Raw genomic sequence first — 144179 nt, forward strand, 5'->3', positions numbered from 1 at the left:
ATGGTTGTTCTACTCTGATTTCTTCAAATGCTCATTGGAATGCTTGATTCCTGTGCGGAGGCTTCCTCATTGCAATGCTGCTTACTACACCGACAGCAGTGTTTGCATGTCTGTATGCTTCTACTCCATATTTATGTAAAGGGGATATCACTTTTCTCACTAAGTACTGGGAAGCAAATTCACACACAACAGTGAGGTGCTCACATACCACAAGGGTACAAGCACTTGACTCCCTGTTATTATTAATGTGCCAAATGAGCAGTTTATCAGAGATGATCCTGTACAGGCAAAAGAATGGAAATTACCTACTGCCTGTGGCTCTGAACTGAAACACATACAGGATGCACAGGAATGCATCATTCTTAAAGTGCCTCTCTATGGCTATGACAGACAACAGGAAAGAGGATGTAAATAGGTTTAAATGACTGTATCTAAAGCTGCTGTTGCTTTGATCTGGTTGAAACAACCCAGTCTTTTAAAGCTCATTCCCATATTGAGTGGCAGGTGTGTGTTCCTGCTTCTTAGTAGAAAAACCCCCAGCTGCTTTCTGTGAATTCAGCTTTGGGAGCCCGTGTGTTCCAGTTTCAATCTGCATTCTGGGACAGGTAGCAGAGACCAATTAATCATGAAAGCTGCCTCATATGGTCTCACCTTCTTTTGTCTTTGAACAGCACGATACAAGATAAAAATGGGTCATCAATGCATTAGAAAAAGGCTCTGATATCCCATCCTTGAAGAGAAGTTATACTTGCAACACAGGCATGAGAGAGAGAGAAAAGCAATCAGTCAGTGCAAAAGCATCATCACTGGGTGGGTATGGTATGGTTTGTTTTTACAGGCAGCACTAAAATGCCTTTTTATAGCAAGGATATCAATAGCTTTCAACTCTGTAAATCCTGGGTGAAATAAAGGAGCTGGAACACATCACACTGAGGAATGGATTGACTCACCGCTCACCAGAGATGCTCACTCTCAGCAGCGGCCATGAGAAATGAGGGCATTTGGACAGTAAAGGTGGGGGGCAAATGTGTGTGGTGTGCATACAGGCAAGGAGCAACAGGCAGAGAAGAGAAGCCTGTTTATGGAGCAAAAAAACAGCTTGCAAAATGGGTAATAAAAGTGGTAGAAATGGAAGAAAGTTGTGATAAGAGACATAAAGCCTCATTACCCTGCACTTGGTTTTCATGGAGAGAGTGAGGAGGGACTGTACACAACACAAAGGGGGAAGAGAGGCAAAGAAATGACAATTCAAGTCTCTGCAGAGATCAGCCAAATGTGGCTGTACAGCTTTAACAGCAGAGACAAGTTCCTTGGGATGGACAGAACAGGCAGAAGTAGCAGGATGGAGTCTGTTACCTTTATTATGGATATCAAGAAGACACAGAGCTAGAAGGCTCTACAAGCATGATTTGAATAATAGGAACAGCAGAAAGGAGTTGGCATGGAACGCTGAGCAAATGATACCTAAATTGCAGACAGTCAGCACGCCTTTACCCACAGCGAGCCTGCCTGACAGAGCTCGTGCTGCCTCACTGAAGCAGCAGCAATAACAGTAAAGATGTTAAAGGGATTGAATCCATGGGTATAATTACATGGCCTGCAGAAACACCCTGGGCAGAATAACCAGCTGGGGATTAAACATGGATAGGGGAGTGACCACAACCATCAAACCTCAGTCAATGCAGTGTTATGGTGGAAGAGAAAGAGGAAAGAATGGGAATAAGCTAGAAGGGATCTAATGGTACAGGACACCAAGGGAGTAAAGGGGTTTGAATGATAAGGTATATTCTGCACTGTTCCCTGGAAAACACTTGGGAATGTGAGTGGGCAAGAATCCCAAGAGAGGTGATGTTGAACTGGGAATAAGCCAGATTCCCCTCCCAAAACACTTAGAAGGAGAAAAATAATAGAAATTGAATTTTGAGCATACAAGGTCTTAAATTTCCAGGCTTAAAGAGACTGTGATGAATTAGTCTGACTTCCTACAGAATGCAGTGGCAAAGAATCTCACGCAGTAACTTCTGGCTGGACAACCACGTATCTAGGAAAAATCCTCAGTCTCAATTGAAATACTTCAACCAATTCACTCTGTCCACAGGGTAATTGTTCTGATGGTTAATTACTCTCAGTGAATCTTCAATGTACCTTGAATTTGTCTGTCTCCAGTTTTCCAACTGTTTTCTGTTGCACCTTCGTTTAATTTCAGCGCTCCCTGCAATCCTCTCCCTGGAGGTTCTACAGGTTTGCTCTAAGTTCCCTTATCTTGAAGTAGTTCTTCAATCTCTCATTATTGAGCACGATTTTAAGACTCCAGATCATTGTGGGGATCTTTTTTCCATTCTTTACAGATTTCTACTCTTTTTTCCTCGGAAGCATGTGCACACAAACTGACACAATGTACTGGGAAATGCCTCATCAGCACACAGTGACAAACCTCCTTTAAAACTAAAAATCAAAGCCATTGCAGGTAGCACTGCATCTTGCTATGGACCAGGAAGTCAGGTCTCAATTCCTGAGCACGACTCTTGAATCTGGCTTCTGGTAGAGTTAACCCTGATTCAGTTTTTCCTGATATTTTACTCTTAATCACAATAGAACGTGGGGCAACCACACAGTTCTGGTTAGACAAAGAAAAGACAAATGGACAGCAGAAGGTTCAAGAGAGGATAACAGAGCTAATAAGCCCTAAAGACCCTAAACGATAAGCAAAAGAAGGTTAAACATGCTGAGGAAAAGAGAAGACGAGCAGAAGACCTCACTGATATAATAAAAGATCTTCAGGGAATAGAAAGGATAAATTTTAGTAGACTAGCAATTTAATAGCAAGCAGGATTGATTCATTAACATCTGTATTAGTTAATGATGATGAAAAGCTCTATGTTATTGCTAAGCTGTATTAGGAGGAAAACTAAAAGCAGCAGCAGAGACACCTTTATGCTTTCTAATGCAAGTCTTCTGTGGTCTCTGGGGTGTTTTAGTGGGTCTTAGTGTAACTATCAGAAAGCTTATTGAAGCAGCAGATGTAGTTTTCAAGCAAGAGGCTAATGTATATCAAACCACTTATAATCTCCTTAAAGTCTGCTTGTTGGATTTGGAAGGGTGAAGACTGTTTGTAAATGAACCTTAGCTTAAAAGAAATAGTTGGAACTTACTTCTCTTTCTCCTTTGATTGTGAAATAAGCAACTGGAAACAAGTGGTTCCCTTTCAGTCAATGAAATTCAGCATAAGGCTTATAAAATATATTTGTGTTACATTAGCTGTCTTATCACAGTATCTACAACATCCTGCATGTATCCCCTTTTGATACAAATTCAGACTGCTACCCACTTACTTACATTTAGAATGGATTATACTACACACACACCTAACAAAAATACGGGGTCTAAATAGTCTGGTCTCTACCCATCCCTTCCTCCCCAACTAACCTGGGGCTGTTTACCCCCCTGTACCTGGTCTGAACAGATTTCGATCTAAATACAAACCTTCTGCCTCCAGGATCACCAGTGTACGCATGTTCAAGTGCCTTAAAGCTCTTGCAAAGGAAACAAAGAGAAAAGAAAAAATCATTTCTGTTACAATGCAGTTTCCAGCACTAGAAATGTCATTGTCATTGCCATTGTCAGTGCCAGCGTGGCTTGAAATGCTTCATTTAAATCCATATTGAACGCAGGTTGGTGACAGTCCTCCCCTCCCTTCCTACAGTCACACTCAGCTTCCCAAACTCGCCTAATTCCCCTCTTTGTAGATCTGTACTGCTAGACAATTCCCACCTTATTGTCAAGACAGAAAAGGCTTTTTCACCTCAGCTACCACTGTTGTAACAGCTGATAGTACAGCCTTTTCCAGCATCTTCTGACAAAGGATCATGTCAGTAGGAGACCCGATGCTCTCCTCAGGAAGCGGCACAGCTCGGCTGGCACCGCTGTACAAATTAGCATCCTTTCTCCTGCCAAACATCAGAAATCTTTGTATTACAGTGCTCCCAGTTTTGAAGCTGTATCTGCATTGCCAAAGCAGGAAGCTCTGGGAACACAATCCACACTCCCTTCCATTAAATGCTCTGCCATGGCGGTGCATGGAAAAGGTTCTTCCCTGGAGACATCATTCTGGCCAGGAAGAAATATCTAACGGTGACAGCACAGGATGCAAAGGTCTCTCCTCATGCCTAATCAGAAGGCTCCCTCCACGCTGCATCCAAGGCCACCCCTTTTCATCACAGGGTCAGTAACACTGGTATCTATAGGTGGCCAGTAAACATTACTGCTTCACGCAGTAGTAACATGAAGGACATGTGGACACATCTCATCCCTTCTGCTCTGCCATGCAAGGATCCTTGCCACAGGGAACAGCTCTACTTAAAGCAGACTGAGAGAGAGCTCACCTTGTAGGTTCTGCACAGCAAACTGAGCTGGAATCCTGCTGATTTTGTACCTGAGATCTTTCTTTTACCAATATGGCAACAATAACACAACCAGTTTTTCAGTCTAACTAAACATAGTAACTGATAGAACCACAATGCCATTATGACTGATAGATGGTCTATACTAGAGTAGACTCTCTCACAGGATGCCTCTGTAGACAAGAAAGGTTGCTGCCAAGCACTCCCTAATTTCAGCTTTAGTGGCCAAGACAAATCCAAGAGCTTTGAATATGACAATCTAATTCCAGCTTCTAAGAATTGCTTTCAAAGTGAATGTCTTGGACAGTGAAGTCAATAGAAAACATTTAGGCGCTCAGTCTAGAGAGCTTTGGGGGTTTGTTTTTCATTTAGCCCCAAGATTTCAGCAACAGAATATAAAGACAAATGCTTCTGTATTTGCAATGCCAGCCCAGGAGACCAGGATGCTGACAATGAACTCCTGCACAGCTTTTGGTAAAGCCTTGTTTCCTGCACCTCAGAGAAAGTCAATAACTCTTAGTACCCAGAACTGCCTTTAAAGGTCCTGTTGTGTACTTCCCGTTCTGAGTGGGGTACCATTTGTGCTAGTGCTCATTTTCAAATGCTTCACAACTTACAAACTCACCCGCTGTTCTTGACACTGCTTTTCTCTGGGCACAGAAGCTAACAGCAGCAATGCCTCACTGCCTGGAGCTACCTGTGCCACGATGCTTTGCCAGGATAGAATACATCGAGTCACCATGGAAGGAGTTAGAAGGAAATCCCAGGGACTGCATTGCTCTGATAATGAAATAATGAAGAAAGCGTTACTGAGGTGAGCATGTGTGTTCAGCTCTGTTTGTAACAGAATTCCCTTGCATGGATACAGGTCACTGACAAAACAGGGGAAAAAGCTTTTCTCACAAAGAAATCTGGTAATTCCTCACAGTACTATTGCGTGTATCTGTTAGGAAGGTGTCAGTCTAGTTCCATAAAAGAAAAAATAAATCCTCATTGCCTACACAGTCTACGTTGGATTTTGTTGCCTTTCCTCAGGCTACAGTCAAAGCTTGCTTTGTGGAGGCTGTAAAGTTTCAGCACAAGCACACTTTTTAATGGAAGGAGTAGGAATCTGCCTCATTGGTTATGCCAGGTTTGTGTTAAGTGTGACATCCACTGGCAGGCAGGGGAGAGGGAAACCTACCCAGCAAAGCAGCTCAATAAATTGCAGTGTCCCAGGGCTCTACATTTAGATAACTTCTTGTTCCAGCAAACTTTACCAACATTCTGCACACTGGGAGCCTCAGAGTGATATATCTGCCTAGGAAATACTTTGGAGAGAGAAAAGGATATTAACTAAAAGCAAGCAATAAAGCCGGAGGTGTTTATTACTACTTTGCCAATAATTCTCCTTTTTTAATAAACAGAACTGAAAGCAGAACTGGTTACATAAAGTTTTGCAGCAGCAGCAGTGGCTTAACAATCATCTACCAGATGCTGGCGTGGAAAAGAGAGACACAGAGAAACAGTTTCACGGTTAAAACACAGACTTTACCGCTTGTTCTGAGGTCTGCTTTCAGATTTGCCCTTTTGGGGTTTCTGGGAGCAAGTGAACACATTACCCTGCATTTGACATCATTGGGAGGTTTGCTGAGGGGTGCATTGTGGCCCATGATCCAGGTGAGGGTGCTGAGGCGCTGGCACAGGGCGCCCAGAGCAGCTGTGGCTGCCCCATCCCTGGCAGTGTTCAAGGTCAGGTTGGACAGGGCTTGCAGCAACCTGCTCTAAAGGAAGGGCTGAAGTAGGTGATCTTTAAAGGTCCCTTCCAAACCCTTCTATGATTCTATTGTCCAGGTCAATATAGAAGATGTTAAATATCAGCTGCAATGCAGACCCTTGAGAAACATCCAGTAAACAGATGCTGGTCAGACTTTGAATCATGGACCACTGCCCTTCAAACAGTTTTCCCCTCACTTTGTAGTCCACCTCTCCTTATTCTGGCTACTAAGACAATATGCAAAACTATTCCAAAAGCCTTTCTCAAGTCAAAGTGAACATTCCTTTCATTCACAAACCCTGCCCTTTCATCACCAAAGCCCATCAGGATGGTCAAGCATGGATCCATGGCAGTAGATCCATGCTGGCTGTTCCAATATTTGTTCTTAATGTCCCAGTAAAGAGTTTTCACAAGGAACTGCTCCACAATCTTTCTATGGACCAAGGTGATGCTGAGTGGCCTGTAGTTCCCTTCCTCTATGCAGACCCTGAAGATGGTATAGCATTTCCGTTTTCCTGTCATACCAGTTAATTCATAATTCGCTAGAATTAACTGTAAAAGGTTATAAATCCTCACATAAAGGATAGGATGGGAGGGTCCTGGTCCAAGACTACTGTATTTTGGAGATAGAGAACTCCTGTTTCTCAGCAAACACTTGACTTCTCTCCCCTGATGCTGTAGTTTAGTGAAACAGGAGGGCAATGCAATAATGTCCTGCCAGAGAAAAGGGCAGTAGCTCCCCCTTCATCTCCCCTTGCACTGCTCAGCTTTCTGGCATCCCTGAGGGTTGCCAGGACTATCCCAAAATCAATTCAACTCACTAACCCATCTGAAAGCTAACTAGTCAGAACAAAGCAGGAGAGGCCCGTTGCCTTTTTCAGGTTAATGAATCAGGTCAGGAAAAAACCACCACAGACTGGGCAAAAGGAAAGAGAGGATAAAGAGATAAGGGGGCAGAAAAAGACCATGCCTTTCTGATGGCAGCTTGCATGGCTGTGAAACTGCAACCTAAAATCATACACTTCTAGGATCCTAAAACAGTTCTCTAGATCAATGTTAGCCCAAGTAGCTATAGTTGTAAGCACAGAAAAATAATCATCTTTCTAATCATTTAAGAAAGGTCAGATGAGGGAAATTTAAGCCATACTTTCCTGACTACTGAAGCAGACAAATGATACATCCAAGCTTCTAAAATGAAGCACAGGGCTGGGATACAAGCTGGTTGCTCAAGCTGATGCATAGAATTCTGCCAGGAATGGCACTTAAATATTAACCAAAAGGCTGCATCAATCTTCCTACTGTGAGCATCCAGAGCAGAGACCATACTTCAGCTGACATCTATTTATCCTGCACAGAATCTGAACTATAACTTCAGCTGAATAAGATCCTGTGCAAGCTGCCATCTGTGTGTATTCCATCAGGATTATCATACTTGATTGCTTTATTTGGGGAAGTCAGACAAGGATTGTGACTTTAAGGCTGCAGCACGTACAGACTTCAGGAGGTAATGAGCTGTGTTTGAAACTCATTTCTGGGCTTTGTTTTATGGGTCTTTTCATTGCTGAGGCCACCACTGCTGTCTCACAGACTCTGCAGGCAGATCGCTCTGTTTGATGGGGTTTACATTGTAGAAAAGAACTTTAATCTTGCTGTTCAGGGTTTTTTTCCTGAATCGATCCCTACTCTTCATAAACTCCCTTTTCAGCCTTTGTACTTTCTTCCTTACAGGGTAACATTGGCTGTTGTCTAGGAAACACATCTTGTGTTCTCCCGAGCATCCCGCCACCGCTAATGAAAGAAATCCCTTTGCATCTCTGGGTCACATCATGTTAATTCAGCAACTCTGTGTGAGAGCCAAGCAACTGATTTAGTGTGCGACCTGCAATGCAAAATGCTCTTTACAAGACTACAAGAGAGAAAGAGCAGCGCGAGGAAACCTTCCTCACAAGCCTGAGCAGCAGTCATTTACACAGGGAATCACACAGAGTCAGGGAATCAAATATTCTTGTACTTACCAAGGACTAAGGAAAATACTCAGCAACTGGAATGGACGTAGGGAAAAGCCCAGAGTAGTGACAGTATCTGAAGACAAACTCCATATATAGCCACTTATTGCTATGTATAATAAGCCTATATAAGAAATCAGAAGAGGATTGATGATATTTCGTGGTACAATAAAAAGATCTTACAAAAAAAATAGCTCCAAGTCTAGACCTCAGCACTTATTTAACGCTTTTTCACCTTGCAATTAAACAAAGCTCTACCCAGTTCCTCCATCCTTCACCTTTGAGCAGAGGAGTAGGTAGATGCATCCAATAACAGAGGTAAGACAAAGCAACAGCAGGAAGTGGGCGGACAGGATTGTCATCTGGAACTTGAGGGGCACCAAATGGGCAAGTTTAAGCAGACTGGAGCCCATCTTCTCTCTTATCCAATAAGGTAAGCAAAAGGTGAACTGATGCTTCCAAGGTCAAGCTGCCATTGAAGAGGACAGTCCTTAGGGCATAAGGTCATCACCTGCTCTATGGATTGTCAAATCATGGGGACCAGTTGGTCAAGCTGATCTTTCAGCTTGGGTATTTTCTGTACCTGGTTTAATTAAGGGCTGTGAAGTCCTGTAAGGACACAATTTTCTCTGGGCCAGATGGGAAATCAGTTAAGAGACTAAACCTGCAAAGTTCACACCTGGATGATCAACAGTTCTATGGAAAACTGCTCAGGATCAGCTTCAATGAACCCATGTATGACTTCCTGGCTAAGAAAGGTTATTTGCTAACAGCCCAGATGGAACAGGACTGCTATTAAAAATCAATCAGCTGTAAGAAAAGTGGATTGATGCGCACTCAGGTGTTCCCTAAAATACAGGGGTGCAGCCACAGAAGTACCCCAGCTGTTCCTATACCTGTAAAACTGAGAATTGAGACTCTGGTGGTATAAAGACGATACAAAGACTTCAAGAACAGGTAGGACAGGAGGGTATGGAAACCTCCTGGTTGAATTCTCATTATTGCCAAAAGTATCAAAAGAACAAATTGTTTTCTTGGGTATTTTTAATTAAAACCCATATTGCTCTATCAAGACCACTCAGTTTGCTACGTAGTCTTGGTAGCAACGAGTTGAGAGTGCAAATACCTCGTGATCCTTTATTGTAGGGTGGGATATGGGATGCTGCATCAAGGTGAGGGAGGCACAGGCTGGCCATTAGAACGGATGCTGTGTGAAAGGTGAATGATACCCACATATTGTGTAAAGGGTAAAGATGGGGAGTGTTCATTCCAGCCCACTACCAAAATACAGCAGGTACCTGAATAATGTGGCAACGGAGAGCAGGAACAGATTTCAAATAACTCCCTTTTGTACAGATACATTATTTGTTGTCTGTACCTCCTGACATCTGGGTGATTTTTTAATCATACATCACGCTTTTGGTCCTTTGCTCCAGGGAAAGAAGCCTGCATTAAAATGATAATAAAAAAACCTCCATAAACCTGGTGATTTATGGTCTCAAACTGAGATGTGGAAATGATCCACTCTCCTCAGAATATTAAAGCTATTTGCCATTCAAACCCAGATCTGATTTTTGCAGGGGGCCTCTCACATTAATTGAAGGTCAGATCAATATCACTGTTTGGAGGGTGTTTGGAATACATGCCAGGACATATTTCCATATTAAAATTCAACAAATTCATTCTTGCCCAAGGTTAACCTCAAACAGGAAAGAGATATTTCAACCTGTTCGTCTCATATTAGCTTGTCATGTTGCTGAGCATGGTTTCTACCTTTGCAAATCTAATTCCTGTCAAAGCTTGCAATTTCCATTGCTTGCTGTCAGTACAGCATGATTCTTGTTGTCTTTCTCCCAGGACTACTGCTTCCTGAAATCCCCAGCTCCAGAGAGATGTGTCATCTGGGTGGCTTTCATTATTCAAGGCTTTGCAAACTGGTCCCCTTCCAGGATGGGATGAAGACTCGGCCATGCTCTCTCACTGAGGGCAGTCAATGACTCCACACCTCTCCCCTGATTTTCTAGCTGTGGATTTGCGACAGAAATCAAGATCTTCACCTAAAATTGATACAAGTAGAACAGACAATGAGTTACTGCAGTTGCTAATGGATGAACAGGGACTGAAATCTTGCCCTCACCTTGACACTGATTGCAGTCAGACACGTGTCTCTTCGCCGTCAGCATCTGGTGAGGGAACAGCTTGCCTGGGCTGGAAGACAGCCTGGATGACCTCAGTGGTCTTTTATATTTCCATTAACAAGAAAAGCGCACCGGGAATGGAATCAGAAACATGAACACCGTTCACTATAACCCTTTAAACGTGTCAAATGTGTTTTCCACTTCTCTTGTTGGCCATGAATGCATGATCAGGAGGCCCAGGTAATGAGATCTGCAGGCTTGGCTTCTTCTATAAAATGCTCCTTGGTATTTTATGTTATTAACCTTTGCAGTAAAAGTTCACCAGGTCCTTTTCCTTTTTCATTAAAAGCTTCCCACATAGAAAGAAGGGTGAGTTCATCCCAGGTGTCCCCAGCGATTTCGAGCTTGCTACAAAGGTGATTTGCTTTCAATATTAGACATTTTTCTCTCCTCCCTCCTATTGTACATACAAGAGGTAAAGCAGATGTCATTTGCTTTCTGAAACCCACCAACCCCAGTTAAAATGACCCAACAATCATTCTGATCACAGGTTAATGATTAGTTTGAGGGTTTTTCCATCTCCTTTGTATTACCTTGATATTTGGAGCTACTCAAGGGCTCATGTATTTTGTGTCTCTAAAATGCTGCTGCTTTTCAAAACAGATTTGCTTGTGTAAAAAAACCCAAATGTGCCTCTGCCTCTGAACTCTGAATGTCAGAATGTAGAGATTCTTGGAATGCCAGCAAAGCCCTAAAACCGAGTTCGCTCGTTTCCTAGTTTATAGTCCCAAGAAGGATAAAACAGCAAAACTGGAGTGAAAAGCTCCCAAAAGAAACCCTCAAAATGCTGCTTGTATTTTATGAGCAAACATCAAAGTCTGTGGCACAACTGATAACGTTTCACCCCAGATCCTGTATCATTTAATAGGGAAGCCTTGCTGACCATAACTAAGTGTCAGACTTCCATAAGAGACATTATCTCTGAACTGCTGGTGTTGCACAGTGATTTCATTTTATGTGATCTTAATGCACAGATATTTATTTAAATACCTTTTGCAATTAAGGTATTGGCTTATATTGTGGTGGACTTGGTCACGTTAGGTTAACAGCTGAGCCTAAGGGTGTTTTCCAACCTGAACTATTCTATGATTCCATGTGAAATGCAGAGCAGAAAGGCAGTGTTACAGGAACAGAAGGGTCAGAAAGTGTTTGGAGGATGGCATTCACATTTAAGAGCTAGATGGCAAATATTCAGTGGGTTTAATAAATTACATCCACAGAATCAAGTGAAACGGTAACCAAAGGGTAGTTGGGAACACCAGGAAAGTGTTTGATCTTGTCTATGGGTATTCTCTACTCTCAGTTCCAACCCCATACAGGAAAGCAGAACTCACATTGTGCCTAAGGCAATTTCCTCTCAGAGAAGCAGAGGTTTGCCAAACCACACAACCAGCTTAACAATTTTCCTTATTTTTATCTGCATTTGCTCTTAGCACATCATTAATTCTATGTTCAAAATGCATGTGGATTTGAATGAGATTCCACATGCAGATTGTTAGGGAGGTATTCAGAGCATCGCCAGGCTCTTCCACACTGAAAAAGGAGTCAGCTGCAGGATGAGGATTCATATTCTAGCCATGGAGAGCTCACATCTCAGCCCCAGCTGTGGCAGGAGCCAGAGATGCCAAGCAAGGGCTGAAGAGGATTCTGTTAGGGAGAATGAGGGAAGGGGACCTGAGGAAGGGAGAGGAGCAGAAAAGCCCAGAGGACTCCTTCAGTTATAGTCAAGTGCTGTAAACATGTACCTCCCTTGCCACTTACAAAAAGATTACATTCTTTTAAACCTTTTCCCTTTATTTTCCTCATTAATAAGCTGTAACTATATCCTGAAAGGATATATTTAAAAAAATAAACTGAAAACCTAAAGAATATCCTTAATTTTTAATACTGAAACAAGGACAAGTAGGTTATTAGCAAATGGGATAGAATTTTGCTTTAATACTACAGGGGATTGCCAATGTAATTTGGTTCCAAGGATCTGAGAACCATCACACCTACAAGAGGTCAAGATTAGAATGTAAGTGATGCTGCTCAGGCAGGTGATAAGGCCAGTTAACAGTGCTATTCCTGTACGTAAGGTGATTTATTAGCAGCTTAAGCAGCGAGCAAGCATACAGGCTGAGACCAAGATAATAAACTTGCAGTAGAATTCATTCTGAGGCTGAGAAATTTGCAGTGATTTACATTTGCTTGAGAAGCCGTGGATACCGGTGGTTTGGACTGACTGCTGTTCAACAGGGGGAATGAAGGCAAGATCCATTTCTTTTTAATTATACGGTAGTGCTGGCCACAACAGACCTTGGAAAAACCCTTCCCTTACAGGTCTTTTCTTTTACCATGAAGAAATCATTTGGATAAGGAAATGAGATCACCCTGAGCTGGAACTCGCAGTAGTAAGAAGATTCTTTAAAACATCTCCCTAGATGCATTGTCAGAAGTCCATAAACCCAACTCTTATCTTTTCCCCATCTTTGAAAGAGGATATTGTGTTTACTGGCAGCATCCTGACAGGTTTCATTTAAATCAGGAAATGCACATCAAGCCTGACATCACCTCATTGCAAAGCCAACAGCATCCAGAATCATAAGGAACACAAGTGCCTGGTATGAGAAAGAGAAAAATCTTCAGAGCTGACTCTCATTTCCATACAGAGCATTATGAAAATTTATCATCCAGGAAGATTATTTCTTATAATAGACACCGAGGAACAATTCTGTTCTCATTTTGGAATTGTTTAGCTGGAAAACTCGGAGGCAGTGAAACCTTTCCCATAATAAAATTAAAACATAACCTCCTAATTATTATTTTAATAGTTAAACTAGTCACTATGAAATTAATGTAAGCCACAGCAGCCTTCCACGGACAGCTACGCTTTTATTGATCCATTAAACCCAGGGTGTTTCAATAACACATTCCAAAGGTTATTATTTACTCTGTAATCATTAGCTTAGCTCAGCATAGCACATCTACAGCACAAGTAAATGAAACATCAGTTGACTGCTTAGGAAGAGGGATGAAGAAAGCAATAATACATCCAATAAATCACTTGTTACATGTATATTCAGAAGTACTGAAGCTTGTTGAAGCTCCTTACTGGTGGGGAGTGGTGGTCACAGGGAGACAAAAGTCTCCAGCCTAACAACTGCAGGATACCAGGGAGACATCCATACTGTCACCCATGTGCACACTGGTACCCACATAAATCCTCTGTGTCCTCAGTAAGATAAACCCCCTTAGAGGAATCCTGTGTATACAAACAGCATTAACTGCATATAAACAGCCCTCTCCAGTACCTACATCCTGCATTATGCTTGAGTTTGATGAATCACTTAAGGACATACTTCAGACTTACCACTGATAGCAGAGACTAACACACAGCAGCAGCGTGTGTCACCTCCTGGATGGCAGCGAAACAGTGGCAAATGTGGGGGAAAGGGAGGTCTATACAAATGTACAGGATAACTGCTGTTACTGATCTTGGAAAACACCCACCACGGAAGTGTTAGTCTCACTTTAGCATCAAATATCAGAAATAATTTGGTAATTCATATGACACCCATACAGTGTGGTTCTTTACCATGTGGAAGAAAGCCAACCCACCCTCAGAGGTGATGTGTAGAGAAACAGCACTACTTATCACTGACAGTACATGATGGAAGGCCTCAAAAGCACTTGCGGTGGACAATAGAGGGACCAGCTTCCTCATATTCTTCTTTGCTGATCCACATTTGCTGAAAAGTGGACAGGGATGCCAGTATTGAACCCCCAATCCACACAGAGTATTTCCGTTCGGGTGGTGCAATCATCTACAAGAGAAGTGCAATCTGTTGTAAACAGTGACAAGCAGGTAACACAGTAAACGTCTCTCTGGGTGAAATAAGTAGGTTAGAGTCTTTTCCTCAGGGAAGCACAACTCAATGGAGCACAACAGGGAAGTAAACCACCTAAGAGGCAGAAAGGCTGCCATATTTTGTCTTCCACCTCAAACTGAGAAAGCCACTATAACATTACTATGAGCAGACAAATAGAGCAGCACATGAGATCTCTGCAGATAGCCCATAAAACAGCTACCAAAACTTATAAACATATATGAAAGCTTTGAAACATTAACCTAATTTGACTGCAATTAAAGACCACTGGAACAACACAAGAGAATGGCCTGAGCATTTCTTTTGTTTTTTTTAAGGATAAAGGAACTCTTCAATGTAAAGGAAAAAAAAACCCCACAAAACACTGAGACATGGCATTGTGCATCCAGCTGAGCACTGCTTATAGAGCTAAAAGACCCCCTGCTAATCTGATTCTCCCCTGAGCCACTGAACTTCTAAACCACACTGGATGCATCCCTGCTCCTGCATCCTATTTCCATTCCTGCCACTCCCTGCCATGCTCATTCAACATGCTGGCTGCTGCCTGTTAAAAAAGGGTCTCTTTCCCTGCCCATGTCAGGGGTTATAACTGGGTGATCTTAAGGTCCTTTCTAACCCAAACCGTTCTGTGATTCTATGACTCTCTTTCACTATACAGCATCTTGAGTCCAAGCTGAGAAGGTCCTTTCAAGCAGCTAACAAAGTGCAGACTTTGCATGCTGCTTGGATTTTGGATTCATTCTTCCCCCTTTATCACTAATGACTTTCACTGATCACTAAGCCTCAAAGCTTATAATATTCCCAATATCTTCTTGCATTGCTCATGCCTCCTTTAGTGTCTACAGCTCCATCTTCTGTAGGTTCATCCCTACCTCTCTTACTGTTCTGTGGAGTCTTTCAAGTAGCCCTTTACTCCCTCATAGCTCTATTTCACTAGGAATCGCATGGGACTCTAAAGGTTGGACTTGATGATCTTAAAGGTCTTTTCCGAACTATTTGATTCTATGATTCTATGACTCTTTCTCCTCTTTAGGAAAGAACAGTTCTGTATTGTTTCACATTGTCTCAAAGTGACTGCATCAACTCCCATGGCTTTATTCCAGTACCTCTCAAATCCCTCTTTGAATTCTACTTTGGCTGATAGGAAGAAAAGAGGCATTAAGTAAGCAGGTTGCCTGAGGCTCTCTTAACATCAGGACTTGGGATGCAAGACCTGGACATTCTCTTAAGGACATTTTGATTTGTTTTTAAGACCTAACTTTTCACCAAAGGCTTGGGTTTTAAGTGCAGGTGTTCGAAATTACCTTAATCTTCATGGTGCTTGGAGCCAAAGCTGTAACCTCTTTCTGCATCCGATCACCAATCCCAGGATACATCGTGGTTCCTCCAGAGAGGACATTATTAGCATAGAGATCCTTACGGATGTCGATGTCACACTTCATAATACTGCTGTAAGTGGCTTCATGGATACCTGCAGATTCCATCCCTGAGTGGAAAGAAGTTTTAACACGTTATTTCTCTTCGTCCCCTTGCTTCTCACTGTTAAAATGAGAGGAAGGCTCCCTAGTCCAAGCTGTCTCCCTTTAGAAAGCTCCAGTTACACGATGCTTAGGAGAGGAAGGACAAAGACAAGACATCCTCCTCACCTTTGTAATCTCAGCATAGTAATTATCCAAGCAAAATACACTTGAGGGGAAGGAAGATCCTTGTTCTGATTTCATACTGGCTTTGCTACTTCCTCAAGTAAAAAAAATGATTTAACATTTAAGAAAACATTTAAAATAAGGCATTACTGCAATAGTTTGCCATTTTTATAATGATTTCTGATGCTGTTAGCTGGCAACAGAAGCCCACTTGGCGTCTCAGTGAGCTACCTTGCTTTTGACGTGTAGTTGAATTTGAATGCCAGTACAGCAAAGCTAACTTCTGGTACTACTTTCTCCTAAAGAAAGGAACAGACCAGATACAGTCCTGGGAAAACAGTTGGAAGAATCAGACCTTTTAACTAGGTTCACACACACATTTTGGCCAGATCTGTGATCCAGGAAATCCTGATTTCCATCGCTGCGTTTCTGATTGTGACCATTGTTGAAGCCTAACTCATCTCTGATACACTTCTCACAGCCAAATCCCTCCATCTGCTACAGAGAATTTCTCCTGCTGATGCTCAAATACAGAACTTGGAGCTATATTAACGCTTGAATAGTTTCCTTTCTACACACAAACGTAGCTTCACCATTCAGTGTGATGGAAATCATGCCAAACTGCCTGCAGCCATTTCGCACAGTCCTTGTGAGAGGAATTTAAGTGGGAAGTGGGAAATTTGTGAGGGCAGCATGAGTTCCTACAGAACTCCCATGAGTTCCCACGTAAGGTGTCAGTCATCCACTGGAGAGAATAGGAATTTTAACACTAAAGATAAAACTACTGGAGAATGATGTATGATCTGATTTTCTGTAATTCAATTACAGATTAATATAACACTAAATGGAAGCAGTACCTCGATTAAAACCCCCATAACGGCACTGTGCAGTTATGTACCAGCCAGTCTAGATAAAAAGCATGATCTGACAGTGCTCTAAAACATCATCTTAGAAACTCCACTGCATTTATAAGAGACTGAAACAATCCAATTCAGGTATTTCTAAGCAGCAGTGTCCATAGCTTCCAAAGAACTGATTAAGTCAACAGAAGCTGCATGTTTCTAAGGACATCTCAGAATAAACACCTCGATTCCTCCAGCTGAAGGTTGTCTGTACTTCCTAAGACATCCTTCTTTTCATTCTCTGCCAAGTCCCTAGAAAGAGCAGTCCTGTCCCACCTATGAAGGATGGCTGGAAGAGAGTTTCCGGGCACCGGAACCGTTCATTCCCAATGGTGATGACTTGTCCATCAGGAAGCTCATAGCTCTTCTCAAGAGAGGAGGAGGAAGCTGCAGTCGCCATTTCATTCTCAAAATCCAGTGCCACATAACAGAGCTTCTCCTTGACATCTCTCGCAATCTCCCGTTCCGCTGCAGACAGGCAACAAGGTTTTAATCAGCCTACAGTGTGATAGATAGGATACAGATTTACTCATGCACATTTCCCTGAGTTCATGATGGTCACACAGTTAATTGGATTCTCACCTCTCTGTTGTCTCAACAACATCACTTTCCCTTTGCACCACTCATCAGCGAAAAAAAGAGATGTATTGTGCTACAGAACGCTGTAAAGATTAATATTTACGTGTTTATGTCGCAAAACCTTGAGGTTTATCCATTACCAGCTACTCACTTTGTTCCTTTGTTTGTGGAAGAGATCTGATCAGACACAACAACCGATTATATTTGTCAGTGACACAGGATTTCCTAATGAGGTGGCATCCTCATCCTTGATGCTCAACACCCATGCTGAAAGCCAAAGTCATTTTGAAGCATCTTGCCTCGCACACGCTTCCTTCATACGAAGACAACTAATAGAACAAACATAAGCAAAGGGCATCCAAAGCATAGCTCATTACCAGTGGTGACAAAGGAGTAGCCTCTCTCAGTGAGAATCTTCATGAGATAGTCAGTGAGGTCTCTGCCTGCAAGATCGAGCCTCATGATGGCGTGAGGCAAGGCATAGCCCTCATAGATAGGCACGTTGTGTGTGACGCCATCCCCAGAATCCAGAACTATTCCTAGGAAGTGAAAGTAAAGGAGAAGCTGGTTATTTTCCACGGATACAGGGTCTCCACATAGAATCATAGAACCACGGAATGCTTTGGGTTGGAAGAGACTTTAAGCTCATCCAGTTCCAACCCCCCTGCCATGGGCAGGGACATACTCCATATTGTCAACTGAAACATGCAACGACGAAGATGCTCGCATGATGATTGTTTCTGTCATTTCTATAACTAAAGAGCTGCTTGCAAGAGACAAAGTCATTAGCACAAAGTAAGCAGCTTGGGGAAAAAAAGACATGTAACGTTCAGCAAATTGATTGTGTTGTTCCTGCTGAACAGACACCAGCAATAATGATCCTCCATGTATGCAGAGGCTTTCATTTCAGACCGCCCTCAGCGCTTTACAGACATGAAATAATGTACAAACTGTAAATAAAAACCTCTCTATAAGGCTAAAAATTGGAATCTGCCATTAAAATAAACCACCCCATTAGGGAAAATGCACCAATGGTTTATCTGTGCACAGCCCATGTTATTCTTGGCTAGGAAATGAAGTCCATGTTTTCCACTCACAATGAATAAGGCATTTCTGATCCCAAACATGCATACAAATAGTCAAATTTTATGCAGAAAGCCAGTATTTATGACACTCACAACTCCTGTCATATACAAAATCATATTGTGGCATCAGGCTACAAAGACAGATGGTAGTTTAATTGTTTTCAAAGTATATGAAGACTCAAGGGTTGCTAAGAATTTATTGTCTTAATGCTTGATCAGACTCTAAATGGCAATAAGAAAACACCTCCATGCTAATTCAAATGGTCGCTTAACAGCAGACATCATTATGTGATAGAAATTCAACATTTAAATAAAGTATTTTCATCTGGCTACTGAAGGGTTGTTTTTTCTTTCCTGTTGGGAATGCAGCTTAACAATGGAGGCAGGTCTAAAGAAAGAAGGAACCACGGGATTGGAACCATCTAGTTACGATACAGCCTCATCTCCATGCTGTGCAATTAAGGGCAGCATCAAACCAGACCATCCTTCATCTGTTCATACAGTTGAGCTGTAGCCAGTTGAGCTTTTGAAGCAGAAATCCATAAATCTATACCCTTACCTGTCACAAAGTTGAAAACAACAAAGAAGCACTTGCACAGCATGGTGGGAAGCATTCAGTCTCCACAGGGCTATCAGTGCTTCTTAAAACACAGCTGGTGCATCATAATCAACATATATCCACAAGATATACATCCACAGGAGAAGGACAGGAGGAAAATACAACTCCCAGAACGACTCACCAGTTGTTCTTCCAGATGCATACAGAGACAGCACTGCCTGAATTGCTACGTACATGGCTGGCACATTGAACGTCTCAAACATGATCTGGAAGGAAGAATATTAAAACCTTTAGGATGTGCACTTAAGAGTATCTGAAGAGACAGTAAATCTATTCTTTTTTGAATGAATACTGCCAGTTACTACTCCACAGCACACTATGTTTCCTTTAGGATTTCATTAGAAGAACTGACGATGACACTTTGGGATAACCCTGATGGCAGGACTGCAACAATGCAGCAACCTAAGGTTGATATATAATTTATACACACATATTAAGAAACACGTGGAAGACCCAGCTGAAGGAGTCATGAGGAATAATCCTTCTGTTCCCATCTCAAGGAAGAATTTGCCATTCTGACACAGCTTTGGTTCTGTCTCAGAAATTCCTCAGCTGGAGCATCCACAGATTCCTCTGGCAAACAAACCACAGAATGGTTTGGGTTAGAAAGGACCTTAAGATCATCCAGTTCCACCCCCCTGTCATGGGCAGGGACACCTTCCACTAGAGCAGCTTGCTCCAAGCCCGTGTCCAGCCTGGCCTTGAACATTGCCAGGGATGGGGCAGCCACAGCTTCTCTGGGCACCCTCTGCCAGCGCCTCAGCACCCTCACAGGGAAGAGCTTCTGCCTAAGAGCTCATCTCAGTCTCCCCTCTGGCAGGTTGAAGCCATTATCCCTTGTCCTATCACTACAATACAATCTAGCAACACACTATACTTACTACTAGCAGGATTCTCCTGGTGTAGAACCTAACTTGGCATAGTTTGAACCCATTACATCTCATTCTGCCCCCTCGGCAAACACAACAGTTTCTTTTCTCTATACGGTGTCCTTGGGCATATTCTCTTGTCTCATCCCCCACCTCCTGTACTCTAACAAGCTTCAGTTCTTTCCATCTCCTGTGTCAGATAAACTGCAATTTTATCTGAGCAGATGGAATAACATTTGTTTCCAGTTGGAATTCCACTGGGGCTTTGCTAAAGGAACCCCTTAAGGGCACACACTGAACTAACACACTCTGGACAACGCCAGGCACTGTATCCTTTCTTAAACCAATGCCACCTACCCAGGGCAGGGCTACCCCATCACTAGTGGTGCTGCTGTGAGTACAGAATCATTTAGGTTAGCAGGGACCCTTAAGGCCAAGTCCAACTATAAACCTAACACTGCCAAGTCCACCACTAATCCATACCCATAAGCACCACGTCTGCACATCTTTTAATATCTCCAGGAATGGTGACTCCACCATCACCATTGTACCTATCAGAGCCACTGACATCAGGGGGTTAAAACTCTGGATTTCATAATCTAATCCCTTTGCCAAGGAAATCTACTTTTAATGAAAAGTATGCTTTCAATTAAACAATACACAAATTACTGGTATTTCATAGCTAATGTAATTAATTTAATGCAATCAAGAATAAACAATAAGCCTTTAAACAATCTTGAAAACAGGATTTATCATCGCAGTATAATGACAGAAAAATAGTCATAGACACGGCTACTGTATGAACCACACTTTCTGCTTGCTATAAACTAGGCTTTTCTTATGGTCTATTGTTTATTATCTCCCAATTGTATTATCTCCCAGTGCTGTCAAGCTCACTACTTAACCAGTTTATTTACACTGTTGCTAAATTGATGCATAATCTTCCTAAGATATATATGCCAAAAGCTGGCACAAAGGGAAGTGCAGAGCCACATCTGATTTTCCCAGGTGATTTTATACCTATATCTGCATTTAAATCACATTTACTTCTAGTTACTCCTGAATTTATAATGTGGATATTTGGCCAGAAGGCTGCTTGAAAATACAGAAATTTCAGAGGTTGACTTCTGGTTCTGATCCAGGTTTGCTAAATGAGACTGAATATGCCACAGACAGAAATGTTTTGCAAAGCATCATTTAAGCTTGAATGCTTCAGACAACTCATTTTCCCAAGCCAGCACAAACATTCCAGGTTTTGATTGCTTTCCCCCTGAACCTGAAAGGGTGCTCCAGTGGGGAGCTTCACAAAGTCATCTGCATGATGGACTCCAAACCTCTTTATTCAAATCTTCCCCCAAAAAGCACATTTCTGATACAATAACTAGCATCCTGTGTGATGCAGAAGTGTTGATAAAGTGACAGTCTTCAGGGTAGAAAGCAGGAGCTGGGACAGAATGAGCTGAGGAGTTGAGCTACTAAAGGTTGAGCACTCCTGGTGGCCTGAGGTAGGCACATGAAAGGCGTCATTGATCCAAACCTCACAGAGAAGTGTGATTCAGCTGGTGCACAACCTGTGTTACAGCACTTGCAAACCTCACTTTTAAATACACCGATGACTCATCACTCCTTCAAAACAAATTACATGACTCCTGGGTTATCTCACACTGAAACTCGGCATCAGAAGCCACCTTTGCCTCCAGCTTCCCCACTTCCAGAACTGAACACACGCAGTCTGGTGAACAAAAAGAATTACTTCAAGTTTTAAGAGGTAAGTTGCTTATATATCACTGCCACACACAAGTACAAACCATTTTAGGGCCATCTGGAAATCTGATATTGTGTGAGCAGCAAACTCTTGTTTCTCATCATGGCTTAAGTCTGTGTTCTAACCCCCACTAACCATAAGGGATTATCTCCCATAAGAAGCTGAACACTCAGGACTATTTCTATCTTTATGTGCTGCCATGCAACAATGGTCTGTGGCACCGCATGTTGTGAATGCCCCATCCCTGGCAGTGTTTAAGAAGGCACTGGACAGGGCCTTGAGCAACCTGGTCTAGTGGAAGGTGTCCCTGCCCATGGTAGGGGGTTGGAACTGGATGATCTTAAGACCCTTTCCAACCCAAACCATTCTGGGATCCTCTGATTCAGATGATTACCTGAGTCATTTTTTCACGGTTGGCCTTTGGATTCAAAGGGGCCTCAGTCAGCAGGATGGGGTGTTCCTCTGGTGCAACCCGGAGTTCATTGTAGAAAGAATGATGCCAAATCTACAATGGAAAATCACTTTAGAAAAGTTCTGACAATCATTTCTTACATCCACAGAAACTACCCAGAAAGCTTTTCAAATAGAGGCTGAGTAATTACTGTTGTTTTTTTTTTACAGACATATTAAAATAGTTAGCATATTAAGAGTGAATCTGCCAAATGCAACTGGTTTAGAACCAAGCCCACTTGGTTTCTATAGTATGTAACAGAATATAACCTACACAATGGAGCCCTTCCAGTTAGAGTCCCTAAACAGAGCACACCTCATCCCCTCGAAGCAGGAGCAGTGGTTAGTTCCCACCCGCACTGCTCTGATACAGAAGCTGAGCTGGCCTCTGAACTGTTAGACCTGGAAAGGCTTCTCCACTTCAAGCTGCTCGGAGACTGATGCAGCTGCAAGCTGTTACCAAAATGGTCTTTAGAAATCTAATTCTTTCCAAAGCAAAAGGCCCCTTATGCCACAGATATTTCATCCAGTAAAACCTGAATCAAGCTCTCACTTACTATAGAGTAGCTGAATCTCTTAGTCACAGTCTGTAAAGTACTACAGTATGCTTTCCATTTTAGAAGGCACTACCTGTATCAAATGATGCTGGCCCTCATTGTCTGAGGACCATGGTTGTGAGGAACTGAAGGGACTTTTTTCTTGATGCCAGCTCAGAGTGTTTAGTAACAGGATGAAATATTTCTTATCTACTCATTTAATTCTTTCTTAACCCTTATTTCTTTTTTTCCCTCTTTTTAGCTCAGCTTTGCCTGACCCAATAAGCTTACTTCTGAGCAAAAACCATCACCATCCGGATAGTTTACGGATACATTTATTAGATTAATGTCCTAGAAACAAGCATTATTATGCTTCAAAATGAACTTGAGTGGAAAAAAGATCTCTAAATTTGAAGAACCTATAAAACCAACAGCTGTCCAGGGCTGGAATTACTTATTAAGAAAATCATCAGCCCTCTGCTGCAGCTGTGAGGAACAACCTGGACTCATAAAGCAGGGCCCTGCCTAAACCTCAGGCAGTTTGCAGGCTCCTCCTCAAAACCAGGCACAATTAGGCACTGTACAGCCCATTAGATTTGACCTAATAACCATCACATTAATGGATAATGATATTCCATAAGGAACAAAAACAGTTAGGTGTTGGATTTTATAACTCATGAGAATTAAATGCAAGCAGCAAGCACAACAGCAAAGAGAAATCACTGAGGAAGAATTATTCCAACATTTATATTAAACATTTACATAGTCACCAGAGCCATAAAATGCTCCATCCCAACGTTTTCCCTCCCATACGTTGTCAGCTCAGCTGCTGTGAACAAATGAACAGTGATGTACAATGCCCTGTATTATTATCCAGTGGAAAACAGAGCAGTCCCAATTTGAATATTGTGAATTGAAGCACAGAAGAATGCTTCATTTCATCGCCTGCATGGTCTCCTCCTCCATTCACACGGACGTCTGCGTGTCCCGCAGCATCCTCGCTCTGGATTTCTCTCTCTCTCACACACACACTCATCCTAATCCTTTGGTGACCCCCCTTTTTGTAACACAGGATGGTTGGCCACTGCATTATTATACTTTTGTCCCATTTTTGGCACGTTACCCAGTAATTCTCTTGTTCCTACATCATTCTGCTTTTAGTAGGGACCCGCTTTCATAAGCAGTTCCTTCATCCATTTAAGTGACAAAGAGAATTCACACTACAAAACCCCACATAGTATCTGACCACTATCTGAATTACAGCACTGCCTGAAGCCTCCACCCCATTACACCCTAAACCCAATCAACCTAGCCACGAGTCTGCACTACAGGAAAGCACATGCCACCTTTTTTACCATCTCCAATTCCTTTTCATAACTAGGTTTTAGTCTGCTCTAGCATCCAGCATTACCCAGGGACAGAACACATACACGTATGTGTTATCTACAGGGCAATTTCCAGCTACAGAGACCAGTTACTAAGGGAAGAACATACAAGAGTGACCTCCAATTTATGGTTTTAGGGTGTTTTTTTCCCGCAGGGAAATATAATTTCTTCCTAAATGCAGACAGCAGAAAAACTATCAGGAAGAACAACATAACTGGATGTATGAGGTAGACTTCAGGAACGAGCAAGGTGTTCTCTCAGCAAGCAGAGCAATAATGAAATCCAAATACTGTGCTTCCATCTAGAGGAGTACATGGGCAATTTATTTCCAAATATGAAGTGAGGAACTCCCATTGCTCCTGTATGGACTTTGGTCTGTTCATCTGGAACACTCTGCGCTTACCTGTTTGGGTTCATGGATATGACACAATAATTGACTTTATATATATGTATTATAATTGTATACACCACATCAAGTGTGAATACAGAACACCACCAGCCCATATCTTCCTTTCAGTGGCATTTTCTATAGGGAAAACATTACTGGAAGCATTTGCTTGTGGAGTTTCCTTCCTATATCATTTCACCTGGAGACAAGTGACTGAACTGCAATCCTGTCTCTAAGGAAGAGGTACAGGATTTCTACATACAGATTCAGATGCTTCCTGATGAGACCAGGATACAAGGGATACCAGGGATACTCAGCAGAGTGAGTGCCCTTCAGACCCCTGCTCTCCAGCTTCTCCCATGAGCACACCTCATTGTCTGGTCAGGGACATCCTTAAGTGAGCGTTTCACTATGAGGTCTTTGCTCTGGCTGCCAACCCGTCTTTCCCTCTTTAACTGACAGTGAGAATGTCACACACAATACAAGATGTGGGCATCACCCATCATGTTTTCATGTAGACAAGCACTGGGGAGAGAAAATCACCCCTTCACTTCCCAGGTTTTGTTCCCAGCATCAGTAATGTATCTTGAATATTTCTCTGATTCACCTCTGTTGAATCACAACCTGGTTTTGTTTTACTTTCACTACTTTCTAACGTTGTCAAATGTTCTGCCTCAGTAAGTACTTTAAGACTGCAAAGAGTATGTATAAAGCACAAAATACTTTTATAACATACTGTCAACTCTGATGAGCAATAAGCATTTACTCTAAATGAAAAGTAACCCAAGAAGTACCAAGACCTCATCAACTCCTGTACTAGCATACTGTATCCCTTTACCTATGCTGTGATGGAAAGTCTTCAAGGATTTTCCCTTTGGTTTGCAAGAAGGTTAATAGCAAATGGTTTGTCTTAGATAAGATGATGCCTCCATCATTACATTAAAAATTAACACCCACCTTTTCCATGTCATCCCAGTTAGTGATGATTCCATGCTCGATGGGATATTTCAGTGTCAGGATCCCTCTCTTACTTTGTGCTTCATCCCCTACATAGCTGTCTTTTTGACCCATTCCAACCATAACACCCTGCAAAGTATAACATCCTTTTAGTATAACATCCTATTAGTGCAGTACCTCACACACATTAGAGACAGAACATCATTTTAGATTACAACTTCATGTGAAACACTGTACCTGCTGCTGCTGTTCCAGCACGTACCCCCAAAACATGCAAGGAACTAAAATGTGAACTGATCAGTAACCACCTATTCTGTACTAACTCCCTCTATAAACCCAGCAGGAAGAGCAAGGCAGCTTCAAAACCCAAAGAAGGCACCCCACACTTGGTGCAACTAATGCCCATGCAGGTGCACGGCAGCCAGCACCACACTCATGGTTCTCCACAAGTGATGGGCTCTTTGTCATTGTGCAAAGGAATAAAGAGAAGGAATTGTAGGGGGAAAAGAGATAATCTCCCTAGATTTCCTTTATATATTAGGTTGCACTTTCTGCTTAAGGCAGTTCCATTATTTGCCTTTAAACAGTGAGATCCCCCCTTGCTGGAAGCTAAATAGCTTTCAAAAATATGTTTTGGGGAAAAAGCTTTAATTTCTATAAAAGCAAGACAGATTTTCTAAAAGAAAACTCACTAAATAATAGTTTTACAATGTTTATCATGTTTGCATTAGGAAGCCTATTGTGATTGCCCCAAATAATATAAATACATATGAGGTAATTTATTATATATCAGTTAGCAAACAAAGAATTAATTTTTACTATTTATCCATGATTACAGCTGCTGAGCAGCTTCACTGTGCACAGTTACATGCCAAAAGACAATGAACAAAGGGAGGTTAAATAATGGATGTTTTCAACAACTGATATTCAACTGCAGTGATTCATACAGGTGTTCAAAATGCACTTCAAAATGCTTAGTATTTTACACCTGTCAAACCAGGCTCTTTTAGCTCAGCAAAAGTCCACCTAGAACTTCAGGGAAGGGTTTCTGTAGCCCAGAAAATTAAAATCTGACTCAGATATGAATAAAATGAACACAAATTTGCATTTTCTATTCATAAAGGATCTATTACAAAAACAGCTAAGCAGAAAGAAGGTCAAGAAAAGCCACATTTATCCTTTCTAGTCTCGTTCGAGTTGATCAAGTGATGTGCTAGAGACCTTTTTTAGAAGTTCATTGGGCCATACTTTTACTTACTAAAGTAAGGAAAGGAACTTAACACTATTCTGCTTATCTTTTTCCTTTGTATTGATATAGCAAGTATTAATTTATCTAACAAGTTGGGCTTTTTTTCCCTATACGACACCTTCATACCATTAAGACACTTGTGTTCCTCTTTAGCCAACACCTTATGGCTGAAGAACCCCTTTTCCAAAGGATAAAGTAATTCAACCTCACAGTGATAAATATGTGCAGCTCAATCCTCCAGTTCTTAACATGCTAAACTCCTACAAGCGCCAATGGGAATAAGTCTGATGCTTTCTCACTGCCACATTTAAAGTCCCAAAAAACCCTCAAACCAACCCAAACCAACCCCCCAAACTTTCATTTTGATACTGACCTGATGTCGAGGCCTTCCAACGATGGATGGAAATACAGCTCTGGGGGCATCATCTCCTGCAAACCCAGCTTTGCAAAGCCCAGAACCATTGTCACATACAAGTGCAGTAGTTTCATCATCATCGCACATAGCGTCTCACAATTTTGGCTGCAAGACAGTGATTTGGAGGGATGGGAGGGAAGCAAACGGAAGGGAATCGGACAGAAGCAACTCTCTATAATTTAGACAGCAAACTGCTGTAAAAGGAATAGTCTGGGAAAAGAATAAGCCTAAACAGCAAAGGCTACACTAAAGCCCTAATCTTGCAAAGCATGTTATGTGTCCACACAAAGTTCAGCTTCAACAGACAAATTAATCATGACATTCAGGTTTTGTTTCCAAAAGGGAAAGCTCTCCTTTAGCCTCAAGGGGTCCTGTGATACTCTTTTAATTGGCCTCACGACCATGGGATAAGTTCAGCTAGAGGATACACATTCACCTCTATTTGGACTTAAGCATCTCTTCCAAGCCTGAATTATCCTCTGGAAATGTCATTTGTTAAAAATCAATTGATGATATGGACCTACCAGTTCTAATGTTAGCAGTTAGATGGTAAACATTTATTACTTCCGAGACCACAGTGGCATATTTCAATTTGCCTTTTTCTTTGTGGGTCATCATCAGTCTTAAGCAACCAACTAAAAATAACCCCTACTGAAAGTTTCAGGGAATCATTTGCTGTGTGTTTTTAAATGGCACCTACTCTGTGATGTGAAGTGCTCACTACAGGACCTATTCCATATTTGTAAGTGGTAAATACCTTATCAAAGTGGTTATTCTAGGAAAGAGGACAAGAGGCAGCCCAGGAACAACTCAACTTCAGCAGCTGGCCAACACATTAGACGAAGTCCCGAACTCATTGGAATTCATGGCAAAACTCCCACTGAGGGAGGGCCTGAATCTCGCCAAGACTTCTGCTTCAAATTCCTTGGTTATTTTAAGGACTGTATCATTGCCTCTTTAGGCAGTTGAGTAGAGGGAAGCTTTTTGATCTTCCTTCTCTGGTAACTTTACTTGGTAAGGAAACGTACTTCAGAAAGGAATGACAAACACTACTTGTCCAACAAAGTTCTTGTCTTTAACAATGCAAAAAAATGTATGAAGCATCATTCTTGCTGTTAATGCAAAAAGGTGTTTGTCTTCTGATGGCATTATAGTTTCACCTAAGCCCTGTGTGCACTGGCATGCCAGGAGTGGTGGCAGAGCAGCCACCAACATTACGGTCTGCCCTGCAACCAAATTAATGCTTCCTGGTGTTCAGTCCTTTCCTATATGCTTTACAAAGCAAGACTGTGACTGATCCCAACACCTACAGGTGAAACGGAAGTGTAACTTGAAAACATGACATTATTTTAAAGAAGAAAATAATTCTAATTCTTGTTGATGTGCCTGTGACTGGAAGATTTTCACATAAGGAAGCACAGCAATTTCATCACTTTAATTTGTTAACAGCTTTAATATAGGACTGTTTAACCACTAATTCTAGCAACCAGTATTTTTGAGCATTGATTCCCATTGCCATGAATTGTTATTTTGTTCTAAAACCCACAGGAAAAGGCTTTTAAAAGTGCAATAAACCAACCATTTACCAGCAGTACCCAGCATTTCAGACCTGCACGGAGGCTCTGATTCCATCAGTGTAAACCAGAAGGAAAATCAGTTCTTAACTATATCAGACATTACGTCAGATGTGATATTAGAATTTAAGAGTAGAGAATTTTAAAGCAGAGCAGGGCTACAAGGCTCTGAGAGTTTAGCGCTGCTCCTTGGTTGGATAGGAGCAAGATGTTTAATCCTCTATGGTGAGAAATAGTATTCCCAGGATAACAGCAAACACACTGAAATGTTCTTCCAGGTCTCAAAGAGACCACACTCTACCAATCCTTCCAGCTCTAAGGAATGTCTGTACGTTTCCCTACAACCATGTTGTCAAATCCAAATTACCTTACCCCAGAAGACACTTTGGAATTCCTTCAAAGCTTGAGGCAAACAGCATCCAAGTCCAGGAAGAAATGTGTACATCCTGAAAAGATCCCAGACTAAGTGAAGTAAGTATTAAAATCCTAAGCTGTAAGATGAGAAAACTCTCAGGGCAATACTTTCCCAGGAAATGGTGATGATCTGTAAAAGCTCCTCATAAATGAATGATCTCACCTTTCATCACATTTATATTAGCTTCTGGAATGGAGTTCACAGAATATCTACATGTGTCAAGCCATTTTTGGACACTTTTATCCTCAGCTTGTGCTTATCACAGTGACAGCACAAAGGCCTGGATAAATTAGGGCAGAATTTCTAACATCTCTGGATCCTTTCCCACTCCCCCTAACTTGCTCTGCCTCATGACAGAGGGTTGTTTTCTCCCCTGAAGACAAAAATCCCTCACAGTGGATGAGTAAAACAAGAAGGATCTGTAGGTCCACTGTTCTCACTGGGAAACATTCTGCTTTGATATAACACAATTAGCTAAGAATAGCTCACTATCGTTCTGTTAACACTCATCTTCAAGCTGGAAAGGGAGAAGTCTTCACATGTACAGTACTCTTATGTTTCAACCGTACCTGGTGCTTGTTTGTGCAGCACGAAGACTGAAATAGCTGACTTATCTCAGGACTTGGGTGACACTATGGCTGAAAACAGGGACTGAATCAGCAATCAGCCATTCAAAAGAGAGCAGCCATTACCACTCTACAATAAAAAGGACATCAGTTATATTGGAATAGATTGGACTTATATAGAAATTCAGAACTTTGCTAGACTAATATTAAAGAACCATCAAAAAAATAAGATTCACAGGATTTACCTGCAGTATTAACTATGCCTGGCAGTATCTCCTATGACACCTGACAAAAACAAGGATGCAGGACATTAGATAGAATATGGCAAATGTTAACTCTGCAAACATAGATCCCTCTTTCTTACCTGCCATGCGACTGCTCAGACCTCACACACAAGACTCCTTGGACCTTAAGCAGATAATTCACTTCACTAGCATTACTAATGTGCCCATTAGTAAAACTGATGGAATCCTTCCACTTCCATACTCATTAGGTTTTTCTTTTCCCACAAGGTTTTCAGGATTTTAGTCTACCAAACTGGAAACCAAACGGCTACTATTCTTTCGTGAGTCTACTCCCTTAGACTCAGGTGGTTTTGATTTTATCTCCATTTTATACAGATGAGAGCAGAAGCACCAGAAAACAATACTCCAAGGGTTAAAAAGCAACCTTCCACCTTCCAGCAGCCACAGTCTTCACAAATCAGGTATTTTTTGAATGAGATAAATAGTTGTGTGGTTTCAGGGAAAACTGTAACAAAACATGAATGTATTAATATGCAACACATAACACTATTAGCTGTCTACAGCAACTGAATGTAAATCCTGCTTCTTAGAGCCTCTTGGTTGAAAACATACCCTTTATTCATTTGTACCTTGAAGCCCAAACATGTAAAATATGTCAGGCTGAATTTCACATGTTGAGCAGCTGAGTAATTCTGCCCCAAAGACGGGCAGTAACTAAACCCACCAAGACAAGTTTGAGTGAATTTAAACAAAGAAAAAAATCACAAGAAAAAATAGGGAAATTGAACCTTTAACCAACAGCAAAGGAATATAAGAAGTTGAAGACATTTCTTCATGTCATTTCAATTCTGGATCTTTAATCATTGGCTTACTTCCTTACCACACACATATCTGCACACCTTGCCACAGCCATTACAAACTGTACAGCCACAGAACAACCTTCATCATTCTTTTATTTTCAGCCAGAAAATAAAACCCCAAACCAAACAACACCCAAACAAAAAATTTAAATCAAAAATCCAGTAGTTCTTCCTTTATTGCACTCTATAAAACTCCTTGTTATAATCAAGAAGCCAGTGAACAGTAATAGCTGAATATTCCTTTAAAATTTATAGTTTAACTCTTAAAATAAAATTTATATAGAAAAGATATCATTTACAACCCATTCAGTAGTAATCAATCATTATGTACTCACAAACAATATTAAATAACTTGTATGCAGCAGTTTCTTTATAGGGCAGAGGGAAATCTTTTCTCCTTAGCAAATATAATATTCCACTGGTAAAGAGTGATTCAAGTCAACTTTGGAGCAACTGTGATATACACACATTTCTGTTTAGAAGCTCAAGATTCATGTAGTGTAACAAGAATATATACAACTGTGTCCAGTGCATAGCTTAACAGCAGCATGTGAAAAGTCTATAATCTTGAATTGGCACGCCATTACCTACAGGGAAGTAAGTTACCCAAGAAAATGCAGTGTATTCAGAGAACACCCGTGAGGCACAGTAAAACAAGAAGATGTAGTGTAACCAGGTACGTGAGGAATAAATAGCGGGATTTTGCTCTTGAGGTCAGCAGCTTAGAACAGTAAAGACTTCGCCCTTGAAGCCATCTTCGGATGGAAAGGGCTCCTCCTTTCATCTGGTTAGGAAACGAAAAGCATCCAGTAAGTATTCATGAATACAAATGAAAGGAAGCTCCACTGCAACTTGGATTTCTGAGCCACTCTAAACCTTTTGCCTCTGGTGCAGCAATGGGCACCACAGCACAGGCTGTAAGCAGAAATGATTTAAAGGCCAAAGAAAACAGCATTAATAAAAGGGGAGAGGAACGGATAGAATGTATTTGTGTATTATGTAATTACATAAACACACTAGGGATGAAAATGCATAATTATATGCATACACATTTTATTTAATGGCCACACGTACAATATAAATATGGTTACTCATGCTTTAATTTGGACAGATGTAATATATTCTATGGCATGGATTACAGCTGCCTCTATTTGATTCACCATCCACAACTCAAACAGAAAGAAATTTAAGACATTTTTAGAGTAAGATGTAGTTTCAGTAGTAGTTTACGACTCAGAATGGGTGCCTCTATGGCCCATCCATCCCCATGATACTAACAGGATAAAAGAGCACTTCACATCTTTTCAGAGACAAGGCAGATTAGGCAAGCAGCTGCTTCATGCCTGTGTTTATGTGTAGAGGACAAGCCAAAAACAGTGACTTCCAATCACTCAGAAGGGAAATCTGCACTCCCAAGAATGAATGAGATTAGAAACAAAGGTATAGTGGAGGGAACACAATAAAAACAAAGGGGTAGCATGAGGCAGATCATAAGGTGTGCTGTCTTCAATCTAGCCTGCAAATACCAGCATACAATATGCACACCTCTGTTAAGTAGCTTATAATGCAGGGGTTTAAAAGCTTTCATTCACTTACCTTTCGCACAACAACATGTTCACTGGGATTGATGATTAAGGCTTCCCTTTCCTCCTCTGCTTCCATCTGAACGGTGTATTCACTAGGTACAGACCTGTAACTGCTCACTTCAAATCTGAAAATAAAGGGAGACAGTGGAGTACTGAATTACCTCCTCTGTTAAAGTACTGAATTCACATCAGAAACATTGTTTTGCATACATACATTAATAGGGGAAGGTCCTCACAAAAAGCAGGAAGACTTAGTTTATGTTGCCAGGTCTTTTTCAGTCTCTATTTACAATCTACTTTCAAGGTGGTTTACTTATTCAAAAGAGCCCCCATCACCACTAGCTGATTGAACGGTGATTTTCAGATGATGGCAGCAATGGACATTTTACGTAGCCAGGTGGATAATGGTACTTCAACTCTAAACTGTGGTTGTGCTAAAGCTGTTATACTTGAGGCTTTTTTTCTAACTTGGAAGAAAATAAATACCCCTGACTACTGAGTCCAACAGCAGAGGCCATAGAGTTAAACCTAGCTTTTTAACACAGTCTCCGTTGCTTCATGTAGCACGGACTCACAAACAGGCTCTATTAGTTGTCTGTTCTATTTGTTCTGTTACTTGCTCAGAAATCTAACACCTACAGGAAAACCTACCACTAATCTCACTAAAAACAAAAGGCAAAAAATCTGACCCTTCTTTTTCCAGTTCTGTAGCAGGCTTTGCATTTACTCCAGACATAGTGTAAATAAAAACCTCACCATGCATTCATCCAAGGGGAAGCAGAGGTGAAAGATGGCTTTGGCTCTCTGAACATGCAAGTTATTTCATACCCACATAAGGCTTTAATGCAGCAATCTAACTGTCACACGCTCAAAAGTGTAAGAAAAGAAGTAATTACATTTTACAGACACTCTTCTTTCGGAAGGAAAAACCCCATGTTTTATAACCAGGAGTATTTTACCTGTTACTTCGCTCCTCAGAGAGCCCAAGGGCTTCTTCTGCAGCTTCTCTCCTCCTCTTCTCTTCTGACAGTGTTTCTGTCAGCTGCGTGAGTGCCTGCTGCACTGAATCATATTGTTGCTCAGTCTCTGCAAGCCTGTGACAAAATGAAACGTGAGATCAGCATCTGATGTACTTAAAGAATTACTTTCTTGTTCTTTTTTTTATTAAGGAATGCTCTTTTTTTTGCGATAAAGACTTAATTGTCTTTAAATTAGATATTGAAATAGTCACCAATAAGTGTGTATCTTTACACCACCAAACCACAAATACCAGCAGATTGTAACAATTCACAAGGACAACTATGATTCATTTAATCCACTGTAAATCCACTTCTATCCCTTCTCCCCCAAAATGTCTTAGAGGGATAGAAAAGCATTACTTCTGCACTCACAACACAGCTGTCAGGAAAACAATATTGCTAATACATGTCTCAGTCCTGACCTTTTTCTGAGTTCATTTAGCTCCATATTGTCTACTTCAACAATAACTGCAGATCTTTCCTGTGGCGCTCCAGGGGGAACTTCTGCTCTAGTTTCATCCTAGGAAATATTAAAGGGGAAAAAAAAAAGCCAGTCACCATTTTTCTAGCTGCTAAGAATCTTTGTTTCAATTAAAGAAGCCATAAGCACCATGAAGCTGTGGAACAAACCCCTCTTTGTGCCATTTAATCTTTTCATTTCTGGAGCTGCAATCTTCCAAACCTGTTTTCTAACTGAAAGCTGATGAAGAATAATGCCTGTGTGTGCTGCAGGACTTGAAGGATACATGTATGCTGCATAACAAAGCAAGCTCTGAAGTGAAAGAAATGCATCTACGCATCCAGTTAATAATATAGCATTGACTGCAGTTTTGTAAGTAATGAAGCTATTCATTTCCAGATTTTCCTCTGATCATCTCCAGATGATCAGAGGCTCCTCTGCTCTGAAGACAGGCTGAGAGAGCTGGGCTTGTTCATCCTGGAGAAAAGGTGGCTCTGGGGAGACCCTTAGAGCAGCTTCCAGTGCCTAAAGGGGCCAACAAGAAAGGCAGAGAGGGGCTTTTTACAAGGGCATGTACTGACAGGACACAACAGAGAATGGTTTTAAGCTGAAAGAAGGTAAATCTAGATTAGACATTAGGAAGAAATTCTTCCCTGTGAGGGTGGTGAGGCAGTGGCACCGGTTTTCCCAGAGAAGCTGTGGCTGCCCCATCCCTGGCAGTGTTCAAGGCCAGGTTGGATGGGGCTTGGAGCAACCTGCTCTAGTGGAAGGTGTCCCTGCCAGTGGCAGGGGGTTGGAACTGGATGAGCTTTAAGGTCCCTTTCAACCCAAACCACTCTGTGATCTGGTTTTTTTTGACAGCTGTTCTTCAGGTTTATTTCTCTTTATGGAAGAGTAAAGGTTGTTTTATATATGTATCTATATCGTATTTTAGGGTATTATATTGATTGCTACTGAATAACCAAGGCAGTAGACCAATTAAAAAAAGATGGTACTTCCAAACAAAATGAAACAAAAGCCATGTATAAAGAGCTTCCTTAAATGAAAACTCAAATAAAACCAGCTTTACAACAATAAAGACATGTATCTCCAGCACATCATGGTCTTTACAGTCCCTTCCAACCCAAACCATTCCATGATTCTATGATTACGGACTAGCAAAAGTGCTGAATCAGTACAAGAGAAAGTATTTACTTCATTTTTTAGCATGAAAACAAGAAAAGCATAAGCATAGGAGGAAAAAGAACCAACTAAAACCACTTCCATATATTTGGTTACCTGAACAGTGCCTTGGAAAGACGTCACTTGCATTGTCTGATACTCCCTCTCCAGTCTTAAGTAACGATTTTGCAAGTCAGTGTAACGAAGCTGGTTATCTCTTAGAGTCTGTGAAAGAGTCTTCAGCTGGGCAGACAAGACAGCATTCTCTTCTGTTGACTGCACAACCTGAAAGAAATGAACATTTAAATAAATAAAATTTAGCAATGATTTCCTCCTGGAAATTACAACAGATTTGAGACCTGCTGTTGGACACAACTGTGTACTAGTTGCAAAACTGCATTGACTTCCAGTATCTGAAGGGGGCATACAAGGATGCTGGAGAGGGACTCTTCATCAGGAACTGTAGTGATAAGAGAAGTGGTAATGGGTTCAACTGAACCAGGGCAATTTCAGGCTAGATATAAGGAAAACATTCCTTACTGTGAGGGTGGTGAGGCACTGGAACAGATTGCCCAAAGAAGTGGTAAATGCTCCATCCCTGGCAGTGGTTCAAGGCCAGGCTGAACAGAGCCTTGGGTGACATGGTCTAGCGTGAGGTGTCCCTGCCCATGGCAGGGGGGTTGGAACTGGATGATCTTAAGATCCTTTCCAACCCTAACTATTCTGTCATTCTATGATTCTGTGACTTTTCAGTAAGATTTACCTCATTACTTTATGGACAGTGGAAATAATAAAACCTGAGTATTGATTTTCCCTGTCACCAATATGCCCAAAACAAGAACTCAGGATTTTAAACCCTTCCTCCATGTATTTGCTACGCTACCACCACCTGGCAAAATACAGCATATGTAGTTGCTACTTCAGGATAACACATAAAGCCAAATAAGGCTGTTCACCAGGCAGTCCAGGAATGCTCAGCAGTGAGTTTTCATCTGTTTTCAAAAACCAGACCATAATACGGGTCACATTACCCAAACACTCATCCTCCCTTGTAGGAGGCTTAGATTTCTACACCTGTTTCCAAGTTTGGTTAAAATGGTTATTAGGTTTATAAAACATTTGGGTGAAGGAGTGAAAACAATGACAGACAAAAGGTAACATAAACCTGCTTTGCTTGAAATACCAGGGAAATATCAGGCAAAGAGAGAAACATTAAGGGAACTTCCAAGAACATTTACAAACTTTTGCAAACAAAACTGAACACAAAATCATTATGTGCACACGGACACACACACACTCTGACTGTCTTAACAGCTGCAAAAGTACTCATCAAGAATTTCATAGAATCATAGAATAGTTAGGGTTGGAAAAGACCTTAAGATCATCAAGTTCCAAACCCCCTGCCATGTAATTTCTAAGGAAGCATACCTGAAGTATGGAATATTTGGTCTGAGATAGCTAAAATCTTGTTCTAGCAAACACAGACATCTGCTTCTTTCTATAATGAAAAATCCTTTACTCTGAGTCGAAGCTCATCAGCACCCTATCCACGTCTTCAGAATGCAGATTCAAATAAACCTCTCTCAGCCAAAGAACAAGTCAGGAAAACCTGACAGAAACATAATACTGACGTTTAGTTTGCAATTTCTCGTTTGAGTGAACGTTTTGGAGAATGTAAGTTTTAAAGCAAAACCACACAAGACACCACCAATTTAGCGATGTTTCTATATTGATACCAGCTAAAATTCATACGAGGTATTCAGGATGACAACTGTTGTTCTAAGTTACCTTTGAATTCATCTGCTGGAAACAAAGATCCTTCTGGTGTATCTCCTGGAGGCAGCGCTGCAGGTCATTCTGGAGCTGATTCTTTTCAGCTAAGATACGTTTGGTTTCCTCCGGCGTATCTGCACTTCCAGCAAGGGAGACAGTTTCTAAAACCTTAAAAAGCATCAGCACATTCAGGGGAAATGGTACAGGAGTTCTCTAAAGAATATAAAACTCCACCACTAAATATACAGACTACATAATAATTTCCTATTCACAAGATCATTTCCTTCTCACAAGTTAATACCACATTTGCAAGAGACTTTATACATATTAACCCCCCCCCCCATTCTACTTTATATATATTAAAAAAACCCTTAGTTTTCAACCTAAATACTTCAATTTAGAGAAGAAAAAAAATTAAATTACTTTGAAAAGGCAACCCAATTTAATTTTTAAATTTGCAAACTGTGCGAAGCACACAAAAAAGGGGGTGTGCGTAATAGCAAGAGACAGATGAATACAAAACACCTTTCAAACTAATAATATGTGGTATTCATGACTCATAGAAGAACAGCTATTTTGTAAATATGAATTTAAAGCTGAAAGTCCTTTTTGAAAAGAAAAATAACCCACCCAACTTTATCACTGATTCACAGCTTTGGACTTAATCTCTAGCAGTTCAATTTATTGATACTACTCTCCAATAATGGAGGGATGTGTGCAATCTCTAATGCTTTACAAGATCTGTTTTCCTATGCAATCATGAAACAGACTTCTATCACCTAGGATGTTCCATAACCCAACATTACCGTTCAATAGCTTTTATTAGAATCATAGAATAGTTAGGGCTAGAAAGGCCCTAAAAATAATCCAGTTCCAATCCCCCTGCCATGGGCAGGGACACCTCAACACTAAACCATGTTACTCAAGGCTCTGTCCAACCTGGCCTTGAACACCGCCAGGGATGGATCATTCACAACTTCATTATTTTAATCACAGAAAATGAACAGCATGTGAGATACAAACTCGACCAACTAAAATGTTTTTAATAAAATAAAAAGGAATATGGTTTACTTCCTTCACTTATGTGTCTCTATTTATCAGCACTCAGTCTGTTGCTGAACCGTTTTGTGGGCTTTTTCCCCAACTTCTTCCTATTATATTCTGGATTCAAGTCATCTGAGATAGTAACTTACAATGTTACTTAAGTAATCTACTACCAATTCAGCAACAAGCAAATAAAATTACCTTAAAATGTAACCACAGCAAAGTTAACTCCTTTCCGACTATGAAACCATTACTGGTTTATGACCTTCACATTTTGCTTCACAACCATCCCATTTCTTTATGAAGGTGCTTTCCATTTTTTTAATCATTAAAATACACCACATCAGTGATTTCCCTCTCTTATTTTACCAATGCATGAGAAACTCATTATTTTTCTTTGTTTAAAAGAAGCTGACCAATGTATCAGACTCCATTAAAAAGTGCTTTTAATAATTGCAACTCATTTGCTTGGAATAGTTCCAATTTACTGATTTCAGCCCAGACAACACTGACGTACATTCCATACTTCACTATCATTCTGGGAAGCAAGCTGCAAACTTAATACAATAAATTGATGGAAGTAGATTTGTGCCTCCTGCTACATTTCATTTGTTTACCTGGACTGGATAATTGCTGCCAGCAGAGACTGATTTCTTCACAATCATGTCTTGTTGGAGCTTCTGTAGTTGTGCAATCTGTTGGTCCTTCTCAGCAACTGTGATTTGACATTGATTTCGCAGAGCCTGAGACTCTGAGAGGAGAAGGTTTTTTTCCATTCTGAACATAAAATATTAGGCAAAATATTAGATGTTAAATGATGATATACATACAAAATTCAAGGAAAATGATAAAGCTGTACTTACTGTTATTTCTGAAATAAATAATGGTATTTTCAAACAGTTATATGCAAATATGGAGCAATATATGAACATTCTCAATACATACTTCAATTTAAAGAGATCTGCTGAAAAAAAAGGTCAGAAAATATAGGCTGGAAAGTGATAACATCACATTTTCTTTGTTGGCTTGGAGACAAGAGAAGTTCATAGGCTGCAATAGGCTCAAGTTCATAGGCTGTTAATGCAACATAGAGAAGTTCATAGGCTGTTAATGCAATAAATACTTGTTAGTTAAAGAATAAGGCTGTTCAACAGAGCAGCTCTAGGTCACAGTTCTGCAGGGTGCTGCTCAAAGCAGCCAGTCACCCTTATTGCAGGCACACAAGTTTGAAAAGGAATACCCCTCGACTCAGAACACTGAAACAAACAAGCATACCACATCTCCAGAATCTGCTGTCATACACAGGCAATGTCTCAAAGGGCATAAAAGCAATTTAAATCCTTTTGTATTCAATTTAAGACAAGTTTGGGGAAAAAAAAAAAAAGGAAAAAGACTATTAATGCTGTTCACTGGTTAAGTCCACATGTTTAGAATGAGGATTGAATATTTCATGCTAACTTGCTCACATTTGTGAAGGTAAATCTGGGGCTTGCCTTTTGATCTACAACCCCACCCCTAAAAAGTTCCAGCATAAACCAGGTATTATCTACACAGACTTTAATTAGAGATCTAGAAATTTCACCATGGATAGTAAAATGCAGTAAGGCACTAGCAGGCTGTCCACTGGCCTCAAAGTATCTTCACTGAACTGATCACAGCATGTTAAAAGCTTGAACAAGAACAAGACTCTAAACCTCCACTGAGTGCCACTTAAAAATGCCTACTGCCTTCTCTGAAGCAGCCCTTATGAGTCATTCACAGAATTAAGCCCGAGGTGTCACATTATTTGTCACAGATGATGCAAGAACAGTGCTGAATCTACAAAATTAATGCTCAAATGTGAAATTACTTTCATTTTCAGTATGTTGTTGGGACACATATGCAACACCTCAGACATCTTTTAAAATTGAGACATTTAGGGGATCAATTGTTACTTTGAGAAGAGAATATGATACCAAGCACCGAAATAAGATTCATAAACTATAGTTCCATGTCACCAACATAAGAAAAACCATACAGTTAAGACTGTTTGAAACTTGATATAAACCAGAGGACCATTACATAAAGATGCAAGGATAACCACCGACAGACAACCCTGTAGAAATCGAATTTGGAGATTTCACACATTACAGAAATATTTTTATCCTACTTCCTGCTGAACTATACATAATTTGGGGTTTGTACCAGTTTTATGTCAGGTTCTGAAGTCACTGAAGAATTCTAAACAAGAGCCACTTATACTATTTAACGTCTATACCTTAATCCAGCAAGTTCATTCTGGTATGATGCAATCTCTCGCTCAGTTTCTGCTTGGAAGGCTTTTGTCTGATGCAACGCCTTCTCCAAATCATCAACTTTGGTCTTCAGTTTTGATATTTCAACAGCTGCAAGGCTGGCTCCTTCTTTAGCCTATGTTTAATGAACATGATTAGTGAACTGGAACAAAAACTGTCTGGTTGAAGTTTTAGTAGTGCTAGAATTCCAATTACAGAATAATGTTTTTTCACAATTTGCTGCTGTTTAACAGCATAACTACCTAAACTCCCAAAACTGTAAGCATGCCTTTCTAATCCCATGTTTTCTTAGCACTCACGTAATGTACAAAGCTAAACTTCAGAAACCATAATGTCTCTAAGCATTCTCTGCATAAAGAAATACATTACAAAATGAAAACTTACCAACGTTCCCCTATTGTTCTGAGGCATAGCCAAATTACTTTTAAGAGAATTGAGCTCACTGATGCTGTTGCAACCAATGAGAAATGAAGCCGTGCCCTGTTTTGTTCCAGAAGTTACCTTCTGATTGCCGAGTTCCTGCAGCAATTTGTCTCGGTCATCCTGAAGACTGGCCATAGCCTTGGAAAAAGCTTCAATCTGGTGAACATAACTGCCACACTCAGCTGAGAGCCTGCTAACCTCCATCTCTCGACTGACTAACGTCCTACAGAGCTTTTCAATTTCAGCAGCAATCTGATCAAGTGTAACCTTATCTGCAGCATCAAAAATAGCCCGATTCAGAAGAGAATTTTCTTTGAGCATAGTGGCAAGATGTAATTTAAAGCCATTCAATTCAGCTTCAAGTTCGTCTCCTTTCTTTTTTTCAGTCTGGAGATCAGATGTGTATTTGCTTTGAAGTACCTTTAAGTCTTCTATTATCCTATCTCTATCATTTTGCAGAGCACTCATTGCTTTCCCAAAGGCCTCATTTTGGGACCTCAGCTCACTATTTTGAGACTGAACTTCTAGCATCATCTTCGTTGGAAAAGCATCGGGTTCATCTCCATGTTCAAGTGTCAAAACAGTCTTACTGTATTCCTTATCTGCATCCTTAGTATTTCTGCCTCTTGATTTCTGGAGTTCTTGAAGATTTTCTCCATACTGCCCATCTGATACACACTCTTGATTCTGAACACTATCACTAGCTACCAGCTTCTCTCCAGATCTGGAAACAAGCTTCTCTTTATTTAGTGATGCAATTAAAGATTCTAAATCATTTACTTTAGACACCAATTTCTTATTTTCATGTTCCAAAGATACAGCAGTATCCTTCTGCAGCTCACTGGAAAGCTGCATTTCTTTTATTTGTTTTTGAAGATCATATTTTTCTTGTTCAAGGCTTTTAATACAATCCAATTTCTGCTTAAGTAAGTCTTTTAGCTGATGGTCTTTCAGAGATAAAACTTGGTTAAGATCTTCCCTATACTTTATCAGCTGTGCACTTAGCATTGCATTTTCAGAATGAAGATCATCGATCTGATTAAGAAGCACCCTCAATTCTTCTTTCAAAGCATTATTTTCACTTGCATTGCCAACTATAAGGCTGTCCCTCTGATTCAAGACATCTTGGTGAAGATGTTCCAGCTCTTTGTATTTAGTAAATAGATCATCCCGATCATTCTGAAGAGATGACATTGATTTTTTCAAGGCATCTATTTCACTGGCAATTGCAGCCTTATCTTGACCTGCTTTGTCTGCTTTCACCTGGAGACTTCTCAATTCATTTTCCATCCTCTGACAGGACTCCTCAGATTGTTGCCTCTCCAGCTGCAAAGACTTTAACTGAAGTTCATACTCTTGGATTTGTTTTCTGTGTTGATTCTGTACCTGACTAAGATAGTCGGAGATTTCATCACCTTTTGAAGAAATAAGTAAAGAAATTTCCTTGTCTTTATTATTTAGCATGACCTTCATTTGCTCAGAAATGGTAATCTGCTTTTGCAATTCAGCATTAAGTTTTTCCTTCTCAGCTAGAAGCTGTTGCAGTTCTTGTTCCTGTCTGGTAAAATTACTTTCCAGAGCTTTTATCTCTCTTCCTGCACTTTTACTATTCTCTATAAGATGATTAAGAGAATTATTTTCTTTAAGGAGTGCTTGCAAAGCTTCTTCTTTGGACTGAAGAACGCTCTCCAGTTCTTGCTGCCTGTTCAGAAACGCTGTATTTTCTTCCTTTATTCTGCAGAGCTCTTCATGGCGTTGTCTATCAACAGATTTTTGCCTCAAATACAGTTCATCCTTTGTTTCCTCTACCATAGAATATTTGATATTCAGTTCTTGAATCTGAGTGATCTTCTCTTTCAATTCATCTTGTAAAGATATTATTCTTTTATTACTGTCCTCTACCTGTTTCTCTTTCTTTTGGATGATCTCTTTGAACTGCATTTCCCAGGTTTTCATTTCGGTGATTACCCTGTCCCGGTCATCCTGAAGAGAGGACATACACTTTGTAAAAGCAGCTAATCGTGCCAAAGCTGCATTCAGATCTGCTTGAAGTTTCTTGTTTTCAGAGTCCTTCATGCTAATTTCCTCTTGCAAACCATGAATCTCACTAAGTGCCCTATCTTTTTCTCTCTCAAGGGCACCGTGTCTTTCCTCTACATTCAAAAAGTCTCTTTTGTGAACCAATTTAAGTTGCTGAAGATTAAATTCCAATTGTCTCTCATATTCCCTCTTTTGAATTTGCAGTTCATCATCTTTTTTCTTAAGTTCTTTTCTCCAATTCAGATTCTCATCTGTGAGCCTGTTCACTTCATTCTTTGACTGATCCAATAAGTTCACCTGGGAGGAAAGCTTTCCCTCAAGATGCTGTATTTCTTCATTGGACTTTGCAAGCTTCTCTGACATATTACTTAAGTCCTTTTCGAATTTTTCACTTTTTGCCTGTGACAGTTTCACAGATCTTTCCAAATCCAGGATCAGCTCCTGGAACTTTATAGAATCCTTCTGCAAATGGTTGATCTCCTGCTGTTTCTCCTTTAAGAGTTCTTGCAATTCTTTCGTTTTGTTTTTACTTCCATTATTATCCCTCTGAGCACTTTTCACCTTCTCCTCAAATATTTTTACAAGATGTAACTGCTGTTCTTCTTTTTCTCTGATCACATTACACTTCTCTGCCTTTAATTCTTCCAGCTGCTGTAAGAGCAAGTTATTCTGTACTTGCGCCAATTTCATTCTGTCAGTAAGATGATCAACTTTTTTGACATGATTAAGCAATTCTGTCTCCAGAAATTCTCTTTCATTCTTTACTTTGTAAGAACTTTCTTGTACATTTTCTAATTCTTCCTGTAGGAGACATTTGTCATCCTCTAAAATCTTAACTTTTTCATTTAGGCTAACAATTTCTTGTGTAAGCCTCTGACATTCCATGTCCAGCTTCATTAGACAGTGATCTTTGTGGTCCAAAGATTTTTCAGTTTCTTTTGCTTTTCCTGAAATCACATTTCTTTCTTGTTCTAAGACAAACACGTCTTGTTCTTTTTCAGAGAGTTTATCCTTTAACTCATTAATGTCCTTTAATAATGATTCGTTCTCCAATAACGCCTCACTGATTTTAGATTGCATATCGTTCTGGTGCACTTCCATTTGAACCTGGAGCTCTCCCAAAGCTGCTTTAGTTACAGTGATGTTGTTCTGAAGGATATAATTTTCATTCTGAATTTTCTCTAAAGCCTGCTTTAAGTTTTCAGAAGTTTGTTTCAGCTGCTCATTTTCCTCCATTAGCTGATGATTCTGTTTGGTGAGTTCATGAAGACGATCTTGGTGCTCTTGCATCCTTGCCTCTTGCTCACGTATCTGCCTTTCTGCTTTACTTTGTAACTCGTCAGCTTCCATTTTCTTGGATTCTCCAAGTTGTTTCAGCTGATTCTTAATAACCTCATTTTCGTCAATGAGTTTTTGTAAATGCTTCTCAAGAGCTTCCTTCTCAGATTCTCCTTCCCTCAGTCTTTGAATAGCCTCTTGCTTCTCTTTTCTACTGAGATCAATAACTTGCCTCATATCTGCTATTTTACTACTGATATTCTCATACGCCTGAAGAAGCGATTCATACTCCTGCTTTAATTCACTATGTTTAGCCTTCCAGCCTGTTAATTCAACTGTCTGAGAATCTTTTAAGGTATTTAGTTGGAAAGAAAAGGCCTCTTTTTCCTGAACTATAGACTCCATGGTGGATTTAAGACTTTCACAAGCTGCAGTGAGGTTTTCATTTTCAGTCAGCAATCTGGCATTTTCAGAAGCAAGGCGCTCCTCTTCAGACAATGAAGAAACAGTAGTTGAACTTTGTTTTTCTTTACCAAGCTCTAACAAGTGTTCAAGCATCCCTGCTTTGTTCACCAGATCTTCTCTTTCCAACATCAGCTTTTCAAGCTGGTCTTTCAGACATTTATTTTCTCTCAGGGCTTCTTTACGTGATATTAAAGCAGCCTGTAATTTTCTCTGAAGGAGCTCTCTGGTCTTCTCTTCTGGTACAGTTCTTTGCTCGTGTGGTCTAGAAACATTTTCATTTGCAGTTTTTGCCAGTGGCTCTTCAATCACTTGCATTTGTTTTTGGATGTGACATTCTGTTGCTTCTCTCACTTTAGCTTTGCCAGAGCAAGCAGTCTCTGATAGCTGGAAATAGGCGCCTTTACCCTGCAACTTTCCTTGTTCGGTATCATCATCTTCCTTCAGCTCTTTGGATGGCACCACAGGTCCGGTCATCTCAGCCTTGTCACGTAGCATGCACAGCTCTGTCAGAAGTTTTTTGTTTTCCTCATTGACATGTTTTACCTCCTTTTTCATATTAATTAGTTCCAAATCAGACTTTTCTAAACAACTGAGTAGTTTCTCTTTTTCACTCTTCACTTCTTCTAGTGCTGTTTTGTAACGGAGGGTTTCTTCTTGGCCCTCCTGTATTGTTTTGTTTAACAATTCCTTTTCCAGATCAAGTTTATCTTTGAGATCCGTAAGCAAACAATGCAATGCTGCTATCTCCTCATTCTTTTCTCCAACCTCCTTCTTAGCTTCACTTCTCAGTTTCTGCAGTTTCTCCTGGCTCACCTTGTAATCCTCTTCACTTTTTTTAATCAGTGCTTCCTTCTCATTATTCACACGTTCAAGCTCTGTCTTAGCATCTATAGCTTCAGCCTCATATGCTTTCAGCTTCTTCTGCAGATGCTTTATGTCCTCCAACAAGCTGCCCTCACATTGCTCCTGCTGCCTTGAAGAGTGCAAGTTGACAGTTTCTTCCCTTGCATCACCAAATTCAATGGGTATTCTTCTCAACTCTTTCCTTAACATTTCTGTTTCCTCCTGAAGTTTTGCATAATTATTTCGCAGTTCTATTAACTCAGTGTCTTTATTTGCCACCAAAGTGATGTCTTCTGACTCTTTAAAGGATGGAACCTGAATGCTGCTTGGTTTGTCGGATTCTTCTTCTCCCATCACTGCCTCAGATGAAGCCAGCTCTTTCACTAGGGGGTACTCTAACTGGTTCAAGTCAAGTTCTTTACATTTTGTTTGAAGAACTTCCCAGAGTGCTTTATGTTCTAGTTTCAGTTGCTCAAGTTGGGTTTTTTGTTCATCAAAATCTGCTGCAAGTTTAATGTGCTCTTCCCTTTCTTTCTGAAATTTCTTCCTATCTTCTTCCCTGACCAGAAGCTCCCCCTGTAAGGCTTCTTTTTCTTTTTTTAACCGATTCATTACACTAATGTCAATGTTGGCATCCAGGCATTTCTTTCTGTCCCCAGCACTTAAACCAGGCTCTTCTGCACTGGAATCTTTCAACAATTCTTCCTTCTTAACTTCAGACTTCACCTTTTCAAGAGCTAAGAGCAACTGAGAACGTTCCTCTTCATACACACTTGTTTTTTCATCAAGCATAGACTGCATATGAGCAAGCACGCTGTCCTTCTCTTCTAAAGACTTTAGGTTCTGCTCACATGCATTTTGTTTGTCAGCAATGACATCATTTAGTTCTGCAATCTTGTCCTGAAGTTCCTTTAAATAAGAAGCTTTAGAAGACAAAATTTCAGTCAAATCACTTATTTTGGCATCTTTTTCTAAAAGTTGTTGCTCCAAAGTCCCAAGATGAGACTCAAATTCTTTCTTTTGTACTTCAACTACTTTCAGCTTCTCTGTTAACCCATTAACTTCCTTCAACAGCTCCTCTGCTTTTTTTTGCTCTTTTTCTATTTCTTCCTGACCACTCTTTTCTAGTTTTCCAACTTTTTGCATTAGATCTCTTCTTATGATCAATGCTGCTTGAAGTTTCTTTTTAAGATTCTCTTTTTCCTTGCCCATTTTCTCAAGATTAAATTGCATCTGCTCTTTCTCATGCATTAAATCTCTAAATGCAGCTTCTCGACTGCTTAACGTAACCTGACTATGCTCCAGTTCCTTCTTACAGTCCTCAAGTTCCTGCAATGCTCGGGTTAGCTCTCCTACAGAACTATTATGGACAGCTTCAAGGTCTTGCAGTTTGGTATTTAACATATTTCTTTCTTCAGAGAAATTCAGCATTTCGTTAGACAATGATTCCATGATCTGGGTAACAGAACAGTCCTTTTCTTTCAGTTGCTGGCTTAGGCCAGAAACTAAATCCTTCTGCTGATTTACCTGGGAAGTTAAGTTTTCAATGAGTTGATCTTTTTCTCCCATTTCTTCAAGGAGACTGGCTACTTTTTTACCTTCCATGTGCAGTTTTTCTTGACTGGTTCTTACTATTTCTTCCGATTTATTTATCTTGTCTTGAAGAAATTCAACCTGCTTATTTACTTCAGCAAAAGATTCTTTGCTTTCTTGCAGGAGAGACTGTTGTTTACATAACGCTTCCTTCAGTGTGACCATTTCTTTTGACAGGCATTCAATTTCAGACTCGTATCTGCCCTTCATCTTCTCAATATCATTCTGAAGCAACTCCTTCTGCTTCTCAAGTGACTGCATACTTTTTAATTCCTCTTTCATGGTGTCTATCTCTTCCTGTTTTTCTAAAAGCACCAGTTGCAACTGCTCTCCTTCTGTTTCTTTGCTCAAAATAGTGGTTATCAGAGCGGAGAATTTTTCCAACTGAGTTTTACTATCAGTTAGCTGCAGTTCAGAATCTGACGCCTGTGCTGCCTTTTCTTTACATAAAAGCCTACTACTAAGTAATGGAGATAAGCTTTGAGTTAATTCCTTGTTTATAAGATCCAGCTCTTGCTGCAAAGACTGGATTTTGCTATCCTTTGATTCCATTTCACTTTCTAAAGTGCTCAACTGCTCAGCAAGATTACTGTTTTGTAAAGTTGCCCTATCAAGTTCAGTCACCCATTTGCTTTCTGACTCAAGCAGACTTTGTTCTAGAGTTTCAAACTTAAGTTCTAGTTTAGAAAGTTCTTCACCCTTCACACTGACCTGCATCTGTAACTTCTCTTTTTCAGTCTTCATCTGCAGTTTGACAGCATCTATCTGCATTCTTGAATAATTCTCACTGGTTTCTAGCTTTTCATTGATTTCTCGGAGCTCTTCCAATTTCTTCTGCAAACCATTTTGAGAGGCACTAAGTTGTGTGTTTTCGGCCATCAGTTTATTCACATCTTCTTGTAACAGATTTTTTTCTTTCTCTAAAGCCTCTACCTGACACTGCAGACCAGCTATGAAAAGTGTATTGTCATGGCAGTCCTGGGATGATTTGGAATTTACGTTGTCCAACTCCAACTTCAAACGCACTATGTTATCTGCCTGTTCAGTGCACTTCACACGCAGAGACTCCACAGACAATTCTTTCTGCTGTAGTTGTTCTCCCCACGTACTTATTTGGTCTAGTGCTTTTTGGTGTTCATTTTTAAGAGAGTCAAGTTCAGCAGTCAAAGAATCAATTTTCTTCTGATTAACACCAAGCTTTTCACTCTTTTCCTGAATTTCCTCAGTCAGGTTTTTCATGGCTGCATCACTTTTCTCTAGTTTTTCTCTGAGAACCTCAATCTCACTAGAAAGAACATTAACGTTGCTATCTGCCAACTGTATACTGGCATCTTTCTCCTTTAAAGAATTAAGCAGTCCAGCAATAACTTCTTCTTTTTGGCCAAGAGCTGCATTCAACTCAGTTCTTAGTTCATTCTGTGCTTCAATTTTCTCCTGAAGAGATAAAAAGGCATTTTCTTTCTCATGGATTAGTTCTTTAGATTTTTGTAGTTCTTGTGTTAGGTCATGTACCTGATTTTGGAGCTCAGAAATTGTAACTGTCTTCTTGTCATCTTCCTTTGCTTTCTCCTTCAGAGCTTTGAGGAGATTGTCATTTTCCTTAAGAGATGATTCCTTTTCTGATAACGATTGGTCCATCTCAATTACTAAATTCTTCTGATGTTGTATTTCGCTTTGTAAAGTCACTTTTGCTTCCTCCAGCTCTAAAACCTGTTTCTTTAAAACCTCACATTCATTCTCTTTCCCTTGAAGCTGCGTCTTTAAATTCTCACTGAATAATGAAATATTATTGATGGCTAATTCTTTTTCTGAAACAAGCACTTTCAACTGTTCTGCTTCAGAGGCTACAAGCTTTAACTGCTTCTCCTGCAAAAGAGAAGATTCCTGTACTTCAGAAAGCTGGGCTTTTAAACTGATGTATTCATCTAACTTTTGTTTTAAACATTCATCCTTCTGTATAATGGAATCATTCAACTGGGATGATTTTTCTGTTGCATTTCTAAGCTGACACTGCAGGTCAGAAATAACCTCCATATTCTCAGACAGTTGAACCCTAAGTACATCAGACTCCTCAGATTTATCTTTTAATAATTTTAATTCTTGGCCTTGCCTCTTAAATTCATTTTCTTTTTCCTGCACTGTTTGTCTAAGCTGGTTGGTTTCAGAACCTAGGGCTTGTATTTGGTTTTGCAGATCGGAAATGATTTGCACGTACTGCCCTTCTCCTGCCTGTTTACTCTCTTTCATTTGCTGAATCAAAGCCTCCTTTTCAGAAAGGAGAGCTTCTTTTTCTTCAGAGACAACTTTTAAGTTTTCTTTTTCAATCAACAGGCCATCAATTTGGTCCTTGAGTTCTAAAATATTATGACTTTGTTGGGATAAGTGTGAAGTTAAAGCAGCTACTTCATCTGACTTTTTCATGACCAGAACATTAACCGTTTCAATGTCTACTTTCAACTTGTCATTTTCTAGAGCTGCTGTTTGTGCTTGTTGCCTTGCTGAAGTAATTTCAGACTGTTGTTGTACCACCTGTGACTGAAGAAATTCACACTCGTGTGACTTTGTGCTCAATAAGCTTGCAAAGTCCTCCTTTTCATGCCTAAGCTGATCTACTTCTTTGCTTAAGAGCTGTAGCTGATTCTTTAATGCTGTACTTTCTTCCACGTTTTCAGAAACTTGCTTGTGCAACTTTTCAAGTTCTGAACCCTGATTTTTCACAGTCAGGTCTCTTTCCTCTACCAACTGTGATAACTTTGTTTTTACATCCTTAAGATTTTTAATTTCATCCTGCAACTCTACAATACACAGCTTACTCTCTTCCATTTCCTTACATAATGAATCATTTTGAAGGGTTTTCTCTTTTAGAGACCTGTTTGCAGTTTCAAAATCCAAAGTTAGGCTTTGAATTTGTTCCTGCAGTAGTAAATTCTTTTCCTTGCTATGGCTGAGCTCTTGGATCAGGCTACTACATTCAGATAATTTATTATTTAATATTTCTTCTGTTTTTATTTCTTTGTCTCTAGTATCCTTCAGCTGAATGAGAAGTGATTGCATTTGCTCCTGCAACTGTTGTGTCTGTTCCTTGCTTTCAAACAACTGATCAGTTAGCACATTACATTCCTTTGTTTTCTCCTGCAGCTGTTCTGCAACTGAATTTTCTTTTTGCTGGGCAAGCACTGAAAGTTGTTCAATCTCTTTTGCCAGACTGTTTTTATCACAGTTTAGTAGTGAAAGAGATTTTTCGTACTCAGCGGTGCTAATAGATAACTTATTCTCTATTTCTGCCACAGACTGGATTTTCTTTAACAATTCACACTCTTTTACATCCAGGAGCTTGGACAAATCCTCCTTTTCACTGATCAGCTGTTCCTTCTCTTTTTCTACCATATCAATACTTTTTTTCAGGTATTCATTTGCTTTTATTTGCTCTGCCAGTTTTTCCTCTTTCTCTTCAAGATCTGCCTGCAACTGTTTATTAGCTGAAGCTTTCTCCTGTGCCTCCGTTTCCAGTTTGTTCATCTGTTTATGTATTTCATTTAACTGGTTATTAAGTTCTTTGCAGCATGTCTCTTTGGCTTTCAGATCTCCAGTTAATTTAAGTTTAGTCTCTTCATTTTGCTGCTCCATAACCCCAAGCTTCTTCTCTAATGAAATAATGAACTCTTGTTTCTCCTGTAGCTCTTTTTGAATTGTTTCCTGATGTTCAGTATGTTCCACAAGCTTCCTAGACAATTCAGTCAACTCTTCATCTTTTTTAGCATTTTCCAACACCAGTTTGTTGTATGAACCTTTAATTGATTTTAACTCATTTTCAAGTGTCTGTGCTTTACTCTCTTTCTCTTTAAGCAAATTGTTCCATTTTTCCTTTAGAGTATTGCTTTCCTCAAGCTGAGATTTCAAATGCTCAGTTTCTTTTCTTTGTTTATTCTCAGTTTCCTGTAGCTTTTCAGATGATTTACTAATTTGCTCTTTCAGCAAAGTAATTTGTGACTCACACTCCGCTAGTTTGTTATGGTATGCGACACTGTTGGCCTGGATTTCAGAACGGAGATCCTTAATTGTAAGGCTGTTCTCACTGCTTTGTCTTATTAATTCCTCATTTTCTTTGGTTTTAGCTTCATTCTCAACTCTGATTCTTTCAAGCTCTAATCTCATTGTATTACTCTGCTCAGAAAGGGCAGATATCTGCAGGCTTGCATCTCTTACATCAGCTGTTTGTACTTCTTTCAGTAAATGAGTTTCCCTTTCAGCCTTTGATAAAGCCTCTTCCATGCCTCGGATTTCTTCCTCTTTGCATTGCACCTGATGCTTCAGGATGATAACCTGTTCAGAATACTCTGTCATATTCAAAGACAGCATAGACATCTCCCTGTCTTTTTCTGCCAGTGCTTCTTTAAGATTATCAATTTCTCTTTCACATTTCTGGAGATCTTGAATAAGTTGAGATCTTTCCTCTAAGTGGCTTGTGTTCAATTTGTCAAGCTCTTCATTGGTCTGGTCCAGATCCAGCTGCATCGATTCTACCACGCCATCTTGTTTCAAAGTCTAAACATCAAGAGAATAATGTTACAAGAATATTTCAAACTTACGTTAGAGGGAGAATGGAAGTTACACTCCACATGTGGAATGAGCATTTAAAGTAATCAATCTGTACCTTACTGTATACTCACAAGATAACCATGTTATTCTTTAGGCTGTTTAAGCATACAGAAAGCTTAGTGTATGAAATTTTAAGCAGTTAATGCTGTTATTTTACTGACATTTAAATAGGCTGTGTCAAAAGAACATAGCATCTCTTCATTTTAATGAGTTACCTTTTCCTTCAGTGTGGCAACTTTTTCTGTTAGATCACTGATGACTGTTTTCTGCTCAGTGGTCTCCACTTCATACACGCTGCATTTCTTTAAGGCTTCATTCAGCTTAGTGTTAAAAATAGAAGGCAACGTGATAGAAATATATAGAACTATGTTAAAATTGTGATGTTAGTGTTATAATATTCAGTTTACACAACAGTGAGGTTTATAAATTGAAATTAATAAATGAGGATAACTTATCACCCCAATAAAACATACTTTCATGCAAAGCTCTGTGTTTGGTCTAAGAAATCCTTACACCCAACTTAAAGCAAAGCAATCACATGGACAAAACTGTAAAGAAACAGAGAAAAACTCTTAGGGAAAACTGCAATACTGCTGCTGGGACACAAGTAGAAAGTTATGCCTAATGCTCACCAGTTCTAATAATACTATTTAACAATAAAACTTACTTTTTGCTCAGTATGCACAAACTTTTCACCAAGCTCTTTGTTCAAAAGATCCTTTTCTTGAAGCAATTTCCTCAAAGTTTCAATTTGTTCTAGTTTTTCTGTTGTGCTCAACAACTTCAGTTCTTTTTCTCCAAGGGAATTTTCAAGGAAGCTATTCCTGTCACTTAAGCTAAAAAGAAAATACGTACTTAGACATTTTGAAAACAAAGTCGGCTTTAAGCTTTCTAGAATTAGCCCCAAACTATTTTCCTAAAAGAACAGTCATTTTTTTACATTTTCCATTTAAACTTCCAAGTACAAATATAACATTACTGCAATCAGAAGCAGGATTCATGTAACTCTTTCGCAGGTGTTTTAAAAGAGTATACTTCTCAGTCCAAGTTTAAGCTTAAAGCAAAGAAAGCTAATCCTGTACAGAGTTGTGAAGACCCTTTATTTTACCCTTTAAGCTGCTCATTCAAGCCAGAGATCAGAAGCTGATGCTTTTCCATATCTTGTTTTTGTTGGTTGCGTATTTGGGTGAGTTGAGTTTGCAAACGTTCATTTTCATTCTGCAACAAAAAATTAATGAAGAGCATTATCATACACAAACACTCAGAACAGCATGAAATAACTGGAGTCATGTAAATCTGACTCTTCAGGAGATTTACATTCTACACAGGAGTAAGAGACCATTATTCCAGCACGTTAGCAGGTATCAGTGCAAACTACAACACTCCTATCACAAGTTCAGATGTGATATTAGTCAGATAGATGCAACCCACCTGGCAGAAATACCTCCTTTAGTAGGAACTCTAGGATGATTGCTGTATACCCAAAACAACACACACACTCAAGACTGTGTTAAGGCAGCTTACTTATCTTACTGCTTTGAATAGACCACTTTCCTCATTGGTTTGAAGATAGTACCAAACTTGCAATATTTTTTGGCCTATTTTTTCAGGTTGAAGAAATGTAAAATATGAGGAATTATGGAGAAAAAAAAGAGGAAGCAAGCTTCATTCACACAGCTTTTGTTTTTAAACACAATACAAATCTCCTACTCTAACCAGATCCACGGCACCAATTCAAAAAGAAAACCACAAACCAAAGTATCTTACAACAGCAACCACCCAACCCAAACCCAAAAGCACAACACATATCCACAATCAACAGCAAATAGGACAAACAGGGCAAACCTGTCACCACTAATGAAAATAAGCTAGCCTTTTGGAGGAGGCAGAACACACCTGTACCGCCCTCAATAGCTGCCCTTCTTCATCTACACCAAAGGTTACCTGTATTGAAAGGCTTTGTTACAAGATTCTCAAGGAATAATTAATATAAGGTTGTCTTTCATCTTAATATCATTAATGTGCAATTTAACAGATGAAGATCTATGATAATCTGTAAACTTTATTTGCACTACATGACACAACTGATCTCTCACAGCAGGCCTGAAAGAGTTTTATTCAAACACAGAAACTTGTCAGTCAGGCAATAGTAAAAGTAACTTTTCAGATGAATATTTACTGTACCGTTCCTTTTGGTGCACTTGTTGAATGCTTTTACAATATAAATATATATCAATTTGATATCTGGGGTTTAGATTTTATATCAAAATATTGAAATACTAATTATTTTCCTATATTTAAATAGTTTCTTTTCTATAAATGTGTGTGTATACATAAATAATAATGCACACATACGTTTACAAGAAAGGAATTTGAGGGACATAAGAAGAGGAAGACTTATGCCAGTAGTAACAAAATCCAATTCTGGACCTTCTGACAAAGACCCTACGTAGGATAATGAAAATCATGTTACCTTTTACTCTGTTTTGTCAAACAAATAATAACGCTTACTTCCAAATAAGTCTCTTCATATGCTGAACAAAAGTGAAAGGCTTCAACTTCAGAGCATAATACAAGACATGTACACTCTCTGGCAACATAATTATCACGTATAAAGTAGGCTTTAGACATTTTTGCTAGCTGCAAATTGATGGTTTTGTCTTACTGCAGATTAAGATTGTAAGAATATACAGAGACTAAAATGATTCTCTTATATCATGAGGTTTTACATACTATAATAGCTCACCTGAAGAGCCTCCATTCTCCCCTGGAGCTGCAATCTGTCTTCCAAATCTTGACAACGCTCTTCTAGAAAAAGAATTTGTTCCTGCAGTTGATTTCTTTCCAATTCCAACTCTTCAACCACACTCCGTAAACCTACTTAAGTCAAAGAAGAAGTTATTTCAGGAAAGGTCTACTAAAATTCCTGAAGTCTAGAAATGGTTTCAGCTTCTTATTCACAATTCTCACTGGTCTGGGCACAATCAGGTCTCAACCATTGCCAGTGGAAATGCCTGAGGTCTTCTGTTTCCAAAAATGAGATGTCAAAATTACCCTTAACTGACAGAAAACTAAAATAAACTTGCATAGCTTAAAAACTCAGACCCTGGCAGAAATACTCACAGACTCATAGAATAGTTAGGGTTGGAAAGGACCTTAAGATCATCCAGTTCCAACCCTCCTGCCATGGGCAGGGACACCTCACACTAAACCATGGCACCCAAGGCTCTGTCCAACCTGGCCTTGAACACTGCCAGGGATGGAGCATTCACAACTTCCTTGGGCAACCCATTCCAGTGCCTCACCACCCTTACAGTAAAGAACTTCTTCCTTATATCCAATCTAAATTTCCCGTTTCAGTTTTAACCCATTACCCCTTCTCCTGTCACTACAGTCCCTAATGAAGAGTCCCTCCCCAGCATCCCTATAGGCCCCCTTCAGATACTGGAAGGCTGCTATGAGGTCTCCACACAGCCTTCTCTTCCTCAGGCTGCACAGCCCCAACTTCCTCAGCCTGTCTTCATACAGGAGATGCTCCAGTCCCCTGATCATCCTCGTGGCCTCCTCTGGACTTGTTCCAACAGTTCCATGTCCTTTTTATGTTGAGGACACCAGAACTGCACAAAATACTTCAAGTGAGGTCTCATGAGAGCAGAGTAGAGGGGCAGGATCACCTCCTTGGACCTGCTGGTCACACTCCTTTTGATGCAGCCCAGGATACAGTTGGCTTTCTGGGCTGCGAGCGGACACTGCGGGCTCATGTTAAGTTTCTCATTGACAATATTATCTAAACAATATTGTGGCTCAATCAATCATGTGGCTCCTGTTCCTTTAATCACAAGTTAATCATGTAATTAGAGGATTAAATCTTAAGCAATTATTGATAATCAAACTGGTCTCTATCAAGTGAGTCTATTACACTTTAATAAGAGATATTTGCAGCCTTTATCATCGATACGGAAACATTAGCATTAAAAACAATAAGAATTTGACTTTTAAATTAAAAGCATACAGCAATGGAACACAATTCTGCTTTGCAACGCAACTGTGATGTAAATTGGAAACACATTCACAGGACAAGACTCATAACTTAAAAAATGTATGATCTTGCCACAGAGGGTATTTCATAGGCACCAAGGCTCAACCAATTCCAGTGTGTGGTTGTGTATTCTAATTCTGAACCAAAACTAGGCAGTTCATCCAGCACGCACATGCTTTAAAATGAAACAGAAAAGGAAAGCCAAAAAAATTCCACAAAGATTAGAATACACCACAAATGGGTTGTTAGTTGAATTTGAAAACAAAAATAGACACAAAATACAGATGCTGTGCATGCTTTAATAAACTGTCTAGTCTCTATCACACCTGCATTAGGTGAAGTGTACTCTGGCCACCAACCTCCCATGTTTTCTCCTTCAGCTGAATCAGTGCTATCCAAGGTGGCGTTCAATTCTTGAAAGCATTGTTTTCTGTCAAAGTTGTATTCTTCCTATGCACGAAACATGAGAATGAAGTTTGAATTAAAGAAGAAAGGAAGCATGGGTAAAAGACACATTATAGAATCACAGAATGGTTTGGGTTGGAAAGGACCGTAAGATCATTCAGTTCCAATCCTCCTGTCCTAAAACTCAGCATGTGAATCAGGTGCTTAAAAGTACATGGGATTGCTGTGGACACTGGAGTATCCTGCCCAGCTTCCAGCTTTTATTTCCAGAAAAGCCAAGTCTTCCACAGGTTTCTGTAGTATCTGCCAGGCCTGTGAAGACACCCTCAGGCATCTGAAAGGCCAATGAATAACTATGTCTGCATACCTTAATTAGTCCCCTGATTTCTAATTAATAGGTTGTCTGAATCTCAGAGTAAAGTACTGGATTTAACTAAACATTAAATTACACTTCCAGTGGTATGTTAATGTGACAATGACATCAAATTTTTCTTACAAGAACTATCATCTTTTTGTGCAACTTACATCACCAAGTACCCAGAATTACACCGGAATGAAGTGACACTACTCAACAGTTATTCAGCAAAGCTCCACCAACAGATTCATAAAGATTGTATCTTAACCAAAGACAGCCTTAACATATTAATCATGCACATAGCTTCAAGCATTGGAGTGAATTACTCCAGAGGGAAGCTCATTAGTTTTCAGTGTAAAATTAAGTAGACTCATGGAATGGAGACGTGTGATGCATTGGAATTTCTTACCTTCTTGCTATGTCTGGCTACAATCATTAAATTACCAACATTTTCAGTTCTGTAAGTAATCTAAGTTAAGTCCTTACTGTTTTAAGTGTAAACCACCATACAAATAACAGTACTTTCCATATTTTTATTAACATACAGGCAAAAATAAACTCTCTTTTAACCCACCTGAAGCTCCCTGCTGGTTTGATTGCTTTTTCTTCTTGCCTCCTGCAGCCTGCCCATTCCTTGAACTGTGGTCAGTTCCTCCTCCAGCTCCTGTTCCCCTGAGACTATGGCTGGATCAGAGCAGCCAGGAAAGAACCAGTCATCCTCAATCAGTTTTGTGCCACAGGAATGCAATTACATTTATATCAGACACTACTACATGAAAAGAGAGGCCAGGGACAGGCTGAAGTCCCTATGAATGAGTGATAGGAACAAGATTAAAGAAGCAATTCACTGCATTTACCTTGTGATTTCTCTCCAACATTAGTACACAGAACATAAAACTAAAGTTTGTCTTACTAAGAAGAAGCAAACTGAAGCCTAACCTTAGTTCTTCGTCAGCTCTAAATGAAGATTTTATACAGAAGACTAAAAAGGGTGAGGTTATACTGATACTAGAAAAAAATGCCAACCAATTCAAGTGCTATATTACATCTCATTTCAATTTACCAGGTTAAAATATACCTCATTTGTATGAGAAAGGCATCAGCTGAAACAGCTGTGCGGTTCACAATCTGAACAATGAGTTTTATGGAAATGACGTGTTCCTTCCAACTTTGATTTTAGTATGAGCCACAAAGCCAGGCCACCTGAGGAAGTCACAAGCACGTGTTACACTGCAAACTGGCATCAAACCATTTTATCACAGATTAGTAATACCATTCTTTTTAAGACAAATACAGAATCACTTGTAAATAAACACACTGCATAAATTCAGAATATGAAAGCTTAGGTATGCATCCTGTCCATTGTTAGAAATGATTTTTTCATTTCAGGTACATTCCCATCTGTTTTGTGATATGACAAAACATGTTTGGGGCAACAGATTTGGAACAGATGTTTCATGCAAAGCAGACAAAACAGAACAGCCAGCAAACAGAAGTGAAAGCAAAGGTGGCTCCATACTTTAATTAAAAGTTAGATTAATTAGACAGTTACACATTTAGCTTTCAATTTAACCACATCAATCCACAGTTGTCCTCACAGCATGCAAAATTCAGAGAACCTATGTTGAAGCATCTGTGAGGCTAATACCTGAAATGAGGTGGTTGAGCCCCACTGGGAACACTCAACTTCCAGCTGAGTTGTCCAAGGAGTACTTGGACATATACCATAATGTCACTAACATGCAGTTCAGTAACACTTCCTAGATTAAAGTTCTTCCTGTAATATTTCTAAATTCCATACTTAACATGTTGTCAGAAGAGATTAGAGGAAAAAAGTTAAACAGAGAAAGAAAATTAATGACCCTCTTAAAGCAGGTCTGTTAAATTGGGGTTTAATTCTGGTTTTAGTCACACTTTGGCTTCTGGCACTGTCACTTTAGCAGCATTCATGTTACACACCTTTGTTTATTTTCCCGTATAGATTTTACAACTCTAATTCTCATACATACTTCTTCAAAGGTGTGAAAATAAGTGCCAAATGTTGATCACAAGCCTTACACCTCTCTTTACAAGAGCTGTCACTGAAATCAGTGACGCGAATCAAGAAGCAAGGAAAGAACTTAATCCCTCCTTTGGAGGGGAAAAGAAATAAAAATAAATTAAATTTCTTGGACATGGAATTTGATGTGGTCTGGGTTTAAGCATAATCAGAATGCATAACACAATGACCTTCAGGAACACAAAAATATTTAGGCTTTTAAGTATTTGATAAGGAAAAAAAGAATTAAATTACCATTATCACATGAAAAATCGAAGTAGAGAAACAAGAGCTTTACAATTACTTAGAACACCTAAGCAAGCGTTAAAACACTTTCAGTTAAATTTAGCATTAATTTATCAACAATTAGTAAGCAAACATATTTTCTCATGTTTTACAACAGCTCAGGGAGCTTTTCAATTGCAATTGTATCTAGCGCAAATTATGAAAAGCTTCCCAGAACACCTTTCTGCACACACATTTAAATTAGCTAATGCTGTGTCTCTAGTTCCTATTCACGCTAAATATCACAATCTTTAGTGGTCTGCAGAAGAAACAAGCCCTGGTCTTCAGTGTAATCAACACTGTCAATCTCTATGCTTTTGCAGCTCCCCACACATTCAACCCGAAAGAGACAATGACCACATATGGCAAATTGTCATAGACTATGATGGAATGAATAGTGGGTTTATATGTTGCTTAAAGGCTAGACTTGCTGATCTTAAAGGTCTTTTCCAACGTTGTTGATTCTACAATTTTAAAATGTTGGTGCCTAATATGAATGCATGCAAAGTTCAGCAATTTAGAGGATGGAATATAACTGTGGTTTTGGTTTTTTGTTAACCGCTACTGAATTTCAAGTCCTACTTAGAGCATTTAAATGAATTCGCTTCTTACTTAGTCACAGCCACTTGTAGCAAGTGAAGAAATTTTTCTCTAGATAAGGTTACAACATAAATATGGAGTCAGCTGTTACTACAAAGGAAAACGAAGATGATTTGGTTAATACAAATGAAGAAACAGGTATTGCAAGGCAGGAAAAAAATCAAGTTAAACCCAGCATTTGTTACATGTATTGCTAAAACCCACATACCATCAATGGCAAATCTTATAAGGTACTGTTGGCAATTTCCTCCAAAGAAGCCAAACCAGGAGAAATCAGCAACAGTACATTAAAAGTTGCCATTGCTGCAGGAACCTGCATGCACAAAACTGATGGGAAACTCTGTTCTCACTGGCTGACCAAATCGCAGTGTAGGGTAGGAGTGGAGGGGGAAGGGACGCTGAGTGCTCATCAGGTGCAACGGCAGGAAAAAGAAACAGAAAGGTCATGCTTATCCCAGGGGAAAAAAAAACACAAAATCAAACATGGACTGACACAGATGAAGTTCCACAACTGGTATCAAAATTGCATGTGGAGCTGCAGTTACTCCAGGTGAGGTAACAGGTTGTTTTAATGAAAGGAGTATTATTCTCTTTCCGTTTCAAAGCATTACACATGTAAATCCCTCAAAAGGAAGAGATGCGATCCTTAAAGCTTTTCTGTGCTTCCATGCTGAACTTCCAAATTGTTCATGTAAATGAACAATGATTCAATCACAAATTAACTAAGTGGATTAATTACGATGGTAGGTTGTGTGCATTCAAATTCTCCATTAATTCCTACACAGTTAACTAAGAGTACAAAAATTACATTACAGTACCAGTTGGCATGGAAAAAGCAGTAAAAACTATCTGAAATTATCCGGACTTTTGTAAGTTTTAATAGAAGCTGCTTCACTTTCTCATCATTGTTTTATTAATAATTTAGAAAACTATAAAACCTTAGATTACTTATTTTCTGTAGGCAATTTAATATCTTTAGATCCAAACAACTATCAGTTAATGTTATTCAGGTGACCTATACAAGCGACACTTACTAACAGATTACTAAATACTCTAAGAAAGATTTCTCATTAATTATGCCTAAAGGGAAACTCCATCTCAGGTACATTTTACTAAAGCACCACCTCTACTCATCAAATTCAAGCCAAGCCTATATGGTTCCCCACACCTTCATGGGTTGTTCTAAGCAGGCACCTTTAATATTTCAGGGGTGAACTTTTTATCACTGACCATTTGTATGCAGACAATAAGCTTTCACAGTTAAGTTCAAGCAGTCTTACAAAACAGCAACTCAGATGGTAAACAGAATGAGTGCATCTACTCATAAAAATGATACAAAAAAGACAAATGTACAAAAAACATAGATCCAAGGAAATAGGAAAAAGGAGAAATTGCAAATTTAAGCAATTTCAGTCACTATACAAGTCTTATGACTATAGAACTAAGGCGTGGTGGTTTGCTACCAATTCAGTCTGAACTACAGCACACACAAAGAGATTGTAACTGTACTGTATATAAAACAATTCACCTTCTCTCTCCTCCTCAATCTGAGCCATTCTCAAGGCCATAGCAGATTTCTCTTCTCTGACTTGATCGTGCGACTCCTCCGACTCTTGTACATTTTCTTGCCATTCCAAGAGCTGACTCTGCAGCTCATCCACACTACCTGATTCACTGGCCTAAACAAGAGAAATTGAGCACAAAAATATATTTACCAAATCCCACTGCAAATGTAAATAACATCGAAGTTGGCAAACCATTCACAGAGAAAACAATCCATTACAATTAACCACTTTGCATAAAGATCTATGACAGCGATGACAATTGCTATTGTAGGTTACGTAAAAATCAAGCCTCAGCAATCTGTAAAATCTCACATATTTTTAAACAAAAATGGCTTTTTAAATCAAATTATTTTTATGGCACATCATCATCTTAGCAATATTTCAAAGTAAAGCAATATCCAATTGTCTTTATGAGGGATAACAAATCTCTATTAACTTTTTTCCCCTGTGGACAGAATAGAAATGTTACTGCCTTTCCATCAGAATAAAAACTATGTTAAGATTTTGCCAAAAGAAACCCCAATTTTTCCATAAAATTTGGAAAAACCCAATTTTTTTTTTAAGCAAAATATAATAACTGTTTCAAACTGGCCCTCTGCTAGGGCTGTACAAAGCTACCATAACTAACGTGTACTGTCAATCCATCTAAAGCCCTTAAGCAGTATTTCCTGAGTCTTCTCACTTTCTTCTCCAAGCCTATACATTCATCAACAGGCTACAGCTATTATTTCCTCCTGAAAGCTATTCATATTGTATACAAAACAATAGTTTGATGATTTGTGTTACATGTAACTAAATAAACTGCTTAGAAAAAAATGCAATTTAAGGTACATGGCAAAGTAAGTAGAAATCATTCATTTTAAGAAATTCAGAACCTGTCACCTTGTGGTCCAACTGAAGAGCTACTGACACAGTCAGCTCCATACATCACTAAATTCATTTTCAGCTCCAAAATCCAGCACACACACTTCTCAATGTCTAATTAGCACTGTTCGAGTGAATCAGTAACTCATAGAAATCAATTTTAAAGTTAACCTGTGAAGCTGCCCTCTTTGTAACTTGGTCAAGATCAGCTTGCAGCTTCCTTTGCTGCTCTTCATAGACCTCCAGCTTAGTCAGCAATTCTTCTACAAAAAAAAAATAAATCAGAAATTTGGTTTATTAGCATGCAAAAATAATAAATAAAAAATAAAATGAAAGATTCAAAATGAAAATTCAGATGAAATTTGTTTGAATTAGATGACCTCTTGGGCTGCATTATGCATCTAGCCATGATACTGTCTTCTTGATTATTAAATATTGATGAGAGCTTTAAATCTAAGCTGCTAGCAATTTAGACTGGTGACCTGAAAATTCAACCACCTTCCATTTATAGAAAGGACATCAGAGAAAACGCAGAGTGAAACAGAAAAAAAATATCTCTGAGCTCTACTTTAAACTGAGGTTTTAAGAAAAAATTCTCTCTCAAATCCTTACAAAAGAAAATTCTTAATTATCTTTTTTATATTAATAATATTAATATTAACTCACTGCTCTCAGAAGTGTATTGTATATACTATGATAAATTTTCCAGCTCTGTTTGGCCTCATTTTTCCTCCTAAGAAGGTGCTTCTGCCACTTTTTGGAAAAGTTTACACCTATTCTGCCTAAGCCTAAATGTAACAAGAATCATGCACAGGCAGATTTAGAGAAGGAAAAGCTGAGCTGTAACTCTGACTTAAAACACTCTATGCTTCTGTTCAAAATCGCATAAAGTTACTTCAGAATCTGTTTCAAAAAAAGATACACTTTGAAAATGAAAATGAGAAAGTTCATTTATCTTTGTCTCTTTACTTTTAGTCATCTGCAAAAGAAAGACTCTTTTTTACCATTTTGAGTTCTAATTTCATGTAATGACTGCAGCTTTGTCTGGAGTTCTTCATTTTCCGTTTCTAATTCTGAGATACGATTGTTTAAGGCAGACACATCATTATTCTTTGATGAAAACTAAAGGAAAAAAGAGTTACGAGTTTTCAAATGCATCAAACACCAAAATCACAGCAAAGTCAACTAGAATAGCTGTGTTTCCAATATTTGAAATAAACCAGCTAATCTCTAATAGATCTACTTCTGAATGCTGGGTTGAACACCAGTTTATACTAATTTTTGTTGAAACTTCACCCTGTATCAACATTTTATGTCAATATAATTTTCATACACTAATTTACATATAAAGATACTTCAAATAAATTATTTTAATACTCTATTTACCCCATATTTTACTTCTTTCAGTCAAATCTCCAAGCACAATAGTTTAAAACAGCCATGGAGTATTAACCATAATGTTACACATACATTTTTTAGTTCATCCTCCAGTTGTTTGATTTTTGATTTAGACCAAGCTTTCATTTTCAGAAACTTTGCTTCAGATTTGCTGGCCTCTTCTGTTTTCAATTTCACTTGTGCTAAGAAACAAGATGGAAAAGAATTATTTAAACCATAAAAAGGTTATTAATACAAAGGCCTACATTTAATTTATTTAACAACTGGAAGTTACGCACTTATATGAGACAATTACATTTACAGAAAAACATTAACAATAAAAAATGCAGTAAGAAATGTATAGTTCATGTGATTATCTCAGTGTTCCTATAACCCTCAAGATTATAGTATTTGACCAGAGATACCTTTTAATTAGTGTGGCAGTATCTCTTCCACTAAATTTAATGTAGCTCTACTTGCAAGAGGTATAAAATTGGCAAACAGTATGTAACAGGGGCAAAGGAACCCTTCATGTACAATAACTGTTTAAATAAGATACCTTCTAAATCTTTCATCTTCTCTTTGGTTATAGACTCCAGATCGCCAACTTCTTTTGACTTTGTTTGTCCACTACCACTTAACTCCTCCACTTGTTTCTTCAGCTGAAACAGGGCCTGATCCTTCTCTTGCAGCTCTGTTTCATGTTTCTCTTGAATTTCATGCAGTTCAGCATTATATTTCTCCTTAACTTTTGTCATTTCAAGCTCATGTTTCTCCATCATGTCTTTTAACTGGGCTCTCATTACGTGTTTCTCAGCATCCAGTTTAGACTGAAGGTTTTCTTTTTCAGACAGAAGACGTTTCAGGTTTTCATTAATCTCCTGGGAAAAAAAAGGAAGAAAACCAGAAAACACTTTTATATTAAAACAGAAATACATTTAGTACTACTGTCAAATATTGTATCTGTACTGCTACAATACAGATATAATCATACATACATAGACTATAATAAGAAATCAGGGCTACTGCTGGTAATCTGGCTCTACTACAAAAGTTCTGCTACTCAGCTCTGACTTTCCAAGACTGAAGTGGGGACTTCAGCAAAATGGCAGCACTGAGAGCAACCTAACATGCAATCACTCCAACAGATGAAAATGGAACAAAAAAGTTTTGTTTCTATGGAATATTTAAAAAAATCCCCAAACAAACCCCGAAGCAGACCTGTAAGAGTGAATTCAAAGATTAAGAATGCTCACTACAGGGTGACCCAGGTATGGTCACCTACATCCATTAAAGTTGGCAAACTGATCTAGTTCTCCTTTACAATATTTTGTTGCTAACTAGTTTTCTGTTAGTGCTTATTCTACTTTTAGTGCCTTTAGATCAGTTATTCTAACATATAAAGCGGTAGAAAAGATCACTGTAGGAAAAGAGCAGGCCACTCACTCCTGCTGTTCAAAAAACCACTTTCATGATACATAAACCTGAGATTGTAAACTGTCCAAGTAGAGAAGCTGTGCAGAACAGCAGAGTGAATGTTTCCAAAATATGGTTAAAACTGCTTGGGAAGTTGAAATTTTGGTGGAAATAGGTAAAATGTTGGACCTGGCACCCCAGGCAGGCTATAACATGCCTGTTCCAGTAAAGAGTCTCTAGATACCTATCTCGGTGACTGCAAAGTCCTTTTTCTATACTGTTGAACTGGAGCAGCTGCACTCAAAGGCTATAATCAGGGGTCATGCTAGATTCTAAAACACAAAGAATTTTGATAGGTGTTGCTTTTGCAATTAGTAGAAATACAGCAAAAGGAAAGATAAACAAGTAGCAAAACACTCTTTGGGAGGGGGAAAATTAAACCTCACTTTTGGGGCTGCTGCAGTCTCTAGAGAACCCAAAAGCTTTTGACAGTAAAAGTCTTCCCTACATGGCAAGTTCCCAAAACTAATCAAGACAAACTTGGGTGAGAGTTTCCAGTTTCATATTTTATGGGCTTTTCTTCTCCTTTACACTGATTTTCTAACTGGAATTCATATCTGCTTGCACAACTACGCCTGTTATTAGCACATGCCAAGGCCTCCAAAGAGCTGCCTAAATATTTTATGTAAAACTATCTTTTGTGCACAACCAAACAGCTTTGTGAACTTGTAATTGACCTGATCAGTTTAGTTTTGCACTTATACTATTGAGACCTCACTTGGAGTACTGTGCATAGTTCTGGTGTCCCCAGCATAAGAAGGGCATAGAACTATTGAAGCGAGTTCAGGGGAGGCCATGAGGATGATAAGTGGGGTGGAGCACTCTCATACAGAGACAGGCTGAGAAAACTGGAGCTGTTCAGCCTGGAGAACAGAAGGCTCTGGGGAGACCTCACAGCAGCCTCCAGTATCTGAAAGGGGCTACAAGGATGACAGAGAGGGACTCTTCATCAGGGGCTGAAGTGTTAGAACAAGGAGGAATGGGTTTAAACTGACGTTAGATATAAAGAAGAAATTCTCAGTTGCAAGAGTGGTGAGGCACTGGCTCAAGCTTCCAAAGGAAGTTGTGAGTGCCCCATCCCTGGCAGTGTTCAAGGCCAGGTCAGACAGGGCTTGGAGCAACCTGGTCTAGTGGAAGGCGTGCCTGCCTGTGGCAGGGGGGGTGGAATTAGATTATCTTATGGTCCTTCCCAACCCAAACCATTCTGTGATTTTATGGTTCTATTTCTTACTTTCAATTGCTGGTCCTTGGCATCCAATTCTTTCTGCAAGACATCTATCACCTGTGTCCTTCCCAGCATGACTTCTTCCTTTTCATGGAGCTTCTGTTTCAAGGCTTTTAGTAGCTAGCGAAACAAAATACAATCAAACAATCAACGGAGTTAAAACTTTCAAAGGAAAAAGACTTACCTTTATTTTCCCAAGCAGAGATCAGAACTGTGCTGCAGAGGTTAGTAATTACATGATTTCAATTTGCCATGTATAACTAAATCAAAGCAAGCTATTGAGTTTCCAAAGCAACATACCTGTTCTAGGTCAGCACTTGCGTCACATTTAGCAGCCAATTTAAAGAGCTCCTGCTCATGCTTTTCTCTCTGTGCCTGCAGTTCCTTTTCCTTTTCCTGGATAATATATTGACACACACGTACCTAAAAAAACAGAGAAAGTAAATATGGAAACAGTCTAAAAGGGATAGTAAAAGTACGCTGAATTGTCTAACTAAAGGTACAGCAAGATAATGCATTCTATTTTAAGTCTAAATTTTGCTTCTAGTTAACTGCAAATATACTGATCTGTCAGTGACTAGTGATGTCAGTGGTGCATGCAGATAAACCTCCAGCTTACAGAAAACTTGTCTCAATTCCACAATAATACACTTGGTACCATTCATTTTTGTTTAGTATCACAGATCTCCACCTTTCTTTTTTGGATGCCACTGTCCTCAGACTTCTAATTTCTAAAAGATTACAATGATGATGCTTATTTCTAGCGAGTTTCTATTGACTAAGGCCAAACAGCAGTTTCGAAACCTTGCTGTCTCATTTTCAAAACCTGTATTCTACTTCCAACATGTCTTTGTCTATCTTAAAACTTCTATGAGAACTGTATATAACTTTTGGAATCTCACTAATGACATTTTGAATAAGTTCACGTAAAGTCCTAACCAGATTTATATCAGAAGGATGAAACTGTGCTCGTGAAATGCCTTTTACAGTGTCAGCTGCTTGTCTTTTTCTCTCTTTCCTGCATTAAAACTTATTTCCTGTGTGCTGCTGAACAGGTGCGGTCATGTTCACCATCAGAAGTAGTTTTTTTCTGTTATAGCTAAATAAACTCAGACATCAAATGATGTGGAGCATACTGAGGTGAGTACTTTCATATGTGGTAGAACTCAAATACTAAGGGATCACGTATATCACATTAAAATCCAAGATTTGGCTTCCAAGAGAGCTGGAAGAGCTGGTAACACAAAGGTATGGATAACATGCTCCCTAGTTCCACCTTTTAAGTATTAGTTATTAAGTCATTGTTTGTCTTGCCATATCAATCAGCTGCTAACTTCCAGAGAAAGTTTCCCATTAAGTATACCAGACTTCTTCAGCTCTTTCTCCACCATGAGGAAAACAATTTTTTTCCCATGATCTCATACCAAGAAGTGTGCCAGACAGCTCCCAGCACCAAGTGAAAGCCATCTGTCAAACAACCATTTGTGCCAAGAATGGCTGCAATAATCCAAAACCACTACCAGCCACTGCATGCGTGCATTTTTGCACCTTGAGATATGAGAAAGAGATGTTTGGAGGTTGTTCAACTGGAATTCTGCACAACCCATTTCACTCTGGTACGCACTAGGTTCCTCCATGTCCAAACACCACCCACATCCTTAATTTCCTTTCTTGCACAAAACTTTCAAGTTGAATTATCATCAGCACAAACTATCTGCTGCTCCTTATTCTCATTTCATCTGAATACCATATCGATCTTCACTCAAAAATCATCCAAAATTAAAACTGGCATTTCTTAACTCCTGAGCTAGAAACATTACAGCCAAGCTACTACTTCTTCCACCAAAGAATGTAAATATTTTTACAGTGCATTTACTTACATTATTCATATACGTGGCTTCTTTTCCCAGGAAAAGCTCTCTTTCTTTGCTCTGCATATTTTTAAGACTCTCAATCTGTTCCTGGAACAGGCTACATTTTTCTTCACTGTCTCCAACCTTCTTGGTAAGGTTCTGAACCAGAATCTGCATGCTTTGTAGTGATGACTCTTTAATAGCTAGCTGATTCTTTAGAATGCAAATCAAAAGACCATCAGAAGAATGGACCCAGAAAAAATATACAGAAGCTCTTCCCTCAGTTAAAGCAACATCAAACTTAAAATCAGGTTTGGTTTTACTTTCAAAGAACTTTGTCAGCAGATTCCGCAGTTGATACTAACATGTATGAATGGTACTGACAGAAGTAGTAAATAAATATATATTTGACATAAATGAAAATAATCAGTAAAGAATTTTTATTCACATGAATAACTGTACAAGACTTGTGCTTCAGAAAAGAATCCACTGTATAACAGATCAGAATTCACTGATTCCTTGAAACATCTATGGAGATCTAATGTTTGAGCTGCTCACATACCTTCAATTCTTCACTGGGAAAGAGAATTTCATTGGTAACACCACTTGATCCACACGCTGTCTGTAAATCAATGATGTAAGCATCTCTTTCAGCTAACTTCTTTTCCTTCTGTGCCAGCATGGCATCCATTTCAGCCCCACGACATCGCTGTGCCTCCAGCTCAAGACTCTGAAAATGAAAACGAGAACAGTTTGCGCTACTTCCTTATCGCCTCTATTAGGGTACTGAAAAAAATGATAATCAAATTTAGAACCTAGTTCAATTTTAAGTGGAATCTTTAATTATTGGACCATTTCTCTGAAATTCTGCAGCATTCACATTCCTGCCACTTTCTATAGCAAACAGCCATATGTCCACAAAACACATCGCTGCAGAGAACAGCTACAAACCTTCACATGAAATCATCCCTTGCCTACATTTCTTCCTGTTATAACTTACTATTGCAACAAGAACTGAAGCAAAAGAGCATAAATATAACATTAACCCACAAAGTTTGCATTTGTGTTTCCTATTCTATTCATTTTCATATGATTACAAAAGCATGCTTGAGGATTCTCTCCTCACTGAAGATGCAGCGACAGAATTCTCACTGCCTTTGCTCAGGCAGGTTGCAGTGTATAAACATCTCTGTCTACTCAACAGAAAACTCAAGGTTATCTGTTTAGTAACTTAACACAGAACTAAATATTTAAAAAAATATATTGAAACATAATTCCATAGCACAGATGTGAAAAGCCACACACTTGGCATCACCTAAAACACCACCTTTTTTTGTAGCTCCTCATTTTTCTGTGTGATCTGAGATTCTAGTTCTTCAATTCTCCTTCTCAGTACTAATATCTTCCCTCGATTTGCTGCTGCATTTTCCGGGTCACCATCTTTTGACACCTGCAAAAACAGGGAGGTTTGTATTCCGTAAGTACGTAACACCTGACTTCTGTACCTCTACCTATTCAGAAAATACTGGTGAGAAAAAGCGTACTTATGGTTTGTGTTTCAGTTCTCCTACATATTACATATTCTATATAGAAGCGATGTATCAGGAATGAAATTTGTATCAAACTTGTAAAAACCTTTGTATTTCAATTATCAATGATAGTTATTGCTTCAAAGTGGCCTGGGACATGCAAAAATAGCTTTTATTTCCTCTAGAAATTACAATCCATATAACCTGCTTAGTCCATATAACTCAGAGGAAAAAAAGGATTATTTGGGGGAACAAAGTGTAAATTAAACTGTTCCTAGGAACAGCGCTTCTAATCAGAGTTTCAGTAGGTATAACTACTGGGTTACAGAAAAAATTTGCCATTACAAAAGAAATCAAGTACAGTTGCTAAGAGCACGCTTTATTAGCAAAGTAACATACTCTCTTTTGAGTACACTTGAAGACTTCAAACTGATCCATTTCTGTTCCCTTTCAACACACCTTTAAAACCCCCTAGAAATATTAAAGCCTCACTGAAGTTATTTTAGAGGCTGTATGTAGTTAAAAAGTGCCATGTTAAAGAAATACAAGTCTACACACACAACCGCACTACTACAAAAAATGGTCATTTAAAGGAGACCTTCCAACAATTTACATTTTGCTGCCAAGGACACGTATTTCCATTTTTATCTTGGACATTAGAGTAACAAGATACGTTTTGTTTCTTCCCACAGACTTATCTTTCTGATTCACATGAGTTAAGATTTTGAGCTGCCACCAAGATGAAGGTTATTTTACTGAAACAATTTGAAAGGAATGTACAGTTTTCTACATTTCTACGGAAAGATAAAAGAATGAAATAGAAATACACAGATGGACTGACAGCACCCACAAAGCCAACCCTGATCCTAAGCTGACTCAGCTCAAAATCTGAACTTGGGTTCCTCATGTGAGTCCAGCACATAAAACTGCCTGCAGCCTTACCTAAACTAAAACATAAGGACACTTACCTTCTTTTGTTCTGCTTTTGCCTCAGAACCTCCTGATACTGCTAACTGTTTCTTAAGTTCTTCCAACTGTGAAGTTAACGATGCAACCTTGGCTTTGTTTTGGAGTTTTAACTTGGAAAGTTTGGCATCAGCAGATTCCTTCTCCTCCTACAAATATCAAAGTCATGAAGGACTTAATTAGTTACATAAACAACTGCATCCTTCAACTCTTTCAGTAAGAGAGAGACCTAAAGTCTAAAAACTCTTTCCCCTGAAGAGACACATTCTAATGTCACATGCAACAGGTCTCCATATATGAAACAACCCTCCTTTCACTATTTAAGCTTTCTGCGCATGGTTATTATTATTGTGTGGGATCCAGAGCATTATGATGTTAGAAAACTTCCTATTTTTTGACAGCAATACAAATACAGGGCTTGATTTTTTAACAATTAATTCATAATATTATAAAAGCATATTTGATTTTGTTTGAAGAGTAAACTTAATTTACAATGAGTTTTAGAAAAGTCTGTATTTTGACACTTTGCTTTTTGTGTCCACAGAAGATATTTTTTTATAAGTGTAAAACTAAGTCTCCTGCAGGAACAGACCCACCTTCTAACTGTTTAAAGAACAACAGAGTGAAGAATAACAAACCCTCAAAAGTCTTCAGGATATTAAATATGAACTCTTTCTAGTTTCATCCTTCCTAATGCCAATCAAAAGCAGAGGATAATACATAATAGCATGAATAGTAAGATCACTACAAGACAAAATAGATACATATTGTGGAAGAAGAAATAAAAAATTACCTACAGAAATCCAGTTTTAGGTAAGTTGGAATCTCACTAAATGCCCAGTAATGATTCAGACAGTGGGTTTCCCCATATTTAGCTAAAATGACCATACACCTCTAGCTCTCAGAAAGTCAGCCTGTCCCTTGCAATGATTAAGTCCATCTGTTCATGCAAGGAACACACATTGTAATATAATACCCAAATGCAGTTACAATTTTGAAACAGAAGACACACTGGAAAAAAGCAGTGATGTTCAGGAACCATAGCAGCTACTGTGACTAATTTGTCACATCTGTGTTCCTAGAGTTGTGCTCCTTGTGTTCCTAGAGTTGTCATAACTGACTAAAAACAGCTCATGATAAACAGGAACAAAGGGGTTTTGTAAACAGTCTTTTTTGGCAAGAATACATGCAGGGTACCTTTAACTGAAGATCTTTATTTCGAAGCTCAGCATCCTTCTCCTTGACAAGCTCCTTTAGCTGCGTTACCAGCTGTTCAGTACTTGTCAGCTGGTCAGTCAAATCTGTCACTGACATGCTTCCTGCATCTTGTGAGCCTGCAGCCTGCTGACATCAAGTACAGTTTGAGCAAACAAAATGGTGCAGACAACACTGGTCCTGCAAAAAAGTCTGCAGTTGGTGGTGCTTTGGGGGTGTTTAAACATTCAGTAAACGTTATTAGAGTGCAAGACTAAAACTTACATGTACTATATGAACCTACACCAAGTTTAGCAAGTTTGATAGACATAAGATTATAAATCTTAGAAACTGGTTTAGGAATATTACTCTGAAATACAGCAAAACCATTAAAGCTTCCCAGGTATTTAAAACTGGATTTCTTACCCAAAAAATACCCTTGGGATAAAGCTTATGTAATTCCTACAGATGTTTTCTTAAAGCATAAAGAGGAATAGAGCAGCTGTGTTACACACAAAAGATTAAATACCACGTAAACAGCAAGCAAGAACCCAACCTGACTTTTAGAGCCCTAAAACTGAGTCACAGTAAAACTAGTTAAGCAACTTGCTTGTGAAAGAGCAAGTACACGCCATTAGTGTATCAACAAGTAAAGATTCTCTATGTTAGACATTCTTAAGAAAGTACTATTTTAATAATAATTTGATACTTACTACTGTTTTGGAAGGAGAATCATCTCCACTACCCCATTTCCACATAGTTTCAGGATGGCTATGAAAACATAAATGAAATAATACCACAGTAAGTATCAGTGACTCTCAGATAACTGCAGTTAACTTGTATTTCTCTCTACATATTTCACTGTGAAATGCTTGAAACTGATCTGTTTGCTTAATTCTGACCATCTCTGATCTCCATCACATTATTAGTTGTTGAGAAATGCTGAAATCATGTATAAAACAACTGCTAATCAGTAAAATGTCAATACTATCAAAAAGAATCCTAAGAAGTCTTTAAAGAGCAAATGCCGTAAAGTATTTTCAGCATAGTTGCTTTTCCCACATATAAATAGAAGACACAAACTACATACAGCTTGCTAATATTTAACCTGACCTCACACACTGCCTGCCACTGCAATATAACAGGGGTTTATCAATGCATATTTCTATAAAATCATACATAAAGACTAAAAGCATTGAAAACCAAAGTGCTTCAATTGCTGTGTGACTGCTGCATATCTGAAACTCTTGATGTCACTGATCAGGTATAAAATGCCTCCATCTTAATCCCCAAGTGTTCCTTGCTTCTTTTGCTCCCAATCAAGCACCATAAACCCAAGTACCAGACATACGTCTACATAATTGCAGTTTCTGACTATGGAAAGTCGCAGCTTCCTAATAAACACAAGTATGGGCTGTGTTTATTAATCCTAAAGATCAAGTAGGTACAAGGCAGCTCAAAGGTTTAGACCTTTACTGAATAAAAGTGACAAATTTAGTTGAGAAAAACAGGAAAAGTCTATAGAACATCCCATGCAGTAAATTCCACATTGTGACTTGGAGGTATAATTTTAAGAACAGACTGAGGTATCTTGCTTGGTTTCCAGATAATATTCCAAATAGCAGGATGAAGATGTTCAGTCATTTTCTCTCTCAACTAGCAACATCCAGAGGTAAACACCATCTCCTTTCTAATCTGTATTACAGGCTTTTGAAATATGCACACACAGACCAGTCATGGATTTGGAAAGCAGTTTATAACAAACATTAACACATAGCTACAAACATTAACACATAGCTTATCTTAAAGTAGTGAATTTGGAAAGCAGTTTATAAAACACACTAGCACATAGCTTAGTTTATAAATTATGCAGAATGATTGCAGAGGCTGCCTTTAAAGCTGTTTATCATTTCAAAGCTAAGACTGCAATCTACGGCCTTCATTATCCACAAGGCCAAACTGGATTCTGCTAAGAATCTTGTCTAACATTAAAATCAACAAACAAGCCACAGGGGGAATTACAGAACTTCTAAGCAAAAACATCCCCTCATAACTACTCCAAAGCTGTAACATCTAATCTGTTCTTAGTGAAAAGCTCATTTCCAGATACATAAAAGAGTTACTCAGGTACAAAGAGGACAAAATGACTCGCTAAATGTAAAGTGCTGGTGCATTTGTATTTCATTTATAATTATTTTAGCTCCTTTCCAGCTCTGATGCAATCACTTCTGCTCACTTCTTGTGCTACCTGAATACCTGAACTGCTACTTCTGAATGCTGGACCAGTCAACTTGATCCCTTCTCCTTGCAGTACATCGAAACACAATTCAGTTAAGTTTTCCATCCCCATTTCCCTTCCTTTGGCAGCCTACGTCCCAGCCATAGCACTATCAGGCATCAAGCATAGGAAAAGCAGGAAGTCCAAATAATTTGTGGCTGACCTCTCTTTAAGTTTTCACAGTGACAGAAAATTTGTATTTCCCCTCCAAGTCCAAACTGCTCACTCTCACTTCCAGGGCTTGACGTTGCGTATCACTGCTAGCACCTCATCCTGCTCTCCATCCTGCATATTCTACTGTGTTCATAACCATTCTTTGCCATCCACTGCACGCTCACGTCTGTTAACATCTTCTTCACTGAAGAACAGGCAGGATGGTTGAATCTTTCACAATATCCAAGAGACACAAGAGGCCCACTTAGTTTTATGAAATAAGTTTCTTCTGATACTCAAAGTACAAGCGAGGTTTTGGTTCTTACCACAATGGATTTAACAAACAGAAAAGTCCCCCTGGCAGCTTTGCCTTCGTACTTGCCCATTCTCTTATCCCAGCAGTAGCTGCAGCCAAATGCAGCTAAAAAAAAACTAACTATGCATTATTCATCTGGGTAGTTTCCAGCCTCCTTACTTCCCTGAGTCAGATATCACAGGAACCAGCACAAGGGGCACAGAGGAGCACATAACAGCAGAGAGGACAGATTTCAGCAGCAGCACTGAAGAATCCCACAGCTGGAAGGTGGCCAATGTACATGGTAAAATAACGAACTGTGCTCTTACAAAATACAAACCGAGATGACTACCCAGGCAGAGAAGCAGTCTGCTGGTGCCACAGAACTCCTCATGTTTCTCTAGCTTTCCCCACATCCATTCCAAAATCATTCTGATATAAAAAAATGGCTTCAAAGAGCACACACCTGAGTTCTCACTATGAAGCTATTACGGAACTTTTCTTCTTCCTTTGCAGAAACACAGATTATGGGGTAAAAAACTAAGGCAGAACCCCACCCCTTACTACCAAGGAAGGCAGTAGTGCGCCCCTTTTCTTCTCTCTTCCACAGAACTAGAGCACAAAAACAGAGGAGACTGCAGAAGTGTGTAAAAACTTCAGTGCTTTATTATTTTAACTATTTGCTACAACATTTTTGTGCTTTGAACACACTCATTGACAGAACAGCATTTGAGTATTATTTTCTTTCTCTAGCTGTAATTTTTTTTTATTTTATCCTTATCTGACAGCTTGCCAAGATGTTGGTTCGTTTTCCTGAATAAGCTAAAGCTGTTTTCAAATGGGCTATGCCACCTACACCAACACAAGAGCTGCACTAACATGACATACAACAAAGAAGCACAAACACTGACTGAAGCCACGTAAATCACAGAACCACAGAATGGTTTGAGTTGGAAAAGGCCTAAAAGCTCATCCAGTTCCAACCCCTGCCATGGGCAGGGACACCTTCCACTAGACCAGATTGCTCCAAGCCCCATCCAACCTGGCCTTGAACACTGCCAGGGATGGGGCAGCCACAGCTTCTCTTGGCATCCTGTGCCAGCGCCTCAGCACCCTCATAGAGAAGAACTTCTTCCTTGTATCGAAGCTAAATCTCCCGTTTCAGTTCAAACCCATCACCCCTTGTCCTATCACTGCAGCTCCTGATGAGGAGTCCCTCTCTGGCATCCTTGTAGACACCCTTCAGATACTGGAAGGCTGCTATGAGCTCTCCATGCACTCTGTAAAGTTAACATGCAATGTATCTGTATAGCCATTATGTTTATTGCAAACACTATTTTTAATAACATTGACCACATTTTCCTCGCAAAATAACATGCAAGGGAAGTACTATTCTGTAACAGGGCACCACTGGAGAATTAAAGGATCAGTGCAGAGGCCCCAGTGAAGCACAGGTGCATGTACACAGCATTAGCTATTTCCACCACAGCAGCCGGATGCAGCTGCTCCTGCAGTACGGTGCTACCAGCAGCCTGGGACTGGAGGTGCACAAACACCCCCAGACCCTTCCTTCCCCTCCAGCACAGCAAGCCCCACGGGGGGAAGGGAGGGTGACCACCTTTCCCTCCACTTCAGACGAGGGCAGACGGCAGGGAGAGCCCCACATCAGCGACCGGGCTGGCCGGGAGCCACCCTCCTCGGACACGGCCTGCAAAGCCAGCGGCCCAAGGGACCACGGCCGCCCCCCCGGAAGGCGGGGACGCGCCCGTACAGGTGCGGCACCCTTCGCCGAGACCCAGCAGAGCCTGCAGGCGGCGAGAAGGGAACGAAGCCCAACGGAGCGGACCCCATCGGCCCCACTCACCTGCGGGGGAGCGGCGGGGCCGCCGGGCCCTGCGAACCGCAGCCGGTCACCACCACCGCCGCTTCCTCAGCACGGCCCCCTCAGCCTCCGCCACGCCTCGGAGGGAGACGTCGCACGGCGGCGCCAGTGCCCCCTGGCGGCGGGGAGGACCGGCCGGGCGCAGTCTCATTCCCCTGGTCCTTTCCCTGATCCCTTCCCGGTTTCCCTCCCTGTTGCCCTCCCGACTTTCCCGGTCCGCCTTCAGCTCCGGCTCCGGCCCCGGCCCCTCAGAGGTGGTGAGGACCTCTCGGTCCTCTCAGCAAAAGCCTACGTGTTTTTAAGTACAATGGACCGCAAACTGCTCAAAATGTCATCTTGGCAAGTGAAGTGAACCAAAAAAAATGTTACCTGAGGTAAAAAATCATCCCTGAGGCAAAAAAAAAAGAGATAAAGGTGATTATTCAGTGGAAGCAAACAGAGGGATCGAGGAAAGGCTGGATGAGCCCGTTGTACGCTCCCAGGTGGATGGAGAATTCCAAAGGAGAAGGGTGACCCTGCAGAACGGACCAGAACGCATTCCGTGTGTGCGGGGATACGATCGCAACAGACTTAGATCTCAGCAAGGAAGTGAAACATGAGGGAAAAGCAAAGCCCTCTGATACATTTCTTATAGAGAGAAGGGATTTTATTCAGTGGAGGTCTTCAAGGACACTCGTGGTCACCAAGGTGCCCATAACGTGACAACTGGCCTGTGACAATGGAGGGAAGCCAGGCCGGAACACAGAGAAATCCAAAGGTAATGTGTATAATGTTGATGTCTATAAGGTGTCCCCACCAAACTGCCCCAGCCCCGATGTGGTTCTACACAGGGTCCTTCTACCCCTCAACTGTTCAAGTACAGCAGGATGCTGGCGTTATCATGGTTGTTCAAGGGTGTCTTTTATCCTTCGTGGATAGCTTTAAGATTCCAAGAAGCAAAGTCCTTCTTCCCAGGGCCAGGCTGTCCTTTAGTTTGTTATACTCACACATGAACAATGCCAAAGTCTCCAGTAAAATTCCACTACCTCGTTACATTGCAGTGTATACTGTGAACTAATATATAGATTGACAGAGTTAAAACACTTTCATGCTACCCAGGCTGGCTGCTGTATAGTTAGGGAGGGGAATTTTCATAACAATAGTTATATTGATCTTGCTTTCAGGGAGAGGAATGGATTGAAAATCCTTTTTCTAGACAGAAAAAAAGAGAAACCACCTTCAACTTTCTATCAGGTAGAACATACTTGTAAGTAGCAATCAAGCAGCACATTGTGTCTGACAGCAGCAGCTTTTGTATTTTGCCTTGTATAATAGCTTAGATAGTCCTTTTTCTGCGTGCAAACTGCAGCTTTCTAGCAGCATCTGGCACTGTCTGGTTTCTGGTGAGCCCCAGCTGCAGCCCCAGCATTTACCAGACACGCATCAGTTCATCCTATAGCACATGGAACAGAGAATAAGTCTTAATTTACAGGAGACCGCAACATTACAATGACTGGGAACAGGAAGGAAGCAGCCCATCAGACTTTAAAACTGATTAGATTTCAAGACGCAGTTATCGTTTTAATCACTTTAATCTTGTCCTGGTGCAATGCTGCAGACTACCTCCATTCATTTCAGATTTGAGCTAAATGATTGTACCGCATTGTGTGTGTTCTCATCTGTGCCTTCACTGTTTAGGAATATGACAGATGATGATGATGGGTGCCTGAAGTCCTCTGGAAGACATTAGCATCTCTGGAAATAGGAGTCTGAAACGAACTACAGCACTACAGGCTTGAATGCGTCACAGAGCACTCATGAGAATAAAGGTTTCTTTGGGGCTCATGCAAATGGTGCACCCTCAAGACACTGTTGGGCAAGGTAGTGAGTCAAAAATATTGTGCATTTTAATGAAACCCAAAGGAAACTTAAGCCAATATTCTCATTACTACACTCCCTGATTAGGACTCCTCATGCATCCAGCAGAACACAAGGTAGACAGTCACATTTGATTATTTCTTGCTTCAGTCAATTTAGGTTTGCAGAGGTCTCCAAATACCAGAGTACATCTGACCACAACCTTCATTTACTCAACCTGTAACCTTCATGATTTTAGTCCCATCCTGCAGTATATCCATAGCTTGATTTTTCTTCCTCCAAACCTGCAGTTTGGAGGAGTAGCATCTCTGCATAGCTGTCAGAAAGGAGAAAATGAAACGAATGTGCTTCACTCTCAACCTCAGCCAGCAAACTGGTGGCTGCTTTAAATTATATCAAGCATCAAACCAGCCCTGTATAGTGAGAAATGGTGAAGTTATTATTCCTGAACAGCAGTGGCATGCCATGAATAACTCGGCTGACTCAGAATGGTGCTGGGATCTGAATTCCAAGAGCATCCAAACCAGTGCAAGATTCCTAATCACTTAAATAGAACCAACACTGGATCATGTGTAGAATTGTTCATATGCAGGATGGAGGGTTCAGATGCAATAGTCCGTAAGTCTGTCTATATCCAGGTAGTTTTTCCTCCTCCTTCATTTCTGAGCAGAGATTTTTCTGCAGTGTATCTGCAGTACTGAAATTCTGGTAACAACTGTTACAGCACAGCTGTCCTCACCCACGGCCAAATAAATACCCGGGGCTTTGAGGTAAAACCAAGAGCAGCAGAAGCAGAAGGTGGATGCAAAAAGACATCAATATAGAAGGCTTACACATAAAAAATTGGTCTCTGAGTGGAGCCTGCCCTGTGGTCTGCAGGAGGCAAGGATTACAGAATTTTTAGCTCTCCTGTATGGGGATGTGCATACAGAGTTGCCTGAGGGAACATGCTGTGTTTAGATCTCTGTTGCTTCATGTTTGCACCTGTATCATCATCTTAATTGACTCTCCAGAATTAGTTTCACCTTTCAGAAAGCTTTCTTTTCTGAAACATTGCTCCAAACATTTTTCTTCATTCATTCCACTAAAGTGAAAGAAATCAAAAACATGTTTCAGCTTTCCCTTTCTTAGGCTCCAAAACAGTTCTATCGAGGCTGTAAGTTGTCATATGACAATAAGAGATACAGCATATAAACCCATAGAGATAATATCATCTGCAGGTCTTTATTTTATCCCAATGTATAAATTATTCTTGGAAAGATGAGAGTGGAAATGACAACCTGCTTCTTCCACAGATACCACAGCCAATTAGATGCTTTCTTCTCCCTTCCTTAAATGCAGAATGTCCCACTAGTGCAACCCTGACATTGTTTTATCAGGTCAGTAAGCAGAGTACTAGTTTCTGCCCAAACACATGGGTCTCTTACAGATAACACTGGCTTGGATGTATAGACCCAGACTGCAGCCTAACTTTCCCGCTATGAAGCCAACCCTAGATCCAAGCCCCTTGGACATGTAGAGATCCAGACACGTCAAACTCTCTTCCAGCTGGAGCAACACTGCATTTAATATTAGGTAACAGCAGTATCCAGATGCCTCAGTTAGTGCAATAGTGACTTACTTAACATGCAGTTCTCTATTGGGACTACTTTATTATGTTAGCAATTCCTCCTTCTTTTGACAAAATAAAAGCTTCTTGCTGGTCAGCCTCCTCCTTCCTCTCACTGCAACAAGCAGTGGGAGGAAATTGCTTGCTCTTCTTATCTGTTTTTTCCCATGCATCTGCTTCTTTTCACAATTTCCTGAATCCTGAAATAGCAGAGCCATCCCACCTTAGTTTGATGAGTGAGAAGGTCTTGAGACAGGATAAAGCAAAATCCCTACCAACCAGGTATATCAGCCCTACATTCCCCCCAGTACCACAAGGCTTCCAAGCTCTCCACACCCAAGTTCAAGTCAAAGGACAACCTTGACAGCTACCTGACAGCTCCCTGCAGTCACCACCACGCAGAAGCAGAAAGCAGGATGAGAAACTGAAGGAGGAATTAATGGCAAAGACAGATCACAAGAACAAATTTCTGCACATGCTGCTTGCTGCTACTGCAGCTTACATCTTCTGGCTCCATCTTGTTCCTATAGGGAAAAATAACTCCTTTGTTAAACTGCACACACACACACTCCCATCCCCAGAAAAGCGATTCGTGGTTACCAGAGCAATGAATATTGAGAAGCAGATGCAGGGAAGAATAGTCATAGAATCATAGAATGGTTTGTGTTGGAAAGGATCTTAAGATCACGTAGTTCCAAGGTGATGCCTCACACTTTTAAACCATGTTGCCCAAGTCTCTGTCCAGCCTGGCCTTGAATACTGCCAGTGATGGAGCATTTACCACTTCTTTGGGCAGCATGCTCCAGTGCCTGAGCACCCTCACAGTATAGAACTTCTTCCTTATATCTAATCTGAACTTCCCCTGTTTAAGCTTAAACCCATTACCCTTTGTCCTATCACTAAAGTTCTTGATGAAGAGTCCCTGATTAAGAGTCTTTGCTAATTAGATGGGCATTAGTGTAATTATGTGTGTTGGCAAAAAAAGCATGCTCAAAGGTACAGAGCTAAGGATGAGGTCTTAGTCATGCCACTAATTCAAAGCAGAGCACATCATTTACATAATTACAAAACAAACTAAAAGCCAAACCCACACAATAGTGGCAAGTTACCCAGCACTCACTGCAGAGAGACAAACACACTTGCATAGCAGCAGTTCACCTTGAAGATATTTTGCATTATCCTGTAGCTTGCAGGACACAGTTAAACCACACAAAACCCCTGGCATGTCCCAGTGAGGATGACCTAAACCTGGGAGTCCCTGGGGTTCAAGCGCCATTTTATGACACCCACTCCAAAGACTGGGAATGACCCAGGCAGTGGCACATCCTAGGGGTTGACCAGCTGGAAAGCTGCTTTGCAGAAAAGTATCCGGGTGAACACCAAATTAAACATGAGCCAGCAATGTGCCCTTGCTGCAGGGAAGACAAACAGTACCCTGGGCTGCATGAAGTAAAGTATTGCCAGTGGGTCAGGGAGAGTGTTCCTTCTCCTGAGCTCAGCACTTTGGGATATTCAAAAGCCACCTGGACATGGTCCTGGATAATTGGTTTTAGATCCCCTCCCTGAGCCCAGGGGTTTGGACCAGATACCTCCAGAGGTCCCTTCCAGCCTCAGCATTCTGAGATTTCCCACCAGTCCTTCAATTTCTGGCAATTAGTTGTCACAACCAGAAAAGAGAGAAATTCCAGTCTATCCAAAACCAGTGCTATAGTTAGGTATAAATAAGAGGCAAGACATTATCATACACATTAGCCCCACTGTTATATAGAGTGAAAAAATCACTAATGTCAGAACAGGGACAGATAAGTGAACAGTCACAACACTGGACCAAGGCTACACACACAAATGACCAGTTACTGCTACAGGAAAATTTCTAACAACCTAATGAGGGTTGTTTGTAGCTCAGAGCAAAGCTGGAGCTGTCTTTAAAGCATTTGCAAACATAAAGCAAACCCACTATTTGCACTGATGTGATACTAATATGTAGAATTGACCCCTGGTACCCTGTACTACAGTGTCTTACTGTCACTAAATGGAACTGTGTTTGATCTAAGGTCTTGATGGCTCTGGTTCCCCATCTCTGAGGTCTAGCCATCAAATCTGGATGTAACACAGCAACCCTGGGAGAAGTGCCAATGTTCAAGCAGCAGTCACTGTTCAGCTTTTTCTGCAGGACAGAGCTCACCAGGCAGCCATGCAGGCTCAGAAGACACAAATATATAGCAAACCGTGAAACCCTGCATCACCATTCAGCTTGTAAATGGCATGAGATGTGTTTCAGCCTACATAATTAATCTGCCTTTCCCAGGAGAGGGACACAAGGGATATTTTTCCACTTGAAATCTAGTCATATTTCTTTAGAAATTGTTTGCTATCATAGAAAAATTCTTTTCCTGTGCCACATGCATTCTCCCCAGGAGAATCAAACAACATTCCTACTAATCTTTGTAAAAGAAGTGGCCTTCTACAGTGCAAACTACAAGGATTCATTGCTCAAGCTGCTTCTAGAAGAGAAAGGAAGGAGAAATAGGATAGATTAGACAAGTGTTCAAGGCTACCAAAAACCAAATACCAAAACTATTCAAGCTATTCTCAGAGGCAAAATAGAGCTTCTTTTTGCCCTTCTTAAAAAGAAAAAAGAATATTTTATGTATGCAATTAAACAGGTTTAAAAGTGCCAACCATCAGAAGAGAGACACTGACAACATAATAGAGCAAAAATGGTGCAACTGGGATGGTTTAAACATAAGGAATTTATCAGCTCGTCTAACACAAGATACCTTCTCTGCTACAAACCTCCCCCCAACTCTATATTGAGTCGGTGCTTTAATACCACTTTTTCATCTCAAATGAACAAGAGGTAGTAACAAATGGTGGTGCCTTAGTGGAAAAAGCCACTGTGCACAACTTACTGTCTTCTAAGGGTCTGCTTTTGTTAACCAGATGGAACCAAAAAGATGTAAGGACAAAAAGAATGGGAAATCAGGGACTATTTCCTTCTTTCTTCCTTGTGTCCAGCCTGCATCCATCTCTCCTCTTTTAGTTTAAAACCATGACCCCTTTTTCCATCAAGCAGCTCCTAAATCAAATAACCACTACCAAAACTGAGCACACCTGTACATAGCTGGAAGTGCTGACAAATAACCACGCTCTCCACATTTTCTTTTTTCACATTTTTATTAATCAAAGACAGTATGACTTATGTATTTTGAGTGATCAGAGATAGCCCAGAATACTTTCATAGCTAACAGAAGCTTAACCAAAAGATACATTGCAGAATACGTTGTGGATTTGGAGTAACACCCTTGTTATGGCGAACTGGTGTTGCTGGCACCCTGCACAGCACAAGCAGGGGTCCTCGGGAAGAGAATATCTCACTGGGAATGGACCACAACTCCTGCAGGGACATGCCAAGAGCTCCAGAAGACAAAAAGGAGAACCTGGCAGTGTACCTGACTGAGAGGGTCCCTAAATACCAGAGGAGTGTCAAAGCTCTGTGTCTACCTCTGAGGCAGAGCAATTACAGAGTATTTCAGCTCCAGACCCCTTACACATACAAACTGAGCGGGTTTTATTCATGCTATATAAATACATGTCAAGTTTGCATTGGCATTTATAGTGTTGCATAAAGGTCAAAATAGAAAGTTCTGCAAGGTTTTGTTTAATACTCTTAGGTGAGAGCTTGAAGGGTTATGTGTGGGGAAAATAAACTAGATCTGCCACTTCAGTTCCTTAGCATTTTAGAAATCATTTTCAGTGTACCAATAAGCATGCAAAGCACATGCTTACTTAAAATCTTAGACATGGATAAAGTATAAGGGGGAAAAAAATACTCAAAAAGAAGCTGGCACATGTTGTCTGCACGCTTGCCGAAATAGAAAAAGAGTGTTTCTCACTTACAGCATTATTTTGGTTTTGGTTTAAGAAATGTAGATGCTTTCTCCCAAAATAAACAGTGCTCACAAGGTCGTATCATTGTCTTGTAAAAACATTACAGTGACAGGAACAAAGAGCCTATATCACTTGAAACTAAATATTCCCATCCTCATCATGAAGACTGAAGCAAGTTTATACTTAATGATCCAACACTTCTTGTGCTGAGGGCAAATCCACTGCAATAATTACAATTTATGGGATGGTAAGAAATAATAGTTTTTCAGCATTAAACTTAAGAGTATTCCTTCCCTCTCACATCACCCACTGAAGTTTACCAGGGCTCTCCACAAGATAACACTACTTCATAGCAAGTTATTTCCCCCATGAATAGGGCAGGCCAAAATACCTGAATTCATTGTAACTGGTAACAAGCTAAATCTCCTTCCCGTGAATAACGACAACGATTTAACAGATAGAACCTTAGGAAAGAGCATTTAAAATTAAAAGGGAATATTTCTGCCCACTGTTAGGAACTGCAAATGTGAGAAGTACAATTCAGAAAAGAGTAATGATTTAGTGTAATTTCAGCTTGAAAGTACAGCATAGAAATGAGGATTGTTACAGGAGCATCCAGAACATGGTCAGTACAGAGGCAATACTGAAGGCTGCTTTGTTAAGCCCAGGAATTGCACTCTCATTGCACAAGTCGTGTTGGCAGCAAAAGAAATCAAAATTATCCAACTGGAAGAATTCAGCAATATCATTCATACTGCACTGGGATGCCTTCCAGCAGGAGGAGGTTCTCAATTTACCTACAAAAGAAATTAAACAGATTAAAAGAATATTGAAAACAATAGTAGGTTTGGGACAGAGAATCACTGCCTACAAGCGCATGGTTCTGCCTCTCAGATATCTTTTAGCCATAGGTTGAGAAAGATTTCTACCTCAAGCTAACCAGTGCTACCAATTCAGCCCAAATGACCAGCTGGGTGATACAGGGGGGAGTTTGAGTGATGCCTGCTCTGGGGCTCCTGACAGAGATGGACAGTCTAGCACCATCTAGCTCAACTTGCACTGTTCTTGCATTGTCCTACAGCATGGCCATTCTCCCTCCACAAAACTCAATAACTCAAGTTAGTTTTTGTTCTGAAAACAAATCCCATCGGATCTGAGCAGTGCTATTTCCAGAAGCAATATGTGAAGAGAGAGCTTGAAGAGCCCTCGCCTTTCTCACTCATTTCCCTGGACACCACAAATCAAGCAGCTCATCTTCCATCTCCCCCAGCTTGACACCTCAAGTACACAACTCGTGACTCCAACAATGGACAGGCTGAGTGCTAGAAAACAGATTGAGCTCACGGGAAACAGCAAAAAGAGAAAATCTCTTAGGTTGCAAGCAGCATGGAGCAGCATCCTGGTCCAGGCACATTAGAAGCTTCCTTTCTCAATGCCAAGTCATGAGCTTTACGAGGGACCATCCCAGGGAATGGAGCAGTCCCATTCCATACTGACTCCCACTGTCCAAAGCCAGCCAAGCATCTTTCTAGAGCAGAGGAAACCAGTTGGGGAAGCAAGAGATTATTGCACTTGACTTGGTACTTCCATTTTTCCAATGAAACTCCTGTCACTGGCAGTAAAAGAGCTACTGAAATGTTATTTAACAAGAACATTAACTCTACACCCCGAATATCCTTGACCATCTTCCTCATGGTTTGTTTTGTAGTTTTGTTTTAATTCTGGATATAAAGCTATCCTTGTATATGCCTGTCCAAGTATAAATCAGCTAAATCATCATCTTATTTATCAGTTGCTTGGATATAAGCATGACCCTCAAAAACATTCACAACCATCTTTTGAGCAAGGATAAGAAATGCGTGCTAAGGCCAGATTAGAAGCATAGAGGCAATGAAAACTGATATAACCATGTTTATTTTAGGGCTGCAGGATACATACCGAATTTCATCTGCAAGCAAGTATCTTCAGTTGCTAAGCAAGTACTATTGGTCTTGCACAAGGAAGGGCTGTTCTCGCAGTGGTAACACCTTAAGGCATAACCTAAGGAGACAAGGGTTTACCTTTACTGAATAATGAAGGACTGAGACTGCAGCAGCATTAAAAAGGGAAAAGAGAATAATCACTCTCTGCATCTGTCACAAAACGTATGCCTGGTTGTTAAACCCAAGGCTTAAGCTAAAATTCACCAGCTTTCGTCAGTGTACAAATGAGACTGGCAGTTCTGAAAGGAAGATTTTTGAAGCCTGCACTTACATCATCTTTAAACTCACTTACCTTCATGTGCCTGCAGAGCAATGTATTTGCTTCTTTTATCTACTCTTAAATCCTGCCTTTTCCAAAAGGACAGACAAGAGACACTTCCAGCAGCTTTATTCTACCCCTTTTTTATTCCACCTCATTTCTCTCCTGCCATACACCACATTTTCAACACACACAACAGGAACTGACCCTTCCAGCTGCAAAACAATGGTCTGCTGCCATATTAAGCAGCAACATATTCAGCACCTGATTCTTCTGACCAAAGACACCCAGCAACAGAAACTAAGCCCTACTTTGACAGTTACTGTCGTTGCCCAAAGCGGTATTAAATGATCCAGGCTGCCCCGTTTATTTTTTCCATGATTTCCTCAGCCCCTGTAACAACGTTACATCAGGAAAGTAGCTCCCTTGTACTCACCAGAAGTACAAAAAGCAATCAGGACAATGCAGGCGGTCACCAGGATGCAGTTCATCTTGGTCATGATTCTTCCCTAATATGAAGGCATAAATAACAGGCATAAAGGCATGGAACAAACAAACATGTAACGATGGAATACGTTACACATTCCATTCAAAAGGCACATGAAACTAGCAAAATACATAGTGAGGAACTGAGGGTTAAAGACTTGATTCAATGGAGAACTGGCCAGGAAAACCAGTGAAAGGAAAGACAGAAACATAACTGCACTTTACAAGAGAAGGTTTTTATTCTGAGAACAGTATTTTTGTCTCAAGAGCTGAGATTTGAGCCCTGACAGGCTACAGATGGGTCTCCTTCTCCCTTTGATTACACCATTCAACAGGTCTTTTTATTTCTAAGAGCTACAAATGCACTTAATAACATAAAAGACCATTTAGGTCTCAAATACTTTTTTCTTTCACAGCAATTCCCATAACCCTGGAGCCAGGCTGGCCTCCTTTCTTCTCTCTCATGGGGTTGCAAGGGATTTGTCTGTATTAAGGGGTGTTTTGCCTCTCCTCTCCCCAAATTTCTCCCTTTCACTGGGGGACCAACACATGCAATAACCCACCAAGTAACTGCAGCCATAGCTCAAGTCCTCCACAATTACTGTCATCATACTACTAAAATATCTCTGCTGTCGCAAAGAACAGGCTATTCAGACCATGTATAGAGCAGATACAGGAGGCTGAGAGGGCAAGAAGGACCATACTTGTGCTGAAAGGACATGATTTGATGTTTGTCTTCAAAGCCCTAGTGGGTTTGGAAGTCCAAAAGGATTAAAGACATTCAGGTAACATGATTCACCTATAAAACTGCAGTGATACAGCCACATCACTGCTTTGACCCTGTTAGTACCACTTGAAGCTATTTCTACATGCAGTTAGAGTCTGGCACGGCCGACCATAACCATGCTGGGATGGAGCTTTTTCCTCCCAGAAGACTGACTGTGGGCTTAAAAAAAAATGTTTTCATAATAAAATAAAACTGAAATCCTCAACCTTAAGTAGTTAATTCTGTTACTGGCCAAAAAAACAACCCCAAAACAGCAACCCACCCAACAAACAAAACCACTGACATTTTCCTGTCTGTACAACCTACTGTCGAGCAGGAAAACCAAGAAAAACAAAACCATAATGTTCAGGATGAGGTGATTTTTCTGGGGTAAACAACTCTATGAGAAGCCTTTTCCAGACCAGAGGCTCATCCCACAGTGACGTGAATCTGCAGGAGGGCCGTTAGTCTGGTGGTTAAAGCAAGAGCCATCCTGGACGACAACCAGCATCATGCTGGGAACCTCTCCATCTTTCAGGAGCCCTCAGGCACCCAGTGGTGTCAGCAGATTAAACTGGGTTTGTCTTTTAGCCAAACCAAATCATCACCAGAAAAAACAGAAGGCAGATTAATAAAAAGCATCGCAGCCAACACAAGAGCGTTGTCAGGAGTAATTCAACCTATCCATTTTCTGTGAAATGGGTAAATTTTTCTTTTACTTCAGAGATGAGACAATGAAATTTGGGCTCTAAAAAAGTGCATATATAGAGAGAGAAACAGAAATTCACAACGTGGCTTAAAAGAAACAACACAGAAAACAATTCCTAAACTGAATGTTCTAAACTGCTGTTTTGACTCGAGCATCTGACCAGTCTCCGTAGCAAGAAATAACAACTGCAACAGCGCGGAGGACTTACTGCCTTGCTTGTGAAGCAGAATTTCTCTGCAGTCCCACCTGGGAGGCAGCAGCCGTTACACACCAGGCTGCTGCTTCCATCAGCACCTTCAAGCAGGCAAGGGAAGGACGACCCGGACCAGGAGCCGCGGTCCCGGGGGGCCCGGGGTAGCTCCTGGGGATGCCACCGCTTCTCTTGCCGCGGTACCCCGCAGCCGGCAAGGGCCCCACATATGCAGCCTGGCTTCCTCACGGCTCTTTTAGAGCCACTTCCCCCCACTACCCCAGCCCCGGGGTCCCCCGCAGCGGTCGCGGTCCCGGTCCACGGCCGGAGCCCCGCCGCAGCCCGCCCCGCTTAGCGCACTGCGGTGCTACCGCCGTGACTCAGACCCGAGGGCAGTCCCCTGTACGAAAACCATCACCGCCACACCGGTTAATGGGTACAAACGCAGATTTCCACCCAAAACATGCCCCCCTCCCAGTTCCTAGGAAAAACTCTACTTCCCACGCCCCCCCCGCTCATCCCCACTGAGGACTTGTCCTTCTGCTCTCTCGTCTCCCCTGACCACCGTTTCCCCTTGGTAGGCTCCCGTCAAGACGGGGGCTGGCCCCCAGTCTCCCAGCGCCCCGACAAGGCGAAGGGCACCGGGCTTCCTCCGCTCCTCCGGGACACGACCCGGTCCGGAGCCGCCCGCCCCATCCTCACCTGCTGCCGGCCAGCACCGCTCTGCCTGCCGGGCACGGGATGCGGGGCGGTCTGCAGCGCCCGGCTGGGCCAGCCCCGGGGCGGAGCTGCGGCCTTGGCCCTGCCCTGGCGCCGCGGGCAGTGCGGGAGGAGCGGTGCCGTGCGGCGGGAGCGACCTCTCGTCGCGTGGGGCTCGCACGGGCCGTGCAAAGTTGGCCGCAGGCAGGGGCACGCCGCAGGGCTGGGGGTAACGGTGCGCGGCGCCGCTGGTTCGCGTAGAACCATAGAATCAGCCAGGCTGGAAAAGACCTTTAGGATCAACCGTTCCCCAGCACTGCCAAGGCCACCACTATCCCATGGCACTGAGGCCTCGTCTCCACGGTGTGTGAACACTTGCACAGTGACTCCAGCCCCAGAACCACAATGGCCAGTAGGCCACTGCTCCTGAGGTGGACAGGGCAATGAAGTAGGCTAGGGGGATTGATGAGAATCACTCGTTACCTTCTACTACTTTCTTCCCAGTGCAAGATGCGGCCGTGCCCATCATACATCCCCAGATGTGGTTAAATAAGTGTGCGAGTTAATAGACAGGGCTAAGGAAAATGATGAAGAGTCTTAGAACAAACAAAAGGAAGGCACCGGGAATGGAAAGTGGCAGTTTCCTCCAGAGGTAGCTGAATACTGCTAAACATTCCCAACCTGGAAAATCATTGGAGAGCAACAGAAATGTGACTGAGAACACCCAAAGTGGGTTTTGCTGTATTAAGAGATTATAACCAGCACTATCTAGAAAAAGACATTGAGCGCAGGCTCGAGTGCAAGATGAAATCCCTGTAACTACCAGTTGTACTTAAAAAGGTGCTCTGGGTTTATTTTTGTTGCCACAAGTACCAGTCCATTCATTAAACCTAAAATAAACCCAGAAACACTGGGATCTTAAACCACCTTCCCTTGGTGTGTCAAATCACGCTCCCTTGGCATGTCCCAACTGAGTTATCAGTCAGCTCAGTCTATGATCTATATGTCTTTAGGGTTTTACCTCTGTTTAAGCCATAAATAAAAGCAAAGGGATGTCAGAATAAGATGCTTTGGGTTGTTATATGCAACTTACTGACAATCCACTCAATTAAGACCCGATATTAAACTCCCCCCTTAATTTATTAGTTCAGTTTGGAAACTTTGTACTGAAGAACTGGGAATGAGGAACTTCAGCCACAGCTGAACATTCACCTGTTTTCCCTTCCCAAAATCTGGGGTCAGCTCCTCCCAGGCAGGATACATTTATCTCCATCATCACCGATATATGGTATTTCCACCTCACATTCCTTGCATAGATGATGAGAAATTCCTTGAAACAATGACAGGAAAAAAAACCCAGCACCAGAATAACTTGCACAGCAACTTTGGGGTTGGTTTTATTTACCACTAGCTGGCACACCACTTGTTTTTCCTCTCATGTGATGCAGTCACAGCAAGGAAATGGTAGCCAAAAGTTCTCCCCATTAAAGCATCCAGCCAGCAAAAGCCCACAAACCCAGTTTTCCAGGTACAGAAAAAGAACTGGATTAGATATGAATTTGTGTTGGCTGTGCTATGGTTTTAACCATATTTTGAGTTCACAGATGTTCAACAAGGCTCATTGTAGCTTGAAACATCAAGTCTTAACCAAGCATCAGTATCACAGTATGAGAGTCAGAAGCCAACAGAACTTCAGGCTGAACCTGAATTTGGCAGCTGAAGGGAATGACATGGATACATCTCAGTCTATGTACACACATATGGTACCAACCACAGAAGTGTTCAAGGTGTTGGGTACACTGTGGTGGCAATTCACAGCACACCTACCTGCTGCCTGTCTGCTGGGTCAGTGAAGTGCTCTTCTTCCAACGCAGGACCTCGAGTCATTTCTCTCCTGCTTTCCCAGTGAAGATTTCCACTGTGCTGGCAGATATAACTGATGCCTTGTTTTCTCCTTGTTTTCTTATCCACTTCTCTTTCATGCCAAGCTGGCTTGAGCTTTGGTTTTGGGTGGGGTGAGGAGAACCACCAGCCCTACTTCGAATGCACATAATGAAGAGTTCCAATGCTTGCAGCAGCACTGCAGCTGGTAGCTTTAGGCAATAAGCCATGTGCTAGAACAGCTTCCTGGAGCAATGGAACCACCTTTTTCCTGTTAGAAACACACGTTTGGTACGATAACAACATTTCATTCCCCTTACACGGTCACCTTCTCATTTGAGACATGCACAGTTGGAAGGAGTCCTGTGACAAGCTGTGCTTGGACCCAGGGCCTTGCACCCACACATCACAGTGCTCAGATGTTGAGAAAAAACATTGTCCTGTGTCTTGGCTTCTTCCACAGTAAGCAGTAATTATGGTTCCTCTTTAACATCCCAAGGGAGAACCACTCCCAGAGAAAACTACCAAGAGTTGGGAGTGTTTCTGTAGAGCCTCAGAACTTTCAGCTGATATCACTGAACTAGAACAGATCCTGGTTCAGTACCAAGCAAGCCTCCAACCATGAGAGTTATCTGTCCTTAAGCACACCCAACATCACTGGAATGAAGTCCAGTTCCAACTGAATTCTTCTTTCACTGATCCTTTAAACAGATGATGAATACTCTGTGAAGAAAAAGCATTACAGCACAAACATATTTTCCCCTCACAGTTAACACTTGTACCGCTGTGGAAGATCCAAATGCTGCGTGACACTTAAGATGAGCACATGGAGAATCTAATACCATGACTTGCAAAAACCCCAGGCTTTCTGTACGAGCAGTAACTAGTCAATAATGGAAACACTTGGAACCAGAATAAACTGGTTTTCCCCACAGGAGCTACTAATTCTGGGTGTCAAAAGGAAGAACTGGCTGGTCACACAATTATTGCTCAAGTCCTGGCAAGAAGAGTCCCATGTAGCACTTCAGAGCAAAGGAGGCAATTAAGTTGTTTATTAATAACAATGGAAACAAAATAAAAGGGATAAAGCAAACAGATACTTCTTTAAATAGAAAGTTTCTAATCATCTAGTGTTCTGTCAGGTTCCCCTTTTCTTCCTCTTTTCTCCTTTTTATTTAGGCGTAGTTACAAAACTCCAGAGAGGATCGAGGGAAACGTGATAATTCAACACAAATTTGACACCTATGACAAAGTCTGAACAGCAAATATTTTATAAAGAAAAACCTCAAAACATATTTACAAATTCATACTTTGTAGTTCACTGAGAAATTCCTTGGGTACCCAGTGGCAGCTTATGCACATACACTACATTCCAAAAAGGCATTATCCAGTCAGAGTCACTCAGCATAAAATGAAGTTGAAAGACAGATTGTCTAAAAATAAGGCCAGTTTCATTCCTCATTTATGTACCTGATGACCAGAATTTTCTGGTACTTCTATGCTAATAAACAAAAAGAGTGGAAGAGCACCTGATCTCAAGAGCAAACTGCAAGTTTTATCCTTAGCAGGAGTTATTAAGAGTAGAAACTCACCTTTTTTGCCATCTTGTCTATTGCTAATTTTAAATGCTTGTATAAAACCAAACCCCCACACCTGTATTTGCAATATGATCATAAATAGGCAATAGTTTAAAAATGTAAGATATGATTACCTCAGATTATCAAGCTATTTTGTACCCTGGGAAAAAAGTGAACAAAGCCCAAACACCTTCTTTGCCTGTCCCTCCCTCCCTCCCTCCCCATCTTTCCCCTTCCAAACCAGGAGAAGAAACCAAGTTAAACTCTGATGAATATTAGAACTGGCACCAACATTCATGCTAGTTGTCCTGATGTGCAACAGGAATTCCATTTACAACAGTCAGAAATATTCTTATGCACTAGCCCCAAAGAGTTCAGCTTCTGAAACCAGTTTATTTTGTTCTGTTAAAGAGCCCATCAGGTGTGACGTGGGCAGCGTCCACCAGGCGCAGGAATGTCCAACACCCTGCGGCGATCTTCGTATTCATCAGTGTCTGTGGAATCTTCGTCTTCATCCACTGCATATTCATTGTGATTTGTTTCCTACAACAAAACACATCCTGATTTAATTAACATCTTTTCCAGCTACTCCTAAGGAAGCACTAACAACTGTGTAGAAAACTCTGGTCTGCATTATGGTGTCTATTAGAAGTACACATTGTGATCTTCATCCTAAATCCAGCTCCTAACAATGCTTAATTTGTCATAGAGATAATTCTGCCCAACTTCTTGACCGTTAACTCACGAAATAATGAAGGCTGATGGCTATTTACTACGTACAATTATGTAAAGCCACAATTCAGTACCAGTTTTCTTGGCAGCTTATATTGTCTTTTATTAAAAGCAGTTTAAAAAGAAAGGGTCATTACTTGTAGAGCAAAAGAGAAAAGCAGTTATTTACAGCCCACTGAATGGAAGGAGGTTACAACTCCCATAAACAGAAGCATGAATTAAGAGATGCCATTATCTCTGCCCATGGCAGGAGGTTGGAACTAGGTGATCTTTCAAGTCCCTTCCAACCTAAACCAGTCTGTGATTCTATGATCTTCTGTTAGAATCACGACATCTCCTGGCACTTAACTCGTAGAGCTACTGGTAATGAGTGTCTCAAATCCCTGGAAAAACACGAGGAAGTGTACAAGTAGATGCCTACTCCTGAGGAAAGAGTGCATGCAGAAAACTCCCAAGTTTTATCTGAATTAGTCTAAATGCCTATAGCAAAGGGAGAAATTATATAGTTAACCTGCAATCTCCACATTGAAACTACATTATAAGTAACAGCAAGCTAAATATCTTACTGATTCAAGAAGTCATTAAGTGACTTTATGAAATGCACTTTCAGTGACAACTAATGAGCATCATAGAGGCTGCTATAATTTTTTAGTTGTCATTAACTGAAACTCTTCTTGCTGAAGAGAGTAGATACATTCTTATGGCTAAAAGAGGCAAAAGCGGTCATACTGAAGTAGAATATTCAAAAGAACTGTGAAATCTAAACAGCTAATGCACTGCCATGTTTCTAAGTACAAATTAAGACCCTTGAAATACACCCTGAACAGACATACATCCACACACCCCTATCTATTTCTGGGTACCCCGAGAGGGAGTCGTGTTCAGACACAGGACAACAGAAAAGTCAGATTCTACCTCTGTCAGGAACCCACAGGGCCCCTCATCTCACTGATACAACCAGGTATCACGCCAGAAAGAGGTGAGGACTTGAGGAAGGAGACCCAGAGCCATATGCAGCATCCTATGAAAACTAGGGCTGAGGGTCCTGAATTCAACTGGTAGCATTCCATGTCAAAAGCAACGAGGCTATGTGACTTTACCAATGTACAAACTCCTACAGAGATTACTACAGTTGCTAGGCTTAACTGGCACATGTTTTGGAGTTACCAGTATAAATACTGTTCAGTACTGTAATTTTTGTACTAGAAGTGTTTTCACAACTGCACCTCCACTTACCATTCGTGCTGTAGACACCTTGAATGTTGGACACACCATATGGAATCTAGGAATTGTGACATTGAAGAATTTGTCCTTGTAGTAGAGGCAATGAAAGGTGTAATAGCCCTCCATGTATCCAGATGTTGTGGAAAACGTAGTACAGCTGGTATATTCATAGACTTTCCCTGGGCTGATAATGGGAAACTCCCCTGTTGGTAAAATAATAGATCATGACAGTAAGGACTGAAGTAGAACTTGCACTCCACAACATATTCAGGCAGATCATTTTATATTCCAGTGGATGCATAAATGATTCTCAGCCATTATTGATGTTAAACTGTCTGAAGGGTGGTTAACTATCAGGATGTTCAGATATCCCTTGCAAAACTACTTTAAAGACAAAACAGAGAATACACCTCTCTTTCTTTCAAGCAACAAGCTGATTTTGATATAAACTGTGTAACTACTACCTTCTGTCACTATAATGAGTAACTAGTAATGTAAATTCCCCAATATGTAAATACAGAGCACATCTAATGTACACTAAGTATACCAAATACAAAACCTCTCTCTCTATTGCGTTAGTAAAGCAATCTTTTACTTACCAACTACTCCAGGACCCTGAACTTCTTCTACATCACCTTTGGCATTTGTTATTTTCCAGTATCGACTGTCCAGCTGACAAGCCTTTTCAGGAAGAGCATCTTTGGACATTTCAATTCTAGAAGCCAAAATGCATACTTAATGGTTAGGTAACTACCTCTGTACAATTTAAGAAAGGCTTTAGTGTCCTTGGATCTAAGACTGGGCAAACAAAACCCCATGAAGTAGTGAAGATCCATCTCCATGCCCCTGCTTTGCTATCTGCTGTTATTTACCCCTTTCTACATCACAAGAGATACTTGTAACTTCTTTCCCCCACCCATCACTGTACTTTACCAATTACTAACCTGACTGGTACTCTGCATACCTGACCAGGTAATAATCTAGTATTTTCCTATTAGAAAGTGCAGCATGTTGTGCACATCTTGTTCATTTTAGAACAGTTTTGAATGCTTTGCATAAATTAGCATCAACCAATGCTTTGAACATTACGTAAGTCCCTGTGTTATAAGAGTTAATTCAGTTGTTATTTTTACCTGATTCTGTAAGTGAAGAAATAATGTGGTGGATGTACAGAACTGAGTTCAGGTAGAAAAGATGTGGACACAGAAACAGTAATATCTTCAGTTGTAGCAACACATTCTTTATCATGGACATACCTACAGAAAGGAAAATGTTAATGCTGCAAATTGCTCTGTACATTCAGTGCAGAAAACTACACATGTAAAGTGATTAAGTAATGTAACAAGAGCACTATGGGGCCGAGTAATACTTAACTCTCCATTTGGCAGTTAAATAGAAGACATATGTATGCAGTGTCTTCATGATGTGTACCTCCCCATCACCTAAACTCATACAGCTGTGGATCTCTTTGTACCTCCATTAATGCTTGTATTAAGCTATGTGTATGATTTCCTCTGAAGTCAATGAAAATACACTTGTTTAAGGATGTGTCATCATGCTGTTTAAAAAACTCCCAAAACTAGAGACTCCTACAGTTTTTGCACCAGCTACTCATAACTACTTGGAAAAAGGTCAGCATTCTAAAAGAAGCACCAAAGCCTTGCAGAGAAATTGTAAATCCCAGTCACGATACCTGAAAATCTGGTCTCTGATGATAGGATAACCTCCAGTTACAACTTTGTTTACATAGGATGTAAACCATTCCAAGTAAGATGTACCTAGATGCCAAAGAAGAATATTCATCAGGACAGGCAAATTCACCACTAAGCAGATTACAATAAATGCTTCAAGGAAAAAGTTTACAGCTTTGATTGTTGTTATAATAAACTCTCGGTTTCGATGACTCAGTATTCCAGACCATCTACCAACAAAGACCATTTGGAGAAACCAACCAAGAACTAAAAGTTAAGGGTGCATACTCCAGAAATGACAGAGCAAACAAAGAATCTCTTAGCTGAGTATGTCACGTTATAATCATGGTCTTCAAATGCCGATGTGTCTCACCAGCTCCTTTTCTGCTCATGACTGTTCTGCTATGAGTGGGAAAGAGGAGAAGTATAGAGGCCTATACTACTTGTGTAGCGATTTTCAGCTACTCTACTTGCAGAGGAATGCAAGCCTGCTGGTGGATTTACAGACTTAGGTTTGATAACCAAGTTTCCATACGAATAGTTTCTGAAAAACACGCTAGCAAGTGGCAGTATTTCCTTCTCCTTAAAACCAGGGATAAGTCACAGACATCCTCCGCAGTCCTGTGACAAACCCAGAAGACTAAATCTGTGTGTTATTCTGAAGCTGGGATTTTCATACACTTACAGCCATTGTCTGAGAACAGCCTTTCATACACCTACAGCTATTCTTTAGGAACAGCTTGATTTCCAAGTAGACAGTCAAACTGTCACATTTAACTCTCAAGTTGGATTTAAGCTGAAGTACTAAGAAATCATTATTCTCACCTTCACTGATGTGTTATCAAGTGCTACCACTCCTGTTAGATTAAGTGTACTTACTGCTTCTTCCTTTGAGCAAGAGCTATGTGTACTGTCCTTTGATCTTTTGGAAGTCTAAGGAACTCCAGGTTTATTATCCTCCTTCCTACCACTAATCCACAAAATGCAAACCTTGTATAAATGAACTCTGAATGGAGGAAGCGGATGAATTTACCCCATCACCCTCAAAATGACAAGATAAATGCTGTATATGAAAATTCCCCTCTACCTTGCAGTAAGTCAAGATTGGAATACATTTAAATATGATGTCTGATCACCTCACCACTGACTCAATTCCATAAAAGCAACAGCCTTGAGCTGCAATACCAATATATCACCCTCAGGTGGAGTGAAGCAAGCATCCAAACTCTTGAGCTTTTGCTGTGTATTCCTTATGATGGTTCTAAAGTACACAATGCATCCTGCAATAAGTCCTTTGTAAAGCAGGTAAGAACGTTGACTATATCACACTGAAATCAGTTCATACTGATCATACCACTACATAGAAAGGTTTCCTAAAGTTAGCTTGGTTAAGCATTTGACTACCTTCATCCCAAACCAGCATTGCCTAATGCGGTTGCTCACTGTAGTATCAGTACGTATATCCTCAGAAACATGCCAGGCTAAATTTTAAGTAGGGTGCCATTTATTACACATCTGTCTTCACACCGAGTGAAAGGAATTAATTTAGACATAGCCACAATTACCAGATTCCAGTAGATTACCAAAAAGAAATAATCAAACAACTGGTGCAGTCAGTGTACATGTCAGACAGATGAGCACAACAGATTATTACATAACCAAACAACAATCATGCAGTTTTCCCCTTCCCTCCTTTTGGGCACTGGACTAGATGACCTTTGAAGGTCCCTTCCAACCCAAACTATTCGACAATTCCTTTACCCTTTGAACAAAGCAATCAGGCAACTAAAACATCCAGAAAAGTTTTCTTCTATGTTAATATTTAAATAGATTTCCTTAAGGGACACAATGTTTTCAACTCCTAACATGGCTGCAAAAGCTACTGGTGAAAAAACACCCAATCTTTCCGTCCACATGGGTGTTGCTTTTAACAGATGCTTACATCACTCCCATGAGCGCTAACTTAAAGGTTCTGCTCCCCTTGTTAGACAGGTTAGTGCACTGAATGATTTGTACACAAGGCACACACAAGAACAAGCTTCATTAAAGAGAGCTTGCATATCAATTCAAGTAGGCACTGATGATTTTAAGCAGCTTAGAGTCTTGCAAGTAACACAGAAAATTCAGCACTTGCTTTGCTCAAGTTGTACTGACAGGCATTTTCTAAACAGCACAGTTAAAACATTTTGCAGAGTATATTATTTAAAGGCTTACCTGTAATGAACATATCAATAGCAGATGGGTTGCGAGCCATTTGGTCCTAAAAGAGCAAGAAGTGTACGGATATATTAGAAGGAATGCATTAGACTTCTAAAGTTAAAATTCAACACCTGAATACAACATAGGAAACACTTTCCCTAGATTCACTAAACAAAATCTGTTTACTACATCATTCTAAGTTTGAATATGTGACTGGGAGTATAAAACACACACGCTTGTCCCCATGAACGCTCATGTGATCACTGAATATACAGCCTGAACATTCCATGAAGGCTCATGCATACAGAATCAGATTCAATGCATCATTCAAGAAATAAGGCTCCCCCAAATACTGCCTTAGAACAGAAGCACAGAACAGCTAAGGTTGGAAGAGAGCTTTCGGGATGACCAGTCTAATCCATCTGCTTGAGGCAGAGTTAGCTACAGCATGTTGCCCAGGATCATTCCCATCCCTGGAAGCGTTCAAGGCCAGGTTGGATGGGGCTTTAAGCAATGCAATCTACTGGAAAAGGGGGAGGGAGTCATCAGGGCATAAGGTAATGAGAGGGCTAAAAACTTGTTACGTTTAATATCCTTAAGCTTCGCTAACAACAATACGCCTATCTTAAAATACCAGAATTATGAGGAATACTCAATTATATTCTACAAAGGAGCTGTTCAAAAGCAATTTGCTCTCTCACTAGAGTAAGTTTTCCTTAGAAACCAGGGTTATCATTTACTGTAGGAAGTTTACATTTAAAATATCTAGGGGAGGAGATATATACAGATGCTGATCTTCTTTAATGGAAGCTTTTCTTCCTTACAGAAACAGGGGCAAAAGGGTATATCTGCCATAGTTTGAACAAATTAAATTAGTACCTTCCAATAAGGACGAATGTATAGAAATTGTTATAGATATCAACAACGTCGTGTAAATTTATTTCACTTACGGGCTTTGGTACTTGCCCTTGAGTTGCCATCTGGTTTTCATCACACTAACATCATTTTTCAGCATTCACTTTCTACAATGCAAAATACTTTAGGTATCTGATAACGTGTATAGGGACAGCAGCAGCCATTAGCAAAGTACATTCAGGAGTATAAACACATGCTCCTTACAGGACACTGATAGAAGATCTCGTATTTATTTCGTCCCTCCACACTCTCCAGGGCCATGTATTGACTCAGGCCAGTGTGAATGCAGAAAGTAAGAGGAAGACACTGCTTCAGGCCTAGCCTCTGCTGAAAACCTCCAGCTGCTGTGTCGATATCCAGCAAGTCTTCAGAGCGGTAGTGGTTTGACAGTGCCATGCTTCCCATCAAACTGAACAGACAGCAACAAAAAAGGAATGATAAAGAGAAGATACCACTTACAAGGCAAAGACAGTTTTAAAGCTTTTCTAAGTATTGATTCGATGCATATGAGACTTAGATGAACTCCAAGTCTAACACCCAGGTGCTGAACTAGGTTATTAGTTCACAGCATCAACCTCTGCAAAGGGAGGCTTGATGGCTTCAAGATAAACACTTCCTTGTATATATTTTAAACTGTGTTGGTGATTCCCATCATCTCTGCAACTGCTTCGAAGAAGTTGTTCACAGCCGATACAGCTTCCTATAGTAGCAGAATATATCCTATCTATATCTTAAGTTTTGTGCAAGTTCATTTCAATACTATCAAAGCATCCATGACTTTTCAACCCACTGCAGTAACAGTCATTGATCAAAACTAATGAGCAAGGTTCTCTACAGTGTGGACAAAAGGCTGAGAAGTAAACTAGCTAAATAACCATTGAGTCAAAGAGATTATAATCTCAGTATAGAAAGTAAAGGCATAGAGACACAGGTAAACGGACATACAGGGAGAGAATGAGACAATATTCATCAGCAGGACATGGCAAGACCATCAAGTGTCTTTCCAATTTTTTTCCTCTCTAGCTTTTTGTATCGCAGCAAAGAATGGGTTTTGTTATCTGTTTGGTTTTGACAACAAGGAAGTGACACTGAAGACAGTAAAAGAAGCCACTCACACATAAGAAAAGTAGTATTAATCTGAAATATGGCACAGAATAGGAACAAGGTGAGTACTGGAAACTAAATTTAACCTTGATATGAATGTTGGGCTAGATGCCAGCCAGGGTGAAAACAAACAAGCAATTTACATTCAATGTAATAAAGGGGCAGACAATGTCAGAATGGTAGAAAAGGGGTAACATGATCAAATTAATCAACTACAAGAACACACACTACAGCAGCGTGCTTAGCAGCAGGAGGAGTACACAAACCTGTCATATACACCTCCCCACCCATACTCCCTACTAATTTGCCTTTCACTGATGTTCTCAGATGTAAACTCCTGCAGATGCTGAAGCTTTTACTGGTGTTATGAAAGCAGTGACTCAGGTGCAAGCTGCCACACGTCAGTGTGATATAAGCTGATCCCATCCTGGGCAACAGGTTCCATTCCTCTTTTCCCTTACATAGCCTTGCTGGAATTAGCGTGTTGTGCAGTTTAAAGAGTGATGCTAACATGCAAACACAGAAAGCTGAAGCATTCAACAATGACAACTAGTCCCAAATCTTCTAGGCACATCATCACACTAGAGGCTTTGTGGGAGTGAAAAAGTAGGAGGAAGAGCAGGAAGCACACAAGCTGTATCTGAAGTCTATAGAACTAGGGCACCTATCTCCTCTCTAAAAAAAGGTTTTCCTGGAAAAGAAAGGGAACTAGAAGTCATCCTTATGGCTGCATAAAAATGTTCCACATATTCCTTCTGCACATTTGAATCACAGAATGATCTGGGTTGGAAAGTGCCTTAAGATCACCTAGCTCCAACCCCCTTGCCATGGGCAGGGACACCTTACGCTAAACCGTATCAACCAAGACTCTGTCCAATCTAGCTTTGAACACTGCCAGGGATGAAGCATTTACTACTTCGCTGGGCAACCCATTCCAGTGCCTCACCATCCTTACAGTAAAGAATTTCTTCCTTATATCTAACCTGAACTTCCCCTGTTTCAGTTTGAACCCGCTACCCCTTGTCCTATCACTGCAGTCCCTAATGAAGAGTCCCTCTCCAGCATCCCTGTAGGCCCCTTCAGATATTGGAAGGCTGCTCTGAGTTCTCCACGCAGCCTTCTCTTCTCCAGGCTGAACAGCCCCAACTTTCTCAGCCTGTCTCCACACAGGAGGTGCTCCAGCCCCTGATCATCCTCGTGGCCCTTCTCTGGATTGCTCCAACAGTTCCATGTCCTTCTTATGTTGAGTACACCAGAACTGCACACAGTGCTCCAAGGGGGGTCTTCATGAGAGCAGAATAGAGGGACAGGGTCACCTCCTTCAACCTTCTGGTCACAGTCCTTCAACATACAACACTGGAATTGGAGAAAGCTGCACTTCCTTTGCTTGTGAAGGTTTTGGTAAAGTAACATGAATGCATTGGCCCCTACAGACACTGCAATGATTTGCTGTAGCTTTCAATCTTTAGCTAACACTAGCAGCATTTATCAGGTGCTGACCTGCTAACTCTGCCTATAGCTGCAAGATAGAAAACTATGTTTGGTTATTTACCTTCTAACCTTAACATAGGAGGAGTTTTCAATTGCTGAAACCTCATCAAATTGTATCAAATCTTCTACTGAGAAGACTTCATTAGCAGAACTGACATTTTGATTCTACTTGAAATGATTACCCGGTTTGAAAGCCATTCCCTAATCATTTTAATGAAAAGAGTGATTCCTGAAAGATCAAGAGGCCAATTTACTCATGTAATACAACAGAAAACTTTAGGAGAACAACTTGCAGTGGTACCATTGAAAGTCCAACAGTTGGAAGTTCTAGTTATTACCAAAAAAGAAACTAAATCAGGGCTCTCACTAGGAAAAAGGGCTGAAGTGCAAGAGTAATTTCAGCAAAACCACACTGTGTTTTCGGTTCCTCCCGAGACTGGAAGACAGCCAATTCTAGAAGCATCACTTCAAGCCATCACTCAGTTACATTTAAATGCTTGAGTTATCCTGTTCAGAAGACATTTTATATTGTTAATAAAGGAACTACCCAAGAAATAGAAAAGGAATTAATAACTTGGTATATAGTTTTTGCTCCTTACCCAGGAACAACGAGCTTCTGTCCATTATGAATACGAAAAGAACACCGATAGTCATCAGGGAGTTTGCAACCTATTTGTGCTTCCACAGCATCCAGATCTTCCTCCTGCACACTCTCTGTGTAAAAAAAAGAGACAGTAAGTGGCAGTTTTGGAGGGGAAATCTGCTGCTCCTACAAGATTCCTAAATGTAATGCTGCTCCACTACTCTGTCCCCAGTGCCCACTGTGCTCTTCCTGACACAGCTGGTATTAGAGGTTGCGTTAAGACCTCTCCTTCAAAATCTTATTTCACATAATTTCAATAGGGCTGCAGGGCTAAAAATAAGGCAAAAACTTGCCACATTCTACACATAACAGCATGTTTTCAACTTCCAAAGAGAATGTTAAGTAGCCCCAGCAACCTTAACAGTATGGAAGGTATTTTATGTTATCACAAAAGGAATACTTATTTCCAAGTATTTTGCCATTTATGATTCAGAGAAAGTGAAGTAACAGACATACAAAAGCAAGATAAAGTCAGCTCAACTTTGGGATGCAGCGGTCTACTAGCATGGTCTCAAGCATCTTCCATTGATTAAATTCATGCTAATGGCCAGACTCACTAAAAATCAAGTATTTCCAATACCAAACATAGAATTTTTAAAAGCCCTGATCAAACAAACATGGACTCAAGTCAATATTTGGTGACTTTATTATAAGCTAGGTGGCACAGAATGAATACGACATACGTTTGAAAGGAAGATGATTACTTAATACAGCACCGATCTCCATCTGATGAAATCTCTACAGGTCTGACTTAAGTAGAAAGTATTTACAAAGTGACATGAACCTTTCTCCCCCCAGTATTGCCAGTGAAACACACACGTAGGATGAAAGCAGTACCACAGAATCACAGAATGGTTTGAGTTGGAAAGGACCTTAAGATCGTCCAGTTCCAACCCCCTGCCATAGGCAGGGACACCTCACACTAAACCATGTCACCCAAGGCTCTGTCCAACCTGGCCTTGAACACTGCCAGGGATGGAGCATTTACCACTTCTTTGGGCAACCTGTGCCAGTATGAAAGTTAACAACAGGCAACCTACTAGGTATTACACTGTACCTTTCAAAGAACCAATCATCCGAGGACACCTCTGTCCCAAGTATTTTTCCAGGTCATCCCAGGCTTTTTTCAATGTAGCATAGTATTGGATGTATCTTCCCAGGTCAGAGTAGGTACTGATGAAGATGGCTTTCCAGCTCTGATTTCGTTGGCTTTTTTCCTCTCTAAGTGGATATGAAGAAAAGAAGCTAAAAAAACAGCCTAAAAAAGCTTAACTTCTATACCCAAGAAGTTATTTGGCAGCAGCAGTACGCATAATATTAAGCTAAGAACACTCTGAGCCACATGAAGCTACACGAACTCATTTAATTTTGGCATCTATTCAACAGCAACTTGGAACAGAATTAGGAAACATTCAGGGTATTTAGTACCAGGGGAAAAACAGTATTCCTTTAAATAGAGGGCTGCCTATTATTAAATCTTAGAACTTGTGACTGGCTAATTCACATCACATTTCACACATACAAAGACAAGGCTTGAAAAAAAAAACCCCACGTTTTTGATCTACTGCATTAGTCACAAACTCCTTTATTCACCCAATAAAGAAGGATTAAGGAGCAAACCAGAGAGTTAAATGAGAACTCTGGGCACTGATATGGAAAGTCAATTTCTTAGGGAATTACTGAATATTCATTTCTCCCCACAGGTACAACAGAAGGCTATAGGAAGACAGGCTGCCAAAAATGTGCTAACATCTGACAAAGGATGCTTGACTCCAAACTGTAGCAGCCACATGTGGAGCACTGTGTCCAGTTCTATGGTCCCTACTACATGAAAGATATGGACGTACTGGAAAAAGTCCAACACAGGGCCTCAAACGTGATTACAGAACTGAAAGAATTATTCTGCCTGAGAAAATTCAGGGGGATCTTATCAATGTGTACAATTACCTAATGGGAAGGAGTAAAGGTGGAGGCAGATTCTTCTCAGCAGCACTCATTGATAAGACACTGGACACAGTCCTGGACAACCTGCTCTAGGTGACCCTGCATGAGCAGGGGAGTTGGACTAGAGGACCAAAAAGGTCTCTTCCAACCTCATCTGTTCTGTGATTCCAGTAATGACATAAGAATCCAGCTGTACCCCTAACATGGCCATCCAGATGTACCCCTCATAATTGCAGCACTCAGACTTTCTTTCATAGAATATATGGTGTCTGATAAGATTAAGTTGCCCTCTTAATGCCAAGGCTGAAGGAGAAGCTGTGCTTCTTCTCTATCCATCCATAAAGCTTTTTAACACTTGTACCTTCATGAAGCTTTTTTAGGAGATGAGTATTTCTGATACCTCTAACCTTTCATCAGTTTGGTAAGAAGCTGGTGAATACCAATGCAGTCTTAAGAGTTACTAGAAGTAATGTGGACCAAAACAGATAGCACGGTAACATAAGTTTCATTTTAATAGCAAAAAGGCTTAAACCAACCACACTTACTCTGAAATAAGCCAGTATTTCTTGCAATGTCTTTTCCACAATGGATCATGGCTTGATAGCTGATTTAATCTTCGACTTAGATAGCAGCAACTATAAATATAAAATAATTTAAATTTATTACAAAAGATTAGCAAAATAAACAGGGATAAATAGTGACCAGTGTATTACACACTGCATTCTCATTAAATGAATGCAGAGGTCGAAAGTTAGTTAGCTGTCCTTTCTAGAGTTGTGCTTACAATGGTTAAGTCTCCATTATAGCTGTACCAGTCGTGAACTACTTTTCTCCATGCTTTGAGAACTGCCAGCAATTAAGCAATTCTGTAAAGCAGGTCACCCAGCAGGGCTGTGCCATCGTAAACATTGTCTGAAGGATTCCAGCGTGACTCCACTGCCCTGGCAGCAGGATTCCAGTAGCACAGCCTAGTAATGGTTTAAATTCCAACTGTAGGGTGGGCTGCATCAAAAGGAGTGTGAGCAGCAAGTCAAAAGAGATGATCCCGCTCTCTACTCTGCTCCCATGAGACCCTATATGCAGCACTGTGTGCAGCTCTGGTGTCCTCAATGTAAGAAAGACATGGAGCTGTTGGAACAAGTCCAGAGGCCATGAGGATGAAAAGGGGCTGAAATACCTCCTGTATGAAAACAGGCTGAGAACACTGGGGCTGTGGAGCCCAGAGAAGAGAAGCTGCTTGGAGACTTCAGAGCAGCTTCCAGCGTGTGAAGGGGGCTACAATGATGCTGGAGAGGGACTCTTCGTCAGGGACTGTAGGGATAGGACAAGGGGGAATGGGTTCAAACTAAAACAGGGGAAGTTCAGGTTAGATCTAAGGAAGAAGTTCTTTACTGTGAGCATGTGAGGCACTGGAAAAGGTTGTCCAAAGAAGTGACAAATGCTCCATCCATGGTAGTGTTCTAGGCCAGGCTGGACCAAGCCCTGAGTGACATGGTCTAGTGTGACGTGTCCCTGGGGTTCGAACTGGATGATCTTAATGTCCTTTCCAACCCTAACCATTCTGTGATTCTATGATTCTGGGTCTAGGCAAGGAGATAGCAAAAGCTAACCTATATTCCTGATTCCTAAATTGCTCTTTAAAAGCAGCAAGGGAGGTGCCATCAAATACAGTCTGTTCCCGTATTTACTTTTAGTTATAAAGCCTTTCTGAAATGTACAACTTGCATCCACAGCAAGACATTTCAACCTATTTATATGAGTAAAAATGGGCAGCAGAGCATCAGCAACATGCAGAGCAGTAATACAGGGAATGATTCGGTTATTCAAAGATTCATAGAATTTAAAAGAGATTATTGCCTCACTCAGTCCAACCTGAACACCAGCCAATAAACCTTTTCACTTCTATGTTTGAGCTGAATTATCAGTTATGCTTTAAAGAAACACCCCAAAGATACGACCAATTTAGATGAGACAACATCACTTCCTTTGGTAGTTTGTTCTAAGAGTTAGGCGTATTTAATGGCTTTGATTAACATCTAAATACCCTAAATGAGATTACCAAACTTAAGCTTCCAGTTACTGCTTTCTGGGATCTTGTCAGTGTGATTCAGAAACTGGGAAGTAAGATAGACCAACACTGCAAATGGACACAGTTACGTACCGAAATAAAGACGCCTCTCATGCCTGTCTTTGACAAGTAAAATCAGCCAAAGTCCAGGGCTGGTCAAAATCTCCTGCACCAAAACTAAGGTGTTTTTCATATATGTAATTCATATTTAGCTGTTCAATCCTGCTCCCCCACACACATTATAAGAAAGTGATAAATGCTCCATCCCTGGCAGTGTTCAAGGCCAGGCTGAACAGAGCCTTGGGTGACATGGTCTAGTGTGAGGTGTCCCTGCTTATGTCAGGGGGTTGGAACTGGATGATCTTTAGAACTTTCCAACCCAAACCATTCTATGATGCTATGAAATCTATTACACTGGTGATTATTGATGCTTCTGGTAGGAAAGAAGTCACCCACCGTGGCATCACAGTAACACATGTCTTCAACATGACACAGATGCAATTAAAGCCATTCTCAATAATTACATAAATATTTGGTCACTCATCAGCTTTTCTATTATTTAGGGCCACCACCAGCCTAACCAACCCATGGAACTGGTAATGTGTGTGATGGTCCGAGCATATATGTGTCACTAGAACAAATGTAAGCAACCTAGATTTGTCCTCAACTAACACAAACAGTCAGTTCCGCAAAACTGCCATTACTGACCTTTCAAATGAGAAGCCTACACAATATGTGATTGTCCTTGCACAGCAAAATCCATCTTACTTTGTTAAATACATAACACAAATAGGTAGCGTCTTCATCACACCATTAGGAACTACTACTAAATCATCTGTGCTGGACTTGTAACAGTTGTTCTAGTTTTGCTTATACTTAATGCGTTTTTTGCTGTTAGAACTCTCTCACGTCTTTAGCTTTGTTGACTAGCATTTACAGGGGAAAGAAAAACCCCAAACAAACCCCATTTTGTTAATATTCTATTGCATTCATGCCTATACCTCCTTCTTTGATTAAGTGCTGTGCTTTCAATCGCTGCCAGTGCTTGTACTGCACTGAAAACACACACTCATCTTCACGCTATGACTCAACTCTAGAGCCATCCAGCAAAGCGTCCGAGAGCAACCTGCAACTTTCACTCATGGCTTTTTCTGCCTGAGAAGTCACCTTTTGTCCTTTCATTTGGTTTTTGCTCAAATCACTGAAGATACCTACCGGTGGAGACTGCCCTTTGTTTACCCAAGGGTATGCAACAGTTACGTGAGAGTTATTGACCCTGCAAATTTAGCTATGGGTTCATCCCTGAACTGTGATCTAGCTACAAACAGAACCAACGTACAACCGGGGAGAGAACAGCCCGAACGTTGCCTTCTGCCACGAACCCCCAGAGAAGGCCGGTGTTCCGCACGGGAGCGGCGCTCTGGGGTCTGCCCTGCACTCGGCAGCTCTCCAGGACAAGCCAACCCGCCTTGCCCGCACTCACGGAGCGCCCTGAGCCCCTTCGCCCCGACCATTGCGATCCGCACACCCAGAAGTTGTGAGGCCCCGGGCCACCGGCAGCCCGCAGCCTTCACCCCACCTCCCACCGCCTTCCCCCGCCAGCTCCTCCCGCTGACCCCGCCGCAGGAGCCGGCCTCGGCTCCCCCGGCAAAGACACACTGGGCCCTCCCGCCTGCCCCCTCAGCTCCGCCGTGAGCGGGGCCCCGCTCCCCGCCCCGGCGCTGCCTCCGCGCCCCCGCCGAGGCCCCGCTCCCCCACCCGCCGGGCAGCGCGGATCCGGCAGAGCCCCGGCCCCGACCCGTACCTCATCAGATCCCGGTAATCGAGGAAGCTGAGGATGAGCAGCAGCGGGTCGGTCGGCAGCAGCTCCAGACTAAGAGCGGAGGGCTCCATGTCCAGGGGCGCCGCCATCTTGCGAGCCGTCCCACGGCTGCGCCGCTCCGTTGTCAGCGGCCGGGACGCCGGGAGAAGAGGCGGAGGAGGGAGGGGAGTCCCGCAGCGCCCCCTGCTGGCGGCTCCTCCCCGCCCTCCGCGGCTCCTCCTACGGGCGGCCGCCTGTCAGCGCAGCGTTGCGGCTCGCCTCAGTCCTCACCATGGGGTCGGGTATTGGGGCAGGCACCGTCCCCTGTGCAGCAGCCATATCCAATCCCCTCTGCCATCTCGGTGGTTAAGCGTGTCCCGCAGCGATGCTTACCTCAGGTGGAGACCATGAGGTGGAAGCCTCATGGCGGGAGAGGAGCTCCGTGCCTTGGGGAGTGCAGGCCACTCGGCCTTGATCCTCTGCTCTGGACCACCACAGGCTTGGCTGGTGTACGGCCATCTGTGAGCCCTGCGCGGATGTCCCCCTTACCCTAAAGCGTTCCAGATGGCGTGGTTTGGCAACTGCCCTGAGCCCATCTGGTCAATGGTTCAGGCAGGCTGGGACTTGGGTGTGAAGCTATGCTTTGGTTTTAAAGACTATTAAGAGATCAAGTTTCTTAATATACTTTCTGCATAACTTAAAGCCTGAATTACCTTGAACAATTAAAACACATCTGGAATTTTTGAAATAAGATAATTCAGTGGGTGAACAGGAAGTGAAATAATCAAGATTTAAGAGCAAAGTAGAAAGTAACAGAAGGAAATAGAGCAAGAATAGAAAGGCGCCTTCATGAGTTTGCTGAGGAAGCAGAAAATGCATACAAATCTGTGAAGCTACCAGATTTGATAATCACATATCACAATGATCATTTTCCAGTCAAAAAAGGGGTGATGTGGAATGCTGCCATTCAAAAGGGCAAAACTGCTCTTAAATCTTTAACTACACCTGCGCAAAATGGCCAGCAAGCATAAATGCCTCCAAATCTTCACACCACCAACGTAATAATGGGATTAAAGAGTGGGGAATCATCATGGACAGTGTGTGCCAAGAGTGGGGAGCCATCATGGACACTGCGTGCCAAGAGTGGGGAGCCATCATGGACACTGCATGCCAAGAGTGGGGAATCATCATGGACAGTGCGTGCCAAGAGTGGGGAACCATCATGGACAGTGTTTGCCAAGAGCGGGGAACCATCATGGACAGTGTGTGCCAAGAGTGGGGAGCCATCATGGACAGTGCGTGCCAAGAGTGGGGAGCCATCATGGACAGTGTGTGCCAAGAGTGGGGAGCCATCATGGACAGTGCGTGCCAAGAGTGGGGAGCCATCATGGACAGTGTGTGCCAAGAGTGGGGAACCATCATGGACAGTGCGTGCCAAGAGTGGAGAACCATCATGGACAGTGCGTGCCAAGAGTGGGGAGCCATCATGGACAGTGCGTGCCAGGCTATGGAAAAAGAGCTGAATGCTTCTGAAGACCTGGAAAGATGAGAAACAAGGTAAAGTCCTTCACCGTGAGAGCGTGGGTTTGGCAGGGACTGTCAATGGCAGTAACTGGTGTGCACATGTGTTCAAGGTGAGCACGTACTGGCAAGGCATTAAGTTACTATGGTTTGTGAAGTGCTGCTGGTGCTCTGAAGCGCAGCACTTGCATGCTCATTCTTACTTACTAGCCTTCCAAAATCAGTGTATTAGCTGAAACTGGAAAGTAGGTTCACATTTCCGCCAACATTAACGTGTCAGGGAGTGGATGAGGGTGGCTCTTTGTTGCTCTTTTGAAACTTAACAGGCAGTCTATACAGCAGTCAGTGATTGCACTGCGTGGAAATGTACACAGTGTGATTGCACTGTGGGGAAATGTATACTTGGGAGCTTAGGCATTGATGAGGATGGAAATGGAGTTTGCCTATAATTCTGTAGGAGTTAGTAGTAAAAATTACTTAGCTATGCTGGTTAGCTAGCTCCTCAGGGCTGCATTGAAGAGCTGTCATTGTACTTTCCTAATGTGTAGCCTAACAATTGCAAAGAACACATAGTAAAAGGGACCTGTCAGTTCCTGAAGCTGAAAAAAAATGCACAAAAAAAAAAACAAATAAAAAAGCCCCCCAAACTCTAAAAGCAAAGATAAACCCACTTAAAATGGAAGCATTTAAGTGGTTTACCCACTCCAGGCTTTGCATTCTCCATGAACTAAGTGACAGGTGCACAAACTATGGGTGCAGGTAAGTTATGGTGGCATTTTTCCAGCTCTGTCTAGACATAAAGGTTCTTTCCCACTTTAATAACAGAGCCTAGTTTTTCTTCCATTATCACCAGTCATAGAGCCCAAATGGCTAAATATATCAGAGGTATTCCTCAGGCTGAAAATTTATCAGATTGCTTTGTGCATCCCATGTTTAATCTTCGAAAGATGATGAGGGGTTTAGATTCCTTCCTTTATTTTCACTTATTGAAAATCTGCTGAAATGGCACACAAGGGATCTTTGCCACTGGGTACTGAGTGTCTCTTGAAATTCAGCTAATGTGCTAAGATTTTTTGGGCAGGGGGTGATCCACATTTCACAACATCAGCTTCTTAGTGCTCTAAATGGACAATAATAAATGGGCAAAAGTGAGACTTTGAGAGGAATAGACAGCTTGGGGAATTGATTGAAAGAAAGAAGCTGAGGTCCAGAAAATTTCTGTTGTTATTATACTATTATTATTGGGTTTGTTCTTTACTGTAGCAAAGATGCAATAAGGTCAGGGCCTCATAGGAACAAGCAGACAATGACCTTTACTTGGAAATCTGATCATCTGAAATTAACCAGCACACACTGAGTGGCTGTAATAAAGAGCATGAAAGGAGTAAGGTAAGAAAATTAAAACTAGGAGCTGTAGGATCATGCAGTGATTCCAATGAATCACATAAACATAAGGAGAGTTCATCAGCCCTTAAAAAGGTGAGGGATTTACATATGAGCTGATAACCAAATCACTTTTTCAGTCTTCCCAGGAGTGAATCTCAGATGAGATGTGAAAGATGACGGGCGGGTAGCTAAAGGGATCAGAGCCAGAACTTCAATGACATGTGTACGTGAATAAACCAGATATTGCATAGGAGCCTGTTGGACATTTTAGTAACAAATAGGATATGTGTCAGAGTGTATCTTCAGGCTGCCTTTGTCGGAATGAAACAATGGTTTGAAATAAAATCCCTTCCTCATTACTGCCACATCACCCAGCCAACACTAATGCCCCTCGTAAAGCTCTCACACAATGCTAAATTAGCCTTGACAGCTCCAAGGTCAAATGAAGTCAAATGAATTGCCAAGGATTCAACCAATGGACTTTATCTAGTGGTTACATGCAAGACTCAAAGCAGCCATAGTTGGGGTCTACTCCCAGCATTTATCCTTCTGGACCCTCTAAGACAGTAATCCAGGCAGGTCCCTTAGCACGGAAAGTTGGAAGCTGAACTAGAGCCTCATATCCTTGTGTCCCTGGCCTCTGTGGGTCCTGATGTGGAGATGAGCTACGGAAGGAGCAGTGTGGTAGCATACCTGTGGCTGGTCTAGGTGGAGTAGTCAGATACATGGATGTTCTTGCATATATCAGTCACCTAAGGTTGACAAAAAGCCACCTCTGGTCCTCCCCTCTCCTGCAGGGCACAGCTCTGAGTCAGGGTGCTCTGTGACTTCAGACTTGTCTTTTTTCATTTGCAAATCTTTTTGTCTCAGATTCTTAGCTCCAAAATGGATCTGAAATATTTATGGATGTTTGCAGAGTTTGGAATCCCACTTGGAGAGTCATTTTGCCAGACTGGGCTTTATTCTTCAGATGAAAGAGTCCATGTTGGCACACACTGACATACCCGAGTTTTATTCTTTTCCAGGGCTGCTTATCTCAGAGTTGGTTTTCCTTTCATATCATCTTCTTTCACATGAATCATGTATAAGATACTGCTGCAAATGTAAACATTAACCTGTGAAAGTATACAAAATCAAGCTTTCTTACTTTACAGAGCACAGAAATGCATGATTCTTGCCTCCAAGAGCTAACACATTAAATGAAGCAGATAGTGTAGAAGAGAAACTCAGTGCAGTGAATAATCAGTAGATGCCTTCATCACAGGCCAGCAATGCCAGTACGTGCTTTCAGGTTCTGTACATACACAGTTGAGTGTGCTGGTTATAATACTGACAGAGTAACACTGATGAAGTTCACAGGAGACCAAGACTGCTAATTTCAAACTTAACTTGGTCAAAAAAGGCAGTGATAAAGCCTCAGGAATATTTATCACTTCATGCACTTGCAGCGTTTCATTGCGTGTGATTCATGGTGCAATTACATGATTCATGGCCCAAGAGATGTGTGAGAGACCCCACTGAAAGCAAGGATAGGAAGAGTATTTCATGATCTCATGGAAGGTGCTGGGACCCTGGTGGGTTTGAGTGGGAGCTCGGAAGGTCTTTCTTTACCCAAGGAACCTGGAGAAAAATGAGGTGCCCCTAGAGAAAATTCTACTGCTGTTGAGTCTTTCTTGACCCTAAAACCCCACATCTAAGTGAAACAGCAGCTCAGTCTTCAGCTCCACACACTCTTTATGCTATTAGTTGAGGTCGTTCATGAGGCTGGCTGGTACCTGTGGCTGCAACGATGGGGTTTTTGGCTACAAACGCCTGTGCAGGAGGAACAAGGCTGAACCCAGCCCTGTACCCCTGTAAATGCATCAGACGATGGCAAGAAGAAATGACTGAAGTGTTGAGCTGTATTTGAAGAGGTAGCACAAAGATAAAAGCCCTTTGCAATTCCCTTAGTCATCCATTCCCACTGAGAGCTTCTCTTTTGAAGTTTCCAGGAGGTCTGGTGCGACCTTTGGTCGTCCTTTTGGTCAGAGCTCTTATCTGCCCAGTGCAGACCTGGTTTCTTTTTTGCTTGCACTACTCAAAACCAGTTATTAGGGGATAAACAAACTGTATTTGCTGATGCACGTTCTCAGTTTGCTTATCAGCTGAACAACATGCTGCTTGTGCGTGTGGAGTCAAACTCACTGCTGGTCTAGCTCCAAGAATTCCAGGGCAACTGTGCCACAGCTTATTTGGCACTTGCTTGTACCTACCACCCGCACAATCCCCATAACCATGTTGTGATGGAGTGTTGTCTTAGGAGCCAATCGAGGATCTCCCAGTGTTGCAAAGCATCCTTAGGTTGATGATTGCAGGTCTTGGATCTGTTTAATCAGATACAATGGGATATCTAAGCGCTCTTTTGGGGAGCTGTCAAGATGCTTCAGGATATTGTCCGACTGAAGACCGCGTGTCTTAGCAAAGAAGAATTTCTTGTTTATTTTGGTTGTCTCTTTATATATAAGTAAATCATCTGTATCTCAAAACCAGTTCTCAGCTGTTGTGAAATCCATTGGTAAAGTTACCTGATATGAGATGCAGGACACGTATCTGAGGAGAGAAGAAAACCAAACCCCTAATCCCAGCCTCAAATCGGGGGTCTAAAATAAGTCGGAAGGCTGAAGACTGAAGTCAAACTCTTAGGCGTCATGGTTGGGAAGCTACTCCCTCTACTAACAAGCATCCAAATCTGCCATTAGAAGGGAAAATACATCTTGTCGCTGACATGTTGTGGAAGCTACAGAGAGCTGGAGTCATTAGACAGTATTTCACTGGTATAAGGATCATCGGTTGGTTACAAATGAACTTCTTAACTCCCAGCTGTTATATCCAGAGGCTTTTGCCTCCTTGGTTGTATCCCTCATGTTCATTTGCTGCTCTGCTGCACCACTGCTTCCAGATCTTTTTTTACCCTGGGTAGCCTGGCAAACATTTGTTGTAGCTTTCAAGCAAGAGAAATGCTTTTCCTTTTCTCATCTTTCAGACCGAGAGCTTCAATGATTAACTAAAGCAAGAAAACAAAATCCTGCCTTGCTTTTCAGGCTTCTTTCATAGCCTTCTTAGTGTCAGCTTGTAACAACCAACCCAAGAAGATACAGCCCTGAAGAGGAAACCTCTCAGGAATCATGTGAAAGCTGGCACAGAGCTACTGGGTTACAAAAGAAGTTAGTTCTCCTGGATCATGGCTTTGAAAGGTTATTTCTCTCTCAACACTGCAGAGCAACAGCTACTTCCCACCACTCCAGTCATTCCTGTTACAGCATCTTGCATTGCTCCTCCTATTTCAGCACCTCCACAGAAATCAAACTTGTTGCAGTCTATTCACCCTTGGTCACAGGCTTACTGCATTATGCTGATCTATAAATGTAGCCAGAATATGCCAGAGAGTGCAGAGATGACCAGGAAGCATTCAGCAAAAAGTGAATTCAACTTTTTCATTAAAAAAGGAAAAATCTCTTCCCTGAAAATCTTGTATGTTTATTTTTTTTTTCACATGTAATCTGTTTTTTACCCACCAAAAAATCAAATATTAGAAAAATTAATTTTTAATAGACAGTTTAACAGGAGTTTTTTAATCATCCCTTCTCTGTGGGCAAAGAATACAGATAAGGAGGATTAAGGATGCTTCAGGCTTTGTATGAGTTTTGCTACAGAGATGAAATGGTGGGTTGCTCTCTGTATGTGAAGAATAAGCCATAGATGTCATCAAATGCAGAAGTTCATGTTTTTCTACCACCCATATGGCCCAAATGTCTCCCCAGGCTGTTAACTCCTCTGCAAACATAGCTGGGCTTTATATACCATGTTGGCTGTTATGCAGGGAGGGATGTATAGCGCTTTCAGGCATAATTCATAGAAAGCATTCATATAAAATGCTGTTTGAGACTGTTCAAAGTGTATTTGAGATCCTCACTGTTGGACAGGTCAGGCCAATGCTGTCCCCGTGCTTTGGCAGTGGTGGCAAAAGTGTGTGTGGTTGAATGGTCTTGCTCAAGCCAGGGGGTCTGGTCTAACTTCTGCTCTTGTACAAGTTTGGCTGAGTTATTGGGTGATTTTTAAGCAGGTTGGGTTCATCTTCTGCCTCAGTTTCCACACTTACAGAGCGTGGCTTATAGCTTAAAAAGGGAAAGAGTAATGCATTAACACATCCATGCTTGCAAGGCACTTGAAAAGTGTTAAACAGAACATGGTGTACTCCTACAAAATACGTTGATGAATTCACCATCAGCGATCTGCTGGTTCATTAGGAACCTTTGAGAGATGTGCCTTCTCATTAGCCTGGTACAAACCAACCCACTGCAGGAGGGAACAAGCTGCTTCAAACAAGGTTCAACTTTCTGCCAGTTTAATCTTCATCTCATTGACAGACTTCTGATTCTTCATTTAATTCCAGTTCCTTAAATGTTTGCTGATATCCTATCTCAGTCTCTCTGTTCTATTTCTTTTCGTGCTTTCTTTTTTGTCATGGGATAGAGGAATAGATCATTTTTTTTCCCAGTGTCCATTAAAATTCCCTTTGCCTGCAGTGCAGTATGCTCTATAAAAGAGATGAACCTGCTGCAAGTGAAATAAGCTGATGCTGCACTGTCTTTTTAGAGCAACAAAAATCTTTATAGATTGTTTTTCCCAGTGTCATGAATCTCCTTCAAAGTCATAAGTCACTGTTATCAATTAATATACTTAATAGTCTCATTTTCAATTCACATTCAGGCCATGGCAGGTGCTTGAAAGCTTTGCCTTTCAGACATAAAATGTTACCTTGTATGTGATGGGGGTGCTAAAGGAGGGGGCGATTCAGGAGCAGGAAGATGTGTTAAAGTGCAGCACCTGAGGCCTTCTTGTTTTCTGAATTTACAGTCTCAGGCTGGCAGTCGTATAAATGAGTGATGCTCTCTGATGTTCTCTTCCAAGCAGGCTATGAAATTGGCAGGGAGTCTTCAGTTTTGTGCTGATGTGTCCAGAATTCAAATAATTTGATTCTTGGGTATAATGACAATTGGAGGCACAGTATTACCTTCAGAAAAGATATGGGAGAGACAGCTCCTGTATCCTGTATTGAATTAACACCCGATTCCCATTTACTCTCTCCCCTGAAAACTCTATTATGCAGGGCTCTTATTGCCCTTATTCAAGGGCATGGAATTAAAAAAGTGATATCGATGGTAATGCTCTCATCTTCCTACCGTGACATTGAATAATGGGGACAAAGAAGGGAAATCTTGAAGGATGATATGCCTTTTAAAATACTGGTGATATTCAAAACATAGAATGGACAATGCATTTGAATATCAGCTGATGAAGACAGATTCAGATTTTTGGGCTTTTTGCTTGTGACTTTAAATCATCTTTGCTTTCATTTTAGCCAGTGGTTTTGCAACATTTTATTTTCATCTTATTCAGGAGAGAGTCCTTACTGAAGGAGGACAGAGGTGAAGTGTTGGTTATGCTAATTCCAAGATAAACCTCTTCTTTCCCCTCCTGGATCCAGAGAGAACAAGTTAGGAATCTGGTGGGAAAAGTCCACCAACAGACTGGTATAATTACACAGGTAGAGTATACTCTGCTCAAGTGGAGGCTCTTCTTCTGGCACAAGCTGTCATTTTCCAGTTCAGCTTAAGCTCTTTTTGAAGTTACATAGACCAGATAAAACCAATGGTCTTATAACAAAAGAACATCCACTGTGGACCCTGCAGTATCCTTCCTTTACAGATATATTCATTTAGATTTAAAGACGTATTTTCCAGTACAAGTGATACAGAAAATAATAAGTGCATTGCCATTAGAAAGTTCTTACAGAATAAGTGATAATAGCTCCATTTTATAGGCAGGTAACAGAATAATTAAATACCTTTGCCAAAAGTCACACAGGAAATACTTTCTGAGGTGAGACCAGAACATGGATCTCACTTTCATTAATGCAAAACCACAGCCTCCGTGAACCATTGACGCTAATCCCAACCCAGATGTTAATGCGTCCCTTACACTAAATCTTCAGTCAAACCTCTCTGGGTTGTGGAATCACGGAAATCAGCTCTGCAGCATGCCTGAGTAAGGCTAAAAATTACACTGGAAATGGTTTAGGAAACAATTGTCAAAACTCTCACCTGTAGTGATACCTGTTGATTCTAGCTATATTGATGCTATCATTATGCTGATGTAACTCTGTGATTGCAGTTATATTATGTTCAATTATACCATCATGAAGTGATCAGGATGTGGCTCAAAACATCTTTATAGCAATTCTGCTAAGTCAAAATCATGGCTTACTTTGTCAAAGGGAAGCTCATTTTATCTCCCACTGCCCCTCGCATGGTCAGAGTTATCAACAGAGGGCTACCTGTGATCTGAAACATGTGCTCTTGGTTCAGAGACCCTTCAGTGGGCAGCAGCATGGCGTGGGGCAGAGCTCTTGTCTCCTTATCACTAGTGTGTGACTGCAGAACAATCAGCTTTACAGGTGATTGCCATCGTCTGTGAAATCTTCTTGCTATGAAGTAGCAGAAAGAGTCCCTCACTATGAGGTTGGTGAGATACTGGCACAGGCTGCCCAGAGAAGCTGTGGCTGCCCCATCCCTGGCAGTGTTCATCCCAGCCAGTGTTACTGGATGGACGGGTCTTGGAGCAACCCGGTCTAATGGAAGATGTCCCTGCACATGGCAGGCAGTTGGAACTAGATGATCCTTAAGGTCTTTTCCAGCCCAAACCATTCATTCTATGATTTTATGTTCATGAAGCTGTAAGCACTCCTCTGCCCTGCTTGTACAGTAGTGCTATCAAGGCATGTTTTAGGGGGGGAAAGCAGAGGGGGTGAAAGAAAAAGGACCCTCAGAGGAACATCACAATGATATGTCAGGGCATGATGACCTGGAAGGCTTTAAAAGTGTCTGCCATGAAGAGCTCACACAGTGAGCTCTGCACTCACCAACCTGAATAATTGTCGCTTTCATCCTGTGTTAGCATCCTGGTTACACCCACCAACCTGTGAAAACTGATGAGGGTATTGAGACTTCATTTCTAGCTGAACTAAATACTTGCAAGGAGCCACTGCAGGTGACGAGCTGTATTTTAACTTGGGTATATAGCTTTCTTGCCTGTGACTGGCAGGGATGTTTTAGGCTAAGAATTATAATTATAACCAGCTGCCTGTGGCCTCCAGAGGTCAGCATATCACTTGAGAAGAGCTAAATCACTTTTCAAGCATGATCTCATTAAGTATAGTTTCCTATATTATTGGTAATAAGATTTAAAGGTTTTGTCCCCAACACTACTTGTGACATCAAAAGCAAGAAAAGAAATAAGAGTTCTCAGAATATCCATTGTAAAAAGGAAGATGTTGTCATTGGTCAGTACTGCCACTTGCAGTAAGGGATGGGAGATCCCTTAGGTGACAAAATTGGACAAATATCCGTATGTTTAGGTGCTATTCCTTCCATGTTAGTACTGATGGGGTGAGTGGACATGCCAGATGTCTTGAGTGGACTGTCAGACTTGCTCAGCTCTGTTAAAAGCTCTATTTTTTAGTACATTTGAACACAATATGCAGTTCTAGTGGCACTCTAGAAAAAAGCAGAACGTAGAACCAGAAAACACACAGAGATGAGAAAGAGATTATCAGAGGTGTGAAATGGTTTTCATGCAAGAAGGAACTTGGATTATTCATTTCAGAAAAACCAAGTTGGAAGGAATATGACACAGGTCTTTAAAACCAAGAATAGTTTGGAAAAAAGGTGATAGGAAGTGACCATTCCTATCTCTCACAATACGGTGGTCTGTGGTGGCTGTTATTCAGAGGGGTCTGCAGGAAAGCTCTCACAAAGCTCACTGGACCTTCCTACAAGCTCGAAAGGCTTCATGTGGGGTCACTCCCTGCTTGCCTGAACATCCACTACTTGTCCCTGAGGGAGTAAATACCAAATGTCCACTTTTGCCTGACCAGGTGTACTCCTTGTGTTCTTAGTATTACTGCAGTGCTTTTTGCATAGGAAGCAAGTGACAATGGTCTTTGCAGGAAAGGTTCTGAACTTAATTCGTCTAAATACTAGCAAGTATTGATTTGCTCTACTGATGTTATACTGGATTCAATAATCCAGAGCAAAACCAGAATGGGCTACCTTTCTAAGAGACCTTATCTTACATGATCTCCTCTGTGATGAGATACACTCTGATGTGTATACTCAAATGTATTTCTCTCTGGGCCACCAACCTCAAAACATCCTCATAAACACCAAAGAGCCTCAGTGTCACGCAACACTGTCTCATGGGTGACGGAGAGGGACTCTTCATCAGGGAGTGTAGTGATAGGACAAGGGGTGATGGGGTCCAACTTAAATAGGGGAAGTTCGGTTTGGATATAAGGAAGGAGTTTTTTACTGTGAGGGTGGTGAGGCCCTGAAACAGGCTGCCCAAAGAAGTGGTAAATGCTCCATCCCTGGTGGTGTTCAAGGCCAGGCTGGACAGAGCCTTGGGTAACATGGTCTAGTGTGAGGCATCCCTGCCCATGGCAGGGGGTTGGAACTAGATGATCTTAAGGCCCTTTCCAACCTCAACCATTCTGTGATTCTATGATTCTATGATTTCTCCTACAACACTAATTTATCCTCAACATGAAGAACTCGGCAAGGCTTACTGAGACATTGGTGTTCTCACATTATGTCTTTGAAGCACAACCATAAGTGGATCTATCAGGCATCAGCTGTAGACAAGAGTGTGTAAATCTTGCTACAGAACATAAAATAAATAATAGAAACAGAAAATCCAGCCCAACTCCAAAAGAAATGAACACCACCACTCAAATCTTCTGTTATTTTTATTAAAGCTGCAGAGTCTTACTACACACAACAAATATTTTATCGATATAATCTAAGTTAATAAAATAGTTGAACAACTCTTTAGATTTATATTTGTATAGAAATGATCTGTGGAACACCTCATCTTGAAACAGCAGTGCCAAAAAACAACTATTCAGCAGGATTCTTTTAAAGAAGAATTTGGGACTAGAGGATGCACTGTTCATTCTCAAAGAAAACAAAAACTCCATGCAAAAATAACCCCCACCCTCTTCCCTCTTTCTCTTCTACCCAAAGTGTAAGGCCATATAGAAAGACCACGGAAGTGATGGCCCTTTCCTCCCAGTATTCTTCCTCATGTCTACGATAGGAGCTGTCATCTAAACTCAGTAACTAAAACAAGATGAAAAGAAAGTTCAATTGCACAATCCTAGTCTGCAGGTGACAAAGTCATAACATCTCTTTACAGAAGTCCCTACTCTTTTTCCAGTTAGGAGAATTCATCATTGTGTTGTGTTTGTTCCCCACCTCTCCCCTCGTGGCTGATGTCAGTTATTGTCCATATGCCTTTGTTAACAGAAGTCAGTCTACCTACTATTGTGTCAGTCTCCCTTCTTCACCTATTTGTAGTTTAGATTCTATGTAGCACTGCCTGCAAAGAGCCGACTCCGTGGTATTTTCCCCCCATTTTAGACAAAGCCCATAGCTCAAGTGATGATCTCCTCACTGCAGCTACGGTGTTGCCCACGAGATGGCTTTTGTACACTATGAGGCATGTCTTTGCTAGATCATTCCATTTATCTTAGTCCACTCGTAGATGTCCTGTTCACATACTATGTCTGAGTTGATGAGGAGGTATCTGTCCCCAACACAGAAATGTTTCTGGCAGGCAGCACATTTGAAGCATTCAAGGTGATACACTTTGTCCTTCACTCGCATGGTCATCTCATAAGCGCGGATTCGCTTGTCGCAGGAGGCGCAGAGGCCGTCTTGGCCAAAGAGCCTGAAACAACAACAGCAGAGAAGTCAGCAGAGTTCCTTCGCTGGGGAGAAGGGAAAAACCAAATCAAAACCAAGAACACAGCATCAGTGCTTTGATCCATTAGTCACTGTATTGGCAAGGTAGATGAGGTCACGTGGAAAGCTGCTGAGCAGAGCTCTAAACTTTGCCATACCAAAAATTGAAGCAGGAAGTCCAAGTTCCTCATCTATTTTCAGTATAATTGACTTCTCTAATCAATGACTTTATCATGAATTGCTGAGTAGCTTCAGGAGGAGTAAAGGTTTCCCAGATCAAAGCATAAAGTTGTGCTATGCCAATACTTCCACTTTCGTGATCATTACAAATTACCTTTCCATTGATAAATTTTACCTATCTTCAGCTGTTGCTATTGTAGTTTACAGAAAGGAGTTGACACAAACTATGATCTAAGACTCCCCTGTCTCTTGTCACTGCCTCCACACTGGAGGCTCTTTCAAATCCAGAGATTTCAGTATCCATGAAGTCACTCCTGCTGCATTTCAGAAGGATACATGCTAAGACTATATATTTATCTATGTGTGAATGCCAGCCTTTCATGCCGTGCTGGCTGCACATTTGGTACATCAAATCATTAAGAAAAAAGTATGAATATATATTTTTTCTTGGCGGGGGGGGGGGGAGAAGAGCTACATCCTACTTGTTCAATCTATAAACCTATTAAGTTTGACTTCTGAGTTTCCCTAGTAATTCTGGAAAGAGTTTTTCCACTTCCTACACTTCTCTTACTTGTGCTGTGCCCGCTTTATATCATCTTCTTAACTGGAAATAGAAGGCCCGCTAAATTAAGAGATCTTGAAGGGGAAACGACATCATTTCTTTCGTCTACCAGGAGATGGCAGCGTTTACTTCTGCCCAACGAAAGTAAGCCTAAGGTTATACAACGATTGCCAAATTTTGCATTGATGAGGGAAGATATTATAGGTTGCATTATTAAAGAAGTAAAAATGTTGAATTTCACTGCCAGACAATACATTCATTGTATTCCCATATTTCGGTTGCTTCCATTTTGAGATTAAAAGTACCTGGAAACTGTTGGGTATGGAGAGTATTTACAAGTGGTCCCATTAACAAAACTCAGTTCTTAGTCTCTGCTTAGCAAAATTCCCATCAGTAAAGCTCAGGAATTAGGAACTCCGCTGAGATTTTGGCTTAATTTTTATTAGCAGGTAAATCAGCCTTCAGCAGGGGAGCTGAAAAAACATCAAATACCATTATTCTGTTACACAGACTTCCTGACACATTGGAGATCCATTAGAATTGGTACACAAGCAGCACAGCAAAGATCAATGCCCTTTAATTGTAATCAAGACTGTAAAGATCCTTTGTTACCCATTTTTGTGAACGATCTTAATCTCAATTTAATCCTTCTGCTTACAAATTCTGGCAGGACAGGCAGAGAGACATTAATGACAATACTTGTGACAAATGTATTTGTAGGATCTGATTCAGGAAATTCTTGTCTATTCAGGACCAATTCACTGTCATTAAAAAATGCTTTTTTTTTCCCCAACAAGATTTTAAAGATTTAACCTATAAACAACTTCGAGTGACCTCATCACCACAGATAACCTCTGTAACTTACCAAGTAACCCCAGAAGTACCATAAAGCATCTCAGCATGAACCCCCCAAATATGTGAGCCCATATTATAAACCTGAACTTGCAGGCAGTGCTGTATGACAACTGTGGCTGCTGTCGGGCTTTACATTTAAGAGTAATCAAAATGAATTCTTTATGGGCAGGCTCTTGATCAACCTGGTCTAGTGGCAGGTGTCCCTGCTCACGGCAGGGGGGTTGGAACTGCATGATCTTAAGGCCCTTTCTAACCCAAACCATTCTATGATTCTATGGCCCTTTGCTCACTAGCTGTACTAATTAAATGAATTAAATGGTAAAAAAGAAGGGGAGTGAGGGTAGAAGGAGTGGGTTGTGTACCTGAGATAGTCCCTTCTGCAGAGCTTTCTGCCCAGTTTGTAATACAACCGTCTCCCCACCTCGCCCAGCCTGCAGCCACAGAGGTCGCAGCTGAGGCAGTCTTCGTGCCAGTACTGGTCGATGGCTTTCAGGAAGTAGCGGTCCCCAATGTTCTGTTGGCAACCGCCGCATGTCAGCAGTGAGGGTGGAATTTGGAGGACTTCATCCACCGGCTCCCTGAGGGAATGAAAGAATCATTGCAGAAGGAAAATGTACCCCGAAAGCATCCACATCAGAAGAAGGAGAAGGAAAACCAAAGTGAAACACAAGATAGGTCATGTTAGAACAGGGATTACACCCTCTTTTTCTCCAGTGGAATAAATGATTTATCCTTTTCCTTAGAGAAAAAAAAAGGATCAGCTTCAAATGTAAGGAGTTAGTAAGAGTACCCCCAAATGTACTAACTTATTTGTTTTTCCTCAAAGAATAATGCATAAACCTGACCATCTCTGTATCACCCGCTTGCATTCATTGCTATGAAGGCATCTGCTACTTTACTCAGACATTGTTGTCTGTGTAGCTCCATCCTTTTTCTTCTACTGGCCAGCACCTGAACTGCCCAGTCATGTTTCTCAATTCATGTCGTTCTTACAAAAGAAATACCTTTCCCATAACACGATTCTTCCATAATTAAGGATTGCCCTTTGCAAAAGTGCAATCAAAAAGCTGCCTGGATTCACCAGTTCATAGCAATGCTGGCTATGACCGATGCCTGCCAACATCTGCAAAGTTCCTGCTATATTCTTCACCTTTCCAAATCATTCTGATTTGGCAACAGCTTGTAGCAGTGCTTTAATTTCCAACTGTAAGTGACCTGATCAACACAGATAGCCTCTGGATTTACCTGTAAGTTACTGAAGAACCCCAGCAGAACAATAAAGTGTTTATGATGAATCAAAAAATACACCAGCCCATATCATAAGCCTGAGCTTGCAGGTTTTGGCTGCAGTGCTGCTGGAAGCAAAGGGGATTTCTGCCTCACCAAGGACTAAAGGACTGGAAAAGGCACCTAAGGGATTTTAGTGCAGTCAAGTTTCCATTGGGAAGTGTAAATGTGAAGACTAATTCTGAGAATGTTATTTCTCTGAACAGCATGATATGAATAAATACAGCAGATGAGGCTGTTGCCCAATGGGTTTAAGTTTTGCTGCTGTTTTTAACAGCTGGAGTTTTACCTCATGTTACTGCAGGACTTCTTTTTTCCCTTCAGCTAAGGATATGAACCCCTGGGATGGGTCTATACCAACGCAACTCTAACTATTTGGGATTTACACATCCCTGCATGAAAAGAGGCACAATCATTGTGATACCAGCACTGACTAGTCACATACCTTATTTTTTTCCCTTTCTGAAAAGCTCTGAAATCAAGGATGGTTCTGGTAATACCTGGGGATAAAACAGGAATTTCCTTCAAAGCTACTTCCTTAAGGAATTTTTATCTTTGCCTTTTTGTGTAATTTTACAAGTTCTGCCCAAAACCAGAACAGCAAAATACATTTGCAGCAACCTGGTGCTGCCACCAAAAGCCTCATCCAAACCCCAGGGAAGTTAATAAACTATTGGATCAATCCTTTAAGCACTTGCTTAGTTTCAGACCTGTGGCTATCAGCAAGGAAGGTGTATGTTTGCACGTGAATGCTCTGCTGGATGGTGACTGAGTGCTTAATATGTGGTAGCCAAAGTTCTTTTTGGAGCTCCCAGCTTGTCTCATAGGTTATTGGTTTCTCACTCAGTGCTTTGTTCCTGGTCTGTCTACCCTTGGGCTGGTGGGGCAGAGGGGACCTGCACTGATGGAGAAGGACGAGGCTGCTCCCAGTTTCCAGCAGACAACAGGAAAAGATTATATTCCTACTGCTTATTTACTGGCTCAGCAATTTTCTAGGCAAAAATTACTTCTTCAGCTGGGAAAAACAACCACTGGTCAAGAACTGTGCTGAGAAACTCCTCCTGCTGAGCCCTAAGATATTATCTGATTAGATTCTGTTCTGTTTTTCGCTCCTCTATGTTTAAACTGCTGTACCCTGCAAGTTGTGTCACAACATCCCTCTCCTACCAGCTCTCCACCCTGTGATATTTTGTTAGAATCATGAGGAACTCAGTAATTCATTAGGCCCTAGTTTTCCCAAGTTTATTCTTTTGGGCTCCATCCTCCCTTTCCTAACATATGGTTTCCACTCTGACAAGTTCAGTGAGCTTTTTAATAGAAGGAGATACACATTATTTTCCTTTATTATCCATATAAGCTTCAGGTGGACCCTAAAATGTTTCATCTCAGGGGTGTGCAGGAATCACAAGGCCAGGTTTGTGTGAAAGCCCTGAACTCCGGAACAGCCGAGCGGATGTTTATGCAGTACAAAGTTGCTGGTTTATGCATTAGCTTTTTGATGTCCATAGATTTCTAAGCCAGCACTTAAAAGTCACTTGAACATGAAGTAGGTAAATAAATAAAGATTACTAAAACTTTGTAGTTGAAACCTGGACATCATATAGCTGGGAGCTTGGATTATTGTTTCTTAAGAAAACAGCATAGAATAAGAGGAAATATAACATAAAACATCAGATGTGACATGGAATGAATTAATTTAATCCCCCAAAGAAGCAGTTTCCATGTGTTCACTCCAGGCTTCCAGCAATGGCATTTCTAGTGGCATTTAGCTCACAGGAAACAAACCACAAATGACTCAAATTTACTAAGAGCGATGCTTGAAGCGTCATCTAAAACTGGAGAGTTTAGAGTGTGCTTTTCTTCTGTTTTATCATAATTCCAGACAAACATAACTTCAATTATTAGCATGTGAAGAGCTGGAATGGCTCTGGGCTTATGCTGCGCTACTGTGCCTCTTGCCACGGTGGGATAGGATGTCTGTGTGTGCCAGAGGGATGGGAGAGCTGCAGAGCGCAGCCCTAAAGCTGGGATTAGGACACAGCGCTGGTCCCTTCGCTGAGTGGGAAACCCTCTTGAAGGTGAAATTCTCGTCTATAACCCTTCTCAGGGATCCTTTCTACAACCAAGTCTTTCTGCATGTGCTTTGCAGAACACCCTGCCCGCAGCAAAGCAATTTATCCAAGCTCTTGAAAGTTGCATTGTAAAAATGTGGAAGTTGGGTACCCACAGATAACAGCTCTGACCTTTCACTGTAATCGGCTACAATGAGTTGGGGCAGGTCAAACACAAGGCAGAGAGAGGGTCCCTCCAAACGAAAAACACCTTGAGCTGTGAAAACGCGATGCTCTCCCTTTCCCTGAGCCGTTCCAGTACCCGTGGGGCGGATGAACGGGTGGAAAATGCCCTGCTCGGGGTGTGTGTGGGGGAATTACCGCGTCCCTGCTCCCGGCTTGTCTTTCCCATAACTTGGGGAGCTGGCAATGACCCACACCCCACCGCCAGCCCCCCGCGGGACCGGGGCCGCCGGTGCCCTGTACCGGTACCCCCAGGGCGGCTCCAGGGGGGAAGGAGAGGAGGGAGCTGGTGCCGACCCCCCGCTTCCCGCTGTCGGGCACACAATGCCGGTGGCGGCGGAGCCGGGCAAGTGGCTCCTTCGGGGATGGGTAAGTGGCCAACGAAAGGCTCCCGGGGATAGAGGAAAGGGGTGGGGGGACGCGAAGAGAAAAAAAAAGGCCACTTACTCGGAAGGATCGAGGCTTTTCCTCTCGATGGCCGATGACATTGGCAGGGATTGTTCCTTTGTAGCGTGCCTGTGGTGGGATCTGCCCCCGCTGCCCCCGCAGAGGCTGTCTGCTCTCGAAGCCTTGTCACCAGCTGAGTTCCCCCTCCGCCCCCCAATGACATTCACAGGATTTCCTCCTGCAACACCAGAGAGAGAGAGAGAGAAGAGAAATAAGGGCCGGGGCCGGGGCCGCTGCCGGGCCGGGCTCCGCGGCTACCGCGCTCTGACCTCCCATCCCCGCCGCGCTCCGCTGGCACGCCGGGCGGCGGAGCTGCTCCCGCGGCCGCGGGCGGCGAGCGGCTGCCTCGGCGGCCACCGCGGCCTCAGCCCGGAGCTCCCGGGGCTCCGCTCAGGCTTCCTGCCCGGGCAGCTCTGAACATGCTCCGGAGCCCGGTGGGTGCGCTGCAAATGGGGAGATCAGCATCGCTAGTATTATTATTACTCCGTGGCTCAGCCCCGGGTCTCTGGTTTCATTTCCTTTTTCCTGATCACGATTCAAATACAATAGAAGGAAATCACACTTAAAGAGACAGCTGCCCATTTCTTAACTGGACTCCTGGGGGTTTAGCAATACAAACAGCAGCATCACGACTCGCTGGGTTCCTTAAAGAGACAGAGCTGGGGCTCCTCAGAGCCGGGGCTGGGAGCTGGCGGTGCATTTTCACCTTACGAGGGCATTTCATAGCACTTTCTGGGTGCGGAGGGGGTGCTGCGGTAGGTAGGCAACCTGAAAATGATCCCAGCGGCTGGAAAAGAAGTGCCTGGTTCTCTATTACTGGTTTCTTCTCAGCTCCACACAGGACCAAAGCAACAGTCACCGCCTCTCTCCTCTCCCTCTCCTTCTCTTACATATATACGTACATACACCCCCCCCCACACACATGTTTTTGTGTGGTACTTTGAGACCCAGAGGTAAAGCGCCCAAGTATTATTTTTCTACCTAGGATTCAAATTGAGCAACTAAATTGTGCCTCATTTATATCCCCAGGGAACATTTGCGGGTGTCTGCTTCTAGTTTTTGGCAAGCAATAGAACAAATCTGTATCTTGACACCATTTGATGTTAATGAGCTATAAAAGCCGGCGAGTACGAAGTATCGATCTGTAGTTAATCACAGAGATGCTCAAGATGGGAAAGTCTTGCCTGAATATCTCTTCTTTCCCCTCCCACCCTTCCTCCTCTCCATCAGCACAGCACATCCCGGAAAGGATGGATTTACAGTGCCAGAGTGAAAACTATTACAGCAATGCGAGCGTTCCCCAGTCTCTATGGCATTAGATACTGGCTGATGCTGGAGGCAGAGTTCTGCCTGAGTTTGCCCTCTTAATTCCTTTAAAAACAGGAAGAAAATATCTGTAATAAAGCACTAGTAGCAGAAATACTTCACTCCTATATTAATTCCCAAAAGAGAAATGTATTTGATGTCTATTTTTATGACTGCATTCTAATTTTTGCCAGCTAGGGATATAATATCTGCAATACATTAATGATCCTGATTCAGAGATTAGTAATGTCAGCAGAAGGACTGTTATTCATTCCAAGAGGCTTTGAACCAAGATCTCCCAATACTTTAGAGCCATCACTGGTCATTAGAACACATCTTTAAAAACATTCTCTCCAATGTATTTTAAGCTATTACAGCATGACAGTCACTCTTATTTCTGTTAAGGGAAAAGGCTCTCTTCGTAGGTTTTTGCAGACAGGACCGAGTTATACAATGGCTATAGAATTTCTGATGCATTTACACTGTGATCTGAAAAGTAAAATGTAAACCTTTCCAGAAGATTGAATAACTAAACTATTGCAAGACAACACCCCCCCCACAAAAAAAAAAACAAAACTGCATTTATTCTGTTGGTTTAAAAAAATCAGAAATTGAATTTAAAGGTGGGTCAAAAACACGCATAAGGACTTGAAAGATGCTTAAAATAGACATGTCTATGAGCTTGGTTTCTCTGGCTCTGTGCCTCAAGGCTTAATAAAGTATAAACTCTGAGTCAAAATTTCCCTCATGATTGGGGTATTCACATTCTGAATAGCTCCTGATGGAATAATGTGAACAATTCCATAATTTGAGGTCGGTTCGGGGGTTTCAGATGACACAGTTGTGCACACACACTGCAGACATACAGGCGTGCTGCCTCCTTTCTAGTCATTTCTTCAACATTCACAGGAAATTAATATATTGAAGACCTCTGTCCCTTTGTCTATCTAAAAGGGATCAGCTGGTTCCAAAGTTCTGGTGAGAGACAAAGACATCGACACTGGCACACAAGGAATGGCTCAATTCCTTAGAGAAATAACAGAACGACTTATAATACACAGTGGCCAGTGACTGTTGAAAGCCCACCTGTATTCCTTGCTTTGGTCAGACTACCTCAGGTCTAGCGGATAAGCTCCCTGAAGCTAATGAGATGTTTCTCACATTCATAGCTGAGTACTTGCATTGCTGGACAGACCAAGAGCACTCCTCTGGAAGATCAGTCTCTCAACCTACAGAAAGCTTTTCTGCATAAAACCAGTGGAAAACAGGGAGCTGTTTGAGCAAGTCCAGAAGAGGCCATGAGGATGATGAGGGGCTGGAGCACCTCCTGTATGGAGACAGGCTGAGAACACTGGGGCTGTTCAGCCTGGAGAAGAAAAGCTGTATGGAGACCTCATAGCAGCCTTCCAGTGTCAGAAGGGGCCTACAAGGATGCTGGAGAGGGACTCTTTATCAGGAACTGCAGTGATAGGACAAGGGGTGATGGGTTCCAACTGAAACACGGGAAGTTCAGGTTAGTTGTAAGGAAGAAATTCTTTACTGTGAGGGTGGTGAGGCACAGGAACAGGTTGCCCAAAGAAGTTGTGAATGCTCCATCCCTGGCTGTGTTCATGGCCAGGTTGGACAGAACCTTGGGTGACACGGTCTAGTGTGAGGTGTGCCTGACCATGGCAGGGGGTGCTCTCCAACCCAAACCGTTCTATGATTCTATGATAAAAGTATGCAGTAAAGAAGCTGAAGACAATTTGGCTGTGTTTTATTGCCATCCTTTTCAGTCAGATCCAGAACAAATATTCCTAGACAAAGTCAGCTCTTGAAGCGCAGTACTTGTGGTAGTGCTGGGATTGCCCCATGTCCCTGCAGATGCCATGTGTGTCATCTAAAATAATTGCAATTAAACCCCTCAGATTATTTCTTGTTTTCTCTCTCTGCTGTGAAGGAGAGATGCTCAATGAAAGTCTGAGCTAAGAAAAGTGAAAAATAGCAGTCAATTTGCTGGTACATAACATAATAAATGTGTTACTCCACTGTGCTTAGTGGGGCAGAGCTCAAACTTGGTCTGCTAAGACAAAGAGTAACCAGAAAATGCAGCGTGATGGTTAAAGTTGTCAGTGTGCTTTGAGCAAAGCACACAGCAGAGACACCAGGCAACACCATGCATCAGGTTGGGTTTCAAACTAAACTGAAACATGGCTTTGCAGGATCTAGTGTGGGATGCAAAAGCTGCCAAGCAACAATGTCCTGGCCTCATGGATGTCTAACAGACTACTGGGGGGTTGTTCCAGTGGCATTACTGGAAGCACCTTTTGTTCATGTTTCTGTGCTGGCATTTAGTGCCAGTTCCTGCTGGATTTGCAGCAAAAAGCCCCACAAAAAGGTCCTCAGCATGCCAACCAAGAGCTGCATCTTCTAATAGCTTTGAAGGACAAACATACACTTTTTGGGGACAATTCAGTTTTCATTTCTTGGGTTTACATATACTAAATTCTTCCTCTGGACAGTGAAATTTGTCATTTCCATCTGAGGACTCTTGTGTCCCACTGGAATAGGTGACCAGCAATCAAGAGCAACTTCTTTTTCTCACCTCGAGCAAGTCCCTTAATACCTCTTTGCCTCAACGTTCCCATCTGCAGATGTTTACTTCCCTCAGCAGAATTAGCTGTTGATTTACTTTTGCCTCCTGCTGAATAACATTCCCAAAGACAAAGCATTATTCAGCACTACAATTGTTGGTGCCGACGTTTCCTGCACAGGGACAAAAAGAGCAGCACTATTTTTAGTGAGGGCTTTTCTTTCCATTGTCCCTTTCTCTGTGAAGCTGTATTTTCCAGTGCTTTTTAGTGCAGCTTTTGTTGTGTACATGGATTGAAAATCCTAAGGGACGAGTTTTGGCTTCAGTTAACTTTTATTAATCAAGATCACGCTATAGCCTAATCTGTCATGGCTGAGATCAAACACACTGTTAGTAACTGCATTTAGCATTTAGTACTTGGAATAGCATGCCATGAATAAGTTGGCTGGACTTTTCTAGGTATTGCTCTATAAGGACATTTGATGTAAAACTGCATCATTTCTATGAGTGGTGTAATCTAAAGAAATAGCTCAATGTGCCTGTTTCCAAAGAAACCTCCTGTCTTGGACTCAGTATTTTCAGCTTGGTTTTGGAAGGCCACTGGTTCATCATCGTCACCACCACTGAGTCTCAGGTTGCTCCTACCTTTATTTCTTTAGTATATCCTAGCTTTATTCTCCCTAGAGCTTTATTCTCCCTAGAGCTTATGGATGTAATTGAACTATTTCAGGTTACCCTCATTTAGAGGAGTCTGTGTTCAGTAAGATTAACTTTGCTGTCCTTAATAGACAGAAATGCTGGTTGCCTAAACTGCAGTTTATGGAGATTGAAGTCTCTGCATAAATAGAAGAATTAAATCTCAGTGACAGTGGCCTAGATTTTCTGCTAATGCTTTCTGTGGGATAGGAAATTCCAGACCATGACTAAAGGTGAATGGTTAACATGAAAGGTGGCAAAGAGGAATAAGGATTTCTGTCATTTGGGCTGTGTTCTGCTTCTGACACACCATCTGCTGTTAGAGTATCTCTGCTCCACTCCATTCTTTAATTTACCTATTTGCTAAATGGAAGAATCCTTCTTCCCACTGCACGTTGGACTGCAGCTTTGACACTTCGGGTGCCAGCCCTTTGGATGATGCTCTAAAGAAGTGGAAATTTTAGGTCTAGAAATGGATCTAGAAATTTCTTTCTTACCCAGTAATTTCAAGTCTGGACTGTGCAGTCTTCACAAGTGCTGGTTTGTTTGATTTTGGTTTGGTTTTGTGCTTTTTTCATATGACAGACTCTGCATCATTCCCATAGCTGGCATAATTTCTAACCTCCATGAGGATAAAAGAGGTGATATAGAAAGGATAAGGAGTTTTCCTGGAGTGATGACCACATGCACTAACTTGAATATACATTGGAGGCTTTTGGTAAAGTATGATTCAGATGACTGAAAGGCTCCTGACCAAGGATGCACTTCTCTTTTTGGGGGTTAACCTTTCTTTTGAACTGGAAGAAACCAAACCAGAACAGTAAAAACCGCACTCAGGGTGAGGTTTGCCGTGGGATTGTGAGGTCCAGACATTAAATAAGAAGCCTGGTGCATAAAGAAGTTGCAGCAGTTACAAAGTTTTGGGTCGTTTTGCATTATTTTCCTCATCAGGCAACAAAGATGGGAAAAACCCAGCACAAGTCTGTTTATAGCTGAAAGAAACCTTCAACCGCAGGTCACATAGAGATGATGAAAAGTGAGTTACAGGTGGTCAGATGAAGGGATATTTCAGTGCAAAACTGTGAAAGGTTCCCCCTCCCCATTTCTTCTCTCTTGTCTTATTGATTTCTCTTGCTCCCATCGAGCCCTTGCTGCCTTACACAGAAGCCAGATCCAATTACCCTGTTATGGTTTTCATAAGACTACTGCTCTACAGTGTAGTCTCTCCAAGTAATTTCAGCTTTTCCCATGGTAAGTCCTCTTTCCTATGCTTATGCATAGGAATCACTCTAGTAGAGCATTGGGGGATAGTTTTTACTTTGGTATTAAATAGCTCATCCCAACCCATACACATCAGAGGAGAGACATACCTGGACCGAAACGGGCTTTGAGTCGGACCTGCAAGTACTTTTAGTTTAGTGACTGGGAAAGCAATTCCTTCAGGGAAAATTCCAGAGCAAGTCATAGACCAAATAGAAACTGTAGCTCGGGCTCCACTGTTTGTATATACATACACACATATGTGTGTGTTTGTTTACATGTTTATTTATTTTTATGCAATGTGTATATAATCATATATTTGTGTGTATGTGCATGTACTTGTAAACACACAGAGACACATGCAGATTTGCATGGCATGTAATAGGATCATAGAATGGTTTGGGTTGGAAAGGACCTTAAGATCATCCAGTTCCAACCCCCCTGCTGTGATCAGGGACACCTCACACTAGACCAAGTTGCTCCAATCCCCATCCAACTTGGCCTTGAACACTGCCAGGGATGGGACAGCCACAGATTCCTTGGGCAACCTCTTCCAGTGCCTCATCGCTCTCTCAGTAAAGAACTGCTTCCTTATATCTCAGATGAACTTCCTCTGTTTAAGTTGGATCCCATCACCCCTTGTCCTATCACTACAGCCCCTGATGAAAAGTCCCTCTCCAGCATCCTTGTGGGCCCCCTTCAGATACTGGAAGGCTGCTTTTCAACCTGTTTCCCAAACAAAGATTACTGCTGCCTCTAGCTGACACACTGTTTCATATTATCACCTGAGAGTCACCAGGTAGATGTAACCTTGGTGCTAGCTGGCAATATTACCAGAAAGTCTAACATCATTCCAGGAACACACCAGTCCTCTTACTCCTCACTATATAATGTCATTTCTGCTGTTAATTCCTTCTGGGGCTTTAAGATGTGATAAAACAATATAAGAGGAGATAGTTCTAATGAGGAATTCTGGTGTCATGCAGTGTAGCTCAGCTTCAAATCTCATCACTTACTTTCCCACATTCCCCATAGAAATCCATCTAACATCCTTCATACTGTGAGTCTGGCCAAGCTTCACCCATAGACCAGTGTGCTGGACCCCTTCCTATTCATTAATACACCCAACTTCACTGACCCACCTTCAGCACATATTCTAATGTTCCCCTGAAATTTCATCACCTGGGAATTTCTGATACATCCTTTAAATTGCTTCCCTTCCTTTTTCTACCTAACAAGGCTCTGTCACAAGCATCGCAGCACCTAATTATTAACGTTGACCTTGGGAAGAAAAGCAGCAGAGTGCATTTAATAACAACCCCAGTGAGCTGAGGCAGCTTTACAATTAGGTTGCATAATGTAGTCATGAGAGGAGAGTTACCAGGGAGATAATGGTAAACATCAGCCTTAATTCTGTCTAGAATATAATTGGAGTGGTCTCCCTTTGTGGCTGGGGTAGGGGAGAAAATTGAATGGGTATATTTCCAGTTACCACAGATGTGAGGGAAACATGCTGCACTCCACCACTGACCAAATTATCAGCTACCTCTAGCTGCTGTGGGTATGAATTGTCTGGCTTCCTCTGCATGCACACCAGAGTGTGGATAAGCATCATTTAAATGAGAAAGCAGTATTGGTTGTAGCACAACTGGTATCTCTCTGTGCTGTTACTACATCTCCTCTTTACAGTGGCTCTATCAAACTCTCCTGTTTCTTGGAGTATTCATCAGTCCTGACCTTTATTCCCTTGGTCACCTTGTTCACAAGGGTTGGAGTGATGCTGGTGTCATCCTTTTGCCTTCACCGGGTCGCAATGTGCGCTCCATGGGGGAATCTGCTGCTGGCAGTTTTCCTGCCTCCTTGCTCCTGGATGATGAGTAGCTGGCTCACCCCTGGAGCACCTCCACAGCTATGAGCAGTGCCATCTCCTCACTCTGGCAGGACATGGAGAAGTCAGGTGCATGCCAAAGGAGGAGAGCTGGGATGCTGAGAGGTTTGCTGGCAGAGCATTCAGTACTTTCCTACCCCATCTGGTCACCACTATCCATTGCTGATTTATGCTTCTCTGCTGTTAACAATAGAAGCTCTGTATAGACTTGGGGCTACTGGAAGCACAGTCAGGGCCACTGTCAGTTTAGAACAATAGACATTTTGCTCTGGCCTGCACCCTTTGCTGGAGCTCTCCTTTCCAGTTTCTTAGCTCCATTTGGGACCTTTAGACTCTGATGTAACCTGCTCAGATTTTCACCCCAGAGCTGCAGCTTGTCTTATTGGTCAGCAAAACAACAGCAAAGCCTGAAGAAGTCTGGACAGGCTCACCTGCATTTTCTGCTCCGACCAGAGCTCCTTCCTGAGCCCGGGTGCCTCTCTTACCCTGCCTGTGCCACAGCTCTCTCTCCAGGTATTTTAGGCAGCGGGTTCTTCAGCCTTTATATTTCAAGCAGACATTTAATTCCACAACCACAGGGGCTGAGTGTTTTCAGACTGAACTGTGGTTTCAGTTCCCCTTTGACTCAGTTCTAGAGTTAACTAAACACAATGGCATGTAGGTGCAGTAACTCAGCCCATACACATCAGCTTGTTCACTCAGATGCCTTCCATTAAGGTCTCAGGGTGGAGTTGTTCAGCATCTCCTGTTCATATTTAAGTGAAGACAGTATTAGAAAGTTGTCTGTGTTTTCCAGTGTGAAGCTTCTGGCAGCTCTGCTGCTGGTTTGTAGTGGCTTTGGAAAAGCAGGGGCCAACACAGGAGGTCCTTGTGGATCTCAGTACCTGGATCCCAGCAATGCAGCTGGTAGCACTGGGAGCGCTGTGGTTATGTGGTACAGAGCAAGAGAACTGGAGGACAAACCCACTGTGGGCATATGCTTTCCAGTGCATCTCCCATCTTCTAGGCAATTTGTGAGCTCAAATTCCATTGCCAGGACACAGAGACCTCTTTGGCCATCCCCTTCCAATTGCTTCTAGTTCCTGTCACACAATGTCTTCTCTGCAGTAGCTTTCCAGCAGCATTAACCAGTAACCTCAGCATTATCAGGCTCTGCTGGCTCTGAAACCTAAGCCCTGTTGGCTCGGACTGCATCCAGCACTGCAGTACCACTGTACTCCCCCTCTCCGTTCCTCAGCAGATCTCTCTTGATGTCAAGCCACACTTGTTGGCACAAACACATCATTTAGAGCTGCTTTCTACTACCCAATTAGAAGGCTGTCAGCAGCCAGGCCATCACCCCTCCTGCAGCTTCTGACAAGCCTGGACACTGCTATACTGCTGCAGAAGATTAAAGGAGTCTTTCCTTTGTATTACCCAGCGGCTGTGTGGTAGCCAGAAACTAATTCCCCTTCCCAATGAATGTGTATGTGGAACAACTAATAGGCTCGGTAAGCCTGTCTTCATTCCTTATTAAAAGGAACACACTCACTAAAGAACAGGGTTGTCTAATATACATTTCTCCCCCGTTTCTCCACTCATCAAGCCTCAAGAGAGTTGCAGTTCCTGAGAATTAGAGACTTCAGGGGGTGGAGGTGCTTTCTAGTAGTTACAACAGTGCTGAGCATCAAGAATCTTAGATTCTATTTAATGATTCATTTAGGAGCAGTGGTGACACGTTTCTCTCCAGCAATTGCTTTCTGTACTGCGCACCCTCTGAATGGATGGGTGCGAGATGCGTTTGCCTCTACACTGCTGCCTCAGGTCTGCTCTAGGCTGGTAGCAACAGCACCTCATTGTTCTCTGAAGGCTCTTTGGCAGCCGCTGTGAAATGAGTGGAGTGACAATCCCGTACATTAACTTTACCACCGAGCATAAAGATTACTGGGTAGTACAAAAGAAATGTTGCTTTAATCTCCTGCAGCACTACAGAGGTGCTCAGATTTGTCAGGTGCTGGCAGAAGGAGTGATGGGGGGGGGGGGGTGGGGGGGTGGGAGATCTCAACCGCATCTCAGGGTGCATCAGAGACCTCACTTGGTTCATTAACTCCCAAATTCTGGCTGCATTACACAGTAAACCTGCCTGATGGAATATGTAGAGCTGAAAGACATAATTGATTCCTTCTAAATTCCATCTAAAGTCCCCAGGAAGTGGACCAAGCATGTGCAGACTGTAAGCTTGTATATTCATTTACCATCCCATAAGGTTACACCTGCTTCCACTAGTGTAAATCTGGAGTAATTCCACTGAAGTATAGGAAATGTAAGGTCAGTGGAGCTGACTGGTGTTAAACTAACATCGTTGAGAATCATTTTTTAGCTATAAAGAACGAAAGATAAATGTCTTTTGCTTTCCTGACCCCTCTATGAAAATGAAATACAAGACGTGGAAACTCTTTGAAACTGATAGAAATGTCTCTGCCTTAGATCTTTAATCAAAACAAGGCACTGTAATCAGCCCCAATTCTAGGTCTATCTGGAAGGAACAAAGCAAACTTAGAAAATTAAATCATTTAACACATTATTTCCTTCCGCATTTCAGCGCCGATTGAGCTTGTTGCACAACTTCTCCTCCCCATCCCCTGCAGCTGGGTTGTTCTGCAGCCTGCAAGGGCTGCGAGTGCTGCTGCAGGGCAGGAAGATCCCCAGCGTTCCTATTTACTGAAGGGATTGCCACTTTAGGAGATTCCCCGTTAGACACAGAGATTCCTTCACCGCCTTCCTGATGTCTGATTTCCTATTGCCTTTACTACCTGCTGGGTAGGAAACTTGGGGCAGACCTACATAGGAGTATTTGCCTATGCTGTTACACTGTGTCACCAGAATACCGATTTTGTCGCCGTAGCTTAAACCTTCAGCACCTTCTTGAAGCCTTCCTCAGGTGAAACACGCTCTGTTGGCAGAAATGCAATTTTGTCCCATCCCTGGCAACGTTCAAGGCCAGGCTGGACAGGGCTTGAAGGTGGCCTTGCCCATGGCAGGGGGTTGCAACTGGGTGAGATTTAAGGCCCCTTCCCATCCAAACCATTCTGTGATTCTAGGAATTATTCCGTGGTAGAAGCTCTTGCCAACACCGCAGTGTGGATTTGGCATCCTTTCTCCTTCCACCTCTGAGCCAACCCAAGTTTGTCATGTAGGCTTAGGGTTTGTGAGCACCCTGAGGCCACTCGCAGAAGGTGAACAGAAGGCTGACTCCAAAATCTAGTGGTCTTCCCCACAGTGGGGTATGTCAGAAATGACTTAAGATAACAAATAGAATCACCAGACTCTTAAATTGACACCGTCTACATAGAATTGATAAAACTGATTTTATAGATTTTGAGGTTTTTTTTTTTTTAGATTCATTTTATAGATTTTAGAGTCATTCTATAGATTTACAGTTTCAATCTAGGAAGATTTTTATGAATAACAGTTGATCAGGGAATATTTTAGAGATATTTTTGTTATTTTGTACAATAGGAAATAGAATAATTACATAGCGGCCTGGGCAGAGGAAAGGTATTTCCAAGGTGGGATAACTCCCCTCATATTGCAATGATGGTTATGAACAACGTGATAATTTAGTTTGCAATCTCAGCATCATTTTCTGTATTTTCTTCCCACCACCTTGTGGGTGTTGTAGAGTTAATGGCCATTGTAGCATTAATGGCCATTGTAGCATTAATGGCCATTGTAGAATTAATGGCTATTTTACTCATTATTTAGCTGTGGAAAAGACATCATTTTAATTTGGGATTGGCTTTTCTTCCTTAGGAGAGTGTCCACAGAGATCCTACAGGTACATTCTGTGCTATTGCTTTTCTGTGACTCCTTTAAAGCTTGTATCAGACTTCATTCACTAACTGATTTCTTTTCCTATCCTCTTCCTCCCTCTTTGTAACCCTGCTGTGTTTGCAAGAATTCACCAAAACAGAACATGAATTTCTGGCCAGACAATGTTACTCCTCTCAGGATAAGTTGGACGTTTGGACTCAATGGTCTTAAAGGTCTTTTCCAACCTGAGTGTTTCTATGATCCTAAAAGCTCCCTCTGTAGTTTTCTCATTATTTCCATTTCAAATACATTTCCTGTTAACTACGCCTACAGGAAATAAATGCAAATCTGCTTCGCATCAGTTTCTTAAGTAAATTACTTTGCATATCCCCACTAATAATAAGTGATGATTTTCAATTGACAACTCACTTCCTTTCCAGTGTCGTTTAGGGAAAGTGTCAAGGAGAAAGCTGTCAGGGAGAGAAATAATAATAAAAGATGGGTGCTGGCCTGGCTGGGTTTCCTGCAGAGCTGCCTGTGCACAGATGGCTTCCTGTGATAGCTCTTCCCGGGCACCACAGCTCTCCGGGTACCGGCTGACATCCATCAGCAGTGAAGGTTTGATGGCTGTAAAACATCTGCAGGCTGGGGCTGAGGCTGTGGTTGGGTCATTTGGGTTGCTTGGACCTACATCAGAAAATGGGTGGAATATTTGGCCATGGGTTTCTCCAATTTCTCACAGCTAAGAAGGGTTAAATGGTTTAAACCTCACCTCTGTATTTATACGAAACAGATACAAAGCAGTAAACTCAGGTTTGGAGCAATTGAGCCCTTGGTTCCAAGGGCTGTATGAGCAGAGGTGGGCTGTGAATGGTGTGACTTAGTGTGATGTGGTAGCCAACAGCTTATATTTCTTATTTCCATTAAGCCATCCTGGTAAATCTCTGCCTCTCACCTTTCCCATTTTAGGTGAAGGAAAGTAAACGTATCTCTGTTGTCACATTTGTGTATCTTTACTCCCAGAGTTTCTTCCTTCCTTGTGTTCCTGTTGCTTTCCAAGTCAAATGAAATGCAGTGTGGCACTGGTGCTTGTTTGCTGCTGTAACACAAGCATCAGCACCAGACATAAGGCAATTCCTTTGTCACTTAACAGTGAAAACTCTCTCTTTGCAACAGCATGAGCTATTCCTGGGACTGGCTGGAAGCAGGAGTGATATCTCTCTATTGCCAAATATGAAGATGACTAAAATTGTACTGAGGGCAAGCTTGGACCCCACAGCAATACAAAATGCAACAGAGAATGTAAAACCATCCTGCCATGCCACACAGCCCACAATGGGCTTCTCAGAAGATCTATGCATGCCACAGGACCACTATTTACCAGGACTATTTCAGCTTTAATAAGCTTTGGGGGTTATCAAATAACTTCCTAGGTCAGCATGGACAAAATTTACTCTTTGTACAGGCCTAGCTTGTATTTATAAGCTTAGTAGTAGCTGTTGTCTTCCTGCCTCTTGGATAAGTAATAAAACCTCTTCATCCATGCACACTGTGCATCCCCAGCCCTACTGCAATGCTTCTGCTGCAGCTTAGAGGGAAATCCTGGTTTAGAAAGACTTCCCAAACCATTCTGCCTGTGGTTCTCTGCTCAACAGCTCTGCAGGATTCAGTTCTTTCGGGTGAAGACTGATTTCAGAGTTCCTGAGTTTGAAGTGAGTTAACTTGTGCTCTCAGTCACACCTCCGGTAACTCAAATACAGAATTTATCTTGATATTCCCTCTGCAGGTGCATCTGTTTCATTAATGTTAGGTCAAGTGTGGTCTTGTGCAATGAAAATATTGAAAAGTTTGAAAACCAGTCTGAGACCATGAAATCAGGCTGGATCTTCACAGAAGAAGAAAAGCCACAGTCCTGCTGGGTACACACGAGGAAGGTACATTTCATTCTCTATGAAAGCCTGATTTTTCCTCCTTCTAAAGCTTTTATTGGTTTTGTAAGTCTTATGAGGAACAGTTGAAGGAACTGAGGTTGTTTAGTCTGAGAAGAGAAGGCTCAGGGGGGACCTTACTGCCCTCTACGACTACGTGGATGGAGGTTGTAGTGAGATGGGGGTAGGTCTCTTTTCATAGAATCATAGAATCATAGAATGGTTTGGGTTGGAAAGGGCCTTAAGATCATCTAGTTCCAACCCCCCTGCCATGGGCATGGACACCTCACACTAAACTGTGGCACCCAAGGCTCTGTCCAACCTGGCCTTGAACACTGCCAGGGATGGAGCATTTACCACTTCTTTGGGCAACCTGTGCCAGTGCCTCATCACCCTCACAGTAAAGAACTTCTTCCTTATATCCAATCTAAACTTCCCCTGTTTCAGTTTGAACCCATTACCCCTTGTCCTATCACTACAGCCCCTAATGAAGAGTCCATTCCCAGCATCCTTATAGTCCCCCTTCAGATACTGGAAAGCTGCTATGAGGTCTCCACGCAGCCTTCTCTTCTCCAGGCTGAACAGCCCCAACTTTCTCAGCCTGTCTTCATACAGGAGGTGCTCCAGCCCCTGAGCATCCTCGTGGCCTCCTCTGGACTTGTTCCAAGTGTTATTTTCCCAAATAACAAGTGATAGGACAAAAGAAAATGGCCTCAAGCTGGTTTAGAGTGGAGATGAGGAACAATTCCTTCCCCAGAGGGTGGTCAGGCATTGGAACAGGCTGTCCAGGGCAGTGGTGGACTCACCATCTCTGTGTGTTCAAAACCCATGTAGTTTAGTGGCCATCAATGACATGGGTTAGTGGTGGCCTTGGCAGTGCTGGGGTAATGATTGGACTTGATGATCTTAAAGGTCTTCTCCAACCTGGTTGATTCTATTTTATTCTATTTGAATGGTTGTATGATTGACTGCCATATGGAGAGACAGACAGGCAGCCAGAGGGCTGCTATTAGGAGCAACCCCTTCCAAGCTGCCTCAGCCAAAATCTACCTGCAGCCTATCACTTCCTGCCTGCACCAGCTGGCATCTAACCCAGCTTACCAAAACTTGCGGGAGCTTGAATTTCTGGCAGAAATCACTGAGTTTGTAAGCACACATTTGGAATAAATCCTAACACTCCTTTTAGCGTCTTTAGTTTAGTTACAAAACACTGTTTTCTAACAAGCTGCCCATTTTCCTTTAATTACACAGCAAACCGTCTACCTTCAGTGTCTACACTGGACTCTTTTATCACCACAATATTTATTGCTAACTGACCCGTGGAACCTATTCAGCATATAACCCTCTCTTTATTTTCTCTTCTTGACCACAATCCATTTCCCCTGTGTACATGTGTTTTTCTCGCTCCCTGTATCTCATCCCATCCCATTAGCTCTCCGTGCTGAATAGCCTGTTCCAGGACATCAAACTTTAATTTAAACAGAAGATGATCAATAAGCTTAGCAAATTGCCTATGGCAACATCAGCAGTTTGAATCAAAGGGGTTTATAGGTAATTTAAAGGGCATCCTCATTCACCCCCATGATGTGGTATATACCTATTGCTTGCTTTGCCAATTACAGCTCAGCTGGCTGAACAAGAGGAATAAGAGCTTTTTCTCCACACGCAAACTGGGAAGTGGTACACAGCATCTTGTCTAGGTGGTTTTGATAGTGTGCATTGAAACCACAAAAAGCAGAGCATCTCAGGAGGCGGAAAAATATCTAACTCACAAGACTTGTTAAAAAACGACCACATCAGAGCTTAGGATCAATATCAGCACTAAAGAAACAGAGGTGTAGAAGTTAAATACAGGCACTGCTCAGTCCAACCCCCTTCTGCTGGTGCTGTGGTTCAAGACCACCAGATTTTCATCCAAGGGAGGAGACACTGTGTTTTAATCTGCTTCCAGAATCTCAGCAGTTGATTTTCAGACATCCTAAACAACTCCACAACGTTTATGTCAGAGAGTTTACATAAGAAAAAAGGACATCTGTAACCACAGTTTTGAAGATGCTTTGTTTGTACCAAGTTCCATGTCCACTGCCCCAGATGATGATAATTGAAAGTTGCAAATACATCTATATAGAACTTTCCTGGAGGACACAAAGAGCTGGTTTGAATACAGTTGTGAAAGAAATGAAGCCACTTATGGCTCAATAAGGCCAATGGCCACTTGACACATGGGTGACAGTTCCCAGCCTCCCTCCATCTTTTATCTTCTGTACCAGAGCAGGTGAATATTGAACATCTATTGCATTGACTTGAGCTATCAGCTATCTTTATTGGAAGAAGAAACTTCTTGTTGTGTATGGGGGAGAGGAAAAGAAATGCCATGAAAATGGATGTCAGGAAAAGAAGCACCATGAAAATGGGCATCAGTCAGAGCGTGACACAGGAGGTGGCTGCAGCCAGCCCACAGGAGACAACAAAAACCTCGATGATCTTCAGGTCCTTTCCGACCCTAACTATTCTATGATTCTATGATGGTATGATTCTTGAAATCTTCTGTTTTGGAAGGAGGTTCTTTGGGCATTAGGTAGCAGTGGCAAACATCTCTGGCCTGTGTTTCAGCCTCATAAACATTGTGCCCTGTTATTTAGGAGCACAGGGGGCTGATGAGGCCCTTGTAAGAGGGGATATACGGTTCTAAAGGCACTTAGCTCCTGGCTGGCTCTAGGTCGGAAATTACACAATGGATGTTGAAATGTTGGCTTGTTGAAAAGTTGTCATTCGAGTAATGGATGCTTTATTTCCTGTTTTTGCTGAAAGCTAAAGTGAAACATAATTAGCAAGGGAGAAAGCAGCCTTGGCAGCCAAGCAAAAAAAGCACATTTGGGGTGCCTGAGCCAATTCAAATTGTTTATGTAGCCCATGAACAATATTTTTCTCCAAATCATTATGACTGAGAGAATGCATCATAACACAGCAGGGCTTGCTGCTTACAGACCTGCTGCTTTGTGCTGTCAGCTCCCAAGGATGAACTGAGGTCACGCTGCAATGTCCATGAGAAAAGGCTGGTGACTGCAAGGGGGAGGCTCAACTCCCCTTTCGTTTGGTGCTGGGTCAATCCAGAGCATATGACAACTTTAATTTGCATTCACGATTGAAATGTATATTAATTTTAGATTACAAATCTCTTTTTCCTGCCTGTCTGCACTGCAGAAGCTGAGATCTCCTCCTTTTGTTCTCCAAACTCAGAGTTTAATAAACTCATGCTGTATCTTCTTTTTGATACTTGAATCCCAACCCTGTTTGATTCTCACATGGATGCTCAGAGATTGAGTTTCTGATGATGTAAAGCCTGACTTCTTTCCTTGCTATATGAGAAAATAATCCTTTAGGAAAAAACAATAGGTGAACAAATATCACTGCTCGTTGGAAGATGCTCCTCTGTTCCTCTCGGAACAAGTTACTATGCTTTCCATTTGTCTCCGAACTCTCCGCTTCCATTCCTGGATGTGTAGTCATTTTATGTGCAATAGTTGAAGGTATTTTTATGAATTGATCTTCTTTAATGTTTTGCCTCTTTCTGAAGCAAAGTTAAATCTGGGTGTGAAATTATCACCACCCTTTGGTAAAAGTTACACATGTCCTGAAATACGTGAAAGGGAAGAGATCGAGCTAGAGGAGAAACAACTTTTCCACTGGGTAGCCCATCACCAAGCAGTAAACATCAAGTGCACTCACATACAAAATGAATGCTGTGTCTAGACTTGCCCAAAGTTGTCTTTTTCTATAGCTGTGTTTTGCTTGCTGCCTATTTCTGGCCATGTACTCTGTGTGTGCGTGTTTATGTTATGGAGCCTGTTTTGTTTCGAGACCTTCAGAAGGAAAAATGAATTGGGTGTGACTTGCCCTGGGAATGTTCTCAAAACAAAACGGTGGGTGGGTGTGCAGGCTGTTTTGACTTGCCTTTGGTACAGTCTAGAGCACAAATGTGGTGAGCGGACTTATAGATTGTAGCTGCTGGAAGCAGAAATCCTGGGCTTTGGCTTCAATCCCCGCTGAGCTGAAGTGCTAAAAAGGTGCCTTGTTGCTTACAGTGCCAGTGAAATACTGGAAGGAGCTTGTGTAGGAGCAGTACTTGCACTTAAATACAGGTCTTGGCACTTAGCTTCTGTGGTAGCACTCATAGATCAGTAATCGCACAATGGTTTGGGTTGGAAGGGGCCTTTAGGCATCATCTAATCCAACCCCCCTGCAATGAACAAGGACACCTTCCACTAGAGCAAGTTGCTCCAAGCCCCGTCCAACCTGGTCATGAACACAGCCAGGGATGGGGCAGCCACAGCTTCTCTGGGCACCCTCTGCCAGTGTCTCAGCACCCTCACCATAAAAATACATAAATACACAAAACAAATGCCCACAGTCTTCCAAGATGGGCCAGTGTGAGCACTGAATAACTAGAAACAATAAAGGAAAGGTCGCCATGGTGGAAGTAACTGTAGGGGACAAGAGGCATAAATGGGACTGTGGTGCTACTTCTACTGTGGTGATACTTTTGCACATACAAGAGTGTCAGATGATGAGGATGAAACAGGCATTGCTTGCAGCCATAGAGCAACAGGGATACATTCCAACGTGTGTGATGAGTTGGGACAATCACCAAGAGGCTTTAGGAAAATGTGGAGCTTAACGTCATCATTACAACTAGCCTGTGGTTCATGTGGTTGTTATGAGGGTCTCAGCTCAGCCCATACTGAGAACTCCTTTGTACTTCACTCAGCAAAATGGGGACCAGTTGGCTGCTCTGGAATAACCAGATGGAGGTGCTGGCTGACCAAAGCAGTGATGTGGACTACATTTAACCTGATGTGAATCTGCTTCCCAAAGAAGAAGTCTCTTTGGCATGTTCCTCCAGTTCTCTTACTTGACTCAGAAGCATGATCCTAGGTCCTGAAAACAATGTCTTTCC

At 41.4% G+C, this 144179-nt stretch overlaps 5 protein-coding genes across 12 annotated transcripts; all 5 read right to left on the reverse strand.

The window, feature by feature from the left end:
- Nucleotides 1-13214: 13214 nt before the first annotated feature.
- LOC130598878 (actin, alpha skeletal muscle B-like) lies at nt 13215-29207 on the reverse strand. The gene is made up of 9 exons (XM_057408767.1): nt 29174-29207; nt 27031-27192; nt 25409-25537; nt 22086-22196; nt 19179-19263; nt 17731-17892; nt 17051-17242; nt 15534-15715; nt 13215-14166 (listed from the first exon to the last, which is right to left on the reverse strand). The coding sequence occupies exons 2-9, from the start codon at nt 27157-27159 to the stop codon at nt 14023-14025; spliced, it is 1134 nt and encodes a 377-aa protein (XP_057264750.1). The 5' UTR covers nt 27160-27192; nt 29174-29207; the 3' UTR covers nt 13215-14022.
- Nucleotides 29208-30808: 1601 nt separating this feature from the next.
- LOC130598873 (golgin subfamily B member 1-like) lies at nt 30809-75778 on the reverse strand. 6 transcript variants are annotated; one of them, XM_057408744.1, is made up of 29 exons: nt 75672-75778; nt 71795-71852; nt 71085-71228; nt 69890-70036; nt 68720-68842; nt 67955-68122; nt 67420-67605; nt 65840-65962; nt 65546-65659; nt 63398-63719; nt 62932-63041; nt 62466-62583; nt 61633-61724; nt 60561-60711; nt 56684-56793; nt 55709-55799; nt 54057-54187; nt 52419-52528; nt 51978-52146; nt 51526-51630; nt 40454-51256; nt 40033-40184; nt 38393-38552; nt 36747-36899; nt 35076-35243; nt 33760-33857; nt 33278-33412; nt 32329-32443; nt 30809-31516 (listed from the first exon to the last, which is right to left on the reverse strand). In XM_057408744.1, the coding sequence occupies exons 2-29, from the start codon at nt 71837-71839 to the stop codon at nt 31358-31360; spliced, it is 14502 nt and encodes a 4833-aa protein (XP_057264727.1). In that variant the 5' UTR covers nt 71840-71852; nt 75672-75778; the 3' UTR covers nt 30809-31357. The 6 variants fall into 6 exon arrangements, 5 of the variants coding, with proteins under 5 accessions (XP_057264727.1, XP_057264726.1, XP_057264724.1 ...); XM_057408743.1 differs by having other exon boundaries at nt 54057-54190; XM_057408741.1 differs by having other exon boundaries at nt 55676-55799.
- A 6535-nt stretch (nt 75779-82313) lies between these two features.
- Nucleotides 82314-90039, reverse strand: CD59 (CD59 molecule (CD59 blood group)). Of its 3 annotated transcripts, none has more exons than XM_057408770.1 (4): nt 89965-90039; nt 85724-85796; nt 84985-85086; nt 82314-83843 (listed from the first exon to the last, which is right to left on the reverse strand). In XM_057408770.1, the coding sequence occupies exons 1-4, from the start codon at nt 90022-90024 to the stop codon at nt 83650-83652; spliced, it is 429 nt and encodes a 142-aa protein (XP_057264753.1). In that variant the 5' UTR covers nt 90025-90039; the 3' UTR covers nt 82314-83649. The 3 variants fall into 3 exon arrangements, with proteins under 3 accessions (XP_057264753.1, XP_057264755.1, XP_057264754.1); XM_057408772.1 differs by lacking the exon at nt 89965-90039 and adding an exon at nt 88141-88230; XM_057408771.1 differs by lacking the exon at nt 89965-90039 and adding an exon at nt 87495-87663.
- Nucleotides 90040-91035: 996 nt separating this feature from the next.
- FBXO3 (F-box protein 3) lies at nt 91036-107573 on the reverse strand. The gene is made up of 11 exons (XM_057408776.1): nt 107411-107573; nt 104084-104173; nt 102652-102815; nt 101551-101665; nt 98561-98765; nt 97457-97502; nt 95245-95329; nt 94685-94807; nt 94151-94266; nt 93564-93754; nt 91036-92138 (listed from the first exon to the last, which is right to left on the reverse strand). Exons 1-11 carry the CDS (start codon nt 107515-107517, stop codon nt 92013-92015), a joined length of 1368 nt encoding a protein of 455 aa, XP_057264759.1. The 5' UTR covers nt 107518-107573; the 3' UTR covers nt 91036-92012.
- Nucleotides 107574-119141: 11568 nt separating this feature from the next.
- Nucleotides 119142-126311, reverse strand: LMO2 (LIM domain only 2). Its single transcript, XM_057408777.1, has 4 exons — nt 126051-126311; nt 125782-125959; nt 122116-122331; nt 119142-120142 (listed from the first exon to the last, which is right to left on the reverse strand). The coding sequence occupies exons 1-4, from the start codon at nt 126055-126057 to the stop codon at nt 119923-119925; spliced, it is 621 nt and encodes a 206-aa protein (XP_057264760.1). The 5' UTR covers nt 126058-126311; the 3' UTR covers nt 119142-119922.
- Nucleotides 126312-144179: the final 17868 nt, after the last annotated feature.

This window comes from Pezoporus wallicus, unplaced genomic scaffold (genome assembly GCF_028554395.1).
Source record: "Pezoporus wallicus isolate ANWC-B61680 ecotype Strahan unplaced genomic scaffold, APGP_CSIRO_Pwel_v1 contig_6382, whole genome shotgun sequence".
In the NCBI taxonomy this organism is placed as follows: domain Eukaryota; kingdom Metazoa; phylum Chordata; class Aves; order Psittaciformes; family Psittacidae; genus Pezoporus; species Pezoporus wallicus.

Bases quoted from the DNA above. Each gene is read 5' to 3' on its own strand.
- LOC130598873 (XM_057408740.1), bottom strand. From the start codon at position 71,839: ATGTGGAAATGGGGTAGTGGAGATGATTCTCCTTCCAAAACAGTA. The intron at 65,963-67,419 runs GTAAGTAAATGC...CTGTTTTTTTAG, and splicing joins AAGCCACGTATATGAATAAT to GTACGTGTGTGTCAATATAT. The intron at 33,858-35,075 runs GTAACCAAATAT...AATATTTCCTAG, and splicing joins CTTTCCAAGGCACTGTTCAG to GATGAAACTAGAGCAGAAGT.
- CD59 (XM_057408770.1), bottom strand. From the start codon at position 90,024: ATGACTCGAGGTCCTGCGTTGGAAGAAGAGCACTTCACTGACCCAGCA. The intron at 85,797-89,964 runs GTAGGTGTGCTG...CCTTCATATTAG, and splicing joins ACCCAGCAGACAGGCAGCAG to GGAAGAATCATGACCAAGAT. The intron at 83,844-84,984 runs GTATGTATCCTG...TTTCTTTTGTAG, and splicing joins TTGCTTGCAGATGAAATTCG to GTAAATTGAGAACCTCCTCC.
- FBXO3 (XM_057408776.1), bottom strand. From the start codon at position 107,517: ATGGCGGCGCCCCTGGACATGGAGCCCTCCGCTCTTAGTCTGGAGCTG. The intron at 97,503-98,560 runs GTAAGGAGCATG...TTGCTCTTTTAG, and splicing joins AGATCTTCTATCAGTGTCCT to GACCAAATGGCTCGCAACCC. The intron at 93,755-94,150 runs GTAAGTAAAAGA...TTTTACCAACAG, and splicing joins TCAGGGTCCTGGAGTAGTTG to GGGAGTTTCCCATTATCAGC.
- LOC130598878 (XM_057408767.1), bottom strand. From the start codon at position 27,159: ATGTGCGATGATGATGAAACTACTGCACTTGTATGTGACAATGGTTCT. The intron at 17,893-19,178 runs GTGAGTCGTTCT...TTCACTTCCTAG, and splicing joins TGCATCTGGAAGAACAACTG to GAATAGTTCTGGATTCTGGG. The intron at 14,167-15,533 runs GTAATTTCGAAC...CTTCTCTTGTAG, and splicing joins CAAGCACCATGAAGATTAAG to ATGATTGCACCACCCGAACG.
- LMO2 (XM_057408777.1), bottom strand. The intron at 122,332-125,781 runs GTAAGTGGCCTT...TCATTCCCTCAG, and splicing joins AAAAGCCTCGATCCTTCCGA to GGAGCCGGTGGATGAAGTCC. The intron at 120,143-122,115 runs GTACACAACCCA...TTGTTGTTTCAG, and splicing joins TGCAGAAGGGACTATCTCAG to GCTCTTTGGCCAAGACGGCC.